Raw genomic sequence first — 144,179 nt, 5'->3', positions numbered from 1 at the left:
GAGCAATGTCAAACTCTTCCATGATCGCCGACAGGTTTCGTGAGTGACAAAAGCATTCTTGGTGGCAAGATTTCGAATGTGATTTACGTCCACCAAGAGGCTTTGCATCTGTCACTTGAGCCAAAAGTGATGCTTGTCTTATTTCTGATGCAGTGCCACAAGAAGTTCTCGGTCATTTAGGACCCGAGAGCGCTTCTTTGGCCTTTGAGCAGTTGTGCTCTCAGTAGCTTCAGTTGGTGCATGATGAGGCAGACGAGTGTTTCCAGCCATCGGATAGACACGAGTTACAGCTTGGACTCCTTCCATAGGCTAAGTGAAGCTTTGGTGGTTAGCATTTTGAAGACAAAGAGGCTTCTTGGTAGGCTCAGGGTATATGGCTTCAACTGACATATCAACCTCTGGTAGAAAGATCACATGATTGCGAGCAGAGGGCTGATAGTTGATAGCAGAGTGTAGCTTGATGAGTGACCCATGGAGCATAGAATTTTAGACCAAAAAGGTCAGATCCAGATGCGGCCAGTTGTCGGAGGAAGAAATCTTGTGCATTGAGGCTGATGCCATTTAGGATGTAAAAGACCAATGTCTTCATGGCTCCTTCAAGTTTTGCAGCTGATGAATGCCCTTTGATTGGCCATAGAGTTCGCCTGATGATGTGATATATTTTGCGCGGCAGATACTCAAGGTCATCAACAAAGAACTCCTTTGGATATTCAGTGTCATGCGGCAATGGCTTCATCATGCTCAACATCTGGCTCATGTTGGGTTCTGGCTTATGGAAGATGCTCTCCAGTGCATTGCGGTGGTTTTGACAACCAGGTTCGTATAGCTCTCCGGGAGTGGATAACCCTGTAAGCTCAATGATGTCAAGAGCTTTGGCTTCATGATGAACATTTCCTGTCATCCACTCGAGAACCCATGTTTTTGTATCCTTGTTGTAGCCGCGAATGTGGAGGGTAGCATAGAATTGAAGCAGAAGTTCCTCATTCCAATGTTCTTTGCCTGTCACAAAGATGAGAAGACCAACATCACAAAAGCAGTCAAGTGCTTCTTCTAAGCATGGTAGTCCAGCAATGGCTTCAGTGTCGAGGCGCATATGAGGGAAAGTGCGCCCTTGATCATACAGAACGCAGGAGTAATAGCTTCGTTACTGATGACTCTAGAAACAATCAGATGATATTCTTGGCCTTGAGTAGGGGTTCTTTGAGCTGTCAAAGAAGGTGTTGTGGCTTTTGAAGCCATTTGCATTGAAGGACCCTGTAGAAGTGGCAGTACCTGGAAACCTTGGCAGTCTTGGATTTGGTTTCTGGACCTGAGGCCTATGCTCAATGTGATAATCAAACTGAGGACCAGAGACATTAGGCGGAGGAACCAGAATGGGCCATCTGACAGTGATTAGCTGGCCATGGCTGTATGCTTGCTCAATTGTATGGGGCCTTGGTGGCGGAACAGGAGCAGTGGCAACAACAGTGGCTTCAGGCTGCACAACAGAAGCTTCAGGAGCAGTTGCAGCATTGACTTTTAGCATGTTGCTTGGTGCAGGCTCCACATTAGCTTCAGCCATGACTACGTCATTGGCTTCATTTGTGTTGGTGGTAGCAGCCTCAACGTTTTCAACCTCCACTTGTTGAGCTGGAGGGTCTAGCACAGACACGTTCACTTTAGGAACAACTTCTTCAGTGTTGGGGGGAGTAGGGACACGTTCTTCTTGAAGTTCGTCATCGGCTGATGCAGCCGGATTGTCTTCAGCAGCTTGGGCTTCAGACACGGAGACATTCACAGTTGGAGTGGCTTCTGAAAACACTTGACGTGCAACAGGTTGGTGGTGCACTTCTCCTTCTGGAACGCTCGGAAGAGGGACTTGAGGCCTTGGTCCTTTGCGAAGCCTTTGCAATACAGGCGACGCCTTTGGAGATGGAGTTGGCTGGGCCTCATCCTCTTCAACTTGCACAGATGGTGTGACTTGTTGTTGTTGGGGAGTACTGGGGGAGTCTTGTTGTTGCGGGCGATCAACCCATGATGCATCCTGAGCAATTGGCGTCAGAGGACAACCAATGCTGATGATTTCGCTGTTCGTGAGAACAGGAGATGATACCACGTTGTGTTCAATCTGAGGAAGAACTTCATCATCTTCAACATTGTCATGGTGACCAATGTCTTCAGCAGCGATAGGATCAACTGCTGGAATTTCTTCAGCTTCATAAGCCTCTGTGGAAGCAGGCTCATGAACAATCATTCATCGTTCTTGTTGTTCAGATGCAGGGCGAACCACTGAGATAGGTTCAACAACTAAGGGCTCTGTGGGAGCAGCCCGATTCTTCTTGATCTTACGCTTCTTCTTGGAGGGAGCAGCATCAGAGGCTTCTGAGGTTTTCCTTTTTCTGGCTTCAGCCTCTGCAGCCTTCGTCTTCTTCTGTTCTGAAGCGGTTGACATGGCCTTTGGCTTCGAGCCAGTCATGCTACTTGGGAAGACTATGCGAGGTTCATCCTGCCTTGAAGGTGCAGGTTGGACAGTTGATAGCTTCTTCTTCTTTGCAGCCATCCTGGGGTCGATGCTAGGACGACCAAGAGCTTTGCGCTTCTCAGCCTCATTGTAGGCTAGCACACACTTGTCAGCCAGATGCTTCATGCGCTCTCGAGAGCCTCGAGCTTCTTCACGCTTCTTGTGAAAGGCTTCTTTGAGCTCGTGCAACATGATCTTGAAGTTTTTGACATCCTGCATGTTGAGCGTGGCCACATGCTTCTTGAACTAAGCCTTTTCATAGTCAATCTTGTGCTTCAGTTCGATGATGCGCTGAGCAATAGCTAGCTCAGAAGCAATAGCGCCATTGAAGGAGACGCTGAGGCCAATGGGAAGTTGCAAATCATCAAAGCTAAGATTTGGTGTGTCAAACCACTCATCAATGAAGTTATGGATGATTGCCACATCAAAGAGAGGCAAATTATTGAAGATCTCTGCTTCTTCCTTGCTCTTGATCAGTTTCTCAAGGGCATCATCTGCAAGATCGTCATCGCTGGACAGATCAATGTGCTCTTCACGCAGAATGACAGCAGGAGTCAATCTCTGATCAGTACTTTTGATGATTTTCTTTTTCTTCTCCGTCATCTTGGAGATGCGTGAAAGATCTTCAGACTGCACACTATCTTCAAGAGGTGCAGTGGCTAGTGGCTTCACACGTGAAGCTTTTGGAGGTGCAGCTGATGTTGAAGCCTTAATCTTCTTTAGCTTCTGCGGCTTTGGAGGTGGAGCCGGGGCTTCATCAGTGTCAGCATCATTTTCAGAATGATCCACTTTGGCACCTTGTACCAAGATGTATGAGATAAGGCCATCAAGGTTTGAAAAGGGGCCGATTTCATTGGGTTTCGCATCACGTGAGCCGTCATCACGGGGAGCAGAGGGACCAGGATTGAAATCTAATCCCCATGACTTCTTGTTTTCCTTTGCTGATGCCTTTGCGTGCTGGAAGTTGCGCTTGAAGAGATTATCGTCACGACACCAGAGCAATGATGTTGGGTCGGCATTTTCAGGCTGAGGTCCATGGACCATACAAGGATAGAATTCTTGTGCAATAGCTTCAGCTATGTTCTTGGGGGGAAGGCCTCGATAGAGAATATCACCCCAAGGACTTTTGATAGCATTCTTCTCAGTGTACTCCTGGGTCACGAACTTGTACTTGAACCATAGTTCAGCCCAATATCGTCAAATCCATTGGATTCGGGTCTTGCGCTGATTATAATCCTCTTCAGGATCTGTTTTGTAGATTTCTGCGAGGTCATCAGGCAAATCTTTTGATGTTCCCCCTCGACGATGTCTGCCACCCTTCCTCACTGACTTCTCTGCATCCATGAACTTCAAACTGAATGGCTTCAATATGTTCAAAGGCTTCAAGGGCTTTCGCTTGCTGGTCAAACAAGAACTAGCTTCAGGAGAGTTAAGTGTTGCTGTAGGAATTCTGCAAACGAATGCAGACTATGAGAACCAAGGGATTCTCCCACGGACATGTACCTATGACAGCATTAGAGATGCGAGGGAAGGGGAATAGGTCATATGCATTCTCAGAAGATTTTGAAGATAAATCAGTTTGAAGACATTGACCTCATGTTGCGAAGACATTCACTTATATGTTGAGAGTTGGTTCCAGATTTGTACGAATCCGTGAATAAGTACAAGTGAGGAATCTAACTAGATATGTAGCTTAAGTGAATATACTAGGCAGTATGAGATGCATACAGAATAGATCTAACATCGTATAGGCAGAAACCAATTTTGGTAAATAGGATGAATCATTGAGGATCAAAAAGATGGTAAAAATAGAGTTATATTTACCACACGAAGAACTGCTAGATGGGATGAATAGGAGACGAGCAGTTCAATCCACCATGCCCTAACTTGGCGACGGAGGACACCTACGGCGGCGGCGGAGAGGACGATGTCCGCGGCCGGCGTGAGGACGGCGTCGGAGAAGTCGCGGCAGCTAAGCGCTTCGTCGTCGGTGTCGTCACGAGCTAGCGGTGGCTCTATGGTTTTGACGAGGTGGAGAGGTGGAAGAAGGTTTTCTTGACCGCAGGGGACACGTATTTATAAGAAGGTGTGCGGCATAGCGCAATTACGCAGGTGCCCCTGCCTGTTCACATCTGAGGGACACGTGGCAAGCATGCAACATACTCAGAGTTGTCCCACGTTCCCACACCCGCCAAGTTTGTTGGATGATTGTTCCGGCTTCTCCGGATATCAACAGTAATGATGAATCATTTAAAAGGACTTGATGTTTGTCTCTTTGTCTTCTACTGACAAGGATGCAGAGAAGACATTCGACAGTTTCAATAGAATGCATATGATTTGGACAGATAGATTTTGAGATAGTAAGCATAGAGAGATTAGGGTCCGATCACATTCACTTAGTTCAAAAGATTCAACAAGGAAGACATAGCTATAAGTGAATGCTGTAGAGGATAGAATACTAGTATATATATATATGAGAAAGCAATCAAATCGACATAGTGAAGTAAATCATGAAGATAAGTTGAAAGTTGAAGACAAATCAAATGCGAAGATATTCAATAATAACGCCATGAGTGAATCACTTCAAACCAAGAAATTTGGTGGTGGCGTTACCCACCGTATAGGAAGTATTAGACCCAGACACGGCACACAATTATCGCGGTGCTCCGAAGTCAAATTCCACATTAATGTATTCACACTCAGAATGTAATTCTTCATTGATTGAAGATATACTTTACTTCGTGTGTTGCACATCTAAGTCATCAACATGCATAAGTGTTAGGATGTGTGCCTGATCACAGGACATTTGAGGATTCCAAGATATTTAGCTCACACCGTAACTTGCAAAACCTTTTCTCATCCAAGGGCTTTGTGAAGATATCTGCCAGTTGCTCTTCAGTGTTGACGTGAATGATGTCAATATCTTTCTTCATGACATGATCTCTGAGAAAGTTGTGACACTCCAAAATTTTAATTTGGTTTTTATCAAAAACTTTGTGGTTTTTGAAAAGAGGCCATTTTTTTTTTCAGAAAACCTTCCTCTTAAAAACTTCCTTTGCTTTGGCAAGGATTTTATTTTTTTTCAAACCTTGGTGTTTGACCTTTTGAAACTTCTTCTCTGTTGGTTCCTTCATTTTTGGGAGTTTAATCTTTTTCTTTTAAAATGAAACTCTATGAAAAACTTGGGATTTTCATATCTTGAAAACCACCCATGACTTTGCATTTTTTGCCTATGTGATAAAACCCCTCCAAAACCTCCCCTACTCCTTGTGATCAACCTAAGTTCTCTGTCCCAACTAATCCAAGCAAGTTTTGGATTTTATTCTAATTATTTTTCCTCTCAAATCAATTCTGAAAATTATTTGGAGCCTGAGTAATTTTCAAAGCAAGTACCCTATTGCATTTGAGTTTTGACCTCAAACCAACTCTCCTAAATAGTCCTTTGTACCCACAACCCAGAACCATCTTGATCCACTCCTCCTCTTTTCAAATTTTTCAAAATTCAGTCTCTGCAAGTTTGGACCAGATTTGCCAAATTTGGTGAAATTCATATCTACACTTCTCCAAAAATTCCACCAAAAATCATGCAGCCTACTGGAGCAATGAGTAGCCACTCCACCAAAAATCAGCTCAAGGAAAAATCACCAGAGGCCAAATTCATTCTGTCGAGCACCTTGCATGCACTGTTGCTGTTCAAAATTCAGAAAGTTCAGAAGATTTAGTCGTTTTCCCTTCGTCAGACTCGATCACGCGGCCACAGTGTGCCCTGGCGCGTTGCACGCAGCCTCTTCTCACTGGCCAGCACCTCGCACGCATGCTTGGCCGATTCCTGGCGTCGGTAGCGGCGAGCCTCGCCGGCGTTGGAAGCTTCTGCGGTGGCTGCACCTTCCGTGGCGGCCAACAAGGGCCCGAGCCCTCTCGCCACGCCACCCGATGCCGCCCAACACCCCCTGGCTCTCCGCGTGTCCCTGCCATGCCAGCGCACGCTCGTGGCACCGTCGCCGTGGCCCGGCAAGCACGGAACGTGCTCCCTGCCGCCGACGGGCCGCGCCACCCTCATTCCGTCGAGCTCGCCCATAGCACCAAATCCCAGCCCGTTTAGCACCTAAATGGAACCAGTGGACCTCAACGACGATGCCCAAGCCCCTAATCCCACTGTGCATCCACAGCACCGCCGTAATCACTCGCCGGAGATCCCCGTTCACGGCAACCGCCTCGGGCCACCTATAAAAAGGGCCCCCGAGCTCACCCTCATGCACGCATCATCACCACTCCTCACCAACGCCCCGCCAGGCCACTAGGAGGTCCTCGAGGAGGTCTCCTCCCCCAACTCCGGCCGCCCCGATCCGCCTCGGCCTCCACCACGATTCGCTCCGGTGAGGCCATCCCCGGCGCCCAAACCCCGTCCGTTACCCTCTCTAGCTACCAGGAGCCTAACCCCCTCCTCAATTTGATCTCTGCAGCCCTCTCCGACGAGTCCCTCGACCACCCGAGCCGCCGTCCGCCGGAGCAAAGCTCGCCGTCGACGTGGTACTCGCCGGCGACCACCACCACCACCAACCAACGCGGAATGGCGCCCTGAGCATGGAGGTACCCTCCGATCCCCCTGCCTCGCCGTGGATCGCCGCCGGCGACCACCGCGGCTCTCGGGCGCCGACGAGCTTCATTCCCCCCTTTTTGAAAATTCAAACCTGACGAGTGGGACCCCACCGTCAGCCTCTCTGCCCTCTCTATTGGATCGTTTTCTGAAAGCGCCTTCGGGCAAAATGCGTTTTCCCTTTGGGCTGGCGTAGTTTCTGCCGAAGCGTTTCTGTTTTTATAAGCTAGCCCCTGGAAACTTTCTGTTTCATTACAGATGAGTCCCTGGGCAAAAACCTTTATAACTTTTAATCAGAAAAGTATTTTTGATTGATTCTTTTTCTGTTCTCTTTAAAATTTTGTCTAGTTTTCTATCAGATTTATTTGAAAAATATTTGGAATACTTTTTGTGCACTCCTTGGTATTTACGATAGCGCATATATTTTCTTTATACCGTAGATACCGAAGGAGGTGACGGAGCCGCGAACTTCACCGAGCTAGGCTCCGACTACTCTGAACCAGGCAAGCATGTTTGAACTTTTGATATGATGAGTGCCTTGGCATGTTTTGCATTTAGTTAGTTTCATGGCATGTTGAGGAGCATATCGATGAACGTTATTTTATGCAATATTGAGGTAAGTGAGTTCGATGATCCATAAGTGGCTGGATGTGAGTATGAATGGCCATGTGTTGGCATGAGGGTAAGATGGCAGTGTCGTAGCATGCCAGTCTTATGCCAGACTATGTGACTTCAGTGTCAAACTGTAACGGTCCAGTTCCTCTTATTTCCTTCCCTGTACTACCACATGTTTTCCGCAAGGAGTATGGTTTAGTAAGTTGCAAACCGCTTTTCTGGTACACACCAAAAGGAGAGGCCGTGACGATGGTTCCATGGCCCTGGATTAAAGCCAGTCATCCGGTTAGGGGGCATGGGTGTTTCCGGTTGGGACCGAGAGGGGGGCACCCCTTAGAGCGCGCGTATATAAATTTGATCCCATGCTATTCGAGATTGTGATCTCCACGTCTCAATAGTTTTTCTTGGACGATGTCTAGGGTGATTCCTAGCATCGAGAGGTAGGATGGGTGTGTACTGGTTTGCTGTGTTTTCTTCCGAAATACCGTAAACGGAACTAGTCCTTCGTGACTACGGAAATCCGTTGGCTGTGGGAAAATTTTTGTACAAACTCTGCAGAGTCATATATTCCTCCAAATCATCTATTCCCTGTCCTAGATCGATATTATCTTATCCTAATCAAATGTCAGTTTTGATGACAGAGACTCCGGTGATTCGCATGAGTGCTAATTCCGGTCAAATGATTATTCCTGTGGATGGACTAACCCATTTATTCTCATGAATTAAATGTTTATTATGAGTATTATTTACTTGTGAATAAAAGCCCTTTCTGCGATGTCGCTCAGACGTCCGACTGTGGCATTGTTGTATTTTACTTTCTTTTCAAGCCCTTTCTGCGATGTCGCTCAGACGTCCGACTGTGGCATTGTTGTATTTTACTTTCTTTTCAAGCCCTTTCTGTGATGTCGCCCCGACGTCCGACTGTGGCATTTCTTTTAAAGCCCTTTCTGTGATGTCGCCCCGACGTCCGACTGTGGCATTTCTTTTAAAAGCCCTTTCTGTGATGTCGCCCCGACATCCGACTGTGGTATTTCTTTTAAAGCCCTTTATGTGGTGTCGCTAAGACGCCCGACTGTGGCATCATTTCCTTATATTTATTTGTTCACCTTTCGAGGCGTCGCTTCAGACACCCGATCGGTAGTTATTTATGTTTTGTTGGGATTTCAGGCGGACTACCGCCGTTTCCCTTTTACTTACCTTGTTATGCTAATTTTTGAATGTACATTGGTGAATTAATCATGACGCATCCATGCATGCATTTGTTATATCTTACGTCCGAACTGTCTTGCGAGTACTTTCAAAGTACTCACTGGCTTGTTGATTTGGCCAGATGCTGACGAAGGCAATCTCATGGATGAAGAGTTTGATAGCGAGTCCGACACTTAGAGGAGTCCCAGTCAGTCTCGTGCGACCCTGGATTTGGTCACTGTTTTATATCCGCTTCCGCTACCAAATAAATTCATCGAGCCTCACCTCGACGCTCGATGAGATGACAGACTTAGAGTCTTGTATTTCTCTCCCCGCTGTGTTTCTCTACCACCGCCCTATCCTCGAGTCAGTAGTATGCCTCCACACCACTGTGTCATGTCCGCCATTATGTATAATTATTGGTGTGCTTGTAATAATTTAGTTGAGCAACCGTAGTTCGACCCTGTAATATATTTTATGCTACTGGCTTATTGTATCAAGAATCTGTCTACTAGTGAGGAGGATTTCTCTCATACTGGACTCAAAAGATTGGTTTCTCAATAAATGTTTTTATTGGAAAACCGGTCGTGACAAGCTTGGTACCAGAGCCAGGCTGACTGTAGGAAGCCACTAGATGCGATCGCTAATTGGTTATTAGCATGATAGAGCTAATTTATATTTTTGCAATTGTAGTCAATTTCTGTCAGTCAGCATAAATTTATGATCTGACCATGCAGAATTTTTGCCTACTTTTGTAGATGGCCGACAACAGCTGCGAGTCTCAGACCTTCGCCAACGTGCCCGATGGGTTCGTCAAGCTTCTTTCCTTCATCGTTCAGGTCGCGATGGGGCCATCTGTGCGCCCAGTTTTCACACTCTGCCAGCACCGAGTCAACGACAGTCTGACCATGCACCAGGCCGCGGTGCAGTTCAAGGGAGGGCGTGGTGAGTTACGCCGCTTCCGGTTCGTGGGAAGAGCCATGCCTACGGAGAGGCATGCTATGCAGATGGCAGCCCGCGAGGCGATAGCTCGTCTCAGGGATGTCCTCCCCGTGATGAAGACTCGTCGCTACCGCTATCTTCCATGCCATGTTCCATACACCTGTCACTACGCATACTCCTGCCCCAGAGGAGAACGAGATGAGGCTTTTGAGATGCTCATTGAGTATCTCCGGGCCCTGGAGGCAGCCTTCGACAACCTGGTGGACGACTTCGTAGCTACCCGCATGCACTCAGTTCATGGCTGTGCTGCCAACAGGAGGGAGCTCCTACCCATCGCACCGCCACTGACTTTGGTCTCGTCCTCAGCATCTTATACGCCTACTCGTCGCCTGCCTTCTACCAAAGAATTCAACCAAGTCATTGCACCCACTTCAGCGTGCACTGCACCACCCTTCGCGCCCACTCCTGTACGTGTTGCTCCGCCCCTGGCAACCGCTCCGTCCACTCTGCGCAACACTACACGTATGGAGCCCATTAGCGAGGAGGAAGTCGAGTCCCCAACCTCGCTATGCCTCGCCCTCGGCAGGGCAAAGGAGGTCGTCAACATCTCTGCCTAAGTACGCCTAGCTGCCATGTAATGTACCGCTTTGTAAGATATGTACATAGGTTGTGAGAAGTAGCCTGTTTGCGCATCATGTAGGATCTGGAGAAGTGCACTAGCCTAAATAACATGTCAGGATTATGTATGCATATCCTGAGTGATGTATTGTATTGTTACCGCCCGCGTGTAAGATATGTAATGAGCAGTCCTTCTCCGTGCGCAGGTCGATTTGTTTTTCTTAAGTAAGCTGGGCTATTTAGTTTTATTTGCCAGCTTTATGCATTTATTGGATTTGTTTTTGCGACTCTTTCCGCTTTTCTTATGGATTTTAAAAAATATATCCCCAGAGTGAAAAATGTCTCGTCCTTGGACTCGCTCCATGCCAATTCCACCAGAGGAAAATTTTGATGCACAACCCAGCAACGAGTTCACTCAGGGACAGTCAAGCCAACATGGCAGTGAATCGGCACTTTCACAAATGTGCCGCCTTTATGAGCAGAGTCAGCAACAACATCAGGAAATGATGAACCAAGTCATCAACATGGGAAATCACCATGGACAGTATCAGCAGCATTCCAAGTTATCTGAGCTACAGAAGACACGTCCTCAAACATTTTCTCACACTGACAAACCTCTTGAAGCCGAGGACTGGCTTCGAGATATGGAGAGAAAATTAATTATTGCAAAATGTTCAGACCCCGAGAAGGTATTGTATGCTCCGCACTATCTCACAGGAGCAGCCGCATCATGGTGGGAGAATTTTCTGCACATGCATCCCAACGAAAATGACATAACCTGGGATGATTTCAAGGAAGGTTTCCGTGGTGCACACATTCCTAAGAGTATTATGAAAATCAAGAAGAGAGAGTTCGATGACCTCAAACAAAGGAACATGACAGTGTCAGATTACAACAGTCAGTTTACTCTATTGTCCCGCTACGCCAATGAAGAGCGTATGACTGAAATCAAGAAGATGGAGAAATTCCTTGACGGTCTGGCGCCCGCGCTTAAATGCCAACTGGTCGTGCACACCTTTCCTGATTTTAAAACACTGGTGGACAAAGCCATTACTCTGGAAAATGAGAGACGCAGTCTAGAAGATATCCGCAAGCGAAAAAGGGACCAGACTAATCATGCTCGCAATCACCGAAGCAAGACAGATTTTCAAAAGGGTGGGACACACAAATCCTCATCCAATGTCTCACGCCCAATCAAGAATTTTCATGCAAGGGACAAGGAATTCACCTATCGCCCCGGCGTTACTTGTTACGCTTGTGGAGAAGAAGGGCACTATGCCAAACAGTGCCCCAAGCCAAGGAATTCAACCCCAAAGCCGAACAACGGCGGCAACAATTCCGCGCCCAAGCGAAACAATTTCAATCCCAACAATAACCACATGAAGGGTCATCTGAATCATGTAACCAAAGAGGAGGCACAAAATGCTCCGGATATCGTACTCGGTACGTTTCCTGTCAACACAATACCTGCAATGGTTTTGTTTGATTCTGGAGCTTCTCACTCTTTCATTTCAAAAAGTTTTGCTTTGCAAAATAATTTTTCGATGCTTCCTTTGGAGAAATCCATGATCATCAAGTCCCCTGGGATTCAGCAAGTTACTCAGAATTACTGTCAGAATGTGGTCATTGAGTTCGAAGGATTGGAGTTTCACACAAATCTTATTGTGTTGGAAAATAAAGGACTGGATGTCATCCTAGGGATGGATTGGCTAACCACCAATAAGGGTTTTATCGACTGTTTCAACAGGACCGTAATTCTCACACACCACCAAGGGAAGACAATAAGAGTATCAGCCAAGGAAGGAAAAATACCCCGGCAACCGAGATTAAATAAGGTGGACGTTTCTGAGCTAAACAAGGTTCCAGTAGTGTGTGAATTTCCAGATGTATTCCCTGAAGAACTACCAGGCATGCCACCAGACCGGGAAATAGAATTCCGCATTGAGCTAGCACCAGGAACCACCCCCATATACAAGAAACCATACAGAATGGCACCATCCGAGTTGATCGAGTTGAAGAAGCAAATAAAGGAATTACTGTAAAAAGGATACATTCGAGCCAGCTCCTCACCTTGGGGATCACCAATTTTATTTGCCAAAAAGAAGGATGGAACGCTGAAATTGTGTATTGACTATCGAGCACTTAACATGGTCACAGTCAAAAACCAATACCCGATGCCAAGGATAAATGATTTGTTTGATCAACTCGCTCAGGCCAAGGTATTCTCAAGAATTGACTTAAGGTCAGGATACCATCAATTGAAGGTACGAACGGAAGATATCCCCAAAACAGCCTTCACCTCCAGATATGGACTGTACGAGTTCACAGTGATGCCATTTGGATTAACTAACGCCCCAACATATTTTGTTCACCTCATGAACAAAGTATTTATGAAGTTTATGGACAAGTTCATCGTGGTATTCATCGACGATATTCTGGTATACTCCAAGACACCAGAAGAGCACGCAGAACATCTCAGGATTGTGCTAGGAGAGCTAGGAAAACACCAATTGTATGCCAAGTTCAGCAAGTGTGAATTTTGGCTAAGACAAGTAGGCTTTCTAGGCCACGTACTGACCCAAGACGGTATCGCAGTGGACCCAGAGAAAGTCAAGGCCGTACTTGGCTGGAAGTCACCAGCCAGCGTAACGGACATACGGAGTTTCTTGGGAATGGCAGGATATTACCGCAGATTTATTGAAGGATTTTCCACCATAGCCAAGCCTATGACAAAGTTGCTCAAGAAAGATAAGAAGTTTGAATGGACAGAAGCCTGCGAGAAAAGTTTCCAAGAGCTAAAGCGGAAGTTAACGACAGCACCGGTATTAATTGTACCCGACATACACAAGAATTTTGAAGTATATTGTGACGCGTCCAGAAAGGGTCTCGGATGCGTGTTGATGCAGGAAGGCAAGGTTGTCGCCTACGCTTCAAGGCAACTTCGCAAGCATGAGGAAAATTATCCCACTCATGACTTAGAAATGGCAGCAGTTATTCATGCACTCAAGGAATGGAGGCATTTCTTACTTGGGAATCGATGTGAAATATATACGGATCACAAAAGTCTCAAATATATTTTCACACAGCCAGAACTAAACTTACGGCAACGATGTTGGTTGGAGTTGGTAAAGGATTATGATGTTGGTATCCATTACCATCCAGGGAAAGCAAATGTAGTGGCCGATGCCCTTAGTCGGAACCCCAGCTCCGACGAAAACTATCTGCACAGCTTGAGGCCCGAATTCCATCAAGAATTTGCCAAGCTCAACTTGATAATGGTAGCAAAAGGCACCATATCAAACTTGGGAATACAACCCAACCTTGTGGAGAAAATCAAAGAAGCTCAGCCGGGTCACACCAGCATCGAAGGCATCAAAATAAAGTTGAGTATGGGCAAGGCCTCGGAATTCGTCATAGACAATGAAGGAATATTATGGTACGGAGAAAGGCTCTGCGTGCCAAACATAGAAGACCTTAAACAGCAAATTTTAGCTGAAGCACACACCACTCCATATTCAATTCACCCTGGAGGAACCAAAATGTATAAGGATATTCAGGAAAGATTTTGGTGGCACGGTATGAAGAGGGACATAGCCACCTTCATTGCATGTTGCGACTCATGTCAACGCATAAAAGCTGAGCATCAGAGACCAGCCGGACTACTGCAACCGAACAAAATACCTGAGTGGAAATGGGATGAAATAGGGATGGATTTTATTGTCGGACTACCTCGGTCACGACACGGGAATGATGCCATATGGGTCATTATCGATAGATTAACCAAAGTGGCACACTTTATTCCAATAAAGAAGACCCACACCACTCAGAGGCTTGCCAGGATTTATCTCTCCCGTATAGTATGTCTGCATGGAGTCCCGAAGACTATAATATCCGACAGAGGCACTCAGTTCATCTCGAGATTTTGGGAGCATTTACAACAGGCCCTGGGAACCCAACTAGCCTTCAGTACCGCATGCCACCCACAGACTGATGGACAGACTGAACGCGTAAACCAAATTTTAGAAGACATGCTGAGAGAATGTGTCCTCACATATGGAACCAGTTGGGAAGAAAGCCTGCCATACACCGAGTTCGCGTACAACAATAGCTAACAGGCCAGCCTACAAATGGCACCATTTGAGGCTTTATACGGACGAAGATGTCGTACCCCGTTAAATTGGTCAGAGACCGGAGACAGCCGCATCTTCGGACCAGACATGCTCAGAGAAGCCGAGGAAAAGGTCAAGCTAATCAGAGACCGACTTAAGACCGCTCAAAGTCGACAGAAGAGTTATTATGATCAGAAACATCGTAGGGTCAGCTTCGAACCCGGTGAGTTCGTATACCTGAGAGTATCCCCTATGAGAGGACTGCAACGGTTTAAGATTAAAGGAAAGTTAGCACCAAGATTCATTGGACCATTCTGCATAGTGGCATGAAGAGGCACTGTAGCCTACCAGCTAGACTTACCCGAAGACTTGTCCGACATTCACGACGTGTTCCACGTCTCTCAACTAAGGAAGTGCGTAAGCAACCCAGAGAAACAAGTATCCCATGAAAACATTGACGTGCAGCCAGACCTCACTTATCAGGAACGTCCCGTAAGAATATTAGAGGAGTCTGAAAGGAGGACCCGTCACAAGACCATCAAGTTTTTCAAAGTCCAATGGTGCAATCACAACGACAGTGAAGCAACTTGGGAAAGCGAGGATTTTCTTCGGGCAGAGCATCCACACTTATTTAAGGATCAGCTGAAATCTCGGGGACGAGATTTTTCCTAAGGGGGTAGGTGTTGTGACACTCCAAAATTTTAATTTGGTTTTTATCAAAAACTTTGTGGTTTTTGAAAAGAGGCCATTTAATTTTTTTTCCAGAAAACCTTCCTCTTAAAAACTTCCTTTGCTTTGGCAAGGATTTTATTTTTTTTCAAACCTTGGTGTTTGACCTTTTGAAACTTCTTCTCTGTTGGTTCCCTCTCAATTTCATTTTTGGGAGTTTAATCTTTTTCTTTTAAAATGAAACTCTATGAAAAACTTGGGATTTTCATATCTTGAAAACCACCCATGACTTTGCATTTTTTGCCTATGTGATAAAACCCCTCCAAAACCTCCCCTACTCCTTGTGATCAACCTAAGTTCTCTGTCCCAACTAATCCAAGCAAGTTTTGGATTTTATTCTAATTATTTTTCCTCTCAAATCAATTCTGAAAATTATTTGGAGCCTGAGCAATTTTCAAAGCAAGTACCCTATTGCATTTGAGTTTTGACCTCAAACCAACTCTCCTGAATAGTCCTTTGTACCCACAACCCAAAACCATCTTGATCCACTCCTCCTCTTTTCAAATTTTTCAAAATTCAGTCTCTGCAAGTTTGGACCAGATTTGCCAAATTTGGTGAAATTCATATCTACACTTCTCCAAAAATTCCACCAAAAATCATGCAGCCTACTGGAGCAATGAGTAGCCACTCCACCAAAAATCAGCTCAAGGAAAAATCACCAGAGGCCAAATTCATTCTGTCGAGCACCTTGCATGCACTGTTGCTGTTCAAAATTCAGAAAGTTCAGAAGATTTAGTCGTTTTCCCTTCATCAGACTCGATCACGCAGCCACAGTGCGCCCTGGCGCGTTGCACGCAGCCTCTTCTCACTGGCCAGCACCCCGCACACACGCTTGGCCGATTCCTGGCGTCGGTAGCGGCGAGCCTCGCCGGTGTTGGAAGCTTCTGCGGTGGCTGCACCTTCCGTGGCGGCCAACAAGGGCCCGAGCCCTCTCGCCACGCCACCCGGCGCCGCCCAACACCCCCTGGCTCTCCGCGTGTCCCTGCCATGCCAGCGCACGCCCGTGGCACCATCGCCGTGGCCCGGCAAGCACGGAACGTGCTCCCTGCCGCCGACGGGCCGCGCCACCCCCGTTCCGTCGAGCTCGCCGATAGCACCAAATCCCAGCCCGTTTAGCACCTAAATGGAACCAGTGGACCTCAACGACGATGCCCAAGCCCCTAATCCCACTGTGCATCCACAGCACCGCCGTAATCACTCGCCGGAGATCCCCGTTCACGGCAACCGCCTCGGGCCGCCTATAAAAAGGGCCCCGAGCTCACCCTCGTGCACGCATCATCACCACTCCTCACCAACGCCCCGCCAGGCCACTAGGAGGTCCTCGAGGAGGTCTCCTCCCCCAACTCCGGCCGCCCCGATCCGCCTCGGCCTCCACCACGATTCGCTCCAGTGAGGCCATCCCCGGCGCCCAAACCCCGTCCGTTACCCTCTCTAGCTACCAGGAGCCTAACCCCCTCCTCAATTTGATCTCTGCAGCCCTCTCCGACGAGTCCCTCGACCACCTGAGCCGTCGTCCGCCGGAGCAAAGCTCGCCGTCGACGTGGTACTCGCCGGCGACCACCACCACCACCAACCAACGCGGAATGGCTCCCTGAGCATGGAGGTACCCTCCGATCCCCCTGCCTCGCCGTGGATCGCCGCCGGCGACCACCGCGGCTCTCGGGCGCCGACGAGCTTCATTCCCCCCCTTTTTGAAAATTCAAACCTGACGAGTGGGACCCCACCATCAGCCTCTCTGCCCTCTCTATTGGATCGTTTTCTGAAAGCATCTTCGGGCAAAATGCGTTTTCCCTTTGGGCTGGCGTAGTTTCTGCCGAAGCGTTTCTGTTTTTATAAGCTAGCCCCTGGAAACTTTCTGTTTCATTACAGATGAGTCCCTGGGCAAAAACCTTTATAACTTTTAATCAGAAAAGTATTTTTGATTGATTCTTTTTCTGTTCTCTTTAAAAGTTTGTCTAGTTTTTTATCAGATTTATTTGAAAAATATTTGGAATACTTTTTGTGCACTCCTTGGTATTTACGATAGCGCATATATTTTCTTTATACCGTAGATACCGAAGGAGGTGACGGAGCCGCGAACTTCACCGAGCTAGGCTCCGACTACTCTGAACCAGGCAAGCATGTTTGAACTTTTGATATGATGAGTGCCTTGGCATGTTTTGCATTTAGTTAGTTTCATGGCATGTTGAGGAGCATATCGATGAACGTTATTTTATGCAATATTGAGGTAAGTGAGTTCGATGATCCATAAGTGGATGGATGTGAGTATGAATGGCCATGTGTTGGCATGAGGATGGTTAAGATGGCAGTGTCGTAGCATGCCAGTCTTATGCCAGACTATGTGACTTCAGTGTCAAACCGTAACGGTCCAGTTCCTCTCATTTCCTTCCCTGTACTACCACATGTTTTCCGCAAGGAGTATGGTTTAGTAAGTTGCAAACCGCTTTTCTGGTACACACCAAAAGGAGAGGCCGTGATGATGGTTCCATGGCACTGGATTAAAGCCAGTCATCCGGTCAGGGGGCATGGGTGTTTCCGGTTGGGACCGAGAGGGGGGCACCCCTTAGAGCGCGCGTATATAAATTTGATCCCATGCTATTCGAGATTGTGATCTCCCCGTCTCAAAAGTTTTTCCTGGACGATGTCTAGGGTGATTCCTAGCATCGAGAGGTAGGATGGGTGTGTACTGGTTAGCTGTGTTTTCTTCCGAAATACCGTAAACGGAACTAGTCCTTCGTGACTACGGAAATCCATTGGCTGTGGGAAAAATTTTGTACAAACTCTGCAGAGTCATATATTCCTCCAAATCATCTATTCCCTGTCCTAGATCGATATTATCTTATCCTAATCAAATGTCAGTTTTGATGACAGAGACTCCGGTGATTCGCATGAGTGCTAATTCCGGTTAAATGATTATTCCTGTGGATGGACTAACCCATTTATTCTCATGAATTAAATGTTTATTATGAGTATTATTTACTTGTGAATAAAAGCCCTTTCTGCGATGTCGCTCAGACGTCCGACTGTGGCATTGTTGTATTTTACTTTCTTTTCAAGCCCTTTCTGCGATGTCGCTCAGACGTCCGACTGTGGCATTGTTGTATTTTACTTTCTTTTCAAGCCCTTTCTATGATGTCGCCCCGACGTCCGACTGTGGCATTTCTTTTAAAGCCCTTTCTGTGATGTCGCCCCGACGTCCGACTGTGGCATTTCTTTTAAAGCCCTTTCTGTGATGTCGCCCCGACGTCCGACTGTGGCATTCCTTTTAAAAGCCCTTTCTGTGATGTCGCCCCGACATCCGAATGTGGTATTTATTTTAAAGCCCTTTATGTGGTGTCGCTAAGACGCCCGACTGTGGCATCATTTCCTTATATTTATTTGTTCACCTTTCGAGGCATCGCTTCAGACACCCGATCGGTAGTTATTTATGTTTTGTTGGGATTTCAGGCGGACTACCGCCGTTTCCCTTTTACTTACCTTGTTATGCTAATTTTTGAATGTACATTGGTGAATTAATCATGACGCATCCATGCATGCATTTGTTATATCTTACGTCCGAACTGTCTTGCGAGTACTTTCAAAGTACTCACTGGCTTGTTGATTTGGCCAGATGCTGACGAAGGCGATCTCATGGATGAAGAGTTTGATAGCGAGTCCGACACTTAGAGGAGTCCCAGTCAGTCTCGTGCGACCCTGGATTTGGTCACTGTTTTATATCCGCTTCTGCTACCAAATAAATTCATCGAGCCTCACCTTGACGCTCGATGAGATGGCAGACTTAGAGTCTTGTATTTCTCTCCCCGCTGTGTTTCTCCACCACCGCCCTATCCTCGAGTCAGTAGTATGCCTCCACACCACTGTGTCATGTCCGCCATTATGTATAATTATTGCCGTGCTTGTAATAATTTAGTTGAGCAACCGTAGTTCGACCCTGTAATATATTTTATGCTACTGGCTTATTGTATCAAGAATCTGTCTACCAGTGAGGAGGATTTCTCTCATACTGGACTCAAAAGATTGGTTTCTCAATAAATGTTTTTATTGGAAAACCGGTCGTGACAAAAGTGATGACGAATTTCAATGTGCTTTGTCTTCGAGTGCTGGACTGTATTGTTGGCAATCTTGATTGCGCTTTCATTGTCGCAGAAGAGAGGCACTTGTTTCATATTGATGCCACAGCCCTTGAGAGTTTGCTTCATCCATAGAAGCTGAGCGCAGCAAGATCCAGCAGCAATGTATTCAGATTCAGCAGTTGAGAGTGATACACAGTTTTGCTTCTTTGAAGACCAACAGACAAGTGATCATCCCAGAAAGTGACATGTGCCTGATGTAGACTTGCGATCAACCTTGTCTCCAGCATAATCAGTATCCAAGAATCCAACCAAGTCAAATCTTGAGCCCTTTGGATACCATAATCCGAGTGTTGGGGTGTAAGCCAAATATCTAAGAATTCGCTTCACAGCTAAGTGATGCGATTCCTTTGATGCCGCTTGGAATCGAGCACACATGCAAACACTAAGCATAATATCTGGCCTAGATGCACATAGGTAAAGTAAGGAACAAATCATGGAGCGGTATACCTTTTGATCATATCATACCAAGCGCGAGGAGCTTGTTTGAGGCCATACAGTGCTTTGTTTAGTTTGTATACCATATCAGGATGTTTTGGATCTTCAAAGCCAGGTGGTTGAGCAATGTACACTTCTTCTTCTATCTTGCCGTTGAGGAATGCACTCTTCACATCCATTTGATATAGTAGGATGTTGTGATGGTTAGCATAGGCTAGCAGTATGCAAATAGCTTCAAGCCTAGCTACAGGAGCAAATGTTTCATCGAAGTCAATTCCTTCAACTTGAGTATATCCTTGAGCCACAAGACGTGCTTTGTTTCTGACAACTTGACCATGCTCATCTTGCTTGTTTCGATATATCCATTTTGTGCCAATAATGTTATGCTTGTGAGGGTCAGGGCGCTTGACAAGTTCCCAAACATTATTCAGCTTGAACTATTGAAGTTCTTCTTGCATGGCTTGAATCCATTCAGGTTCCATAAAGGCTTCAACAACTTTCTTGGGTTCTGATATTGACACAAATGAAAAATGCCCACAAAAATTTGCTAACTGTGTTGCTCTTGAGCGAGTGAGTGGACCAGGTGCATTGATGCTATCAATTATCTTCTCAATTTGTACTTCATTAGCAACACAAGGATGAATTGGACGAAGACCTTGTTCTTGCTGATCATTTTCTTCGGTCTGAGCATTGTCTTCGGTCTGAGCATTGTCTTCAGTCTGGTTTGGTGCAGAAATGATAAGTTCCTCTTCAGGCTATGCTTCAGAGGGCATGATTTCACCTGTTCCCATCAGCTTGATTGATTCGCTGGACGGAGCTTCATCAAGTGTACTTGGCAGGAGCCCTCTTTGTGAACTATTGGTTTCATCAAATCGCACATCCACAGTTTCAATGATTTTGTAGTGATAGAGGTTGAAGACTCTGTAAGAGTGCGAGTCCTTTCCATAACCGAGCATGAAGCCTTCGTGAGCTTTAGGTGCAAATTTTGACTTGTGATGGGGATCCTTGATCCAGCACCTAGCACCAAAGACTCTGAAGTAACTGACATTTGGCTTCTTGCCAGTAAGAAGCTCATAGGATGTTTTGCTCAGAAGCTTGTGAATGTAAACACGGTTGATGATGTGACATGCTGTATCAATAGCTTCAGGCCAGAACTTTCTTGGTGTCTTGTACTCATCGAGCATTGTTCGAGCCATCTCAATGAGGGTTCTGCTCTTGCGCTCAAGAATGCCATTTTGCTGAGGTGTGTATGGAGCAGAAAACTCATGAGTGATTCGCATTGTATCCAAATAGAGATCAAGCCCGGTGTTCTTGAATTCAGTGCCGTTATCACTTCTGATATGCTTGATCTTGACGCCATAATTGTTCATGGCTCGATTTGCGAAGCGTCTGAAGACATCTTGTACTTCAATCTTGTAGAGAATTATGTGCATCCATGTATATCTTGAGTAGTCATCAACAACGACGAAGCCACAGAGACAAGCTGTTGTTGTGAGGGTAGAGTAGTGAGTAGGGCCAAATAAGTCCATGTGTAACAGCTCGAAGGGTTGAGATGTCGTCATGATTGTCTTCGAGGGGTGCTTCGCCCTAGTCATCTTTCCAGCTTCGCAGGCACCGCAAAAGTGATCTTTATTGAACTTGACACCCTCGATGCCTATGACATGCTTCTTCTTGACGAGTGTGTGTAAGTTCCTCATGCCAGCATGCCCCAGCTTCCGATGCCAGAGCCAGCATTCTGAAGCTTTTGCAAGAAGACATATGACAAGCTGTGGACCTGCTGAGAAATCTACCATGTATAGATCATCTTTCCGATACCCTTAAAAGACTAGAGACTTGTCAGATTCCATTAGTACAAGGAAACGATATTTTCCGAATAGCACAATCATGTTCAAGTCACAAAGCATTGAGACAGACATTAAGTTGAACCCTAGGGATTCAACAAGCATCACTTTATCCATGTGTTGATCCTTTGAGATTGCAACTCTACCTAGACCCAATACCTTGCTTTTAGCAGTGTCAGCAAATGTGATGTGACTCTTGTCGGATGGACGTAAGGTTGAGTCCATGAGAAGACTTCGATCACCAGTCATATGATTAGTGCATCCGCTGTCCATAATCCATTCTGAAGCACGAGGTGTCATTCCCTACAGTGCAATTAGGAGGATAGGCTTCACAAAGTATGTTGTGAATCATAAGCATTTGACGCTCACAAGGATTATCGCAGCTTAGATCAAGGTTAGAACACATAGTATGACAAGTAAACGATTCACATAGTAAGTCATTTTATCATGCGTCCCTTAATGTGTTTTAGGTCCCCAGCAATAGTATCGGTCGCCTTTGATTGCTGGCTGGAGACCATATTTTGCAAAAGAGAGTTAATTCTTCTTCACCACCTACATCTTCAGGGGTGGCTTAGAAGCAATGAGTCTAAGTGCAGCATCTGAGAATTTCGGCTTTGAGGCCCTAGCAAATAGCCCTGCAGGAGATGAATGATACTCATATGAATAAGCAGAAAAGTTCTTAGTCCTATGAACATAGTAGTTTGAAGACACACATTCATATTTATAAGTTTGAGTATGATTTCCCTGCAAAACATTAGCGTTAGGGTGACTCAAGTGAGTCCTGTATCCGTATGAAGCCGTTGGACCATATGATGCCTTTGATCTGGGGTTTGTCTTCTTCCCTGGTGGTGTCATGATGACATTCACTGGAAGATTCTCAAGACAGCTTTTGGGAACCTAGATCTTCTTCATAGGTGGTCCATTCCTCCAGTTAGTACCAATATACCTGGCAAATACTTCACCATTCTGATTTTTGAACAGTTTATAGTTTGCATCAAAGGATTCATCAATGATAATAGATTAGCACAGGTAAAGCCAGATAAAGTGGATGGATCCACTGAAGATTCCTTTGTAGCAACCCATGTGGTTTTGGGATACTGCTCAGGCTTCCAGTAGGAACCATCAGCATTCATTTTCCTCTCGAACCCAACACCCTCTTTCCTAGGGTTTCGGTTTAGAATCTGCTTTTTGAGGACATCGCAAAGTGTCCGATGTCCTTTCAGACTTTTATACATCCCTGTTTCAAGCAATGTCTTCAACCTAGCATTTTCATCAGCAGTAGTAGTGGTATCCTCAATAGAGGGGTTAGCTACCACATCAGTAGTTGAATACAAAGCAATAGTAGCAGCAGTGGAACATTCAGCAACAGAGGTAGCGTTATCACGCTCAATGCAATTCAGACATGGTGGTTCAAATCCATCCTGTGCGGAACTGATCTGTTGAGCGCGAAATGACTCATTCTCTTTTTGAAGATCTTCATGAGCCGCTTTCAATTTCTCAAGCTCTTGCTTCCTTTGAAGATAATCATAGGAGAGATTTTCATAAGTGGTTGAGAGCGTCTCATGAAGACTTTCAAGTTCTCGGTACTTAGCATGAAGATTTTTTTATGTCTTCAACTAAGGACTGTGAACGTGTCATTTCCGTGTCCAACAGGTCATCGCTTTTGTCTAACAGTTTTTGAGTATGTTCCATAGCCCTTTGTTGTTCAGTGGCAATTTTAGCAAGTGTTTTGTAGCTGGGTTTGGATTCACAATCAGAGTCATCTTCACTTGATGTTTGAAAGTAAGCATCACGTGATTTTACCTTGGCACCACATGCCATGAAGCAGTAGGTGGGAGCAGGATCATCCATGTCATCAGCTTCAGCGTTGGTGTGGAAGTCATTGTCTTCAGTGTTGAAGATGGACTTGGCAACATAGGCTGTGGCTAGAGCCAGACTTGCAACACCAGGGTCGGACTCTTCTCCAGACTCCACCTCCGCCTCCTCAGAAGCAGACTCCTCCTCTGAATCCATTTCCTTGCCAACAAAAGCATGAGCCTTGCCAGATGAGCTCTTCTTATGTGATGAAGATCTTGATGAGGACTCAGAAGAAGACTTTGAAGATTTCTTCCTCTTCTTGTCATCAGAATCATATTCCTTGCTCTTCTTCTTCTCATTGTCCCACTGTGGACACTCAGAGATATAGTGACCAGGTTTCTTGCACTTGTGACATGTTCTCTTCTTGTTGTCATGAGTGGAAGCTTCATCATTTCTTGAGCTAGATCGTGAAGACTTTCTGAAGCCCTTCTTCTTGGTGAACTTCTGGAACTTCTTCACAAGCATGGCAAGTTCCTTTCCAATGTCTTCAGGATCATCAGAACCGCGGTCAGATTCTTCTTCAGATGAGGAAACAACTTTTGCCTTCAAAGCGCGAGTTCGGCCATAATTGGGACCATATATATCTCTTTTCTCAGAAAGCTGGAACTCATGTGTGTTGAGCCTCTCAAGTATATCAGACGGATCGAGAGTCTTGAAGTCAGGGCGTTCTTGTATCATGAGGGCAAGGGTGTCAAAGGAGCTGTCAAGTGATCTCAGTAGTGTCTTGACGATTTCATGCTTGGTAATCTCAGTGGAGCCAAGAGCCTGAAGCTCATTTGTGATGTCAGTGAGGCGATCAAATGTGAGCTGGACGTTTTCATTGTCGTTTCTCTTGAAGCGGTTGAAGAGGTTGCGAAGAACACTGATCCTTTGGTCTCTCTGTGTAGAGATGGCTTCGTTGACCTTGGATAGCCAGTCCCAGACTAGCTTTGACCTTTCTAGAGCACTCACACGGCCATACTGTCCTTTGGTCAGATGACCACAGATGATGTTCTTTGCAATGGAGTCCAGTTGAATGAACTTCTTGACATCAGTAGGGGTGACACCTTCACCAGTTTTGGGAACGCCGTTCTTGACGACATACCAGAGGTCGACATCAATGGCTTCAAGATGCATGCACACTACAACATGACCCCCACTATAGCAACGCTTTTTTCCGTATCTAGAAGGCCATATATGCGATGTTAGTGTATTTACCAACGGTTTGGGGTGCGTTGCCTTATCCAGTGTTGCTAGTGTGTAATGCAACGCTTATACCGGCGTTGGTAAAAGGTACCGTTGCAAAAATGCAACACATAGAACTGACTTGTGCAACATGTTTTATATGTTGGTGATTAATGTAGTCATCAAGATCCCATTGCTTGTCAACAAAAAAATCGCAACGGTTCAAGTGTTGTACATATATAATGTGAAATATATTATTATTTTATATATATTGCCAGCAACTAAATTAATGCTCCACGTAATTGGCGATAGATGTGTATTTCAAGTGAAGAAAAACTAAGAGAATATTACTCACATATAATGAAGAAATCGTATATTTGATAAAATTGTGGGTTACAATATTGGATATTACAAGAGGAACATCATCCCAATCTGATGCATAAATCTAAATATTTTCGACACATCGAAAGTTCAACCGAAAGTATCCATCAACATCCCTACAACTTATCTAAAACTTAACTGAGGAACATCACCCATCACCCAAAATGAACATCCCTACAACTTAACGAACAATAAAAGCATCCGTCATCATCATCATCATCATGGACAGGAGCATCATGATCTTCACACACCCATATAATCATCCATTTATTTTTTTGCATCTACAAACAAAAAATCAAAATGAACTGTTAACACACAGTGCATTAACATATGCAAGTAGTTGTAGAGACAGAATATTAGTCATTGTATATGTTGATATATCTCTGTATGCAAACTCGATCCAGAAATTCATCTACAAAAGCTGAGTAATATTTACTTTCTCTAGGAAATCACATTAGTAATTTTTTGAATTCTATATACATTGCACACTTCATAAAAATAACAAATATTACTGCCGATGTAACCATGAATGAATTGCATAATCTTAGCATATGAATATCGGATTTGCGATTTAATCCCTATCGTCGTACAATATAATTGACAATTATATCGTTCTTCAACAATGCAAGGATCAACCTCCCAGCCTTTGCTACATAGCAGGCAGAATTTTCTTCAAACATTGTAAAAAGGCTAGTAAGGTGATTCTACTTTTCATACTAGTCATGAACCCATGCACAGACTAACATTTTGTGTTTCACATTGTTAGCTGGGAATAACTACTATGGTGATCCAAAATAGTTAGCTTCAATATGACATCAATAGTTAGCTTCAACAGAAGCCTTGTACAATGCACACTTCTTCTCATGACGGTGGCCTTGGTCTGATGTGGTTAGGAGAAGACACCAAAAAGGATTGGTGCGAAATTTCTTAGATTTACAGACCATACGCAAGAATATTCGTATGTCTTTAGAATTTGCAATATATTAGGCCTAAGTTTTAAAGCATCGATATGACCATAGAAAATAAAAGTATGCTTGATGGCACATATAGTTTCACATCCAGGGACAAAAGCTATGAAGAAACTTACCTTATCAGATCAAATATGAGGCCGAATTGGTAATTCTCAAGTTCATCCTCTCCTCTGCTTGCATGCCACATACCTAACTGGTACACGTGCTAATTAGCTCAAGTAAACACTTTTTTTCTTTTAAACTGAAAACAAACCATGATAATTTGCGTGCTGCAAATACAATATAACATATGTTTTTTGTGATGCATAGTGACATAAATATTACAAATGGCACAAATAATGATGAGTAAATATTTTGTGGGCAACGAACAAAAGTGAGAGTTGAAACTCTGGACCCAAAAAAGCATGGTTGCAAATCGATAGTGTGTGTACTGTTCTAGCTTTCTAGGAACATCTTATTGGGCAAAACCAACAAATTTATATTGAAATTGCTAAAAGAGTAACTAATTTATCGTGGAATGGCTACAGGAGTACCTTAATTTTAGAGGGACAACTTGTAGGCGCTTGTTTCCTTGGAGTGTATTTCATGAGTACATAGTACTGAAAAGTAGTAGTACATCACAGGTTAATCCTTTTATATAGTTTGTTCTTTCCCTTCCCGTATGGAATTTGCAAAACAAAACCGTTTGGTCTTTCCATCATTCATACATACAATAGGCAGAATAGAACACGTTCCTGACTTTTAATGCGGAATAGTACCCCAAAAAATGCGTCTATAGGAGCACCGTATCCTGAACTCATGATACCCACAAATACTAATATCCTTTTTTAGTTAAAAAGGCAAACTTCTAATATTAAAATATTTCTCATGATTTTTTAAGAGGATACATCGAGATACCATGTTACCACGAAGAGAGTCAAAAGATAATACAATTACGCTTTATCTGGTCTGAAAGTGCATATGAATATAGAATATAATTTGTATTGGCCACCATACTGAGATAACAATACATCAACTCCCAATTGTAACAGAAGCACCTATATTATTTTTGGAAAGTAAGGGAAAGCATCTAAATTACCGCCAAATAATGGTTGAAATATTCATCATTTGGTACTAAAAACACCTTGCTGATGATATAGTCTGGCATAATAATCATATCTGACTAACATAACTCAAAGATCAACTTTTATTTTAGAAAAGGAAAAGAAGCACCAATCTGCAAAATATAAATAAATAACTAATATTAATAAGAAAATTAAATAATTCTGCTCAGTTTCCAAGCCAACATGGCAATACAGAAGAAACCATATACATACTCTGGTTGCAGCAAGTGCACTGCAAGCCATGCAGACTAAGTTAATACGTACAATAGTATAAGTCTTGTATATAGTGCATGATAGTCAACTTGATTTACAATCTCTTATATGTTTGTAGTTAATATATGTTATGTTAAATTAATTGCTGCACTTTGTTGCTGTTCAAGCATATCAATTTGCATAGTATAGAGAGGCCCGATCATTACCTTGCATGTAATATTAATAAGTGGACGAGTAAATATTGAGATTGGGTGCTACTTTGCGAGCTTAATCGTGCGTTAATGAACAGTTGAAGAGCCTGATCTTCTTTCTTTTACAAAGAAAAAATAGATGTAGTCATACCTAGAATGAAATCTGTGGCAGCACCGCAGCAGTATCCATCCAGTCCTATTAGTAAGCGTGCTTAGGTCCTGCCCTGCTTTCCTCTCTGACTCGTCATGTCAATTCGGACGCCGTTTACATGCATAGTACTGTGGAGGTAGATGGTCAATTTAGCAAAGTAGATTTGTGAGGCAGGTATTTTGGGCGTGGCCCGCTGGTTACATCGGCAGCAGCTACGAATTGGATGACGGCAAGGACGGATCGTGCGCTAAGAACATGCACCGTTGGTACATGAGATTGGCTTGGGTTTGAGGGAAAACTTGGTGGGCAGTACATGGCCGTACCTTAGATTCGCCGTTGGTCGCAGGAGTGCCATGACGAGGGGCGGCGCGCTGGTATGAAGGGCAGTAGGGGAGTGGTGACGAGCGACGGCGCGCCGGGACGGAGGATCGCAGGGTTGTGGCGAGGTGCGGAGCGCCAGGACGGAGGATCGCAGGGTTGTGGCGAGGTGCGGCGCGCCAGGACGGAGGATCGCAGGGGAGTGGTGAGGGGCGGCGCGTCAGGATGCAGGTAGGTCGCAGCCGTGCAAAGGAGTTACTCGCGGGGGAGCGGTGACGAGGGGCGGCGGCCGGTGTGGGAGGCTCGAGAGGAATAGGTGACCCTGGGGACAAGGAATGACCTAATCGTGAAAGCCAACTTGGGCTGGTCTAGGTTAGTGCATTTGGGCTTTACTTCGTTGTGGCCGGTTGCAATCTAGTACGTGGGTCACGAGCTACAAGTCTACAACGCATATCCTACAATGGTTATTATATGTGTATCTATTGTGAATTTTACAACATATAATCAAAATGTTGTACAATATGTGTTGCTTTATAGGGGGTATCCTTGTAGTGGCACATCTTATTCTTCCAGTAGGAATATTCAGTACTGTCGAACACGGGACAAGCAGCGGAGACTTTGATTATCCCTGCAGTCGACATAGCTAAACTCCAGGTGGTTAAACCGAATCACACAGAACAAGGGAGTACCTTGCTCTGATACAAATTGAAAGTGCTAGTTATCGACTAGAGGGGGGGGGGTGAATAGGCGATTTTTATCGAAGTCTTCAAAACGTGGAAGTTTCGAAGACAAACAATAGAAATGACCTAATTGATATGCAGCGGAAGATAAAACAAGCAAGCCATAGTCAAGTATGCAATAATGTGAAAGTACAAAGACTAATAGCAGCTTGGTAGTAAGGATCAGGATGGAAGATAGTATGAAGCCAATCAACAATAACAGTCAAGCAATGAAGTCAAACAGATATGACAAACAGGCAATGACTTCACGAAGACAAACTTAAGGTAAAGGGAGTTAGATGATAGAACCAGTCACTTGTTGAAGACACATGAATTGTTGGACCAGTTCCAGTTGCTGTGACAACTGTACATCTGGTTAGGGAGGCTGAGATTCAACTCAGAAGACCGCGTCTTCATCTTATTCCCCTTGAGCAAAGGACACACAGTCCTCGCCCAATCACTCTGGTAAGTCTTCAAGGTAGACTTCCGAACCTTCACAGACTTCGTTCACCGGCGATCCACAATGACTCTTGGATGCTCAGAACACGACGCCTAACCGGCTGGAGGATACACAGTCCTCAAGTGTAATAAGTCTTCAAGTCACACAGACAGAAAGACTTCAGTGATGCCTAACACTCTTTGGCTCTGGGTGTTTGGGCTTTGTCCTCGCAAGGATTTCTCTCTATCAAAGGCTTCAAGGTGGGTTGCTCTCAAACGACAAAAGCCGTAAACTAACTCTGAGCAGCCACCAATTTATGGTGTAGGGGGTGGGCTATTTATAGCCACAAGGCAACCCGACCTGATATGTCCGAAATGACCCTGGGTCACTAAGGAACTGACACGTGTTCCAACGGTCAGATTTCAAACACACACAACAACTTTACTTGGGCTACAAGCAAAGCTGACTCATCTAGCTCTGGATAAGATTTGCTCTCATTGTCTTCCCTCGAATACATAGGATTTGGGTTGAGCATCACTTCAGTGAATCTGACTTTGTTCACTTGGACCCCACTTAACAGTACGGTGGTTCCTATGACTCAACAAAGAAGAAAAGGAAACAATGAAACAACACAGTCTTTGCGCTCCATAGTCTTTACTCATTGTCTTCTCATGTCATAGTCTTCAATGTGAATATATTCACACACCACCATTGTCGTCAATGTCTTCATACATTTTTAGGGGTCATCTCCGATAGGTAAACCGAATCATTGAGGGACACTACCTGCATTATCCTGCAATTCTCACAAACGCATTAGTCCCTCAATCAACTTTGTCGTCAATACTCCAAAACCAACTAGGGGTGGCACTAGATGCACTTACAAGGATCCTTGATCCAGCACCTAGCACCAAATAGTCTAAGATAACTTACGTTTGGCTTCTTACCAGTTAGGAGCTCATAGGAAGTTTTCTTCATAAGCTTGTGAAGATAAACACGGTTGATGACGTGGCATGCAGTGTCAATGGCTTCAGGCCAGAACTTTCGTGGGGTCTTGTACTCATCAAGCATCGTTCGAGCCATCTCAATAAGAGTTCTGTTCTTGCGCTCGGCGATGCCATTCTGCTGAGGTGTGTAAGGAGCAGTGAACTCATGAGTGATATCCATGGTATCCAGGTAGAGGTCGAGACCGGTGTTCTTGAACTCAGTGTCGTTGTCGCTTCTGATGTGCTTGATATTGACACCGTAGTTCGTCATGGCACGGTTGGCAAATCGTCTGAAGACATCCTGCACTTCAGTTTTGTAGAGGATTATATGCACCCAAGTGTAACGAGAGTAATCATCAACAATGACAAAGCCATAGCGGCAGGCAGTAGCATTGAGAGTGGAATAGTGAGTAGGGCCAAATAAGTCCATGTGCAGCAGCTCGAAGGGTTGAGACGTGGTCATGATAGTCTTCGAGGGATGCTTGGCTCTTGTCATCTTTCCAGCTTCACAGGCGCCACACAAATGATCCTTCTTGAACTTGACGCCTTCGATGCCCACAACATGCTTCTTCTCCGCGAGAGTGTGCAAGTTCCTCATGCCAGCATGCCCTAGCCTTTGATGCCAAAGCCAGCATTTTGAAGCTTTTGCAAGAAGACATATGGCCATCTGTGGACCTGTTGAGAAATCTACCATATACAGATCATCTTTTCGATATCCTTCAAAGACTAGAGACTTGTCAGATTCCATCAGTACAAGACAGCGATATTTTCCAAATAGCAAAATCATGTTTAAGTCACAAAGCATTGAGACAGACATTAAGTTGAAACCAAGGGATTCAACAAGCATCACTTTGTCCATGTGCTGATCCCTTGAGATTGCAACTCTACCTAGGCCCAATACCTTGCTTTTACTAGTGTCAGCAAATGTGATGTGGCTCTTGTCTGATGGACACAACGTTGAATCCATCAGAAGACTTCGATCGCCAGTCATGTGATTAGTGCATCCACTGTCCATAATCCATTCTGAAGCACGAGGTGTCGTGGCCTATAGTGCAGTTTGGGGGATAGGCTTCACCCAGAGAGTTGTGAAGCATAAATATTTGACGCACAAGAGGATTATCAAAGCTTAGATCAAGGTTAGGACTGATAGTATGACTGGCAAGTGATTCAGATACGAAATACATAGTAAGACCATTTTGGCATTTTATCTTGCGTCCCATAATGTGTTTTAGGTCTCCAGCAATAGCATCAGACGCCTGTAATTTCCGGCTGGAGACCTTTCCCTGCAAAAGAAAGTTAATTCTTCTTAACCACCCACATCTTCAGGGGTGGCTTAGAAGCAATGAGTCTAAGTGCAGAGAATTTTGGCTTTGGAGCACTAGCAAATAGCCTTGCAGGAGAAGAACGATACTCATATGAATAAGCAGAAAAGTTCTTAGTTCTATGAACATAGCGGTTTGAAGACACACGCTCATATTCATAAGTCTGAGTATGGTTTCCCTGCAAAACATTGGCGGTAGGGTGACTCAGGTGAGTCCTATATCCGTATGAAGCCTTTGGGCCATATGAAGCCATAGGTCTGGGGTTTGTCTTCTTCCTTGGTGGTGTCAGGATGACATTCACAGGAAGATTCTTAATACACTGTTTAGTTACCCAGATCTTCTTCATAGGTGGTCCATTCCTGCAGTTAGTCCCAATATACCTGGCAAACACTTCACCATTCTGATCCTTAAACAGTTTATAGTTTGCATCAAAGGATTCAGCAATGATAATAGGGTTAGCGCAAGTGAAACCAGATAAGGTGGATGGATCTACTGAAGGTTCCTTTGCAGCAACCCATGTGGTTTTGGGGTACTGCTCAGGCTTCCAGTATGACCCATCAACATTCATTTTCCTCTCGAACCCAATACCCTCTTTTCTAGGGTTTCGGTTCAGAATCTGCTTTTTGAGGACATCACATAATGTCTGATGCCCTTTGAGGCTTTTGTACATCCCTGTTTCAATCAGTGTCTTCAACCTAGCATTCTCATCAGCAATAGTAGTGGTATCCTCAACAGAGGGGTTAGTTACCACATCAGCAGTTGAAGATATTGCAACAGGAGCAGTAGAACATCCAGCAATAGAAACATCATTATCACGCTCAATGCATTTTAAACATGGTGGTTCAAATCCTTCCTGAGCGGGACTGATCTGTTGAGCGCGAAGTGACTCGTTCTCCTTTTGAAGATCTTCATGATTCTATCTCAATTTCTCAAGTTCCTGCTTCCTTTGAAGATAATCATAGGAAATCTTTTCATGAGATGTTGAGAGGGTTTCATGACGACCTTCAAGTTCCTGGTACTTAACATGAAGGTTTTTTATGTCTTCAATTAAGGACTGAGTCTTAGTCATTTCCGCGTCCAACAGGTCATCGCTTTTGTCTAACAGTTTTTGAATATGTTCCATAGCTTTCTGTTATTCAGTTGCAATTTTAGCAAGTTTTTTGTAGCTGGGTTTGGATTCACCATCAGAGTCATCTTCACTTGATGTTTGAAAGTAAGCATCGCGAGAGTTTACCTTGGCACCACGTGCCATGAAGCAGTAGGTGGGAGCTGAGTCGTTCTTGTCATTAGTGTTGGTGACGGAGTCATTGTCTTCAGTGTTGAAGATGGACTTGGCGACGTAGGCTGTAGCTAGACCCAGACTTGCGATACCAGAGTCAGACTCCTCCTCAGACTCCACCACTTCCTCCTCAGAAGCAGACTCCTCCTCTGAATCCATTTCCTTGCCAACAAAAGCACGTGCGTTGCCTGATGAGCTCTTCTTGTGTGATGAAGACTTAGAGGAAGATTTGGAAGAAGACTTTGAGGATTTCTTCTTCTTCTTATCATCAGAATCATATTCTTTGTTCTTCCTTTTCTTCTTCTCATTGTCCCACTTTGGAGTAGTGGCCAGGTTTCTTGCACTTGTGACAGGTTCTTTTCTTGTTGTCATAGGTGGAAGCTTCATCGTCCCTTGAGCTGGATCGTGAAGACTTTCTGAAGTTTTTCTTCCTGGTGAATCTCTAGAACTTCTTCACAAGCATAGCAAGCTCCTTTCCAATGTCTTCAGGATCATCAAAATTGCAGTCAGATTCTTCTCCAGATGAGGAAGTCGCAGCCTTTGCGTTCAAGGCACGAGTTTGGCCGTAGTTGGGGCCATAGATATCTCGTTTCTCAGATAGCTGGTACTCATGTGTGTTGAGCCTCTCGAGTATGTCAGACGGATCGAGTGTCTTGAAATTAGGGCATTCTTGTATCATCATGGCTAAGGTGTCAAATGAGCTGTCGAGAGATCTCAGTAGTGTCTTCACAATTTCATGCTTCGTAATGTCAGTTGCACCGAGTGCACGGAGCTCATTGGTGATATCAGTGAGGCGATCAAATGTGAGATGGACATTTTCATTGTCGTGCCTTTTGAAGCGGTTGAAGAGGTTGCGGAGAGTACTGATTCATTGATCACGCTGTGTTGAGACGCCTTCATTGACCTTGGAGAGCCAGTCCCAGACTAGCTTCGACGTTTCCAGAGCACTCACACGGCCATACTGCCCTTTGGTCAGATGACCACAGATGATGTTCTTGGCGGTAGAGTCCAGTTGAATGAACTTCTTCACATCAACGGGGGTGACACCTTCACCAGTCTTGGGAACTCCATTCTTGACGACATACCACAGATCGACATCAATGGCTTAAAGATGCATGCACATCCTATTCTTCCAGTAGGGATATTCAGTGCCATCAAACATGGGACACACAGCGGAGACCTTGATTATCCCTGCAGTCGACATAGCTAAAACTCCAGGTGGTTAAACCGAATCACACAGAACAAGGGAGTACCTTGCTCTGATACCAATTGAAAGTGCTAGTTATCGACTAGAGGGGGGGGGGTGAATAGGTGATTTTTAAGAAAGTCTTCAAAACATGGGAGTTTCGAAGATAAACAGGAGAAACAACACTATTCGTATGTAGCAGAAGGTAGACTACACTAGACAAGCCATAGTCAAGTATTCAATGAAGTGAAAGCACGAAGACTACTAGCAGCTAGGTAGTAAGGATCAGGGTGGAAGATAGTATGAAGCTAATCATAACAAGTAGTCAAACTGTGAAGTCAAACAGATTATGCAATCAGGCAAAGGCTTCACGAAGAAAAACGATAAGTAAAGAGAAGTGAGAGATAGAACCAGTAGCTTCAGGGAGACAGTGGTTTTTTGACCAGATCCAGTTGCTGTGACAACTGTACATCTGGTTAGGGAGGCTGAGATTCAACTCAGAAGACCGCGTCTTCACCTTATTCCCCTTGAGCTAAGGACACACAGTCCTCTCCCAATCACTCTGGTAAGTCTTCAAGGTAGACTTCCAAACCTTCACAGACTTTGTTCACCGGCAATCCACAATGACTCTTGGATGCTCAGAATGTGACGCCTAACCGGCTGGAGGATTCACAGTCCTCAAGTGTAACAAGTCTTCAGATCACGCAGACAGAAAGACTTCGGTGATGCCAAACACTCTCTGGGCTCTGGGTGGTTTGGGCTTTGTCCTCGCAAGGATTCTCTCTCTCAAAGGCTTCAGAGGTGGGTTGCTCTCAAACGACAAAAGCCGTATCTAACTCTGAGCAGCCACCAATTTATGGTGTAGGGGGTGGGCTATTTATAGCCACTGGGCAACCCGACCTGATTTGTCTGAAATGAGCCTGGGTCACTAAGGAACTGACACGTGTCACAACGGTCAGATTTCAAACACACGCGACAGCTTGACTTGGGCTACAAGTAAAGCTGACTTATCCGACTCTGGATAAGATTTGCTCTCATTGTCTTCGCTCGAAGACATAGGATTTTGGTTGAGCATCACATTAGTCACTCTGACTTTGTTCACTTGGACCCCACTTAACAGTGCGGTGGTTCCTATGACTCAACAAAGAAGAAAAGAAACAACGTAACTACTAAGTCTTCGCGCTCCATAGTCTTCACTAAATGTCTTCTCCTGTCATAGTCTTCAGTGTGAATGTCTTCACGTACCACCATTATCTTCAATGTCTTCATACATTTTTAGGGGGTCATGTTCGGTAGGTAAACCGAATCAAGGAGGGACTACTACCTGTGTTATCCTGCAATTCTCACAAACACATTAGTCCCTCAACCACGTTTGTCATCAATACTCCAAAACCAAACTAGGGGTGGCACTAGATGCACTTGCACAAACGATAACATTTTTAGTATTGTGTGCGATGGGAACGCCATCACAAACGTTTTAACAGGGAAAATTGTGTGTGATGTACCTACGAACGGAAACGTTTTCCTTGCAGCAACTGTGTGGGATGTATATACGAACGGAAACATTTCGCGGGGACTGACTGTGTGGGATGTACTTACGAAGGAAATGATTTCGCCTGTATAATTGTATTTTTTTAGCACTACTGTATGTATAACCGTATTTGGTAGCTCGTCGGCCGCACACGACCTCATTTTGCCGAGCGTGTGTGCCAGGAGGGCATATCCCCGATGGTTTCTGGGTTGTGTGGGAAGGACCCCCTAATCGCCCACACTCACTTGGCGACGGTTCCAAATGCCGTCACGGAAAGGGGTTTAAAACTGTTTGTATAGCACCGCCGCGTACCAGTGTATATAAACACAACTTGCTTCAGTAAATAGATCAAATATCCCATTTGTATACTCATACATGCAAGCTGTAATCTGCATGGCAACACAAAAAAAATAGAGGCAATGAGAACCTAAGTGAGAACATTAATATATTTGCTTGTGTATTTTTGTGAAAAATACTATTGTTGGAACTAAACCTACTGAATGAACTAGGGAGCAAAATCAAATGTTTGTAGCTCACAGATTCAGCTATCTGATCTAACATATATTGTGTTGAAGTAAATATATGCCTGTAGCTATAGTTCTAAACCATATATAGTTCTTGGAACTAAAAAGTTCTCATGACTATATTCTAAATTTATCTTGTTATCAAGAATGGTCAAAGAAACCTATGTTATGGCCTTATGGGCATGCAAGTTTTACCAGCTTGCATATAATTTAGAGAAAGATCAAAAAGTGACATCTCACCACCTGAACGGGACACAGAGGTGTGGTAGGAAGGAGCAATGTCTTTTTGGTTGGGCTTGATCCCCTTGCATGTGTGCCACTGCTCGGTGGAGGGACAGAGACATGGAGCTCATGGATGTAGGCCACAAACGCTTGGACTCCAGGGCGGGGAGGGAGAGTGCAGCCAGGACCTGCCTTGTGATGTATCAGCGTCTTACCACCGATCTGTATTGGAAGGGGATGGCAAGTCCTTTCCTAGAGAAGTTTTGCCCCACCATTACCTTCTGATGGTTCTAATACTTAATGGTATGACCTATTTCCACAACTCATTAGACAATGCCCCATTGTGTCCTTGTAGTGCTTGAGCTTGTCTCGTACACCATAGAAGCCAGTGCCTACTATTGCATATATCAAATGGCAGAAGTCTATTGCATGCATTACAACAAAAATAGAGTCACATAAAGCACAAAAAGGAATGCATGGGAGAGGAATAAAAGACACATCACAATAGGATAGATAATAAATGGTGTAGCCTGGGGTGGAGTTACCAGGCATTGTATTAAGGGCTAGGTTTGGGAGAGGCAAGGCAAGAATGATCACCTCAGATGGAAAATAGTAGTAACACTTCTAATTATTGGATAGACAAAAGAGATTCTCTAACTTAGTGACAAATGCAAATCAGGACAACCAAAAGCAAAGAATCGGAAAAATAATCACAAACAGAAATTACATTCTAGTGTGTTCTTTTCAGCATCTAAAGTTCTTTATATTATCTTCATGCGACAAAGAAATCACAATCCATAATTTAGTAACAACATCGGACAGGCAACTATCATTTATTAGTATCAACAAAGGGTGTCATCCATGATTATTATTAGCCACCAATCCCAACTACCAAAAAAAATCTTTACCTAGAACAATCTTTGTTTTGTCATATATTGAATAATTCTACACTTGGAACGTGTCTAAATTTAGTTCTTAATCCATTCGACAATAAATAATACCTAGATTGCATTAGACCTAAGTAAAAGAAATTAGAGGGGAGAGGGAGTACAATCAGCTACCCAAGACACTTGCAGCCAACTGAATCTTTGCCTGCTGGAAAGGCGAGGCAACAACCCACACCAAGATCTGTACCTGCAACGCTGATAGTGTGTTAACAACTAAATCCAAAGATAGCAACAATTATGTCATAATTGAAACTATACATTTACCCCCACAATCCAATTATTGATGTGAAATTAAAGAGAATTAACCCCTAGATCTTAAAACCACTCTTTCTGAATATTTTGTATTTCGCATTTGACAGAGTCTGCCATGCTCACAGTGTTTTTGTAATCAAGACATAACTATAAGCCTATAGCCATGTGCAAATCAATGAGCCGAAAATAAAACATGGGTGCATGCCTAAGCATCAATATAAGACTACAGAAAATGCCATTATATAAGAACAAAAGCTCAAGTCTTTTGTTTTAAAAGGAAACATGAAGCATCTGGCATAAGCTTCCAATTAAAGAGAAAACAAGGACTCTCTAATTACTTTTTTTGTAAGAATGTTGGACCATGGCAACATAGTGCACATCCAAACACAGTATATACACTACCAATTACCATGTATAAAGTGGCAATAATGCGATATGAGAAAGAATTAGATAGTACTCAATCCCATTAGATTATATTGCTTACACTAAGCAGAAAAAACAGTTAATTGGGATCATGCTTTCTACTCCCTCCGTCCCATAATATAAGACGTCTTATATTATGGAATGGAGGGAGTACTTCACAATGATATAACCTAGGGGTTTACCGCAAACAAATCAGTAATAGTAAATAGGAACAAAAATAAAATGTTTTAAGTATTTGGTGCATAAGAATTTCATATTATCTGTATTAGCCAACAAAATTAGCCTTTATATATTTTGGCTATTAAGATCACCTAGTGGAAGAATTCACCATGTGTTCTTTCAGCCCATTCAATACCATAGGTAAACATTTCAACTGAAAAAAGTAGCATAGGTAAAGATTTCAATTGAAAAAAGTCTTTCATGACACACTTCTAATATGCAAAGTAAGAGGGAATCTAACTAACATTAGAGAGACAGAGAGAGAGAGAGAGAGGAGATGGACCTGTAGCTAGCCTTATATGGACCTATTGAACAATCCAGAACCCGCCGCTGCAATCACTTGAATCCAAGTTTGTGGGCAGTGTTTCATAGACGCATAACTTCTGAGTAGCACAAAGGTCAGGTGAGACCTCAGATCAAATGAAATGGATAATCTATTGAGCATAATCAGAAGTTTGTATGTTGCTATTAGGTTATTTTTCTCCATAAAGACACAAAATGGGCATACAATGGATAGACACCGACTGGACAAAGGCAGATACAAAAAAGCATATGCACATAGGAACCAAATCCAACATAATTTGTATGATCATTCATAGTAGATCCATAACACAAACCATTACTTTTCTTGAACCTCATAAAACATCAACCTTTTATTCAATATACTCATTAATATGCCTAAAAGGCTACAACATGCTGATGGCCAGCATATAGTTTGTTCTACAAGACAATCTAACCAAAAGACATTGCAGCGCATGCAATCAATGTAAATATTGATCCAACACCACCATTTAAACAAAAACGATTGGCCTCAGTGAAGGCAGTGAATCCCTCAAACCTACTACTAGGGGGGGGGTACTATTTCAGTAATCTAACCATAAATGTATCCAAGAAGAAAAGGGCTATTGGTTTGAACTAAAAAGAATAGAGAGACACATGCAACTTCTGGTTTGTTGGCGTAAAGAAAATTACAGAGTAGGTACATGCTATGAAGCTAGCACACAAGCTTAATCAAGACATATTGAGAATGGTTAGTACATCCTAGGGAGTGGAGACATGTGAGGACCTAACTGTCGTGTCGATTGTGTCAAATGCTTCATTGAGCTTGAGCCTTAGATAGCCAAAGTCTCGTTTCATCCTGTTTAAGCATCCATAATTAGTGATCCGATGTAACCAAAGGAAATCTGGACTTATTAGAATGCAATACACAAACTTGTAGACCCAACCTAATTAGTAGAGAAAATAGAAACCCAAATTGATGGAAGATAAGATTATACGGATGGTTTTATCCAAAATATGAGAAACCCAAATATCAGCCCATCATACATTTGACTATGAATCCTACTCAACATAATCTGAGATGCCATTAAGGTTTCCCTCTCTCTCTTCCAAGCAGACATGTAAGCAAAAGAGCAGGTTGTCAATCGCGTTGTAGTGGGCAGCAAACCAAGCGACTGCACTACAACTTACTCAAATTAGGTTGATAAATTGTTGTGGTTTTATCTACTATTACACCGCCGCATGCCAACGCAATTAACTATAGACACAATAACTAAATTTTAGTGTTCATTGTTTATGCAAATGCCTTCATAACAAAACAAGCGATACGAAGTTAAAGAACATTTGAGTTGGTTAATTTCAATCAAGTAGCATATATACATGCATGCATATTTCTTGAATTGAGTAAAATTCTGACATCTTATGCTCCCCCAAAGATTATGTTGCTTCAGGATTGCCGCTAACAAGTGGATCCACTACTTGTGAATATGGAAGGTGTCAAAGCATATCAATTTGTGCATAGCAGTCCTTTGTCGTGCAGTTAATAAACTACTCACTTGTATATTGTTATAACCCAATCTTTGTTCATTTAAGGACTCAACTCGATTCTACAACATATGATAAATCTATAGTCGCACATCTGCTTGTTATCACCAGCCAAAGAAAACAGAAATCAAGAACATCTAGCTCACAATCAAATACACTTGAAAGTGAACAAAAAATGGCTTGCTGACCTTGTGGCGAAGAGGTCGGCAGCTAGGAGGTGACCCAAGAGAAAGGGTCGTCTTCTTGCTTGCAAACATCTTCACAATGACAGGCAACTTCACACAAGATTAAGGAACCAAATATGTATGATACATTTTTCCATGACACAGAAACATTGAGACAAATGCATAATGCTACTGAATTTTAGTACTATAGTAATGGTACTGAACATTCAGACAATGTGGTGAGAACAGAGAGGAAAGATAGGTTGCGGGGTTAGGATGTTGGCATTGGGGCGAGTGCCATGGCAAGGGGCTTTCAGCCGGAGAGGGCACAAAGGCCTCCAGGAGCGCGACCGGAGCTGGCGGGAGGAAACGGCGGCACCGACGTCCACCTTAGCACTAGCAACACAGGGGATAAACAACCTACCGCAGCAGCAAACCTTCTTCTATCTTCGATAATGGTTGAGCCCCCCCATCCATCGATGCACCTTGTCCCAATCTCAGCGATTCAATCCTTGCTTAGAAAGGGAAGGCGTATGTGACCAGGAGAAAGGAATTACCTAGTCTCACTAGGGCTCCAGAACATCAATGAAGCCGTCGCACAGTCAAGGTCCCACCTGAACCTTCATCGAGAATGACACAGGAGGAGAGTGAAGCCGTGCGAGGAGGCTGCACCGGTGAGTCTAAACGGACAGATGACGGATCGAAGCACTGGAGTGTTGGGGAAGTGTCGGTGTCAAAACCGGCAGATCTCGGGTAGGGGCTCCTGAACTGTGCGTCTAAGGATCAAAGGTAACAGGAGGTAGGGGACACGATGTTTACCCAGGTTCGGGCCCTCTTAATGGAGGTAATACCCTACTTCCTGCTTGATTGACTTTGATGAGTATAGTGGTTACAAGAGTTGGTCTACCTTGAGATCGTAATGGCTAAACCCTAGATGTCTTGCCTGTATGATTGTGATGGCCTCTACGGACGAAACCCTCCGGTTTATATAGGCACCGGAGGGACTAGGGTTATACAAGGTCAGTTTTATAGAGGAAGGAAACTACACATCCGGATGCCAAGCTTATCATCCACGTAAAGGAGAGTCCCATCGGGACATGGGAGAAGGCCTTGTGTCTTGTATCTTCACGACCCATCAGTCCAGCCCATGTCACATAGGCCGGCTCCCCGAGGACCCCATAATCCAGGACTCCCTCAGTAGCCCCCGAACTTGCCTTCAATGACGACATTGTATCCGGCTTCATGTCTTCGGCTTTGCAAGGCGGGTTCTCCACTATACTTCATATAGCTCGGCTTTTTATATTAAATTCCATACCCTTCAGCTTCTGTGCCACCGCCACCTCGGCCCCCAGGTGTCGAGCGAATACGAAGGGCCTAAGCATTTTTGCAGGTAACCCTTTGTCTATATGGGAAAGGCGTCTATTTAAAGAGATTGAATCTCCGATACCACTCCTCACCAGGCGAAAATCCCTAGAGCTTGCCATAGGAATTCATCCAAACATGGCTGGCGCTCCTAGTTCTTCCTCGCGCCCCTCGGTCCTCAAAAAGGCGATTGGGAGAGCTGCTCCATATCCCACGCCCACTTGACCAAGCTTCAGACACAGGGATATCTCCCTCCCTCGGATCTAGTCCCCGTTTGGGCGGGATTAACTTCCATCAACGGCGAAACCCTGATGGAGAACTTCCCCAATCCTACTAAAGGGGAACGGGTGTGCTTCTTTTCCTTCCTACTGAGGGGCATGGGATTTCCGATTCATCCCTTCCTCAGAGGTCTTCTGGAGTATTATGGCCTCCAACTGCACAATCTCACGTCGGGCTCCATCCTGCACATTGCAGGCTTCGTTGCCCTTTGTGAGCTGTTCCTAGACTACGAGGCCCATTTTGAGTTATGGAGGAAAAATTTCTACCTCGTCCCCCGCTCCCAAGAGGGATCCATATTCGAGGTGGGCGGCACCGAAGTATGGCGCATAGCCGGAACAGGATACCTATCCGGCACTCCGAAGAAGGCATCCGAAGAGTGGCCCTCAGAGTGGTTCTACATTGAAGACATTGTTCTCCCGTACCCAATTCGGCAAGGGCTTCCCGAATTTTCCACTGCTCCTTTAGAAAAGTGCGCCAGCTGGCGTCCCCAAAGCTATGAAGAAGAAGATAGTGCAGAGATTAAAAGGCTAGCGAGCAATATTAGAATACTCGCCCACTCTGGACTGTCCATAGTTGAGGTAATGGCGATTTCAATAACGCGATGCGTCCAACCACTTCAATTCAGAAGGCTACCCATGTGGCATTACAACGGGGAGGACAATGCATCGCGCTGTGGGCGCAAGTGTCCGGTCAATTTTGCCGCTTTGGGCGCCATGTTGGCCGATCTTTACAAAGGGGAGAAGGAAGATTTTACTCGCCTTAAATGTCGAGAAGGTTTGTCCATGTATAACCCCATCGATTGGGTATGTTCTCAATCATAGACCTCACTCAATGTTTTTCTCTAATTTTGAGCTTAGTCAAAATTTAATATGGCTACCCTTAACAGGAATGGAGAAAGTTTGTTGTAGGGATCTACAGCCCCGCTCCACAACCGGAGAACCATAATCGAGACCTAGATCTCGGATTTGAAGAGGATCCAGATATATTTATAGAATTGAAGGAAGGAGTCTTTCATCAGACGAGCTACGACGACACAGAAGTGGCCATTATAGCCGATTACCCCGGCCTTCTCCCCTCCACCCATGTAAGTACCCAGGAGACACCCTCTCAAAGAGAGTTTTCCCCTTGCGACTCATCTGCCGCATTGTATCATGCTCCCAAGGGGCGACACTCATCCCATCGTACTGCAGCAAAGGCATCTTCTAGGAAGACGACACTTGCACATGGCGCGTCTTCGAAAAGAAATGCAAACGATGATACTGCCGGTCCCTCTTCTTCGTCAAAGAGGTATAGTTCTTTAACACGCACTCAGTGGATAGATCGGACGGTGATGTTTCCTGCTGTGCCATATCATAGGAAGAGCATTCTTTGGACTGTATTCGGAGACCTGGCCGGCCATGCGCAGACTAATCCGGCCCCGGACCCTGCCACAAAGACTGGAGGAGATGCAAGAGCAATGCCGGATAGTCATCTTCCAGAGGATTCGAATAATGTATCCATCACAAACTCTGAAGTGGAGAGTGCGATGAATCATCGGTGGCGGAGAGTGGCTATGCGTGACCCGAATTTCACCGAAGAGGCATTCAACGCCTTCAGCTCAATGGATGCTTACATCCAAGCTACCCGGGATGGACTTTCTGGAGCCACTCACCAGCTTTCAAAGGATATGCGGGTAAGTATTTTTTGTGCAGATTCAATAAGCATATACCAGTAGCCCCCGCGTCTTGAAGTAGTTGGACCAACTGATTTAAGGGTCGTTACATTCACAGGTACTCATGGAGAGAAATAACACATTATCCAAGGAGCTAGAAGAATGCCTAACTAAGCTAACTGTTGCCACCGCTGAACTGGAAAATTTAAAGAAATCCAATAAGGCACCTGATGGTAAGTATAATAGCAGCCCAAAAATAAGATTCTGTGCCTACAACGATGTTGCTTAATTATGCATGTTTAGTTGGTAGGTTCGACAGATCAGCTGGAGGAGAAGCTAAGGGATGCTCAAGCGGACAAACAACATGCTGAAGGGCAGGAAGCCACTGGTCAATGTGTATTGACACGGACCATTAATGAGAAGAACAAACTACAGGATGCAAAATTCAAGCAAGCCGAAGAACTGAAGGATTTAAGAGCCTAACTATCAGATGCTTTGAAGGAGAACAGGAAGCTGAAAGGCGGCATATTTAGTATGCTCTTTAACCTGACTTTCGCATGGTCTCCCATTTGAAAAATTTATAAGTTTGTTTCTATGGGTGTGCTAACTGGACGTCCCGAGGGAGAAGTATCTAGATTCCAAGGCGACCTGCTACAAGAGCTATCCAAAGTGCACGAGCGAGCTCAGAAAGCATTGAGGAACATGGCCAAGGCTTTATGGCCATCTGATGCACCTCCAGGAAGTATGGAGGAGCTTGTGAACTTATTCAAGGTAGCTCATCACCGTTTTGAACTACGGAAGGTATCAGCATGTCGGGAAGGCGCACGAGAGGCCTTGGCCATGGTGAAAACGTGGTACACCAGACTTAATCCGAATCATATGGCTCGGGTCGGACCTCGGGGACCAGATGGACAAGAAATTCCTGTTAGCTTAGTGTACGACCAAGTAAAAATAGCCGCTAAGTTTTCTCAACAGGATTTTAAACTAGACAACTTGTTAGAGGGTCTAGAGGAGGAAGAAGTTTTTGAGTCCAAGTAGCAATGTACCTGATCAAGAAACTTATCTCTAGCGAAATTCTAAAACGATTGTCATGGCAGACCTTCTACTTCGACCTCCAAATCCCAAGGTTTGGAGTGTTTCCAGATATTATACCGTCGGTAAGCACCAAAGTATGTTCGGAAACCAGGCAGTCCGGTCATAGTTGCTTGAACAGACAAGTTGTATTTGAGGAGTTATGTTATATTAAATTTGATTGTAGGAAACATCTTCCAGAGAGAATAGTTCCATTAAGGGTTCCTCTCCCTGGGCCAGCATGCATTTTTGTGCATGCCGGAGCTGTAATGCTAAGAATCACAGTAGTAGCTATAATTTGAGGGATCATATTGCTATGAGGACAGTTCGTCTGTTGTCCACGACCAATTATTCCCTTAAGAACGCTAGCTTTCGGCTTCACCCATCTCAGGTACATGTCCGTATGACCCGGCTGTAACAATTGCAGAGGTGCTCCCTTTATGCCCTAGCCGAACAAGCGGGAATGTAGGGCATAAGCACAGGAGCCAGGCAACCCAGCTTGGCAAAAACTTAAGTCATAAAGGTGCATATAATGGCGAAGACAAGACACATATATACGGTGAGCTTGATGCTCAAAAAATAATGATGATATTAAGCTTATGTGAAAAGAAGCCCCCCATGTATTATGGGGTTTGTACATTTAATGATGTATGCCCCTCAAGTATGCGGTTTATCCGAACACTGGCTAGAAGTCATATAAAAATGAAAAGAAAAAAGTGAGAGGGAGAAAAGAAGGGACGAAAAAAGGTATAAGTGTGAACTTATTCATAGAATCTTCGGAGACGGGCAGCGTTCCATGGGTTTGGTTCCATACAATTATTCGAAGCGTTACGAAGGTGATAGGCTCCTCCAGTGAGAACTTCATCTATAATGAAGGTACCCTCCCATTTGGGCTTGAGCTTTTCCTTTTTCTTCTCTGGTAGGCGTAGAACGAGTTCACCGACATTATAAGTCTTTGCCCATACTTCCCGACTTTGATATCGCCGAGCTTGCTGTTGGTAGAATGCGGAACGGGCCTTCACGACGTCGCGCTCCTCCTCCAGGCCGTCCAGATCATCCTGCCGATCAAGCTCGTCTTTTCTCTCTTCGTACATGCACACTCGAGGTGAGTCATGAATAATGTCGCAAGGCAAGACTGCCTCCGCACCATACACCATGAAGCAAGGTGCACATCCGGTCATGCGATTGGGCGTGGTCCGTAGCCCCCAGAGTACGGAATCGAGTTCCTCGACCTAGTGCTTGTCTGATTCTTGCAGAGATCGTACTAGTCTGGGTTTAATGCCGCTCATTATCAGGCCATTAGCCAGTTCGACCTGATCCTTTGTCCGCGGGTGATATACGGAGGCGTAATCAAGCTTGATGCCCAAATTAGCATACCAAGTTTTCACCTCATCAACCGTAAAGTTAGAGCCGTTGTCAGTAATAATACTGTGCGGGACACCATAACGGTGTACGGCTCCGGATATAAAGTCTATAACCGGTTCGGCTTTGGCCGTTTTGACTGGTTTGGCTTCTATCCACTTTAGTGAACCTGTCGACCATAACCAGTAAATATTTTTTCTTATGGCTTCCCCCTTTAAGGGGTCCGACCATGTCTAGCCCCCAGACCGCAAAAGGCCAAGTAATGGGGATTGTTCGTAGGGCAGTGGGCGGCATGTGGCTTTCATTAGCGAAAAGCTGGCCTCCATCGCAGCGTTGTACGAGATCCTGTGCGTCTGCTTGGGCCGTGGGCCAAAAGAAACACGTACGGAAGGCTTTACTTACAAGGGCCCGAGCTGCGGTGTGATGGCCACAAAGACCGGCGTGTATTTCAGCCAAAAGCTGTCGTCCCTCTTCTTTAGAGATACATCTTTGAAGTACTCTGGTAGTACTTTTCTTGTACAGTCCCCCCCTCATGAACTTTGTAGGCCTTCGAGTGTCGAACAATACGACGGGCCTTAGTCTGATCATTAGGGAGCTCATTCCTAGTAAGGTAGGCGAGGAAAGGTTCAGTCCATGATGCAATTATAGCCATGATTTATTGGGCCGGTTGTGTTAGTTCGGTGCCCGAACCCCCGATGAAATCGGAACTGTGTTCGGAATCTGGGGGTATGATCGGCTCCGGAACGGTGTTACCGCTTTCATCATGCCACACTATGGATGGCTTGAAGAGCCTCTCCACAAAGGTGTTAGGTGGGACGGGGTCGCGTTTGGCGCCCATACGGGCAAGAATGTCCGCAACTTGATTACTCTCTCGAGCCACGTGATGAAACTCGAGCCCCTGAAACCGAGCTGATATTTTGAGTATGGTGTTGCGGTAAGCCGTCGTCTTCGGATCTTTTGCATCAAATTCTCTGTTTATTTAGGATATTGCAAGGTTTGAATCCCCACGCACCTCGAGGCGTTGTATGCCCATGGAGACGGCCATCCGGAGACCGTGCAATAGGGCCTTGTATTCAGCTACATTGTTAGAGTCTGTATATAGTATTTGGAGCACATAACGGACTGCGTCTCCTATGGGGGATGTCAAGACGACACCAGCCCCCAGTCCGGCTAGCATTTTAGAGCTGTCGAAGTGCATCACCTAGTTGGTGAATATGTGCCATACTCTTTAGGGAGTTCGGCCTCTATCCATTCGGCGATGAAGTCAGCTAACACCTGAGATTTAACGGCTCAACGTGGCTTGTAAGTTATTTCAAATGGTAGGAGCTCAATGGCCCATTTGACAATCTGGCCGGTGGCATCCCGGTTGTTTATAATGTCATTAAGTGGTACTTCGGAAGCCACTGTGATTGAGCACTCTTGAAAGTAGTGCTGCAGCTTGCGGGATGCCGTAAAGATCGCATATGCTATCTTTTGATAATGCGGGTATCGGGATTTGCATGATGTAAGGACCATCGATACGTAATATATTGGTTTTTGAAGTGGGAATTTATGTCCCTCTTCATCTCGTTCGACGATGAGCACCGCACTCACCACCCGGTGAGTTGCAGATATGTAGAGTAACATCGGTTCACCAATGCTTGGTGCGGCCAGGATTGGGTTACTTGCTAACAGAGCTTTTATTTCTTCCAGTCCGGCTGTGGCGGCGTCCGTCCACATGAAGTGGTCAGTGCGGCAGAGCAGGCGATATAATGGCAACGCCTTTTCACCTAGTCTGGAGATAAAACGGCTCAAAGTTTCCACACACCCAACTATTTTTTGGACCTACTTGAGGTCTGTTCGTGTTGCCAACTATGACAGGGCTCGGATTTTTGCTGAGTTTGCTACGATTCCTCTACTGGAGACAATGAACCAAGCAGTTTTCTGGCTGGAATGCTAAAAACACCTTTTTCCGGATTGAGCCGTATGTCATATGCTCAGAGGTTCTCGAATGTAAGGCGTAAATCATCCACCAATGATTCGACATGCTTGGTTTTGATGACTACGTCATCTACACATGCCTCACAGTTTTGCCGATTTACTTTTCTAGGCATGTTTGAATCATGCGTTGGTAGGTTGCGCCGGTATTCTTGAGCCCGAAAGGCATAGTGTTAAAGCAGAAGGGCCCATACGGGGTGATGAATGCCATTGCGGCTTGGTCGGATTCTTTCATCTTAATTTGATGGTATCCGTAGTATGCGTCGAGGAAGCACATGGAATCGTGTCCTACAGTCGCGTCAATAATCTGGTCAATGCGGGTTAGTTGGAAGGGGTCCTTAGGGCAAGCCTTATTAAGGTTTTTGAAATCGACACACATGCGCTCGGATTTATCCTTCTTCGGTACCATGACCAGGTTTGCTAGCCAGTCCGGATGTTGATCTCTTTGATAAACCCGGCTTCGAGTAGCTTATCCGGCTCCTCCCCCATAGCATGTCGTTTGGGTTCGGAAAATTGGCGCAAAGTTTGCTTGACTGGTTTGTATCCTTTCAATATATTGAGACCATGCTCGGCCAGTCTTCGTGGGATACCTAGCATATTCAAAGGATGTCAGGAAAAAATGTATGTCCCTGTTCTCACGCAGGAATGCGCATAATGCGGCGTCGACCATTGGATCCAGTTGTGCCCCTATGGAAGCTGTCTTCTTGGGGTCCATTGGGTGGACTTGAAATTTTACTATTTCGTATGATGGCTTGAAGGAAGTGGATTTGGGTCTCTTATCAAGGATTACATCGTCCCTATCCACTATGGAACGTAGGGTGGTTAGTTCTTCGGCCGCGAGGGCCTCGGATAAAGCCTCGAGGGCTAGAGAGGCGGTTTTATTTTTGGCGCGGAGTGCTATGTCCGGATCACTAGTAATAATACCTCGAAAGGTTGTGTTACTTTGCTCCATGAGACTCCTGTCCATTTGCATTTTATTGAGTGTGTCTTCGTAGATGAGGTTCAGTCCGCTGCCGCCGTCCATTAGCACTTTAGTGAGCCGAAAGCCATCTACGATTGGGTTTAGGACCAAATCGGCTGGTGCTCGGACTGAGTGTGATCTTGCTTCGTCATCGGCATTGAAAGTGATCGCCGTATCGTTCCAAGGATTTACTGCTACCACCTGGCAGACTTCGGCGAGATCAAGGAGCGCCCTTTTGCGTCGATTATTTGATGAAAAGGTCTCGAAGTCCGTGAATACTTTGAGATTGTTGTCCTTCGAAGAATAGTTCTCTGGGGTGTTGTTGGTGAGGATATACTCGCCACTCTTGGCCACTTGCTGGAGTATCCAACATGCTCGAAGGCTATGCGTTAGTTTGGTGCTCGGCGTCATGTGAATTTGACAGGGCTTGTCGAGCCATTCCTCAAGGACCGTTCTACGCCCCATAAAGGGCTTGATTTTCTTGTCCACGGAACAATAATTAGGTGCTCCGTGAGGGTGCATCCTTTTTGCCCGTCCGGGAGGTGGCCTAAAGGCATATGGTTCCCAGCGGGCTGTCTGGGTTTTCCAGGCGCTTTCCATTGCACAATACTTCTATACTATGTGTGCCAAATCTGCAAAGTGCAGTATGCGACGGTGATTGAGGGCATTAAGGATTCCCTCATCCGTACAATTGTTGCAAAATACCGAGATTGCATCATCATTGCAGCAATATTAGATCTTGTTTTAACAAGGAGGAATCTGGCCCAAAAGTGGTGGACTGTTTCCTGAGGCTGCTGCCGCACGTACATTAAGTCGCATATGTCCGGAGGACCGGAATTGCTTGGGGAATATTGCTTGTGGTGGGTGGGTGGGCTTAAATTCGAACCCTGACCCACTGTGAAGTCCGGATTCTGAAAAATTTCCGAAGTTACAAGCCTGGGCTTCAGACCGTCTGGTGAGTTTTCGGGCTCAAAGCCCGATTCTATGCTCGGAGGACAAGAAGTTTCCTCCCGAAGCTGGGTGTCCGGCTCTCCGAGCTCGGAAATCCGAACATACTTTGTTCTCAACATAGAAGAAGAGTTATTGTCAGCTTGTTCATCCACAATTCCCACCTGTTGGGTGATCGACAGAGATCTGATTTCTCTCTGATCGGGCTTAAGCCCAATCCGAGCATAGTCGATTGCGACCCCTAGGGTGGCGATGCGATCTAGCAGTTCCGTTTAAGCCGATACATCTGCCAGATCCATCTTATCGGAGTATTCAGGCCTGGCGCGGAGACGATTTTCGGTGACAGACTGGGCTGCCTTTGGCTTAATGGCCGAACAAGCGCCCATGGTGAAGCTGCCAAGCCGGAGGGTTTGCCCTAAAGCTAGGGCTCCTCCGGAAGTGATGCTGTCCTTGATGACAAGGCGAGCTATCAACCCTTCTGTCGACGGCACAGAGAAACTCTAAATGAAAGCACGATGTCAAAACCGGCAGATCTCGGGTAGGGGGCCCAAACTGTGCATCTAAGGATCGAAGGTAACAGGAGGCAGGGGACACGATGTTTACCCAGGTTCGGGCCCTCTTAATGGAGGTAATACCCTACTTCCTGCTTGATTGACTTTGATGAGTATAGGGGTTACAAGAGTTGATCTACCTTGATATCGTAATGGCTAAACCCTAGATGTCTAGTCTGTATGATTGTGATGGCCTCTACGGATGAAACCCTCCGGTTTATATAGGCACCGGAGGGGACTAGGGTTGTACAAGGTCGGTTTTACACAGGAAGGAAACTACACATCCGGACGCCAAACTTATCATCCACGCAGAGGAGAGTCACATCCGGACACGGGAGAAGGCCTTCTATCTCGTATCTTCACGGCCCATCAGTTTGGCCCATGTCACATAGGCCGGCTCCCCGAGGACCCCATAATCCAGGACTCCCTCAGGAAGAGCGTAGAGTAGATCGGCGTCGCCCAGATCACAGCCGGCGGCGGTAGTGCAATCCACCTGACTTCCTCCTATCGATGCGGCGCCCCTCCCGGCAGAGCAGCGGCAGACTCCTCCCCCCGATGATGTGATGCGCAAAGTCGACGGGGAAATGACGCCATGAGAGGCAGGTCCTCGATCCGCTCGCTCCTCCCAGTGATGGTGACGCGCGAGTTCGATTAGAGAGGAGCGGCGCAACCGACCGACGGGGATCAGGAGGGCTGGGATGAGGGGAAGCAGGGTGCCTGCAACGTCGTAGCGGAGGTCAATGGGGATGGCGACGACAACGGTAGGGAGATGCAAGGGAGAGAGAGAGAAATGAGAGGAAAGAGACGAACCCTAGCGTCTGACTCGATTCGGGATGGAGCAGCGAATAGAGTAAAGCCACATGGCGCGGACCATGAGAAATTCCACTCATGCCCTCGGTGGGAGGTCAAAATTACAGCGCGGTGGCACGACCCCCTCGCCTATCCAAAGCAGCACCCGCCACACCCACCTTCAGAGCCAATTATAGAAGCGGCCCACCCTGCCTGGCCCCACATGTCATGGAGAGATAGGAAGACAACGCGTGTGAAAAAAGGGCACTATTCATTGCTAGTCACATCACTCTTGATCCAACGGCCAGGGTCGTTTCATCAAGGGTGAAAAGTATTTTAGACGTGCAATCAGACGGTTCAGAGATCAAGTGCCCCGAGAATGCTCTATTTTGTGCTAGGATGTAACAATGGGGTTACATCACATGAGTCCACAACTTCAAAAAAAAAACACATGACTGCACACATTGGCTTGGAATAAATAAAAAGGAAAAACAACAGCCTGTGGGATTCGAACCTCCAAACTCAACGCACAGTGCACTGACCAGTGGGCCAACAATCAATTGTTGTAATATCTTTGACAATATATTTCTTTAACAAATACTCGCTGAGGTCAAAAACAAAAGAATAAATGAAAGCTAAAAATGTGTTATGTGCTCGGACATGATGCATAATACGTAATACATAAAATATTTTGTAAACTCAGAACATCTATAACAATCCGAGTTAGTGTCCATTAATTCCTTGACTGGATTTAAAGGCTACTAGCTAGCTGCGGACATCTGATGTGCATACATGTTCTCAAAAAGCAAAACGCTCGTTGATTTGTTTGAAAAATTATGCACATTCATTCTAAAGTATATATTCTTTTATCTAGATTTTAAAATTGAAAAATATTGGAATTCATAAATATTTTGTTAAGTTGTCCGACAGAATTTACGTACATTCATTCTGAAACTATTTTCTTTTACTGAGATTTCAAATTTAATATCATTTGAATTCAAACAAATTTTTGTTGATTTGTTCGAAATAGTTACGTACATTCATTCTGAACTATTGGACATGGGTGCGTGGAATCTTGCTATCCATGTGCCAGAGGCCTGAATTGGTCGCGAGATCTTTTGAGTTTCATCTCTAGCCTACCCTAACTTATTTGGGACTAAAGACTTTGTTGTTGTTGTTGTTGTTGTTGTTGTTGTTGTTGTTGTTGTTGTTGTTGTTGTTGTTGTTGTTGTTGTTGTTGTATTCATTCTTAACTATATATATTCTTTTATCTAGATTTCTAAATTTAAAATTACAGAAATTCAAAAAAAAATCATTGACTTGTCCCAAAAAAAACGTACACTCATTCTAAACTATATTTCCTTTTTTCTATTTTCTAAATTGAAATTATTCAAAATCAAATAAATATTTTTTTGATTTGTCCGAAAAATTTACGTGCATCCATTCTGAACTCTATTTTCTTTTATCAATACTTTTAAATTTTAAATTATTTGAATTCAAACAAATATTTTGTTGATTTGTAAAATTTACGTACACTCATTCTGCTTTTATTTCTTTTATCTAGATTTGTAAATTTAAAAATACCTGAATTCAAACAAATATTTTGTTGACTTGTCTGAAAGAATGTATGTACATTCATTCTGCAATATATTTTGTTTTATGAAGATTTTAAATTTAAAATTTTTCGAATTCGCACAAAGGTGACTTGTCTTAAAATTTTACAAATTTTTGACCATTTCAAGGGTGAGCGAAATGTTTGCCATTTCAAAATTCAAAAAATCTCGTGCTAGTCTAGTACGGTTAGTTTGCTCATTTTGGAAGTCCAAGTAGAAATTGCTCAGTGTTGTTCGGGTGATATAATAACGCGTAGATCTCAGCATTTGGCAGGGACAAACATCTCTAATTTTTTGCAAGAAGCTACAAACAGACTTCTAGCTGGGTGGTTTGCGCACTTCAGATATCGCAGAGGTTGCAGTTTCGAATCAGCATAGCTCGCATTATTTTAATACTCACAATCTTTCTATGGCACATCTGTTCCAACCTCACAAGGAGCTTTTTTGCGTAAATAAAAAAAATTCAAGGTGTTTTCCGCAAATCTACCAGATGCCCGCCCCACGCGAAGTTTTGCTGTGGCTGACAGTGGACCTAGTCCACGCTGTCGTGCCATATAGGCAGCCTATACGCACACATATGTGAATTGTGACTGTTTTTTTTTGGATTTTTTATCCCTTTTTTGTTTTTTTTGAAAATCCCACGATTATAGGATCGCACGAGGCGATCAATGTGGCGACCAGGTTTCCCTTGCGCGCCGCCGGTGACGCCGTCGGTTCCCTCTCTCTCCGTCAGCCGCTCCGGCGGCGGGAGGGAGGGGGAACCTCGGGTATGTTCGCTAGGTGGGTGTGTGGTAGGGTTAGGGTTGAGGGAGACGCTGCCGAGGCTGTTGCGGTGGTGTCGCGTCGGAATAAGTTTCTCCAGGCTCCGTTCGCGGTCAGGCGAGGCTTTTGCCTGCGTCTAGGAGCCAGCGGGGTTGGGGATCCCCGGATCTCGTCGAGATCGCGGGCTATGGTGGATGGAGGTCCATCAACACTGGCCGTTTGGGTCCTCAGATGGGCGATGGATGCAGCGAGACGAAGACCTTTTTCTTCCTTGTTGGTATGATTTGCTGCTGCTGTTCTTCTTCTTTCTCTGTGCTGATGCTGGTGGGAGATCCTGGTTTGCCCGGGTGGATGGCCCGGCCGCGGTGCTGGACCGGTCGGATGACTCGAGTTCTCTTCTTTTCGGAAGGGACACTTTTCGCGGTACTCAAAGCCAAAGATGGCCACGACTGTTGCAGGTGTGTTGGATTGATGTCCATGCCCTCTCAGCGTCGGTGTCAATAAAGGAGGAAGCAGCATGGCGGCAATTGTACCGTGGTCGAAGATAATGACCTGTTTGCGACTCGTTGCAGATCCTTCTGCTGCAGGGGTCTTCTCTCAAGATTCAGGGATGATGACACTGGGCTCGGAGATCTTCTTGTGTTATGGTTGTCTTAGGGTACTCTAGGTGTTCATGGTTCTTCGCGTTTCAATGTGCTTGTAAGGGTCAACTATTTTGTACTGATTCGTGATATGAATGAAAAAATTCTCTAAAAAAAGACTGTTTTTTTAGGAGAAAGAGTAACAAACTACTCTTTAGCCAACCCTACGTCGGCAGCTAACACTGCATCCAGGTCTTCCGGTAAACACGCCACCATCTGCATGTCCTCCTTGCATTTTGCATGAGCAGCCAGGTGGTGGGCTAAGTTGTTCTGACTCCGTTTCATGTGCATGACCTGTGCCTCGGTGAACTTTTCTAGTTCTCTCCTGATGTCAACAATAACATGATAGCAGGCGGAGAGGTTGGCAACACCCGGTTGCAGATTATTTGCCACTGCCATGCAGTTTGTTTCCACGATTATGGGGCCCCTATAAAGATCTGACAATGAGCGCAACCCGGCCAGCAAGGTAGTTGTCGAGGTTCTAAGTCTGACAGTAGTGTAGGGGGGTACTAAGGGAGAGGCAAGATCCTAGCAATGGAGTAGTTCTACACACAAGAGTTTTACGAGTTCAGGCCCTTCTCGGAAGAAGTAACAGCCCTACATCTGGGAGCCCGGAGGCGGTCGACTGGATTGTATGCGTATGAGTTACAGGGGTGCGAACCCTTTACACTGAGGAGGGGGGTGGCTTATATAGAGTTCGCCAGACCCCTCCAGCCCTCAGTTATGCAGGGTTTAAAGTACATTAAGATCGGGGGTTACTGCTAACGCCCACATAAAGTGCTATGAAGACCATAAAAGCTACTTAATGACAGACCGTTGCGTGCAGAGTGACTTTAGGTCACCCGGCCATCGAGTGGTCAGCTTCATGGTCGAGTGGTTATCTTCATGGTCGAGTGTCCTCGAGTCTGTCGAGTGGAACACCTCTAGGTCGACTGACAGGTGATTTCTTCTAGAGATGTCCTTGGGTAGGGTAGTTTGGACAGGTCCATGACCCTACCCTAGGTACATAGCTTCATCATTAGCCCCCGAATGGATCGAGGTTTGAGTGGGGAAGGAGTTGAAAATTCTTCCGACCCATTTCTCGTGTTATGAGTATGTCTTGTCGAGGATCAATGAACTTGAGGTGACAACGTCAACTTCTTTTTCAGTCACCTTGATCCATTCTTTGTATCTGTCAAGTGAAGTTTTCACTTGGAGAGCTCCGAGCGATGGAGTGGAGGAGATCTTCCGCCTGACGAGCTGTTCTGCAAGCCGCGGATTTTGTGGGATTCGAATTTTGGGTAGCGCGTGGGACGGGGCGTAGCCGCAGCAATCAGACGGGATAAGGCAGGGACACCTCGATCTCCGCGCCACCTTTTTCGCCATGTATCACGCGCGCGACTGTTGTGGGATTTGACAGGATCGTCCGGGCCTACATGTCAGCCACTCGGAAGCAGCCTTATATAAAGCACCGGACGGGGTTTTTTTCAACAGTGCGCCCTCATTCCCCCCTCTTCTCCAGATTTCTCCGCCGCGTTCGCTTCTGCCTCAGTGCCGCTGCTCCGTGCGTGCTTCGCCGACGACGATGGTGAAGGAGAAGACGGCGGCCCTGGAGCGGGCAAAGAAAGCGACGGCGAAGGCGAAGGGGAGGGGAACCAGTCGGAGTGGCTCTTCATCGAGGACCGGCCTGCCACCGGGCTGGATCCAGGGCGACTGGATCCGCTCGACAATTAGTCAGGCGGATCTCAACGACCTGGCTGACGGAGGGCTGATCCCCCATGGATCGGGGCGGCTCCCGGGGAGGGAGTCAGAGCCGCAGCCTCAGGAGGGTGAGTGCGTTCTTCTGGCCACCCACGTCGACCGTGGGTTTTCTTTGCCGCCCCACCCTTTCCTCCAGGGGTTTATGAATTTCTTTGGGGCACAACTCCACCACTTCACACCCAACACCATAGTGTACCTTGCCGCCTATGTGTCTTTGTGCGAATGCTTCTTGGGTTGCCGGCCTCACTGGGCCTCTTTAAGCACATCTTCACCTGTCGCTCCAGACGGTGAAGAAGGCAAATCCGAGTGACGAGAGGACACATGTGATTCAGATGTGTGGGGGTCTTGGGATCTAGTTGAGGGGGAAAAGTTCTTTTCCGACCATGGTTTTGCCCGACTCCGTCCGTGGGTGGCAGTCGACTTGGTTCTACTGCAAGGACCAGCCGACGCCAGGGCAGTTGACCGGGCTCCCTCCCTTTTCCATGGAACGAGTGAGGAAGCCCTCCTCTTTGAAGGTGATCCCGAAGGAGAAGGTGCAAGTGAGGGTGTTGGTCGAGCGTGTCGTGCAGCTCATCCGCGACGGGGTGATTGGTATGGACCTCCTGGAGCTCTTCCTCCGGCGGCGCATCCAGCCGCTTCAATTTCGAAATCATCCTATGTGGATGTATTCTGGAACTGAGGACACCACTCGGATCCACCCAGAGGAGATCGACAACGCCACGCTGGAGCGGTGGATGGGAAGCATTACGGGGAACAAGGACAACCCTCGAGGAGCCAGGAGGGTCGTTCCACTCGACCAATCATATGAAGTTGACAAGGTCCAATTCTGCGTTTCCGACTAAGATTCTGTTTTTTTTCATTCTGTCTGCTTGAAATCAACCGACTGACTTTTGTCTTGTTCGCTGTCTTCTAGGCCACGACTGAAATGTACTCGATGCCCAAAGGGGCGCAGGAACAAGCCGAGGAGGGAGAGGCAAGTGGAGGTGAAAGTGAGGAGGAGGAGTGGCAATCTGACGGCGAGGGGGAAGAGGTTGAAGACGACTCCAACAAGGAGGAGGAGGAAATGGAAGTCGATCGTCCTCACACGGAAAGGCGATCCAAGCTCGCCCACGATCCCGCGAGGCAGCGCGGCAAAGCGGTTGCGCCCGTTGTGCCGTCGACAAAGCACCCTCGGACGGCCTCTCCGGCGCCGACTGAAAAAGCGCCGAATCATCCGCAGGCGGAGTCATCAAAGCTACCGAAGGCCTTGCCCAAGATGAAAATGGCCATTCCCACCATCTCCGGATAACAGCAGGATTTGTGTTTCCTTGTTCAGCTCGAGCGAACTTCCGGTCGACTCATCGACTGGTTTCTGAAATCTGTAGTGCCGCTACTTCTGAGACCTCCGCCAAGGACGGCGACCAAGAAATGGAAGACACTGTCACCTCCAACCCTGGTAGTTCTCTTGTAGTTTTCGCTTTTGGTCGATTGGATCTTCATTTCCAACTCTGGATTCATCTTGCAGCTCCTCGTCACGTCATTGATCTCCCTGATGACGATGACGAGGTGCCCCTGAGGGCGAGGAAGAATAGACAGTCCGCGGCTGATAAAGCCACTCGGACTATGTCAGCACCTGAGGTACTGGTTCAAGAAGGTGGCGACATCGCTCGGCATTCTGTGACCTTCGCTGTGCCGCTGACGAGTGCCTGACCTTCATCGTCGACTGCTAAACCGCCCTCCTTTTTCGCCACACACCACGTCCCAGAGGACCAGGCGAGCGCTGCTAAGGAGGCTATATGCCAGGCAGGGATTATGAAGGAGCAGGTGAAGGCAATCCGGGAAGCCAGCCAAGCGGCTTATGATGCAAGCTCAGCCCTTCAGAGCAATGTCCAGGTTAGTTGGCAATCGTCTGTTCTGTTAGGATATGTTATCTGAAGGTTTTCTTTCCAAAATCTTTGTGTCCGTACACCCGCTGGGTGTGTCGATTGGGTTTGTAGACTGGTGGGGGCACGCTGAGTGCACCCACTGGGTGTAGTCCCCGAGACTATGGTGGACTGCTGGCAGTCGACTGTAGTCTTTGTAGTTGAAATTTCTTCACTCGGTCTGGTCGGACCATGTCGAGTGGAACATTAGGACCTGTGGGGGCACGCTGAGTGCACCCACTGGGTGTAGTCCCCGAGACTATGGTGGACTGCTGGCAGTCGACTGTAGTCTGAAGAACTCTCTCTTTGTTCCTTTCGGTCGACTGATCGGATCGAGTCGGTAGAACTAGTGGGGGCACGCTGAGTGCACCCACTGGGTGTAGTCCCCGAGACTACTGTTGAATATTTTGATTCGACTGCAGTCTTAGAAACATTACTGTTTTTTCCTTAGTCACTCGGAACTAACCTCTCTTTGATGTCCGTCGACTGACACTTTTGCAGAAATCTTGCGAGCTCGTGGCCCGTTATACTGAGTTGGAAAAGAAACATATCCAACTCGACCTTGACTTGAAACTTGTTCAGGAGAACTTTCAGAAGGCGAAGGACAAGGCAATAGGTACCATTGGTGAGAACTTGACGATTGTTTTTATTTTTCTGCCCATTATTGATTCTGACCTCCTTGTCATTTTGCAGAGAAAGCGAAGGTGGTTCTGAACAAGAAGGACCAGGAACTTGCTGAGGCGCAGAAGGCGGCATTGGATAAAACGAAGCTTGCGGAAGAGAAGCTGGCTTCAGTCGGCAAACTCGAAGAAGAGAACGTCAACCTGAAAGCTGCTCTCGACGCGGCAAACAAGGAAGTCAGCCATCTGAAGAACGACAAGATTGCTCTGAGTGACAAGGCAAGTGAATTGGTGGGGAATAAGAATGATCTGGAAGCTTATCTCGGAGGGCTCACCAAGAAGCTGTTCCTCATGCTTGAAGGTACCTTTTCACTCGACTGACTTGTCACCGTTGATTCGTCGCGGAACTACTGGTTTGTGTTTGACTTGTGTTTACAGAATTCTGCCAAAACTTTGAGGAAGAGACCAGTCGAGTGGAGACAGGCTTGGATCCCATCAACTCTCCAATGAAGGATGAAGCTGCCATGAATGTGCTTCGACTGGAGTCCCGCGTCGCTGGTGTGGTGGATTATCTGGCCCGACTGAAGGTAGCAACGTCGCGAATCGACATGACACTCTGGCCCGGGGAGACGCTTCAGAACGACCTTGAGTCTTTGATGACTCGACTGAATGAAGTCCCAAGCCGAGTGCAAGAATGGAAGAAGTCTTCTGCCAGGTGCGGTGCTGATGTAGCTCTGTCTTTAGTCTGTGTTCACTACAAAGATGCACAAGAGGAAAAGCTGGCGTCCCTCAAGGTGGCCAATACTAAGAAGCATGATTTCCGATCCTTCATGGAGACATTCATTGCTGCTGCCACTCGGATTGCTGATGGAATCGACCTGGACGAGTTTGTCGTGCCTTCCAGTCCTCCACCGGAGGAGTAAAAAACTTCTAACCTTGATGCCTTAAATTTGCCTCGGAATGCTGAGTGGTTTTGTAACCGATAAACTTTAACAGGCTCGATGCCTGAGTACTTCTGGATCCATAGGATGCTATCTGAACTTGGGTTTGCAGTTGAATATGTTTGCATTTGTCTTCCAACGAACATTGTTCTTTGCTCGGAATATATTTTGTGCTTGGGACGTGCTCTTGCAGGTTGGAGCACAGCTTGCAGTCGACTTGCGTCCTTGCGACCCAGGATGAAGCGCACATTGTATTTGTGTCGTAGCTCGAAGGAGAAGGTAGCAGTTGACCTGCACCTCGTCGTCCTTGCAGAGCGCACGTGGTATTTGTGCTGGAGCCCGGAGGAGACGGTAACAGTGGACCTGCACCTTGGCGTCCTTGCGGAGCGCACGTTGTATTTGTGCCGAAGCTCGGTGGAGAAGATAACAGTTGACCTGCACCTCGTCGTCCTTGTGGGTCGGAACGATTTTCGTACTTAGGCGAGTGCTGGACTGCAGCTAAGCCTCCGAGTGTGAGGCAGACTCACCACTCGGTAGGATTTTAAACATTTAGGCGAGTACTGGACTGCAGCTAAGCCCCTGAGTGGGAGGCAGATTCACCACTTGGTAGGATTTCAAATACTTAGGCGAGTACTGGACCGCAGCTAAACCCCCGAGTGAGAGACATACTCACCACTCGGTAGGATTTCAAATACTTAGGCAAGTACTGGACCGCATCTAAGCCTCCGAGTGGGAGTTAGATTCACCACTCGGTAGGATTTCAAATACTTAGGCGAGTAGTGGACCGCAGCTAAGCCCCCGAGTGAGAGACAGACTCACCACTTGGTAGGATTTCAAATACTTAGGAGAATACTGGACCGCAGCTAAGCCTCCGAGTGGGAGACAGACTCACCACTCGGTAGGATTTTTATTGTTTCTCATTGTGTTTGTGTCGTAACTCGAAGGAGAGGATAGCAGTCGACCTGCACCTTGTCTTCCTTGCAGATCGAAATGAATTTCATACTTAGGCGAGTACTGGACTGCAGCTAAGCCCCCGAGCGGGAGGTTTGCTCTCCACTCGGTAGGATTTTTAAAAACTTAGGCGAGTACTGGACTGCAGCTAAGCCCCCGAGTGGGAGGTTTGTTCTCCACTCGGTAGGATTTCAAACACTTAGGTGAGTACTTGACTGCAGCTAAGCCTCCGAGTGGGAGGTTTGCTCTCCACTCGGTAGGATTTCAAACACTTAGGCGAGTACTGGACTGCAGCTAAGCCTCCGAGTGGGAGGTTTTCTCTCCACTCAGTAGGATTTCAAACACTTAGGTGAAACGAATTCGCAGCTAAGCCCCCGAGTGGGAGGTTTGCTCTCCACTCAGTAGGATTTCAAACACTTAGGCGAAACAGATTCACAGCTAAGTCTGCGAGTGAGAGGCTTGCTCGTCACTCGGCATGATTTTTTTTACAAACTTAGGCGAAACGGATTCGCAGCTAAGCCACCCACTGGGGGATTTCTTACATAAGCAAAAGCGACAACAATTAATGGGAAAATTATAACACTTTTGTCTTTGATAGATAAACTACAGGAGTACTTTTATTACATCTCATCCGAGTGAGTACTTAAGTGGAAAAGGGGCAGAGCAGATCCGCATTCCAAGCTCGTGGCTCATCAATCTGGCGATCGACGTTGTAAAGACGGTATGCTCCGTTGTGGAGAACTTTGGTGATGATGAAGGGGCCTTGTGTGGCTTCTGTTGGTCCACTTGGAGGACCAAGTCTCCTTCTTGGAAGGCTCGGCTCTTCACATTTCTGACGTAGAATCGGCGCAAGTCTTGCTGATAGATGGTCGATCGGATCATGGCCATCTCTCTTTCTTCTTCCAGAAGGTCGACTGTGTCCTGCCGGGCTTGTTCTGCTTCGACTTCAGAGTAAAGCTCGACTCGCGGTGCATTGTGAAGTAGGTCACTTGGCAGAACCGCTTTAGCTCCATAAACCAGAAAGAATGGAGTTCTCCCAGTCGACCGATTTGGGGTAGTCCTCAATCCCCAAAGAACTGACGGAAGTTCGTCGACCCACGTGCCTGCTGCGTGCTTGAGATCAAGCATCATTCGGGGTTTCAGTCCTTTGAGAATTAGTCCGTTTGCTCTTTCTGCTTGTCCATTCGACTGGGGATGGGCGACTGAAGCGTAGTCGACTCATGTGCCTTGAGAAGCGCAGAAGGCTTTGAATTGATCGGAATCGAATTTTGACCCATTATCGGTGATGATGCTATGCGGAACTCCATATCTGAATATCAATTCTTTGATGAAGCTGAGGGCAGTGCCAGCATCAAGATTTTTAATGGGCTTGGCTTCGATCCACTTGGTGAACTTGTCGACTGCCACCAGTACATGGGTGAAGCCGCTCTTGCCAGTTCTCAGTGGCCCAACCATATATAACCCCCAAACGGCGACAGTCCAGACGATTGGAATGGTCTTCAGGGATGAGGCGGGCTTGTGCGACATATTGGAGTAGAACTGGCATCCTTCACACTCGTCGACTATCTCCTTCGCCATTTCATTTGCTCTGGGCCAGTTAAAACCCGCTCGGTATGCTTTAGCCACGATAGTCCGAGAGGACACATGATGGCCACAGGTCCCCGAGTGGATGTCGTTGAGAATTAACCGACCCTCTTTCGGCGTTATGCATTTCTGACTGGCTACAGTCGCGCTTTCTCTGTACAACTATCCCTTCATGACAGTAAAGGCCTTAGATCGACAGACGATCTGTCGAGCCTCTTCTTCATTCTCTGCGAGCTCTTTCCTTAGGATATATGCGATGTAAGGCACTGTCCAGTCAAGAGTGATAACCAAAACTTCCATGATCAGGTCGACCACGGCTGGAATCTCGACTTCAGTCGGATCCGTGGAACTTTTCGGCTGCGAGGCTTCTTCAGTGAAAGGGTCCTCTTGAGCCGACGGCACGTGGATATGCTCCAAAAACACACCACTGGGAATGGATTCTCTCTTGGAACCTATCTTTGCCAAATCATCGGCTGCTTGATTCTTCAGTCGGGGTATATGGTGAAGCTCTAACCCCTTGAATTTCTTCTCCAGCTTTCTTACTGCATTGCAGTAACTAGTCATAGCTGGGCTTCTGACATCCCACTCCTTCATCACTTGGTTAACCACCAAATCTGAGTCGCCATAGACCATGAGGCGATGGACACCGAGTGAAATGGCCATATGCAACCCATACAAAAGTGCTTCGTATTCTGCTTCGTTGTTGGAGGAATTAAAGTGAATCTGGAGTACATATCTGAGCTTATCTTCTCGGGGGGAAACCAACACTACCCCAGCACCAGAACCATTCAGCATCTTAGAGCCATCAAAGAACATGGTCCAGTGCTCCGAGTGAACTTGAGTCGGCAGTTGCTGTTCAGTCCACTCGGCGAGGAAATCTGCTATTGCTTGGGACTTGATAGCTTTCTTTGCCTCAAATCTGATATCCAGGGGAAGGAGTTCAATCGCCCATTTTGCCCCTCGACCAGTTGCGTCTCTGTTGTGCAGAATCTCTAATAATGGGGCGTCGCTGACGATTGTAATGGTATGGTCAGAGAAGTAGTGAGCAACTTTCTTCGTGGTCATATAAATCCCATATACAAGCTTATGATAATGAGGGTATCTTTGCTTCGATGGGGTCAGGACTTCATAGATGTTATATACCGGGCGCTGAACTTTGAAGGCTTTCCCTTCTTCTTCCCGCTCGACCGTAAGTCCAGATGGCAACGGGGACGAAACCCATCGGTTTTTGCCTTCCCAAACCCATCCCCACGAGAAAATTGTAAACCCGTCCCCGTCCCCATCACCGTGCGCGGGGCTAGTTTTTCACCCGTCCCCTAAACCCATCGGGTTTCGGGGAACCCACGGGGAACCCATGAGAAAATCAAAATATTTAAACAAACATAGTGGCGACAAAGAATAACATTTCAGCAGCAAAACAAGCACATTTCAGTAGCATAGATTGAGCAAATTTCAACAACAAACAATGGTAGATGGTTCAACAGCGGGGCCTGTGTGGTGTGCAAGATGGGATCGAGGGAGCGGTGCTCATGTGGTGTGTGAGACCTATCGAGGCTGGGGTGCGTCGAGTGGATTTGAGGTTGGGGGCTCGCACGCTGAAGATGTTTGGGCCGATGTGAGTCCAGGCTGCATGGCCCAATATGTTGTGTAGTATTTTCGCAGGTAGGCCGGGTTTCGGGTTCGGGTATTGATGAAACGGGTGTGAACCCACGAAACATGCTGGGTTTTACATTTTACCCAACAGCAGCCCCACGGGGTTAGAAAAATGCCCATCCCTGTCCCCTAATGGGGTAAAAACCCACAGGGACGCGGGTTTCGGGGTCCTGTTGCCATCTTGAACTGTAAGTACTATGCTGACGACTTGTCCTGTGGCTGCAATGTAAAGCAGCAAAGGCTCTTTGCTGATTGGGGCAGCAAGCACCGGCTGGGTGGAAAGCAGGGCTTTTAGTCCACTCGAACTTGTATGACTTCTTCATCAGTCGGTAAAGAGGTAATGCCTTCTCACCGAGACGAGATATGAACCGACTTAAAGCGGCCAAGCAACCAGTAAGCTTCTGAACATTGTGCACACGCACATGTCGTTTCATTCGGAGTATAGTGCCCACTTTCTCTGGGTTTGCATCGATTCCTCGTTTGGAAACGAGAAAACCGAGTAACTTTCTGCCAGGAACTCCGAATGTGCACTTGGATGGATTAAGCTTGATATCATACCTCCTGAGGTTGGCAAATGTTTTAGTGAGGTCAGTCAGCAGGTCGGAACCTTTCCTTGACTTGACCACAATGTCATCCATGTATGCTTCCACATTCCGACTGATTTGAGTGAGGAAACACTTCTGAATTATTCTCATGAACGTGGCTCTGGCATTCTTGAGGCCGAATGGCATGGTGACATAACAGAAGCACCCGAATGGGGTGATGAAAGCTGTTTTGATCTCATTGGGTCCATACAAACGGATTTGATGGTACCCGGAATAGGCGTCTAAGAAAGACAGTCGCTCACATCCTGCAGTCGAGTCGACTATTTGGTCGATGCGGGGAAGAGGAAAATGATCTTTCGGGCAGGCTGGATTGATATGTTTAAAGTCAATGCACATGCAAAGTGACTTGTCCTTCTTGGGGACCATGACAACATTGGCGAGCCACTCGGAGTGGTAAATCTCTCGGATATACTCTGTGTAACGCCCCGGATTCGATGCGCCAGGTGTCTTCCAGTTATTCGCCGTCGTTGCCATGTCATTTGCTTGCGTGTTGCATTTTTCCATGTCATCATGTGCATTTCATTTTGCATACGTGTTCGTTTCTTGCATCCGAGCATTTTCCCCGTTGTCCGTTTTGCAATCCGGCACTCCTATGTCATCCGGCGTTCCCCTTTTGTCTCTCTTGTGAGCGGGTGTTAAACTTTCTCGGAATGGCCCGAGGTTTGCCAAACGGCCTTGGTATAGCACCGGTAGACCGCCTGTCAAGTTTCATGCCATTTGGAGGTCGTTTGATACTCCAAGGGTTAACCAGGTAACCGCAAAAGCCTCTTTTGTCTTGCAGCCCAACACCCCTCCAAAGTGGCCCAAAACCCAGCAAACTCCCCTCCTTGCTCTCGGTCGTTCGATCACGATCGTGTGGGCGAAAACCGTGCTCCATTTGGACTCTCCTAGCTCCCAGAATCTATAAATAGGTCCTCCCCCCGGATTTTTCCGCAGATGAAACCCTAGCCCTCTCCCTCCACGCGCCGCCGGACATGTCCGCCCGGCGGCCGGACACGTCCGCCCGCCGCCCCGACGAATCTGAGCTCGCCACGTGGCCCTGCCCCGCGCCTCCACCGCCGCTTGCCCACGCGGCCCGCACGAGGCCCGCGGACCCCGGTCGCTGCCGCCGCCCGGCCCGTTCGGCCCCGCCGCCGGCGCGCGCGACCCCGCCGCTTCGCCCGCGCCGCCGCCCATCCCGCGCCGCCGTGCCAGATCTCCGCCGCCCCGGCGTTCGCCGCCCGGCCGGCCCTCGTCTCGCCGCACGCCCCGGCTCCCCCTGCTCGCGTCCTCGCCATCCCGCTCGCCCCGTCGCCCGGGAGCTCCTCCGCCGCCGCTCGCCGGAGCTCCAGCTCCTCCCGCCCCCTCGCACTGGCCAGCGACCCAGCACCGCTGCCGACGATCATGCCCGGCCAGGCAAGGCCGCGCCTCTCCCCTTCTTCCTCCTGCTTCCTCTCCCTCACTCTCACCGGATCTCTCTCTTCCAAGGTTCGCCGGAGCGCTCACCTCGCCGGAGAACCGCACCTCGCCGGAGACGAAGCTGGATCAGATCCACCAGGAGCGAAGCAAACGGGATCCCCGCTTCCCGGATATCTCCGTCCCGAGTTGACTTTTCTCGCAGGGTATAATTTTTCTACGAGTCCCAGAGATTTTCAGCATTCTGGTGCCCTGTTCGACATGCCATAACTCTGCATCTGTAGCTCCATTTTGTGCATATAATATGTAAAAATGTTCGTTGTGAGATGCTGTACATTTAGTTCCATTGCACCATGTTCATTTGAGTGCATCTTGATGCCTGAATCATCATTGCAAGAGTGCTATATGATGTTGTCTGCTGTCTGTTAACAAAACATGTTCATTTGTCATTTTTGCCATGTTTGATGTGTGCATCCTATGAGGTTGATGTCTACATGTGTTTTGAATTACATCATGCCATCTTTACAGGGGTGTATGCCATGTATTTTTGTGGTCAATTTGGTGACTAGAACAAGCATGCAAACTAGGCTTCGTGATGTTGCTGTTTTTAGCCCCTGTTCTGCTGTTATTTTGATGCCATGTAAACTTGATGCTACAGAGAGATCCATGCATATTTTGAGTTACTTCAGTAAGGATGATTTGAACATATGGTTATGCTTTATCCATTCATGCCCCTGTTTGCAATTATGGAGTAGTCTAGCATGTCATTTTCTTGCCCTACTTTTGCTATAAAATGTTTCCTGGCAGATTGTTTACATGTTATTCAATTTTGCCAAGGTTGTTGTAGTTGGTCCTTGCATGCTATGAACTTGTCCTTGCCTTGGTTAGTTTCTTAAACATGTCTTCTTGCTGATGATATGCTTATCTTGTCATGCAATGAATTGTGGTGAGTGAATCGAGCTCGTGAAGTAGTGTACTTGCTGTTACTGTTTTGCTAAGCTGAATCTGTTATTTCGTGATGCTATGTAAACCTACTGCTACAAGTCATTCTATGCATAATCTGGAGATGTTCCCTAAGGATGTTTTGTTATACATGTCATGATATATCCATCCATGCCCCTGGTTGCATTTATACCTTGCTGTAGCTTGTTGTTATCTTGCTCCAAAGTTGCTAAATAATGTTGCTGTCAGCCTGTGAACATTAAGTTCAGTTTGCCATGTGTTTTGGTAGTGATCCATGTACCCTATGACCATGCTATTGCCATTCTTAGCTTCATAAACATGTCTTCTTACTGTTGGTTGCCTTGTCATGCCATGTAATGCTCTGTGGTGAGTGGTACAAGCTCACCAACATGCCTACTTACTGTTGTTCCTGCCATGTATGAATCTGTCATATAACTTGCCATGTTTGCATGGGTGCTATCATATCTTCTGATCCTTTTTGGCTGATGGTCAGTAAAGGAATTTTGTTCTATGCATTTAGCAGATTCATGCCATGCCTTTTTTTACCATGACAAGTTCCTGTAGCATGCTGTTTGATAGCTCTAAACATTGCAACCTGATGTTATTTCTGTAAAGTCTGAAACTGTTATTATTTGCAATCTCGCCATGTGTGTTTGAGCATGTTCTAGTGGTTTCTAGAGATAGATCAGTGTTCATGTTTTGTTATGCTTTACCTGTGCATCATGCCCATGCCTTTTGTTTTCTTGTTGAGGTACTGTAGCATGTTGTTTTGGTGCTTGCAATATACCTAGTTGCTGTTTTGGACAGATTGTTGCTATAACTTGTATAGAGTATGTGTGGAACCGTTGCTCCGTTTCGAGTGTGCTCTATATGAAACTTGCTTGATTTTGCACGTAGCTTCATATTATCATGTTTCATCCTTGTTTTGAGGTGTTTGCTTGATGTTTGTGTGCATTTTGCATCAATGCCATGTTTAACTTGTTTTGCTCATATCTTCTAGGCCGTAGCTCTGAATTAAATGAACTTTATATGTAACTTGACTAGAATCTCGTGTAGATCATCTTGGTGCACCTTAACTTGCTGTTTAACAACTTGAACATAAGGTCTATTCATATCTGGACCAATTTCGAAATTTGCATATGAGGACTTACCGAAATTGTTATATGTTGTTCCCGGCCTCTTTTAAACTTGCCTTGATGTGTTGCTCTTGTTTGCATCATCTCTTGCCATGAGCAGCTTCATGTAGCTTTGTCATGCATAATGCTTGTGTGTGCATCATGCCTTGTTCATGTGTGTTGTGTTTACTATGTTGTGTGCTTCTTCTCGATAGTTCCCGTTTCGTTGCGATCGTGAGGATTCGTTCGTCTACGCTTGGTTCGTCTTCGTGGCTTCATCTTCTTCATGGACTCGTTCTTCTTCCTTGCGGGATTTCAGGCAAGATGACCGCTACCCTGGATCTCACTACTATCATTGCTATGCTAGTTGCTTCGTTCTATCGCTCTGCTGCGCTACCTATCATTTGCTCTTCAAGCCTCCCAAATTGCCATGAACCTCTAACCTTTTTGACACCCTTCCTAGCAAACCATTGCTTGGCTATGTTACCGCTTTGCTCAGCCCCTCTGATAGCATTGCTAGTTGCAGGTGAAGTTGAAGATTGCTCCATGATGGACATGATTATGTTGGGATATCACAATATCTCTTATATTATTAATGCATCTATATATTTGGTAAAGGGTGGAAGGCTCGCCCTTATGCCTGGTGTTTTGTTCCACTCTTGCCACCCTAGTTTCCGTCATACCGGTGTTATGTTCCCGGATTTTGCGTTCCTTACGCGGTTGGGTGATTTATGGGACCCCCTTGACAGTTCGCTTTGAATAAAACTCCTCCAGCAAGGCCCAACATTGGTTTTAGCATTTGCCTCACCACCACCTATATTTCCCTTGGGAGTAATTAACCCAAGGGTCATCTTTATTTTAGCCCCCCGGGCCACTGCTTGTCTAAGTGTTGGTCCGAACCGAGCAGCCTGCGGGGCCCCCTCGGGGAAACTCGAGGTTTGGTTTTACTCATAGCTTGACTTATCCGGTGTTGCCCTGAGAACAAGATATGTGCAGCTCCTATCGGGATTTGTCGGCGCATCAGGCGGCTTTGCTGGTCTTGTTTTACCATTGTCGAAATGTCTTATAAACCGGGATTCCGAGTCTGATCGGGTCTTCCTGGGAGAAGGTATATCCTTCGTTGATCGCGAGAGCTTATCATGGGATAAGTTGGGACACCCCTGCAGGGTTTAACCTTTCGAAAGCCGTGCCTGCGGTTATAGGCAGATGGGAATTTGTTAATGTCCGGTTGTAGATAACTTGACACCAGATCCGAATTAAAACGCATCAACCGCATGTGTAGCCGTGATGGTCTCTTCTCGGTGGAGTCCGGAAAGTGAACAAGGTTTTGGGTTATGTTTGACGTAAGTAGGAGTTCAAGATCACTTCTTGATCATTGCTAGCTTCACGACCGTTCTGCTTGCTCTCTTCTCGCTCTTATTTGCATATGTTTAGCCACCATACTTGCTTAGTTGCTGCTGCAACCTCACCACTTTACCCCTTCCATTCCCTTTAAGCTTTGCTAGTCTTGATACCCATGCTAATGGGATTGCTGAGTCCTCGTGGCTCACAGATTACTGCAACAATAGTTGCAGGTACAGGTAATGCGATGATCATGATGCGAGAGCGATGCTTGCTTGTTTGGAGTTCTTCTTTTGCTTCTTCTTCGATCAGGGGATAGGTTCCAGGTTGGCAGCCTGGGCTAGCAGGGTGGATGTCGTTTGGGTTTCTGTTTGTGTTTCATCCGTAGTCGGATGGTGCTCTTATGTAAGGTGATGTTGTATTCGTGTGGCATTGTATGCCTTTTGTATGTATCCCCATCTATTATGTAATGTTGATGTAATGATATCCACCTTGCAAAAGCATTTCAATATGCGGTTCTATCTTTGATGGGACCTTCGAGTCTCTTTAGGATAGTATCGCATATTGGGCGTGACACTCTGCTCCTAAGAGCCGAGCCACCTCTTCGCCAATAGCCTTCCTTTTCTGGACGGCGGACCGTCGCAGATGTTCCTTTCCAGGCTTTGCCTTTGAATCGACTCGTAGACGGTGCTCAGCCAGCCCCCTGGGTACACCTGGCATGTCAGAAGGTTTCCATTCAAAGATGTCCCAGTTCTCACGGAGGAACTAGATGAGTGCTTCTTCCAATTTGGGGTCGAGTGTTGTGGAGATATTAGTAGGAGCAGCGTTGGGGTCGGTCGGGTGGATGTGAACTGGCTTTGTCTCACTGGACGACTGAAACACTGATTCCGTAGCGGGCTTCTTGGCTCGTAACAAATCACGGGTCTACATTTCTCTGTTGTTCCTGCCACTCTTCTGCTACCATCTGAGCATCGGCGATCTTTGAGCCATTCTAAAAGCACTCTTCTGCCTTCTTGCGATTACCAGTAACAGTGATCACGCCTTTAGGGCCAGGCATCTTCAATTTGAGGTACACATAACATGGTCGAGCCATAAAACATGCATAAGCTGGCCTGCCCAAAATGGCGTGATAGGCACTTTGGAAATCCACAACCTCGAATGTCAACTTTTCTTTGCGGAAGTTTTTGGAATCACCAAAAACCACATCGAGAGCAATCTGGCTGAGTGACACGGCCTTCTTGCCAGGAATGACTCCATAGAAACTCATGTTGCTTGTGCTGAGTCTGGACATCGGAATGCCCATCCCTTTGAGTGTCTCTGTGTATAGTATATTCAAACTACTGCCGCCATCCATCAACACTTTAGTCAGTCGAGTACCTTCGACGACTAGGTCGACCACCAGAGCTTGCCTCCCAGGGGTGGCTATGTGCATCGGGTGATCGGACTGGTCGAATGTGATGGCCGTCTGAGACCACTTCAGATAATTGGGTCTCGCTGGAGCAACCATATTCACCTCTCGGTTTATAACTTTCAGTCGACTTTTGCTCTCAACGTCAGCAAAAATCACCAGAGTGGAATTGACCTGAGGATATTCCTCGTCACTATCCCCCTTGTCCTCAACTTTGTCTGACTCCTTTTCTTTATCCTTGGACTGTTTCCCTTGGAACTGCTGTATCAGGAGTCGACACTGCCAAGTGGTATGCTTCGGGTAAATGAAATTACCCTCTTCATCTTTCTTCGTGTGGATGTGACACGGCAAATCTATCACGTCATTTCCTTCTTTATCCTTCACTTTCTTGGGGTTCCAAGGCCCTTTGGGCTTTCCTTTGAACTTTCCTTGAGTCACGGCCAAGGCTTCTCCAGGAGCAGCTGGTTCGGCTTTCCGCTTTTGCTTCCGACTGGAGTTCCCTCCTCCGGTTTCCTGGGTGACTGACTTGTGCTTGCCACTCCGGAGCCGATCCTCTTCCTCACCATTGGCATATTTGGTGGCTATCTCCATCATTCGACTCAGAGACATGTCTCCGGTTCGACTGAATTTCAGGCTTAGCTCTGTGTACTTAACGCCTTCCTTGAAGGCGCAGACTGCCTGGTGATCAGATACATTCTCTACCGTGTGATGTAATGTGATCCATCTCTGGATGTAATCTCTCAAAGTCTCATTCGACTTCTGCACACAAGATTGCAGCTCCGTCAGTCCTGCTGGTTGCTTGCATGTTCCTTCAAACATTCTGACAAACACTCGGGAAAGATCTTCCCATGTGTAAATGCTGCTGGGTGTCAACTGATTCGGCCATGCTCTGGCTGATCCCTCCAACATAAGAGGCAGATGTTTCATGGCCACCTCGTCATTTCCGCTGCCAATCTGGACAACCACTCGGTAGTCTTCAAGCCAAGTATCAGACTTAGACTCACCATTGAACTTACTGACTCCTGTCGCCAACCTGAAGTTGGGAGGAATCACTGCGGCCCTGATGGCTCTGCTGAAACACTCTGGTCCTGAGACATGCACTCGGCTGCTGGTGGGTACATCTCTATCGTGACCCTCTCTGTGAGCTCTGTTCCAGTCGACCAAACCTTGAACGATGATGGATCTCGCATCAAAGCCTGGTTCCCTGGGGTCGACTGGAATCCTTCGCCTACCACTGTGCTGGCGTCTATCATCCTGTTGTCGAGGTGCGTAGGATCCATCCCTTGGGGGAGGGGTGGGCACTCGACGTCGATCATCGCGATCTAATCAGTGATCATACTGCTCACGGTTCCTGTACTGATCGTGCCGGTCTCCACGCCCCTCACGCCTCAGGGGCGATCTGGGGCTATGAGCCGACTGGACCGTATTCACAGCCACGGATCTGCTGTGAATCCTGTTCCACGACTGTGATACAGCTGAATTTTGATCTCCTGCTGCCCGGAGCAAATCTCTGATCTACATCAAGCCTCTACCAGCCTCTAACTGGGAAGGCTGAATTGATTCTGCTATACGGGCTGCAGCTGCTAAATTCTGAATCAGAGTTCGATATACCTGAGTCGAAGGTGGAAAGAGCTGACGTCGACTGGAGTCCGGGACCCGTTGCCGCGCACGCTCGTCGAGTGCTCGCTGAAGGTCCTCCAGTCGAGTGCGCTCAGCCAGGTTGGCCAAGCGCGCGTCCTCTAAGGCGCGAGCCTCAGGGGTTTCTCCAACGATAGCAGTGTGAAGTGCATCCATGTTCCGGCGGTGAAGTTCTTCCCTCTGCAGCGAATTGAGGGGCTCGGGGAGGTATTCCTCATGGGCGTGCGATGGATCGCCTCCGTCGTCACCTCCCTTAGCGCTAGGAAAGCCGGGGGGACCGTGTGGTCCATTGACCATCAGGACCTCCGCCACTGGATCACTGCTCTCGCACTCGGATGCAGTCTCTGCGGAGCCAGTCGACAGGTCGAACATGCCGTATAGAGATTCGTCGGGCTCGATTGCCGCGACTTGGCAGTGGTCGACTGGCGAGCCACCGCGTGCCTCACCCACCACTGAAGCCTCGACCGACCGGAGCGCTTGCGCCGGCGGGAAGCTCGGAGGGAGGATGACACAAAAACCGGTCGATATTGGGTCGACGGTTGCCGCAGGAGGACGCCGCGGACGCACACGCAAAAGTGCGTCGCTCTGCGGACTGGGAGCACGTCGACGTTGAGCGGAGCCTCCTGAAGCCAGGCAGAGTCGTTGGCGACGAACATGAGCGCGCTGAGACGGATCTTGCGGCCCTCAACCAAAACTCCGCCTGAAACCATGATGAAGGAGATCGGAAAAAATTGCAACTTCTCTAATAAGTCGCTAAGACACTTGCCCCACGGTGGGCGCCAACTGTCGTGGTTCTATGTCTGACAGTAGTGTAGGGGGGTACTAAGGGAGGGGCAAGATCCTAACAATGGAGTAGTTGTACACGCAAGAGTTTTACGAGTTCAGGCCCTTCTCGGAAGAAGTAACAGCCCTACGTCTCGGAGCCCGGAGGCGGTCGACTGGATTGTATGCGTATGAGTTACAGGGGTGTGAACCCTTTACACTGAGGAGGGGGGTGGCTTATATAGAGTTCGCCAGACCCCTCCAGCCCTCAGTTATGCAGGGTTTAAAGTACATTAAGACCGGCGGTTACTGGTAACGCCCACATAAAGTGCTATGAAGACCATAAAAGCTACTTAATGACAGACCGTTGCGTGCAGAGTGACTTTAGGTCTCCCGGCCGTCGAGTGGTCAGCTTCATGGTCGAGTGGTTATCTTCATGGTCGAATGTCCTCGAGTCTGTTGAGTGGAACACCTCTAGGTCATCTGACAGGTGATTTCTTCTAGAGATGTCCTTGGGTAGGGTAGTTTGGACAGGTCCATGACCCTACCCTAGGTACATAGCTTCATCAGCAGTCGCTTCTGCCTCTTTCACTGTCGAGCATCTGACTGATCCTTTGGACAGTGAGAAGATGACTTGTCCCCTATGGTCTTGTGCAACCGCGCCAGCATGGGATTCACCACTTTCTGCGTGGAAAGCCGCATCAGAATTTAATTTAACAGTCCCTTCACTCAGAGTTCGCCACTGGTTGTCGCTGCATGCCTTGGAAAACACCCCATGCACGTCCATCTCTCCTGTCGGGCCTGCCCCTGATCTGCTTCTTCTTATGTTTTTTCCTGAGCCCAGCTCCAGGCTGGGACTACATCCATTTAGTTCCTCCTCATACTATTTCAGGAAAAAGACCGAGCGACTAACCAACTCCTTTCCCAAGCTGTGAATGCAGTCATCACGGAGAAACCAACAACACCATAGGAGTAACATAATTTTTGTTCTTGTCTCCCCGTTGCAAGGGTTCAGTAGGTGTTGCAGCTAGTCTTCTCCAGAGTACCTAAATAGAGATAAATTAGGTAGATCCCACTGTTCCCTCATTTCATGTCTAAGTGCGCAGCTCTTTGTATAGGAGACCACGGCATGGAATTCATCTTCCTCCGCATTGCTGCAAATGTTGCAGGTGCTGTGAACTTCGAGGGTCCGTCTCCATTTGTTTTTCTTAGTAGCCAGAGTGTTTGTGGCAACTCTCCAGCCAAAAATTTTCACTTTCTCTGGTACCTTTGTTTTCTAGATGATATCCCATATGGGACGGTCGTTGGCCTCATTGGACAAGCTGGAGGTTTGGGTGCTCGATCGGTTTTGAAGCAATACTACCAGCTTATACGCACTCCTGACTAAGAACATGCCTGATTTTTCATAGTGCCACGCTAGGGTATCCCCTGCACCGGATGTTGGGATCTTAATCTCACAGATTGCCTCCGCATCGAAACGGTAAAACAGTTGGTGAATCAACTCCGCATTCCAGCCGCTCCCGTCGGGCAACATCATCTGATTTACCCATCTTAACCTGGATCGCCGTATGAACATGGCAGGCTTTAGCCCCTCCTTACGAGGGATCCAGTTATCTCTATGAATGGCGACACTCTTTCCGTCTCCTATTCTCCATAAAAGGCCAGCCTTTAGGAGTTCCAGTCCATGTTCAATCCCACGCCAGACCGGTGAGGCCTCCGAGGCAAACACTGTGCCCGTCAGCTTACCATGGGGAAAGTACTTAGATTTTAGGACGCGTGCACACAGACTATCAGGCCTCTGAAGTAGCCTCCAAGCTTGTCTAACAAGCAGGGCCTGGTTGAAGAGCTTCATATCTCTGAAACCAATGCCCCCTCATCTCTTCGGCTTGGTCATCCGCTCCCAAGACATCCAATGCACTTTCCTGTGCCCATTTTCATCTCCCCACAAAAGTCTCAGATTAAACACTCATACTTGTCGCAGAAACCTCGTGTCATTTTGAAAATGTCCATACAGTAAGTCGGTAGAGCCTTCAACACCGATTTGACAAGTGTTTCTTTAGCTGTGTGAGACATATACCTCTCCGACCAGTCCGATCATCTCTTGACAAACCTCTCCATGATCGTTTGAAACGTCGAGTCCTTCATCCGCCACTCAGGAGTTGGTAGTCCTAGATATTTGCTCTCAAAGGTAGAGGATGAGATCTGTAGAGCGTCCTTGATATCCTTTTGTGTCTCAACTGGACAGATCTCGCTAAACAATACCGAACACTTATTATTACTAAGGAGTTGTCCGGATCTAGCTTGGAACCTGTCGAGGACCTGCATGATACATTCAACCTCCTCTTTGCACGCCTTGAAAAACAGTAAACTATCATCAGCGAATAGTAGGTTTGATATCCCGGGGCTTCCTCTCGCAATTTTAATGGGGGTAATCTTTGCTTGTCTTATCTCCTTATCCAGCAAACCCGACAACCCTTCCACCACAAACAGGAATAGATAGGGGCTCAAGGCATCTCCTTGCCTCAGTCCCCTCGAGGGGGTAAAAGGGTCCATCAGTTCTCCATTATATTTGACTGTATATCTCACAGATTTAACACAACTCATCCCCCATCCAACCCATTTTTTTTGTCAAAGCGCAACCTTAGGAGGGCTTCTTCCATAAAGCCCCAATCAACTATATCATATGCTTTGGCCAGATCCAATTTGAAAGTGCAATGTGTGTTCCTGACTTGCTTGCTGTGTTGGATCTTATGAAAGCATTCAAATGCGATTGTAGCATTATCCATGATCAGACGTCCCAGGATGAAAGCACTCTGAGTCTCTGAAATAAGGTCATCTAGGAGTGGTCTAAGTCGGTTTACCATGCATTTGGAGATCACTTTATAAATCATGTTGCAAAGGCTAATGGGCCTGTAGTCTTTTAGAAATTCAGGATTATTATTCTTTGGGATTAGCACTATGACCGTGTCATTCACCCCTTCTGGCATAACACCATCCTTGAAAAATTTCAGCACCGCATTCACCACATCCTGTTTAACCGTGCTCCAATTTCTTTGGAAGAATCTGGCCAGAAATCCATCTGGCCCGGGGGCTTTCAGCGGCCCTATTTGGAACAGCGCGTCGCTGACCTCCTTCTCTGAAAAATCTTTGAGGAGTGACTCGTTCATCTCGTTTGTCACTCTCTCATTCATGCAGTCCACAATCACCTTAGGGTTCACCCCTTCCTCCTTGATGTAAAGCTGCTTGAGAAAGCGGGTGGTAATCTCCTGTAGTTGGGTCTGCCCTCTATCCAGTTGCCATTCTCGTCCTTAAGCTTGCAGATAGTGTTTTTATTCCGTCTCCATGAGGCCTTACGCTGGAAGTACTTAGTTTTTATGTCGCCCTCCCGCAGCCACAAATCTCTGGAGCTCTGTATCCACATCATCTCCTCGCGGTGGAGTGGCTCGTCCAATTTTGCAGACATGCTCTCCAATTTTGCAGACATGCTCTTGATCTCTCTATCCCTCGAGGTTGACACATGCCATTTCCAGAGGCTTTCCAGTTGTTTCCGGATCGCAGTCGTTTGTTTGATAATGGATCCAAAGTTGTTCTTTGCCCATTTGTTCAGGGAGAATTGTAGGTCTGCTAGCTTTTTGGACATGTCAACCAGGTTATCAGCAGTCCTACTTTCATCCCATGAGATCACTATTACATCCGTCAGGGACTCAATTCTTTCCCACATATATTCGTATTTAAAAGCCTTCTTGATTGGTCTCCACTCCTGCCATGGCCCAAACCTTAGTAGAAGGGGTAAATGGTCTGATCAAGACGAGCAGACATGTTCCACCGCCGCCTCTGGGAAAGTGGTGCTCCACTCCTGATCAGCTAGTCCACGGTTAATCCTTGCTCTCACGTTATCCTCGCCACTTTGCTTGTTATCATATGTACAATTGCCCCCCCTTAACCCTAGATCAAGAAGTTTGCATTCAGTGAGCAACTCTCTAAAGTTCGCCATATACCTTTCATTTCTTTTAGCTTTGGAGAAGTGTTCATGCTGCAATATAGTTTCATTAAAGTCTCCCAACATGAGCTAATGTTCATTAGACAGAGGAAGAATTCTCCTCAATTTTTCCCACAAGTGGTGCCTTTCACTTGCTTTCGGTTCTCCATAGACGAAGGTAACCCGCCATTGCCGACCATGGGGATTGAGACGGATCAACACATCGATGTAGCGCGGTCCAACAACGAGCTTCTTTATTTCAACTTCCTCATCATAGAAGAGAGCGATGCCTGCACCTTTCCCATCCCCAACATGGGAGATACAGTGCTTGAGACCTAGTCTCCTACGCAATTTATTGACATACATCTCACTTTTCCTAGTTTCAGAGATAAAGACCAAGGATGGATGATAGGTGCGCACAAGGCACACCAACTCCTGAACCGTCTGGGGTTGCCCAAGCCCCCCACAGTTCCAGCTTAATATTGTCATGGCTCCTGGCGGGTGCCGTCCGTTGCACCCACCAGTTGACCGAGTGCCCAGGCTCGGTAGCTTCCTTTCCGCCATATTCCCCATTGTCGCTCTTCCCATCATGTGTCTCTACACTCTTCTTCTTTTTGTTCTAGTCAGAATCGTTGCCCTCTTCCAGCTCACCTGCATCCACAGCCTCGTCCTGACCACGAGCATCTCTCTCTCCAAGGATCGACCCAGAGGTGGCCGAGCCCATATTGGAGTCCTTCCTGCTTACCATCTTTCTCTTGTACCATTCTTTTGCTGCACTTCCACCTGTATCCTCAGCCACAATCTCCTCCAGTCGGCCATTCTTCTGTCCTGTTACTTCTGGAGTTTCGCAACTGCTATTTTCCACCGCTGCTATCTTGTGGGCCGCCGGCACAAGTGCTTCAGCAGCCCCCTAGACCCGGAGAAGCGGTGGGGGAGTGGGCATCTGTGCGATAGCGGCCAGCGGGTCACCAACCCGCACAAAGCGCGGGGTCGGGCCAAAGCCAGGAGGGTAGCTGAGATCTCCAAGCTCTCCTGTGTTCATGTCCACCAAGGCCTCTTTGCTTTCGCCCATGGCAGGAGTCGTAGATGCATCCGTTTCCTTGGAGAGGCTCGGTTCCTCCTGATTGGTGATTGCCATCTTTCCCCCTTTGCTAGCACACCCCTTGGGAGTAACCTCGCCGACCTTGATGGCGCTGACTTCGGCAATGGCTGCCTGCACCACTGGGTCCGCAAGCACCTCCTTCAAGATGCTGTTGTAGCAGACCATGGCTATCTTCCTTGGTACTTTCCTAGCGTCCTCATCATTCTCGGGGCCAAAGTTGAGGAAGCGTCGAGCACCTACCCCATCAGGTAGGATGACCCCACTAACACTATTACTCTTTTTGAATGGAGAGGCGCGCATTGCTGCTGTGAACCTCATCATCTGGAGGTCCTCCGGCAACTTACAATCGCGTTGGCCATGTCCAATACAGCAACAGTAAGCACAAAAACGAGGAGCTCTCTCATAATTCACCTCTAGGATATGCAACTCTTTCTCCTCTTTGCCTATCTCTCCTAGCTCTCTGGTTTTGCTATTCCTCGACACAGGCTCATCTACATCATGTTTAACCCTCACCCTAATGAACTCACTGCGGATTCTGCCATACCTATCAGTATCTACCTCAAGGACCTCGCCGAGCAGGGATCCAAGCTTCTCTCCAACCTCTCTGGAAAGGAAAAGTGGGGGAACATCAAATATCTGCGCCCAGATCGGCATATGGGCAATGTCCACATTGCCCGACGCCCTAGTCCCGTCCACCGGAATGATGAGGAAGGCATCGCCGCAATGAGTCCATGCCCTGTTGTCGAGGATGAACCGGAGACCTCCCTCCTTCTCGAACTCTAGGAGATACCTGTTGTTCTTCAGCTGTGTGTAGTGGAGCCTGCCTCGCAAGCCCCACTTGTCCTTCAATTCCTTGAAGAGGCCCATGCGCTGAACGCCTGCATCGAGAAGAACAGACCTACTACCAGCCATTTTTTGCGCATGGCCGCCCTCTCTCTCTCGAGAGGTCGAGCAGCACGATGTCGGAGGCCTGCACGTCCATGCCTGCCCGTCCATTGGACCTGGACGAGCTACCCCTTAGCAGCCGACAGTTGCTGCCATCTGCGCGGTCGCAGGAGCCAATCTCCTCCAGCTCCCGCTCCGCACCCTTGTCCTTGCCTCCGTCTTTGTTCGCCATGAGAATTCGTGGGTTGCAGTGGTTTGGGGATGAGATCTGCGGTCGAGGGCAAGGCCCTGGGTCTTCTTTTAAAGAGGGGGGGGGCGCTCCTCGTCCTAATCCCGCCGGCCACTAGGATTGGAAAGGATGGATTCTTTCCTACTGGCTTGATCTGCATAATCTGAATTTAATGTTCATATTCTCGTCCCCGATCCTGTGGGTCATCCCTCTCTTTGATAGCCGGGGTTTCCTGCCTTGTCGACAAATTCTGTTCCAGAGATGGTCGACATAGATCTTCCCTCATCTCTGTAATCCTGCTTCCCGATCTTTCTAGGCATGGATCCTTGGGGATTCCTTGATCTCTTTCTGATTTTTTCCTACTACTAGGCCTTGATTTCTTCTCCACCAGATTGCAGTCTGCCTTCCTGGTTTTCAACCAACAATCCTGTAGTCCCAACAGATCAAGGTGGGCAGCCAAGTCAGTGCTATCCACCCAATATCTCTTCTCTCCATCGATCTTCCTGATCTTTGGCGCCCGGAATCGGCCGCTGTCCCCTCCCTCCGATCGCCCTAGAATCGCCTTTCCCGAGGTTCCAGAAATCACGGAGCTCTTGTCGCCCTATCTTGTAAGTAAACTATGTGAATCGTGACTGTATTTGTATTCAAATTCATAGTCATAAATACAATCATGTGAATTGTGATTGTATTTGCACATGCGCGCAAGTTTGATGACCGGAATAGCGTATTTTACAAGTTTATGCACCATACTAACTGTCACACGCAAGTTGTAAAACTTCTAGTATATTTACAATTACCTAACTCCGGCCATGACGTTTTTCGATGGCAATACAGGTCACGCTTTTTTTGCGGAGGATGTAAAATATTCCTTAGCCCAGATGCAATTTCTTCTCCGAAATCCACATAATTTACCTAACTTCTGAAATGACATTTTTTGATGGCAATATCAATCACCCAAGGATGGCTAGTTTTAGTGACACGCGGCAAGTTTCTGTTTAAAAAACTGAAGAGAAAGGCATGCCTCCCATGCTTGGGATATTCCGTGCATGTTGCATCCATTCACTTGTTTAGAGATTCAAATGCATTAATGAGTACTACTTATAGTTGGCCGACCTCTTCTCTTATTACCTGCAACCACACTGTTCTAGCTATTCTCCCTCATCCATTCATTTTTTATTTATGTTATTCCCAGGTTTAAATCGATTTTGTCTTGAGAACCGGCAGCCCAACTTTATGATCCGCTTGCATATTTGTGTTTATGATAACAAGGACTTCAAAACGAGTCCTCATTTGATTGTATTTCAACAAGTTTTAAAAATCATGTTTTGAAACATGGTTAAACACGATGGTTCACTTGGAACACGATGCGCCCAAATAAAACTTGGATATAAACTACTCTTATTTACTAATTTTGCATACCGTATGAAACAATATAAAGCACACTAACGCACGATGAAACACAATGATACAATCTAGATCATGAATTTATGATGGACCTCAATGTAACTGAAACTTTTGTTGCAATTAAATATATTGATATTTTGAAACTTTGACATTTCTAAGAATTAGTTTGATACACATTGGTAAATAGTGTAACATTATGATACGCTACGGAACATGACGAGCCATAATGAAACAATAAGATTATTTATGTGAAGTAGAATAAAAATTATTAATTTTTTCGCATGGAATTAGTGGATTTCAATTAAACAAGTTTGAAGTCTGATGAGTTCCCATTTAGCGTTTCACGCACCGGTTTTAGTTCATTCTGCAAACTGTTGCACACCTGCCTGAGTTTTGGGCCAGCCCATTTACGTTTTTATTCTGTTTTAAAACTCAAAGAAAAGAGTGTGCAAAAGTGCACCCCACTGGATTCAAACCGGTGATCTCATCTATATCATCAATATAAAAAGACCCAAAGGGACAGATCCAGTTAATCTTGGCCATCAAATCATGTCAATCCGACGACCTAGACTGCTTCAATGTCGAGCGCTCAACATGTTTAGCGTGCAATTAATTTCATGCCAAATATAATGCTAATCGCATAATAACATGAAAATAATATCCTAGTCAATATCCGCATGCACTTAATGTACTTCCAGATTAACGTGCATTGCACGTACACATTGACTAGTTGTTACAAGATAACTGCACTAAGCACTGCGACCCTTTCTTGTTTTTATATGTATAGGAAATGCCCCCTATGTTTTTTCTTTTTTTGTTTTCCTGTCTCTTTTTTCTTTTCTTAAATGCATGGAGTTTTTCCAATTCAATGTTTTCTTTTCGAATTTGATGAACTTTTTTCAAATTCGTTGAACATTTTTTCAAAAGAAATGAACTTTTTTTACTTTACTAAACTTTTTTTAACTAATGATGATTTTTTTTTTCAAATCTGATGAACTCCTTTTCAAATTTGATGAACTTCTTTAAAATTCAATGATTTTTTTCAAATTTGATGAACTTGTTTTTAAATTTGATGAACTTTTTTTCAAAAGTTGATGAACTTTTGTCGATTTTTGTGAACTTTTGCTAATACTAACACACACACACACACATGCACACACAACACGAAGACAAAAGAGCAAAGTCATAGAAAACCAAAGCTATGCCGAAGCGAGAAAAAAAGAAAAAAATCCCAGAGTGATCAAAACAACATCGACAAACTACAACAACGACCATATCCATGCCAACCATCTCTTGACGTCACAAGGACAACGATGTTCTTCAACACCAATGTCTTCAAGAAGGAAACATCGCTCAAGCATTGTCGTCACGGGGTCCAACCATCAAGGTCAGATTCAAGGTTTTCACCCTGAAGAACAAGTCCAAGCATATCCGCGCAACGCCTTCAGTAAGGTAACAACATAAAAACATCACCATTGCCAGGTATAACCCACACGGGTCAGACCTAGGGTTTTCACCCACGAGCTCAAGACCGGATACTGAAGAAGCACCACCAAATTAGAGTCAATCATGTGTTTGTTGGGAAATGTAGCATGCAATTTCAAAAAAAATCATACGCTCACGCAAGACCTATCTAGGAGATGCATAGCAACAAGAGGGGGTGAGTGTGTCCACGTACCCTCGTAGACCGAAAGCGGAAGTGTTTGCTTAACGCTGTTGACGTAGTCGAACGTCTTCTCGTTCCGACCGACCGAGTACCGAACATATGTCACCTCCGAGTTCTGCACACGTTCAGCACAATGACATCCCTCGAGCTCTTGATCTAGCTAAGGGTCAAATGAGTAGATGAGTTTTGTCAGCACGATGGCGTGGTGCGGTGATGGTGATGTGATCCGCGCAGGGCTTCGCCTAAGCACCGCGAGAATATGACTGAAGGCGTAAACTGTGGAGGGGTGGGGAGGGGGTGGGCACCGCACACGGCTTGGAGCAATTGGTGTGTGTTCTAGGGGCGCCCCTCGTATATAAAGGAGGGAGGGAGAGGAGGTCGGCCTTAGGCACGCCCCAAGTGGGTGGAGTCCCACTTGGGCTCCTAGTAGGATCCGGCCCCCTTTCCTTTTACCGGAGGGGGGAAAGGGGGAAGGAGAGGGAGTAGGAGAAGGGGGCGGGAGCCGCCCCCTTCCCTAGTCCAATTTGGCGTCCTCCCTTGTGGGGTGCGCCCCAGCCCCTTGTGGGGTGGTTAGACTCCCTCCTATGGCCCATACGGCCCATATCTTTCCCCAGGGGGTTCCGGTAATGATGACCCACAAGTATAGGGTATCTATCATAGTCCTTTTGATAAGTAAGAGTGTCGAACCCAACGAGGAGCAGAAGGAAATGACAAGTGGTTTTTAGTAAGGTATTCTTTGCAAGCACTAAAATTATCGGTAACAGATAGTTTTTGTGATAAGGTAATTCATAACGGGTAACAAGTAATAAAAGTAACTAAGGTGCAGCAAGGTGGCCCAATCCTTTTTGTAGCAAAGGACAAGCCTGGAAAAACTCTTATATAACGCAAAGTGCTCCCGAGGACGCATGGGAATTATCGTCAAGCTAGCTTTCATCATGCTCATATGATTCACGTTCGATACTTTGATAATTTGATATGTGGGTGGACCGGTGCTTGGGTACTGCCCTTCCTTGGACAAGCATCCCACTTATGATTAACCCCTCTCGCAAGCATCCGCAACTACGAAAGAAGAATTAAGCTAAACCTAACCATAGCATGAAATATATGAATCCAAATAAGACCCTTACGAAGCAACACATAAACTAGGGTTTAAGCTTCCGTCACTCTAGCAACCCATCCTCTACTTATTACTTCCCAAGGCCTTCCAAACAATGGTGAAGTTTCATGTAGTCGATGTTCACATAACACCACTAGAGGAAAGACAACATACATGTCATCAAAATATCGAACGAATACCAAATCACATGACTACTTATAACAAGACTTCTCCGATGTCCTCAAGAACAAACATAACTAATCAAAAATCATATTCATGTTCATGATCAGAGGGGTATTTAATACGCATAAAGGATCTGAACATATGATCTTCCACCGAATAAACCAACTAGCATCAACTATAAGGAGTAATCAACACTACTAGCAACCCACAGGTACCAATCTGAGGTTTTGAGACAAAGATCAGATACAAGAGATGAACTAGGGTTTGAGAGGAGATGGTGCTGGTGAAGATGTTGATGGAGATTGACCCCCTCCCGATGAGAGGTTCGATGGTGATGATGATGGTGACGACTTCCACCTCCCGGAGGGATGTTTCCCCGGCAGAAAAGCTCCGCCGGAGCCCTAGATTGGTTCTGCCAAGGTTCCGCCTCGAAACGGCGACGCTTCGTCCCAAAAGCTTCCTTATTATTTTTCCAGGGCAAAAGACACCATATACCAGAAGATGGGTATCGAGGGGCTGCCAGGTGGCCCACGAGGCAGGGGGCGCGCCCAGGGGGTAGGGCGCATCCTCCACCCTTGTGGACAGTGGGTGGCCCCCCTCTGGTGCTTTCTTCGCCCAATATTTTTAATATATTCCAAAACCGACTTTCATGGAGTTTCAAGACTTTTGGAGTTGTAAGAATAGGTCTCTAATATTTGCTCCTTTTCCAGCCTAGAATTCCAGCTGCCGCCATTCTCCATCTTCATGTAAACCTTGTAAAATAAGAGAGAAAAGGCATAACTATTGTGAAATATTGTGTAGTAACAACCCATAATGCAATAAATATCGATATAAAAGCATGATGCAAAATGGATGTATCTACTCCCCCAAGCTTAGACCTCGCTTGTCCTCAAGCGGAAGCCGATATCGTAGAATATGTCCACATGTTTAGAGATAGAGGTGTCGATAAAATAAAATACGGACATGAGGGCATCATGATCATTCTTAGAACAACAACATATATATTGTCATATGATTTCTTATGCTTCAAGTAACAATCTATTCACAATGTAAAGTATGAACTAGAAACTTCATTGAAAACTAGCAAACTATAATCTCAAACATTGAAGCACTTGCAATTTATCATAACATCGGAAAGAGTCAATAAAAGAGCTTTTCAGCAAGTCCACATACTCAACTATCATTTACTCTTTAACAATTGCTAACACTCACGCGATACTTATGGGTATGAAGTTTTAACCGGACACAGAAAAAGATAGGGGCTTATAGTTTTGCCTCCCAACCACTTACCTCAAGGGTAATGTCAACAATAATGCTTTATAAAATCCTACATCCAATTGGATATATATCAGGATCTTTACAACACATAGTGCTTGCCAAAGGATAAAGTGTAAAAAGGAAAGGTGAAGATCATCATGACTCTTGTATAAGGTAGAAGACAAAAAATAAAAGATAGGCCCATCGCAGAGGGAAGCAGAGGTTGTCATGTGCTTTTATGGTTGGATGCACAAAATCTGAATGCAAAAGAACGTCACTTTATATTGCCACTTGTGATAGGGACCTTTATTATATAGTTCGCCACTTTTATTTCTTCCATCTCACAAGCTTGTATAAAGCATATTTTCTCCACACTAATAGATCATACCTATTTAGAGAGTAATTTTTATTGCTTGCAACAATGACAACTTAGTTGAAGGATCTTACTCAATCCATAGGTAGATATGGTGGACTCTCATGGCAAAACTGGGTTTAAGGATGTTTGGAAGCACAAGTAGTATCTCTACTTGGTGTAAAGAATTTGGCTAGCATGAGGGGGAAAGGCAAGCTCAACATGTTGGATGATCCATGACAATATAATTTATTTTAGATATAAGAAAACATAACCCATTACATTGTCTTCCTTGTCCGACGTCAACTTTTTAGCATGTCCTATTTTAATGAGTGCTCACAATCATAAAACATGTCCAAGATAGTATATTTATATGTGAAAACCTCTCTTACTTTATTACTTCCTATTAATTGCAACAAGTCCAAAAGTATGTTTGTCAACTCTCAACAACTTTTATTCATCATACTCTTTATATGTGAAGTCATCACTCTCCATAAGATCAATATGATCTTTTCTTTTTCTTTTTTTTCTTTCTTTTTCTTTTATTCCCTCAAGATAATAGCAAGATAGCAAAGCCCGCGACTCAAAACTAATCTTTATTATATATAGCTCATGGACTCGATTACATAGATAGGGATCAACACAAAAACTCAAAGCTAGACCATACTAAACTTTATTCTAGTAGATCAAGATATAACCAAAAGGATCGAACAAAGAAAAATGGTAAAGATAGAAAGTGTGATGGTGATATGATACTGGGGCACCTCCCCCAAGCTTGGCAGTTGCCAAGGGGACTGCCCATACCCATGTATTTATATCTCTTTCTTCGGAGATGGTGATGATGGAGTTGCTGATGATGGGGTGTGATGACCCACAAGTATAGGGGATCTATTGTAGTCCTTTCGATAAGTAAGTGTGTCTTACCCAACGAGGAGCAGAAGGAAATGACAAGCGGTTTTTAGTAAAGTATTCTCTGCAAGCAATGAAATTATTGGTGACAGATAGTTTTGTGATAAGGTAATTTGTAACGGGTAACAAGTAACAAAAGTAAACAAGGTGTAGCAAGGTGGCCCAATCCTTTCTGTAGAAAAGGACAAGCCTGGACAAACTCTTATATAAAGCAAAGTGCTCCTAAGGACACATGGGAATTATCATCAAGCTAGTTTTCATCATGCTCATATGACTCGCGTTCAGTACTTTGATAATTTGATATGTGGGTGGACCGGTGCTTGGGTACTGCCCTTCCTTGGACAAGCATCCCACTTATGATTAACCCCTCTCGCAAGCATCCGCAACTACGAAAGAAGAATTAAGGTAAACCTAACCATAGCATGAAACATATGGATCCAAATCAGCCCCTTACGAAGCAACACATAAACTAGGGTTTAAGCTTCTGTCACTCTAGCAACCCATCATCTACTTATTACTTCCCAATGCCTTCCCCTAGGCCCAAATAATGGTGAAGTGTCATGTAGTCGACGCTCACATAACACCAATAGAGGAAAGACAACATACATCTCAACAAAATATCGAAGGAATACCAAATTCACATGACTACTTATAACAAGACTTCTCCCATGTCCTCAGGAACAAACGTAACTACTCACAAATCATATTGATGTTCATAATCATAGGGGTATTAATATGCATAAAGAATGTAAACATATGATCTTCCACCAAATAAACCAACTAGCATCATACAAGCAGTAATCAACACTACTAGCAACCACATGTACCAATCTAAGGTTTTGAGACAAAGACCGGATACAAGAACTAAACTAGGGTTTGAGAGGAGATGGTGCTGGTGAAGATGATGATGGAGATTGACCCCCTCTCGATGAGAGGATCGATGGTGATGGCGATAGCGATGATTTCCCCCTCCCGGAGGGATGTTTCCCCGGCAGAACAGCTCCGCCGGAGCCCTAGATTTGTATCGCCAAGGTTCCGCCTCGAGACGGCGGCGCTTCATCCCGAAAGCTTCCTTCTGATTTTTTCCACGGAAAAAGACACCATATACCAGAAGATGGGCATCGGGGGGCTGCCAGGTGGCCCACGAAGCAGGGGGGCTGCCAGGTGGTCCACGAGGCAGGGGGGCGCGCCCAGGGGGTAGGACGCGCCCTCCACCCTCGTGGACAGTGGGTGGCCCCTCTCTGGTGCTTTCTTCGCCCAATATTTTTTAGTATATTCCAAAACTGACTTTCGTGGAGTTTCAGGACTTTTGGAGTTGTGCAGAATAGGTCTCTAATATTTGCTCCTTTTCAAGGCCAGAATCCCAGCTGCCGACATTCTCCCTCTTCATGTAAACCTTGTAAAATAAGAGAGAAAAGGCATAAGTATTGTGACATAAAGTGTAGTAACAGCCCATAATGCAATAAATATTGATATGAAAGCATGATGCAAAATGGATGTATCAACCCCCCCAAGCTTAGACCTTGCTTTTCCTCAAGCGGAAGCCGATATCGATTTTTTTCCACATGGTTAGAGACAGATGTGTCGATAAAATAAAATATGGACATGAGGGCATCATGATCATTCTTAGAACAACAACATATATATTGTCATATGATTTCTTATGCTAAAGTAACAATGTATTCACAATGTAAAGTATGAATAATAAACTTCATTAAAAACTAGCAAACTATAATCTCAGTCATTAAAGCAATTGCAATTTATCATAACATCAGAAAGTGTCAACATAAGAGCTTTTCAGCAAGTCCACATACTCAACTATCATTTAGTATTTCACAATGCTAACACTCACGCAAATACTTATGGGTATGAAGTTTTAACCGGACACAGAAAAAGATAGGGGCTTATAGTTTTGCCTCCCAACCACTTACCTCAAGGGTAATGTAAACAATAATGCTTTATGAAAACCCACATCCAATTGGATATATTTATCAGGATCTTTCCAACACATAGTGCTTGCCAAAGGATAAAGTGTAAAAAGGAAAGGTGATGATCACCATGACTCTTGTATAAGGTAGACGACAAAAATAAAATATAGGCCCTTCGCAGAGGGAAGCAGAGGTTGTCATATGCTTTTATGGTTGGATGCACAAAATCTTAATGCAAAAGAACGTCACTTTATATTGCCACTTGTGATAGGGACCTTTATTATGCAGTCCCTTGATTTTATTTCTTCCATATCACAAGCTCGTATAAAGCTTATTTTCTCCACACTAATAGATCATACATATTTGGAGAGCAAGTTTTATTGCTTGCAACAATGACAACTTACTTGAAGGATCTTACTCAATCCATAGGCAAATATGGTCGACTCTCATGGCAAAACTGGGTTTAAGGATGTTTGGAAGCACAAGTAGTATCTCTCCTTGGTGCAAAGAATTTGGCTAGCATGAGGGGGAAAGGCAAGCTTAACATGTTGGATGATCCATGACAATATAATTTATTTAGGATATAAGAAAACATAACCCATTACGTTGTCTTTCTTGTCCAACATCAACTTTTTAGCATGTCATATTTTAATGAGTGCTCACAATCATAAAAGATGTCCAAGATAGTATATTTATTTGTGAAAACCTCTATTTCTTTATTACTTCCTATTAATTGCAATGATGACCAAAAGTATGTTTGTCAACTCTCAACAACTTTTATTCATCATACTCTTTATATGTGAAGTCAGCACTCTCCATCAGATAAATATCATCTTTTTATTTCTTTTTATTCTTTCTTTTATTCCCTCAAGATAATTGCAAGATAGCAAAGCCCTCGACTCAAAACTAATCTTTATTATATATATCTCACGGACTCGATTACATAGATAGGGATCAACACAAAACTCAAAGCTAGATCATACTAAACTTTATTCTACTAGATCAAGATATAACCAAAATGATTGAACTAAGAAAAAGGTAAAGATAGAAGTATGATGGTGATACAATACCGGGGCACCTCCCCCAAGCTTGGCAGTTGCCAAGGGGAGTGCCCATACCCATGTGTTTCTGTCTCTTTCTTCAGAGATGGGGATGATGGAGTTGTTGATGACGGGGTGTTGCACACCGAGCGGAGGAGATCCTCCAACTTGTGGATAATGCCCTTGAGTGCGGTGATATGCTCTTGCAACAAAATATTTTCGTGTATGAGATACTTGTTTTGTATGCGAGCTAGCTCAATCATCTTGAAAGCTTCAATCTCAGTTAGGGTGAGATGATTGTAGTAAAGTTGAGAGAAGCCTTCTTCTTCTACTGTTGGTACTTGCTCCTTAGCGACCTCCTTCATCTTGTCACCTTCCTTGATTTCCCAATTTCTTCTCGCTTCGTCTCTATCTTCGATTTGCCAAGCATCGTTGCCCACATTATTGGAGGAGGGAGACGACATATTGCTCTAATCTATGACAGAAACAACTCAAAACAAAAACATAGGATTTTGTTGTGGTACGGTGGTAAAAACCTTCAGGATATTATATAATGAATTTTTACCGACCAAAAGAAGTATCGTGCAAGAAAACGGAGTCCAGGGGGCACACAAGGTGTCCACAAGGCAGGGGGCGTGCCCAGGGCGGTAGGGCGCGTCCTCCACCGTCGTGGATGCATCATGTCCTTTCCGGACTGCTTATTATTTTCCTATTTTCTTAAATATTCCAAAATAGAGAAAAATTGCTATTAGAACTGTTTTGGAGTCGGTTTACTTATCGTACCACATACCTATTCCTTTTTGGAGTCTAAAACGTTCTGGAAAGTGTCCCTTATGTACTCCTTTGGGGTTACGGTGTCAATAACATTGGTTTCAACATTTATGGGATTACCTGAGATATAATGTTTGATTCTTTAACCGTTTACCACCTTCGGATTTGTGCCTTCGAAGTTGTTGATTTTTATGCCACTGGAATGATAGACCTCCTCGATAACGTAAGGACCTTCGCATTTAGAGAGAAGTTTTCCTGCAAAAAATTTTAAACGAGAGTTGTATAGCAAAACATAATCACCTACATTGAACTCACGATCCTTTTGTCATGCCATCTTTTTACTTTTTCTTTAAACAGTTTGGCGTGCTCATAGGCCTGGGTTCTCCATTCATCAAGTGAGGTAATGTCAAATAGTCTCTTCTCACCAGCAAGTTTGAAATCATATCTGAGCTCTTTAATGGCCCAATATGCCTTATGTTCTAGTTCGAGAGGTAAGTGACATGCTTTTCCATAAACCATTTTATATGGAGACATACCCATAGGACTTTTATATGCAGTTCTAGAGGCGCATAATGCATCATCAAGTTTCTTGGACCAATTCTTTCTAGATCTATTAACAGTCTTTTGCAAAATTAATTTAATCTCTCTATTACTCAATTCTACTTGACCACTAGACTATGGATGATATGGAGATGCAATTCTATGATTAACATCATACTTAGCAAGTGTTTTATGAAAAGCACCATGAATAAAGTGTTAACCACCATCAGTCATTAAGTATCTAGGGACTCCAAACCTCGGAAAAATAAGTTCTTTAAGCATCTTAATAGAGGTGTTATGATCAGGACTACTAGTTGGAATAGCTTCTACCCACTTAGTAACGTAATCAACAACAACTAAAATATGTGTATACCCATTAGAGGAAGGAAACAGTCCCATATAATCGACGCCCCAAACATCAAATGGTTCAATAACAAGTGAATAGTTCATAGGGATTTCTTGACATCTACTAATATTACCAATTCTTTGACATTCATCACAAGGCAAGACAAACTTGCGGGCATCTTTGAAGAGAGTAGGCCAACAAAAACCAGATTGCAATACCTTATGTGCAGTTCTATCTCCAGCGTAGTGTCCTCCATATGCCTCAGAGTGACACTTGCGTAGGATCTGTTCCTCGTCATGCTCAGGTACACAACGTCTAATAACACCATCTACTCCTTCTTTATAAAGGAGTGGGTCATCCCAGAAGTAATGTCTTAAATCATAGAAAAACCTTTTCTCTTGCTGGTATGTGAAACTAGGTGGTATAAATTTAGCAACAATGTAATTAGCATAATCAGCATACCATGGAGCAGTATGAGAAGCATTTATGACAACTAATTGTTCATCAAGAAAGCTATCATCAATAGGTAGTGGGTCATCAAGAACATTCTCTAACCTAGACAAGTTGTCTGCAACGGGGTTCTCAGCTCCCTTTCTATCAATAGTATGCAAGTTAAATTCTTGTAGCAGGAGAACTCATCTAATAAGTCTAGGTTTAGCATCTTTCTTTTCCATAAGGTACTTAATAGCAGCATGATTGGTGTGAACAATTACTTTGGAATCAACAATATAAGGTCTGAACTTGTCACAAGCAAACACAACTGCTAAAAGTTGTTTTTTAGTAGTAGCATAATTTCTCTGGGCACTATCTAAAGTTTTACTATCATATTGGATAACATTTAATTTCTTATCAACGCTTTGTCCTAAAACATCACCTACAACATAATCACTAGCATCACACATAATTTCAAAGGGTAAATTCCAATCAGGTGGCTGAACAATAGGTGCAGAAATCAAGGATTTCTGAAGTATTTCAAATGCTTCTACACAATAATCATCAAAGACAAAAGGAACATCATTTTGTAAGAGATTAGTCAGAGGCCTAGAAATTTTTGAGAAGTCTTTCATGAACCTCCTATAAAAACCGGCATGACCAAGGAAACTTCTTATACCTTTGATGTCCTTGGGACACATCATCTTTTCAATAGCATCAACTTTAGCTTTATCAACTTCAATACCTCTTTCAGAAATCTTATGCCCCAAGACAATATCTTCATTAACCATAAAGTGGCACTTCTCCCAATTCAAGACAAGATTAGTTTCTTCACACCACTGCAAGACTCGATCAAGGTTGCTTAAGCAATCATCAAAATAAGTTCCATACACAGAGAAATCATCCATGAAAACCTCAACAATCTTTTCAGAAAAGTCAGAGAATATAGCAGTCATAATTCTTTGAAAGGAAGCAGGTGCATTACATAACCCAAAAGGCATACGTCTATAAGAAAATTTACCGAAAGGGCAAGTAAAAGTGGTGTTATCCTAATCCTCTTTTGACACAGGTATTTGACAGAAACCAGAATAACCATCTACAAAGAAAAAATGTGTATGTTTGGACAATATTTATAACATTTGATCAATAAAAGGTAGAGGGTAATGTTCTTTTCTAGTAGCTTTATTTAATTTACGGAAATCAATTACCAGTCTATAACCTGAAACAATTCTTTGTGGGATCAATTCATCTTTATCACTAGGAACAACAGTAATACCTCCCTTCTTAGGGACACAATGGACATGACTTACCCACTAACTATCAGCAACAAGATAAGTTATACATGCCTCTAGAAGCTTTAGTATTTCATTTGTTACCACTTCTTTCATCTTTTAACTGTCATTGGTGATCAACAACTGGTTTGGCGTCTTTCTCCAATTTTATTTTGTGCTGGCATAGAGTGGGACTAATGCCCTTAAGATCATCAAGTGTATATCCAATAGCAGCATGGTGCTTCTTTAGAGTTTTCAATAATTTCTCTTCTTCCTGCTCTGAAAGGTTAGCACGAATAATAACATGATATATCTTCTTTTCATCAAGATAAGCATATTTAAGAGTATCAGGTAATGGTTTAAGCTCAAACACGGGATCACCCTTGGGTGTAGGAGGATCCCCTAGAATTTCAACATGCAAGTTGTGTTTCAAAATAGGTCCCTGTTTAAAGAATACTTCATCTATTTCCCTTCTTTCATTCATAAACATATCATTTTCATGGTCTAGCAAATATTGTTCAAAAGGATCATTAGGAGGCACTGCAATAGAAGCAAGACCAATAATTTCATCTTTACTAGGCAATTCTTTATAATGGGGTTGTCTACAGAATTTAGCAATATTAAAATCATGAGACATATCCCCTAAATCAACAGTAACGATATCCTTTTCGAAATCTATCTTAGCATTAAAAGTATTCAAGAAGGGTCTACCAAATACAATGGGACAAAAGTCATCTTGTGGGGAACCAAGAACAAGAAAATCAGTAGGATATTTAATTTTCCCACACAAGACTTCAACATCTCTAACAATCCCAACTGGTGAAATTGCATCTCTATTAGCAAGCTTAATAGTAACATCAATACCTTCTATTTCAGTGAGTGCGATATCATGCATAATTTCTTCGTATAAGGAATGAGGTATTGCAATCGCACTAGCACCCATATCACATAAGCTATGATAACAATGATCTCCTATTTTAACAGAAACAACAGGCATGCCAACAACAGGTCTATGTTTATTTTTAGTATTGGGTCTGCAATTCTAGCAGCTTCATCACAGAAGTAAATAACATGACCATCAATATTATCGACCAAGAGATCCTTAACCATAGCAATACTAGGTCCAACTTTAATTTGCTCAGGGGGTGTAGGTGTTCTGGCATTACTCTTATGAACCACAGTTGAAGCTTTAGCATGATCCTTTATACTAACAGGGAAAGGTGGTTTCTCAACATAAGCAGTAGGAACAATAGGATCAACATTATAAGTGATAGTATTTTCTTCAACTTTAATAGGTTCTACTACTTTTACTTCAATGTGAGGATGATATTTAAACCACTTATCCTTAGGGAGATCAACATGAGTAGCAAATGGTTCACAAAAAGAAGCTACTATCTCAGAGTCAAGTCCATATTTAGTGCTAAATTCACGAAAAGCATCGGTATCGATGAAAGATTTAACACAATCAAACTTAGGTGTTATACCTGACTCCTTACCTTCGTCAAGCTCCCAATCTTCAAAGTTGATTTTAATTCTATCCAATAAATACCATCTAAATTCAATAGTCTTCATCATAAAAGAACCAGTACAAGAAGCATTGAGCATGGAGCGATTATTGAGAGAAAGCTGAGCATAAAAATTTGAATAATAATTTCTCTTGAGAGCAAATGATTGGGGCATGAATATAACATTGACTTAAGCCTCGCCCAAGCTTGAGCGATACTTTCTCCTTTGGGAGGCCAAAAATTATATATATAATTACGATCACGATGAACCAGATGCATAGGATAAAACTTCTGATGAAATTCCAATTTCAATCAGTTGTAGTTCCATGATCCAATATAATCACATAGCCTAAACCATGTCAATGCCTTTCCCTTCAAAGATAAAGGGAAGACCTTCTTCTTGATAACATCCTCAGGCATACCAGCAAGCTTAAATAATCCACAAACTTCATCCACATAGATTAGGTGCATATCGGGATGTAATGTTCCATCTCCCGTAAAAGGATTAGCCAACAGTTTATCTATCATACCCGAAGGAATTTCAAAGTAAACTTTTTCAGTAGGTTCAGTAGGTTGAGCAGCAACTCTTTGCTCTACTGATCAGGGTGATGATACCCCGAACAAGCCCCTCAAAGGATTGTTTTCCATAGTAACAAGTGATAGTAAATTTCAGCACACTATATAAATTTTTCCTTACCAAATTCCACCTACCAAAGCTGCTTCACTCCCCGACAACGGTGCCAGAAAAGAGTCTTGATGACCCACAAATATTAGGGATCTATCATAGTCCTTTCGATAAGTAAGAGTGTCGAACACAATGAGGAGCAAAAGGAAATGACAAGTGGTTTTCAGTAAAGTACTCTCTGCAAGCACTAAAATTATCGGTAACAGATAGTTTTGTGATAAGGTAATTTGTAATGGGTAACAAGTAACAAAAGTAAACAAGGTGCATCAAGGTGGACCCATCCTTTTTGTAGCAAAGGACAAGCCTGGACAAACTCTTATATAAAGCAAAGTGCTCCTGAGGACACATGGAAATTATCGTCATGCTAGTTTTCATCATGCTCATATGATTCGCGTTCGGTACTTTGATAATTTGATATGTGGGTGGATCGATGCTTGGGTACTGACCTTCCTTGGAAAACATCCCACTTATGATTAACCCCTATCGCAAGCATCCACAACTGCGAAAGAAGAATTAAGCTAAAGCTAACCATAGCATGGAACATATGGATCCAAATCAGCACCTTATGAAGCAATGCATAAACTAGGGTTTAAGCTTCTGTCACTCTAGCAACCCATCATCTACTTATTACTTCCCAATGCCTTCCCCTAGGCCCAAACAATGGTGAAGTGTCATGTAGTCGACATTCACATAACACCACAAGAGGAAAGACAACATACATCTCATCAAAATATCGAACGAATACCAAATTCACATGACTACTTATAACAAGACTTCTCCCATGTCCCCAGGAAAAAAACGTAACTACTCAAAAATCATATTCATGTTCATAATCATAGGGTTATGAATATGCAAAAAAGATCTAAACATATGATCTTCCACCGAATAAACCAAGTAGCATCAACTACAAGGAGTAATCAACACTACTAGCAACCCACAGGTACCAATCTGAGGTTTTGAGATAAAGGTCGGATACAAGAGATGAACTAGGGTTTGAGAGGAGATGGTGCTGGTGAAGATGTTGATGGAGATTGACCCCCTCTCGATGAGAGGATTGATGGTGATGACGATGGCGACGATTTCCCCCTCCCAGAGGGATGTTTCCCCGACAGAACAGCTCCGCCGGAGCCCTGGATTTTTTCTGCCAAGGTCCCGCTTCGAGACGGTGGCGCTTCATCCCGAAAGCTTCCTTATGATTTTTTCTAGGGAAAAAGACACCATATACCAGAAGATGGGCATCGGGGGGCTGCCAGGTGGCCCATGAGGCAGGGGGCGCGCCTAGGGGGGTAGGGCGCGCCCTCCACCCTCGTGGACAGTGGGTGAACCCCTCTGGTGCTTTCTTCAACCAATATTTTTAATATATTCCAAAACTGACTTTCGTGGAGTTTCAGGACTTTTGGAATTGTGCATAATAGGTCTCTAATATTTTCTCCTTTTCCAGCCTAGAATCCCAGCTACCGGCATTCTCCCTCTTCATGTAAACCTTGTAAAATAAGAGAGAAAATGCATAAGTGTTGTGACATAATGTGTAGTAACAGCCTATAATGGAATAAATATTGATATAAAAGCATGATGCAAAATGGTCGTATCAAGGTGTCGCACATTGAGCGTAGGATATCCTCCAACTTGCGAAGAATTCCCTTGAGGGCGGTGATATGCTCTTGCAACAAAATATTTTCACGTGTGAGATACTTATTTTGTATGCGGGCTAGTTCAATCATCTTGAAAGCTTCAATATCAGTTGGGGTGAGATGATTGTAGTAAGGTTGAGAGAAGCTTTCTTCTTCTACTATCGGGACTTGCTCCTTTGCGACCTCCTTGATCTTGTCACCTTCCTTGATTTCCCTGATTTCTTCTCGCTTCATCTCTATCTTCATCCAAGCATCGTTGCCCATATTGTTGGAGGAGGGGGACGGCATATTTCTCTATTCTGTGACAGAAACAACTAAAAAAACAAAGGATTTTGTCGTGGTATGGTGGCCAAAACTTTTGGGAGATTATATAATGAAATTTTACTAACCAAAAGAAGTATCGTGCAAGAAAACAAAGCCCGGAGGGCACACGAAGTGTCCACGAGGCAGGGGGTGCGCCCAGGGGGTAGGGCGCGCCCGCCACCCTTGTGGATGCCTCGTGTCCCTTTCGGAATACTTCTTATTTTCCTATTTTTTTAAATATTCCAAAACGGAGAAAAAATGCTATTAGAAATGTTTTGGAGTCAGTTTACTTACCATACCACATACCTATTCCGTTTCGGAGTCTGAAACATTCTGGAAAATTTCCCTTATGTACTCCTCCGGGTTACGGTCTCAATAACATTGGTTTCAACATTTATGGGATTACCTGAGATATAATGTTTGATTCTTTGACAGTTCACCACCTTCGGATTTGTGCCTTCGGCATTGTTGATTTTTATGGCACCGGAATGATAGACCTCCTCGATAATGTAAGGTCCTTCCAATTTAGAGAGAATTTTTCCTGCAAAAAATATTGAACCAGAGTTGTATAGCAAAACATAATCACCTACATTAAACTCACGCTTTTGTATCCTTTTGTCATGCCATCTTTTAACTTTTTCTTTAAACAGTTTGGCGTTCTCATTGGCCTGGGTTGTCCATTCATCAAGTGAGCTAATTTCAAATAGCCTCTTCTCACCGCGAGTTTGAAATCATAATTGAGCTCTTTAATGGCCCGATATGCCTTATGTTCTAGCTCGACAGGTAAGTGACATGGTTTTCCATAAACCATTTTATATGGAGACATACCTATAGGATTCTTATAGGTAGTTCTATAGGCCCGTAATGCATTATCATGTTTCTTGGACCAATTCTTTCTAGATCTATTAACAGTCTTTTGCAAAATTAATGTAAGCTCTCTATTACTTAGTTCTACTTGACCGCTAGACTGTGGATGGTACGGAGATGCAATTCTATGATTAACATCATACTTAGCAAGCATTTTACGAGAAGCACCATGAATAAAATGTGAACCACCATTAGTCATTAAGTATCTAGGGAATCCAAACCTCGGAAAGATAACTTCTTTAAGCATCTTAGTAGAAGTGTTATGATCAGCACTACTAGTTGGAATAGCTTCTCCCCACTTAGTGACGTAATCACCAGCAACTAAAATATGTGTATACCCATTAGAGGAAGGAAACAGTCCCATATAATCAAAACCCCAAACATCAAATGGTTCAATAACAAGTGAATAGTTCATAGGCATTTCTTGACGTCTACTAATATTACCAATTCTTTGACACTCATCACATGACAAGATGAACTTACATGCATCTTTGAAGAGAGTAGGCCAATAAAAACCGGATTGCAATACCTTATGTGCAGTTCTATCTACCGCATGATGTCCTCCATATGCCTCGTAGTGACACTTGTGTAGGATCTGTGTAGCGACCAGACCTCAAACAGTCTGATCTCTATGCGTCCGTGTCATCCTTGGATCAGTAATGCTGACACGCACAATACTTGAAGGATTTATAACAGAGTAGCAATCGCACACTTATTACATCGAATGTCTCAAAAGAGAACTTCTTACAATAAATATGGCTTAAGGCCATCTAATAATGATAACAGCGGAAGACTTGGAAGATAAGCGAGTCCATCAACTCCAACGGCATCAGTGAGTATAAGACCACGACCTAAGGCACCATACTCGTTGTCTGATAAGTCTGCAACATGAACGTTGCAGCCCGGAAACGGGTTAACACATGGAATATGCTGGCAATGTAACACATAGAGAGTAATAAACAGAAGTATGCTATCACTACATGCATGTATGGCTGGTGGAAAGCTCTATGGTTACAGTTTTTCATAAAGCCAATTTTTCCCGACTACAAAAGGAATAAATTTTATTTAACTATCATGGTGGTTGTTAAACATTGAGAAGGGTACTCCAACTCAATCCCAATTAAACATCATCATTAACCCAACAAGATTAAATTAAAAGTAACATGATGAGTTTCACATGATAATCCAGGTACTAGATACTCAAAACGTCCATAACCGAGGACACGGCTAACCATGATTAGTTTATACACTCTGCAGAGGTTTGCGGACTTTTCCCCACAAGACTCGATCTCCTCCGCTGGATTTCTCGCACTACATGGTGTTTGAGAAACTGATGAATGAGACACAGTCTTTCAGAAGCATAAACTCCCTACTTCGGGTAGACAGTTACACCTACTTTCCCCTACATCTGCTAGTCTACCTCTTCAAGAGTTCACACAACTTAATCAACTATGCCAGAGCCATATTAGCTTGTGGCTGCACACGGAAGTTTCTAGCATGAAGAATCTCATGATCCCTTTGAGCCTGGGTGGCGGTCCATAGGAGAATCACATGGTACCCCGGGATTTCGAACAAATACAGGCAACACTGGGTTCCCCAGGTGCCTCAATCCACCCAGATGTGAGTTTACGTTGCCACCTTAAGTAAACCATTAAAATAACAATCTCACATCTGTCATGAGTGCACTCACCCAATCCACGTCTACTAGCATAGCATGGCAATATAAGAAAACGTAGAAGTAACTCCCAAGGTTTGATAATAAACAGGCAATAGGTACTACCTCATCTACTTCCCAAAACCCACATATTAATCAGATCCTAACCATGCAATTGTTTGAGGATTGATCTAATGCAATAAAACTGTGTAGTAAACAGGTATGATCAAAGTGTTACTTGCCTTGCTGATGATCCGTGAAACCTAGAGATTCGAAGTAGCAAGCGACGCACTCCGGGTACTCTATCGCAAACAAACAAGCATAAAATAAGAACTCATCTAAAGCACAGGTAAAACTCAAATAAGAGATCTAACCAGAAAGTTCAACTTAAGAACTCTGGTTTGCAAAAAGAATCAAATCAAACGAAGCAACGAAAGTCAAACGGCGAAAGAAACAAGCTTCATTTACTAATCTAGACCTAAGTCAAATTTTACAGTAGCAAAAACATGTTTGAGTAGGTTAAATGGAAAGAGGATTTCGAGACGAAACTCTAGGCGCTTGAATCACCTGATTCCGATAAACGAGTGAAAAGTTATATTGAAACAAAAATCGGATCAGAAATCTCGATCTGGAATAATCGTTGAAAATCTGAGAAAAGGAAAAACCAACGAACAGGCTAACGAACGAACGTTCGCTGTCTGCGGCTAAACGACGAAAACCGTTCGTTAAAACGAACGTACGGACAAACGTCCGCAAAATAAGTAAACCGGAAAAAAACTAAACCGATCTATAAAAAAATTAAAATAAACCGCGGTTCCTAAAACAAAACAAAAGGTTTTCCGAAGAATACCGGCGGCGACGGCTACCTCTGGCGGCGGCGGGCTCCGGCGGGTGGCAGCGGTCGGCGGCGGCGGGGTGGCTCCAGCACGGGGTGGCGGCGGCAGGGCGACGGCGGCGAGGGGCGGCGGCGTCGGCGGCGTCGGGTGACGGGGTCGCGGCGGCGGCGGCGACAGCGGCGGCATCCGGCAGCGATGGCGGGTTAGGGTTAGGGTTTTGGCGGGGTGTGCTGAGGTGGGCTGGCGGGGTCGGTGGCTTATAAAGCCTGGGCGGAGAGGAGTCCGGATCGCCCACGGCGGCCCGAGTCGGTTTGTTTGTTTGTTTTTCTAAATAATTTCACTCAGAAAAACAATTAAAAGAAATACTAAATGGAATCCAAAAATTCCGAAATAAATTTTCCCCGACTTCTAAAATCAAGCCGGACAAGATGAACATTTATTTGGGGCCTAAATGCAATTTTTAGAAACACGCATTTTCCTAAATTCAAATAAAATAGCCAAAAACTCCGAAATAAAATCTTATTTGATTTTTTTATTAAATCCTCAATATTTGTTTATTTTGAGAAAGTAATTTTATTCTCTCTCTCATATTTTCATAATAGAAATAATTGAAGATAAAATAAATAAAATCAAATGATCCTATTTTCAAAATTTGAGAAAACTCAAATATGAAAATAACAAAATCCCCAACTCTCTCCTTGGGTCCTTGAGTTGCGTAGAATTTCTAGGATCAAGCCAAAATGCAATAAAATATGATATGCAATGATGATCTAATGTATAACATTCCAAATTGAAAATTTGGGATGTTACAAACCTACCCCCCTTAAGATGAATCTTGCCCTCGAGATTCGGGTTGCCTAGAAAATAGGTGAGGGTGGTCCTTCAACAAATCTTCCTCTCACTCCCAGGTAGCTTCATCTTCATTATGGTGGCTCCACTAAATTTTGCAAAACTTGATAACCTTGCTGCGGGTGACTCAGCTGGCAAACTCGAGAATCTTGACTGGTTTCTCCTCATAGGTCAAATCACTATCCAGCTGAATCGCTTCCAGTGGCACCGTATCTCTCAGCGGTATATCATCCATCTCTGCGTGGCACTTCTTCAACTGGGAAACGTGGAAGGCGTCATGAACACCTGACAATCCTTCGGGCAGTTCCAACTTGTAAGCAACTTCTCCAATATGCTCCAAAACTTTGTATGGTCCCACAAAACGCGGCGCTAACTTCCCCTTAACTCCAAAGCGCTTAACTCCTCGAAGTGGAGATACACGAAGATAAACTCTGTCTTTGACTTCGTAAACTTTCTCCTTGCGTTTAGAATCTGCATAGCTCTTCTGTCTGGACTGGGCTACCTTGAGCCTATCGCGAATCAACTTCACCTTCTTTTCAGACTCCTTAATCAAATCTGGTCCAAACAACTGGCGGTCTCCAACTTCATCCCACAACAATGGTGTCCTGCACCTCCTTCCGTACAAGGCTACGAAAGGGGCCATCTTCAAACTGGATTGATAACTGTTGTTGTAAGAGAACTCCTTATACGGCAAATTATCGTCCCAACTAGATCCATAATCTAGCGCACAAGCTCTCAGCATGTCTTTCTGAATCTAATTGACTCTCTCGGTATGTCCATCTGTCTACGGATGAAAGGCTATACTAAACTCTAGCGTAGTACCCAAAGTTCTGTGCAACTGATTCCCGAACTTTGAGGTAAACTGGGTTCCTCTATCTGATATGATGCTCCTTGGAACTCCAGGCAGACATACGATCGTGGTCATGTATATCTTTGCCAACTTAGCACTGGTGTAAGTGGTCTTCACTGGGATGAAATGAGCTACCTTCGTCAATCGATCGACTACAACCCATATCGAGTCATAGCCTGAACGAGTCCTGGGCAATCCCGTGATAAAATCCATGCCTAGCTTATCCCACTTCCATTCGGGTATCGGCAATGGCTGTAACAATCCTGCTGGCTTCTGATGCTCTGCCTTCACTTTTTGACATACATCACAAACTACTACATACTCCACAATATCCTTCTTCATTCCGGTCCACCAGAAAGTGTCCTTCAAATCCAAATACATCTTGGTATTTCCTGGGTGAATCGAGTATGGCGAATCATGGTCCTCTTGCAGAATCAACTTCCTGATCTCTGGGTCATTGGGCACATAAGCGCGGTCTTCAAACCATAAGGTATCGTGCTCATCCTCACGAAATCCTTTAGCTTTTCCTTTGCTCATCCTCTCCTTTATCTCAGCAATCTCCTTGTCAGTCTTATGAGCTTCTCTGATCTTATCCATCAAAGTCGATTGAATCTCCAATGCTGCAACATAGCCTCTCGGAACTATCTCCAAACATAGCTTGGGAAGGTCTTCGGCTAACTCCTTCGGTAACTCTCCGGTCAAGAGTGTGTTGACATGGCTCTTTCGGCTCAACGCGTCGGCTACTACGTTAGCCTTTCCGGGGTGATAATGCAATCTCATGTCATAATCCTTGATGATCTCCAACCATCTCCTTTGCCTGAGATTCAACTCCTTCTGCATGAAGATGTACTTCAAACTCTTATGATACATGTACACCTCACAATGATTTCCGATGAGAAAATGTCTCCAAGTTTTCAATGCGTGAACTACGGCTGCTAACTCCAAATCATGGGTAGAATTATTCAACTCATGGGGCTTAAGCTGTCGTGAGGCATATGAAACAACTATTCCCTCCTGCATAAGCTCTGCTCCAAGTCCTCGACGTGAAGCGTCGCAATATACCTCATAATCCTTGCGCTGATCTGGCAGAATCAACACCGGTGATGTAACCAAACGTTTCTTCAACTCCTGGAAACTAGCCTCACATTCCTCAGTCCATTTGAATTTGGTATCCTTCTTCAACAACTCCGTCATGGGCTTAGCAATCTTCAAGAAATTCTCAATGAATCTCCGGTACTATCCTGCGAGTCCAAGAAAACTCCGAATCTCTCCAACTATTTTTGGTGCTTCCCAATTTGTCACACTGACAACTTTGGTGGGGTCTACTGCTATTCCTTCTATGGATATAACATGTCCGAGAAATCCAACTTCCTTCATCCAAAACTCACATTTGCTGAACTTGGCATATAACTTATGTTCTCTGAGCTTCCCAAGTACCAAGCGCAAATGCTCCTTATGCTCCTCTTCATTCATTGAGTAGACCAAAATATCATCAATGAACACCATGATGAACTTATCCAGAAACTCCATAAACACCTTGTTCATCATGTTCATGAAATATGCAGGTGCATTAGTCAGACCAAAAGACATAACGGTATACTCATACAGCCCGTACCTGGTGGTAAAAGCCGCCTTATGTATATCCTGCTCTCGAATCTTCAACTGGTGGTATCCTGATCGCAGATCGATCTTGGAAAATACCTTAGCTCCTTGCAACTGGTCAAACAAATCATTGATCATCGGCAGTGGGTACTTGTTCTTGATTGTCACTTCATTCAACCCTCGATAATCAACAACCATCCTTCAAGATCCATCCTTCTTCTCCACTAGAAGCACTAGCAATCCCCAAGGTGATGAACTTGGGTGAATATAACCTTTATCTAGTAACTCCTTAATCTGCTTCTTAATTTCCTCCAAATCTTGTGCGGGCATCCTGTACGGTCTCTTAGAAATTGGCCCTGTGCCTGCCAAAAGCTCAATAAAAAAACTCAATGTCTCTATCCGGTGGCATGCCTGCTAACTCTTCTAGAAATATGTCAGGAAAATCCTTCACCACTAGTACTTCCTCCTATACAATTCCTGATAAGGAATTCACTTGATTCCTCTTCGGCTTATGCCGGGATACATACTTGATCCTTCTTCCTTCTGCAGTGATAAGGAAAATCGACTTACTGGCGCAATCGATGTTTCCTCGATACATCGATAGCCAATCCATACCCAGAATCACATCCAAACCTTGCGACTCCAAAACTATCAAATCCGAAGGAAAAACATGTCTACCTATGGCCAATGGTACTTGAAAACATCCTTGACTGGCCATATACTCTGCTCCTGGTGAGCTTACTAGCATAGGTGTTCTAAGAACTTTGGTAGGCAGTTTATACTTGTCCACAAATCCCCTTGATATGTATGAATGCGATGCACCAGTATAAAAAAGAACAATTGCAGTAAATGACTTAACCAAAAACTTACCTATTACTGCATCTGGTTGGGCTTCAACCTCCTCCACACTAACGTGGTTCACCTGTCCCTTGTTGGAAGGGTTCGGCTTCTTCCCAGAGCTTCCGTTGCCATTTCCATTCTTCGCTTCAGGACATTCAGTGGCATAATGTCCAGTCTTCTGGCATTTGTAGCAGGTAATGAGGCTCAGATCCCTCTTGGCTGGGGTTGATGGGTTGGTGCAGTTCTGTCCGTTGTTTCCTCCATTCCCATTACCATTCTTGGGGCCACTATGGTTGTGCGAACTAACTCCTCCATGGGTATGCTGAAAATGTCCTCCCGAATTCGGGGTAAAACGAGGCTTCTGTTGAGCTCCAGAATTGTAATTCCCTTGTCCATACTTCCTCTTGCGGCTGTCAATCTGCTGTTGCTTCCCTTCAATCATGAGAGCGTGATCTACCAACTCCTGGTAGTTGTTGAAGGTTGCTACCATCAACTGCATGTTCAGCTCATCATTCAGTCCTTCTAGAAACTTCCCCTGCTTAGCTGCATCCGTAGCAACGTCATCTGGGGCGTAACGTGCTAGCTTACTAAGGTCATCCACGTACTGGCGAACGGTACATCCTCCTTGGCGCAAGTTACGAAATTCACGCTTCTTCATGGCCATAGCTCCTGCCGAGACATGAGCAGTACGAAAAGCCTGCTGAAACTGATCCCATGTGACAGTGTTGATGAGATAAGTGGCAGTGAAATTCTCCCACCATGATGCTGCGGGTCCATCAAGCTGATGTGCGGAAAAACGCACCTTCTATGCATCTGTGCATCCTGCAGTGGTTAACTCCCTTCCCATCTTGCAGAGCCAATCATTTGCAACTATCGGCTCGGTGCTACTGGAAAACACAGGCGGATTAAGCCTCAAGAAACGGGCTAAGTGATCAACAGGTGGTGGTGGTGGGTTGTTGTTGCTGTTGTTGTTCCCCTGATTCTGATTCTGGACTAGGATCTGCATCAATGCATTCTGTTGCTGGATCAACTGAGTGAGCTCCGGTGGGAAAGCAAATCCATTGTCACGTCTCGGAGACATCTGAGGGTTTAGATGAGATGAGAAAAACAGAATAGAATGAGGTCTAGAGAGAGAACACTACCCATATGCACATGAAACAAAAGCAAACAATATCACTCCACTCAATTCAAACAAGGGCATACAACGGTCTAACTATCGTTACAAAAGTGCTCGGACTATACTATATACATGGGGAAATATTACTACTGTTATGGTGGTCGACTAGAAAAATTGAATGGTCGAAGACTCCATGATATCTGCTCCAGCTTCATCAACAAAGTCATCATCGCTATCATCTGGGTCCGAGTCGGTGTCATCAATGATGATGTAGTTCTCCAGACAAGTGCAATAATCGTCTTCCCCTCCAGTCGCGGGAAATCCCATAAACACCTTTAGCTTCTTCTTCAGATCTTCATTATTCTCCATGAGTGTCTTCATTTCCTCCTCATATCCATCGTGTGTAGACTTGAGTTCTTCTTCCAGCTCCATGATATTGGTCAATGCCTTTTTCAGATCTATCATGCTTGCACACATCTGGTTCTCCTGGCGACGAAGGTGCTGGTTTAACTCCTGGATGAAAGCTGCAATTGATCTATCCTTCCGGGTGCTGATCATCTCCCATTTCTCATCTCGGCGTCCACAAATCTAGTGGATAGTATCCTTAAGATCCTTGTGGTAAACTTCTCCAATGCATCCAATTGTGATGTGGGCTGCCATGCTCTTTCCTAGACTCCAGGTTGGTGCATCAAAGGAAAACTCTATGGGCTCAGTGATGGGCATGAACGTCCTACCTAGAACTTGAACTTGAATCATCCAACACTCCTCCTCTGGTAAAGTGGCGATGTAGGTCCTGGTGAAGCTTGGTACTCCAATGTTCAAGTACTTAGTGACTTCCTTCAATTGGCGTCCAAAGGGTGTATCTTCATCCGGTTGCATGAACTTGTCCTTGCATCCGCCATCCTAAAAGAGTAGAAAAGATGAGGAGTCAGAAATGAGATGAGAGAGTAGTGATCTAGGGCTTTAGCTTATTGGTCGTGTCCTATAGTCAGCGTGTGCTCTGGTACCATCTTGTAGCTACCAGACCTCAAACAGTCTGATCTCTATGCATCAGTGTCATCCCTGGATCAGTAATGCTGACACGCACAATACTTGAAGGATTTATAACAGAGTAGCAATCACACACTTATTACATCGAATGTCTCACAAGAGAACTTATTACAATAAATATGGCTTAAGGCCATCTAATAATGATAACAACGGAAGACTTGGAAGATAAGCGAGTCCATCAACTCCAACGGCATCAGTGAGTATAAGACCAAGACCTAAGGCACCTTACTCATCGTCTGAAAAGTTTGCAACATGAATGTTGCAGCCCGGAAATGGGTCAGCACATGGAATATGCTGGCAACGAACACATAGAGAGTAATAAACAGAAGTATGCTATCACTACATGCATGTATGGCTGGTGGAAAGCTCTATGGTTACAGTTTTGCATAAAGCCAATTTTTCCGTACTGCAAAGGAATAAATTTTATTTAACTATCATGGTGGTTGTTAAACATTGAGAAGGGTACTCCAACTCAATCCCAATTAAACATCATCATTAACCCAACAAGATTAAATTAAAAGTAACATGATGAGATTCACATGATAATCCAGGTACTAGACACTCAAAACCTCCATAACCGGGGACACGGCTAACCATGATTAGTTTATACACTCTACAGAGGTTTGTGCACTTTTCCCCACAAGACTCGATCTCCTCCGCTGGATTTCTCGCACTACATGGTGTTTGAGAAATGGATGACCGAGACAAAGTCTTTCAGAAGCATAAACTCCCTACTCCGGGTAGACAATTACACCTACTTTCCCCTACATCTGCTAGTCTACCTCTTCAAGAGTTCACACAACTTAATCAACTATGCTAGAGCCCATATTAGCTTGTAGATGCACACGAAAGTTTCTAGCATGAACAATCTCATGATCCCTTTGAGTCTGGGTGGCAGTCCATAGGAGAATCACACGGTACCCCAGGATTTCCAAAAAATATAGCCAACACTGGGTTCCCCAGGTGCCTCAATCCACCCAGATGTGAGTTTAAGTTGCCACCTGAAGTAAACCATTAAAATAACAATCTCACATCTGTCATGAATACACTCACCCAATCCACGTCTACTAGCATAGCATGGCAATATAAGCAAACGTAGAAGTAACTCCCAAGGTTTGATAATAAACAGGCAATAGGTACTACCTCATCTACTTCCCAAAACCCACATATTAATCAGATCCTAACCATGCAATTGTTTGAGGATTGATCTAATGCAATAAAACTGGGTAGTAAAGAGGTATGATCAAAGTGTTACTTGCCTTGCTGATGATCCGTGAAACCTAGAGATTTGAAGTAGCAAGCGACGCACTCCGGGTACTCTATCGCAAACAAACAAGGATACAATAAGCACTCATCTAAAGCACAAGTAAAACTCAAATAAGAGATCTAACCATAAAGTTCAACTTAAGAACTCCGGTTTGCAAAAAGAATCAAATTAAACGAAGCAACGAAAGTCAAACGGTGAAAGAAACAAGCTTCATTTACTAATCTTGACCTAAGTCAAATTTTACAGTAGCAAAAACTTGTTTGAGTAGGTTAAACGGAAAGAGGGTTTCGAGACGATACTCTAGGCGCTTAAATCACCTTATTCCGATAAACCGCTACAAGAAATATGTCAACTAGTGACCTTTTGTTAGTGACCCTAGAGGAATTGGTCATAGATCTATGACCATTGGAGACCAATTGGTCAAAAGCTATTCGGGGGGCTCCAAACCCTAAACCATTGCGACCATTTTGGTTAGAAAGGTCGTAATTTCCTTACACGAAATGGTCATAAAGTAAACAATGCTAGTCCGCTGCCTTATTTCTAGTTGTTAACGACCAATATAGATGGTCATATCCTTGTAAATTGTGGTGGGTTGCGATGACTAGGCGCCATCTCATCAGTTTTGCCTATGTGTCATGTCCATGTGTCAATTTTTTGCCCTAGGTTGTGAAGCAACCTATATTTTTGTTATTCCAAAAATTCCCAAAAATTTCTCATAAATTGTTTGGATCATATCTTCATCAAATATGTCAAAACCTTCCTTACCTAGTTCAAAAATAATTCAACAATATTCATTTTCCTATTCTGTTCAGAGCAGCACTTTGTGAAGGAAGTACCACTTTGGCAAGTCCAAAAAGTACCCATTTTCTACAGTGCTTTCCTATGCCCAAATAACCATCGTACACCAAATGCCAGTTCAATCCATTCATTATTTTGAGCCCACCTTCAACATTCGTATTTATGTCCAGTGTGGTACTTTGCAAAGCAAGTACCACCTAGGCTCCTGTTGAGCTAAAAATTTGTGAAGACGGTCTTCTTAGTAACTGATCATCCTCAGCCAAAACTCACACCCATTAGCCATGTACATTTCCTGTAGCACTAATCAAACACTTGGCTGCTAATTCATGTTTGAGCATCGGTCGGTCTCCTCGTGAGAATCTTATGTTGTAAGTTTCTTCCTAGCACCTACCTGGGGAGTGCCCAATCCACTAGACATGCCTAGGCCGCCCAGAACACATGGCAACGCCACGGTCACGCGGTGACCATGCGAGTTTACGCGCTCTAGAGTTGGGGCCCTCAGCCACCGCCGAAACCTTGACGTATCGCCACCAAACCATGTATTTATGATTAAATAGGTACTTATGTAACTAGAAATTATTTTCAGAAAAAAATAAAATAGCAAACTATGAGGCAGCTGACCCGCTTCCAACTGAATCGGCGGAAATTTGTCTTTTTCACGAGAGGTGGATCAAAACTTTTGACACCCAACCGTTTTGTCAATTGTGCATTAAATATGGCCTAGTATTTTAGAAAATTGATTTGGTCCAATTTTGCAACAAATATATGGTAGGTCCTTCACAAAAAAAACTCATTTGAGGCACACGGAAAATGGAAAATGGTTTTTTCGTCCAAAGAAAATGAAAACTTCCTTAGGCAACATTGTTTGTCATTCCAATATACACCCTTGTGCACAATATGAGATCATTTGAGCAAACTATGCCATGAATGTGGCCATAAGATTGATCATTTAGCTTGAAAACCCTGAATCTTCACGCGTGATAGCTCATTTCCGAGAACACTTTTTTAAAATAATTGTCGTATTACAAGTTTATTATTTTTCCTGGAAACTTGGTCACATACAATGACACAATGCGAACATTTACCAATTTTTTGATTTTTTTTGAATTTTTTATGCCCGTTTCAAAATGCGGTCAAAACAGCGGGCATGACCGTTCCTAGCTAGTGGTTGAATCTTGGTATTTTTTGGTGTTTCTCTGATTAAGTAGATACTTATGTACCTATAAATGTATTTTGGAAAAAATAAAGAGCAAACTATGAGGCAGCTTGAGTTCAAATTTGACCCACTTCCAGCTGAATCGGTGGGAATTTGTCTTTTTCACCAGAGGTGGATCAAAACTTTTGACCCCCTACCATTTGGTCAATTGTGAATCAAATATGGCCTAGTATTTTAGAAAAATGATTTGGTCCAATTTTGCAACAAATATATGGTAGGTCCTTCACAAAAAGAACTCAATTCGGGCACTCGGAAAATGGAAAATGAATTTTCCGTGCAAAGAAAATGAAAACTCCCTTAGGCAACATTGTTTGGAATTCCAAGATGCACCCGTGTGCACAATATGAGATCATTTGAACAAACTATGATCAAAAGAAGTTCCATACACGGAGAGACCATCCATGAAAACCTTAACAATCTTTTCACAAAAGTCAGAGAATATAATAGTCATACATCTTTGATAGGTAGCAGGTGCATTACATAAACCAAAAGGCATACGTCTATAAGCAAAGGTACCGAAAGGGCAAGTAAAAGTGGTCTTATCCTAATCCTCTTTGACACAGGTATTTGAGAGAAACCAGAATAACCATCTAGAAAGAAAAAATGTGTATGTTTGGATAATCTTTCTAGCATTTGATCAATAAAAGGTAGAGGGTAATGATCTTTTCTAGTAGCTTTATTTAATTTGCGGAAATCACGTACCATTCTATAACCTGTAACAATTCTTTGTGGGATCAATTCATCTTTATCACTAGGAACAACAGTAATACCTCCCTTCTTAGGGACACAATGGATAGGACTTACCCACAGACTATCAGCAACATGATAAATTATTCCTGCCTCCATAAGCTTTAGTATTTCATTTCTTACCACTTCTTTCATCTTAGGATTTAACCGTCGTTGGTGATCAACAACTGGTTTAGCGTCTTTCTCTAGTTTTACTTTGTGTTGCCATAGAGTGGGACTAATGCCCTTAAGATCATCAAGAGTATATCGAATAGTGGCGCGATGCTTCTTCAGAGTTTTCAATAATTTCTCTTCTTCATGCTGTGAAAGATTAGCACTAATAATAATAGGATATATCTTCTTTTCATCAAGACAAGCATATTTAAGAGTATCAGGTAATGGTTTAAGCTCAAACACGGGATCATCCTTTGGTGGAGGAGGATCCCCTAGGATTTCAACAGGCAAGTTCTGTTTCAAAATAGGTCCCTGCTTAAAGAATACTTCATCTATTTCCCTTCTTTCATTCATAAAGATATCATTTTCATGGTCTAGCAAATATTGTTCAAAAGGATCATTAGGAGGCACTGCAATAGAAGCAAGACCAATAATTTCATCTTTACTAGGCAATTCTTTATAATGGGGTTGTCTATGGAATTTAGCAAATTTAAAATCATGAGACATATCCCCCAAATCAGCAGTAACAATAAGCTTTTCGCAATCTATCTTAGCATTAACACTACTCAAGATGGGTCTACCAAATACAATAGGACAAAAGTCATCTTGTGGGGAACCAAGAACAAGAAAATCAGTAGGATATTTAATTTTCCCACACAAGACTTCAACATCTCTAACAATCCCAACTGGTGAAATTGTATCTATATTAGCAAGCTTAATAGTAACATCAATACCTTCTATTTCAGCAGGTGCAATATCATGCATACTTTCTTCGTATAAGGAAGGAGGTATTGCACTCGCACTAGCACCCATATCACATAATCCATGATAACAATGATCTCCTATTTTAACAGAAACAACAGGCATGCCAACAACAGGTCTATGTTTATTTTTAGTATCGGGTCTGCAATTCTAGCAGCTTCATCACAGAAGTAAATAACATGCCCATCAATATTATCAACCAAGAGATCCTTAACCATAGCAATACTAGGTTCAACTTTCATTTTCTTAGGGGGTGTAGGTGTTCTGGCATTACTCTTACGAACCACAGTTGAAGCTTTAGCATGATCCTTTATTCTAACAGGGAAAGGTGGTTTCTCAACATAAGCAGTAAGAACAATAGGATCAACATTATAAGTGATAGTGTTTTCTTCAACTTTAATATGTTCTACTACTTTTACTTCAATGGGGGGATGATATTTAAATGACTTCATATTTAAATGACTTCCCCTTAGGGAGATCAACATGAGTTGGAAATGATTCATAGAAGGAAAACATTTAATATAAGCCGGATGAAAAGATGCAAATGCAAGCCGCCTCGTGCTTCTGCCACGTGGCCTGTACGAGACGCACCACTTTCCTATTTCCTCTATCTCTCCATCTTATCTTCCCCGTAGCTACTTTTTCCTCCTACTCTCTCTGATATCCCCATTTCCTCCTTCGAAGGAATCAACGTAGACCATTCAATCGGCCACCAGCGCTACGCGAGGGACAGCATGGCTGCGTCCGATCCCGGGCCACTGGCGCTAGTGGGTGGTGGTGGGAGGAGCTGCGTCCCCGTGGATCTCGGCATGGCGGCGGAGCTGCAGTGCAGCACAACCGACGACGCGAACTGTGGAGCTTGCCGGGGCGATGGTGCTGCAAAGGAGGGACATCACGGGGGCAACACCAGCGCTGCAAAGGCGGGGTAACTGTGTTGCTGTGGATGTCGCCATGATTGCGGGGCTGCAGTGCAGCACAAGGTCGTCGTGACCCGTGGAGTTCGTTGGCGGCGGAGCTGCAGTGGAGCCCTCGCCGGCGGCTCCTGTGCTGCATTGCAATGTTCATCGACATCTCTTGAAGCTGCAGTGCAACACTTGGTGCTCCAATGCATCTCTCGTCGGTGGCTCTTGAAGCTCCAGTGAAACACTCATTGCTTCAATGGAGCTCTTATCGACGGCTCATGGTGGTGCGTTGCAGTGCTCGCCGGCGGCTCTCGGATCTGCAAGCAACGCTCGATGCTGGTGCTGCAGTGTAGCGCTCGCCAATGGCTCTCGGGGTTGCGATGTAGCGGCCAGCGACGACTCTCCATCTTGCAAACACATTGCTTGCCAGTGGTGACTCACGGCGTTGCAAACACAGTGCTTGCTGGCGGCAGCCCTGATTCTTTGCAGTGGCGGTGTATTGTTGCCTTGCTGAGTCTGACTCAACTTCACACCTTGTAATATAGGCAAGAACTCTTTCTTTGACTGATCCATTTTGAACTTGTTCAAAACTTTATCAAGGTATGTGCTTTGTGGAATTTCTATCAAGTGTCTTGATCCCAATATATAAGCAGCTTCACCGAGGTCTTTCATTGAAAAACTTTTATTCAAGTATCTTTTTATGCTATTCAGAAATTCTACATCATTTCCAATCAACAATATGTCATCCACATATAATATTAGAAATGCTATAGAGCTCCCACTCATTTTCTTGTAAATACAAGCTTCTCCAAAAGTCTGTATTAAACCATATGCTTTGATCACCTCATCAAAGCGTATATTCCAGCTCCGAGATGCTTGCACCAGTCCATAAATGCATTGTTGGAGCTTGCACACTTTGCTAGCACTTTTAGGATCGAAAAAACCTTCTGGTTGCATCATATACAACTCTTCTTTTAGAAATCCATTAAGGAATGCAGTTTTGACATCCATCTACCAAATTTCATAATCATAAAATGCGGCAATTGTCGTGGTGTTCTCACGGGGGGGGGGGGGGGGTGCAAGACGACATATGCCACAAGGTGGCTTCGTGTGAGGGCAAGACTACTACTGATAGGCTTGGGAGCGGGTATGCGAGTAGCACGTGGTGGCTTACCCAGCTTCGGAGCTCTCCGGAGAGATAATACTCCTACTGCTGCATGTCTGAGTGTATCTAATATATCTAGTACCGAATGCTCCTGGAGCTGTATCTGAGGTCAGTGCCATAGGCATCTGGCCTCATATATGCATATGAGCACAAGTGTGTGCTTAGCTGTGGGTGGGTGGATGAATGGATGTGTGTGTCCAGGGAGCCCTTGTGGCCGTGAGCATGTGTGCACACGTGAGTGTGTGGATGGATGGATGGCATATATATAGGTGAGCTAGCTTACTACCTAAGCTAAGGTAGTGGCGTGGGGGGCAAGGGGACATGGGGCACCATGCCCATGAGAGGTATGGATGTGACGTGTATGCCTCCTTGTCCCTGGTGCACTTTATAAAACAGTGCCCAGGGACAGATACACTATAGATGATGTTGCAGTACGATTGTCTCGTCGATGTCTCGTCGGTGTCGCTTCAGGCTGCAGTCGGCAACCGGCTGGTTGGCACTATCGGCAGCCGGCTGGTCGAAGCAGTTGGCAGCCGGCAGCCGACCGGGCTGAGCAGTCGGACGGGGAGCCGACAGGGGCGGCCGCTCAGTCGGACTGAGGGGCTTTGCTAGCCCCGATGTCTTGAATTATTGTCTTGTCGTCTTCGGGGTACCCGTGGCCAATTACTCCGATAGTAGCCCCCAAGCCTCCGGGCAACTTGGCAAAGTTGGGCGGAGGTTTTTTGGCGGGTGTTCATGGAAATGTACATGTAAAAGACAAAGTTAGTCTACGCAGATATATCAAATGATTGCTTTTAGCATTGCAAGTTATATGCGGAGGGTGCCGACTCGGTTTCGTCCGAGCCCCCTCCAATGTTTTTCGTGTTCCCTCCGCTTTTTGGCTTGTGCTCTCGCTCGCCGGACAGCCGCTCTGCGGTCTGTGGCTGAGAGTGGGCCGCGAAGTGGAGTGTACAGTACTCAGACTCTGGGAGGAGATTTGACCGAGCAGATACTTGTAAAGGAAACGGCCGGGTTGCCCGAACCGTTCTTCTTCCCGGACATTTTTCGCGTGGGTGGCCTCCAGCGTACACTCTTGCAAGTTAGACAGCCGCTCTGCGGTCTGTGACTGAGAGTGGGCCTTTGGTACCGCACACGCTACTAAGCCGTCTACGGGAACTAACATCTCGGGCCAAGTGGTCAGCCCCGGGGCCAACTCTAGCTGGCGCCGGGGCGAACAATGATGCAACTATAATAAAATGCGGAGATAGCCCCCGAGCATCGCTTAGGGTTATCCGTGCTCTTGCGGTGCAAAAATATGCGGGTGAGGAGCTCACACTGATTTTCGTGTAGTCGCGACAGAGGTTGTCGAAGACAGCCGGCGCGGCTCGGCGCTCGCGGAGCGCGCCGGCGCAGCCGCTAGGTGTAGCCCTTGAGCCTCCGGGTGCTCGACGAGGGTCCAGCCGGTTGGGGCATCTGGCAGCGCCCTTCTTTTTTCTCTTCCGTCGGCTGCTGGCAGCCGGACAAAACTCTTCCTTTTTTTGTCTGCAATCTTCCGTGGGGGCGTGCCAGTGCACCCACTGGGTGTAGCCCCCGAGATTCGGGCCGACAGCTGAGCAGTCGGGCCGGATCTTTCGGTAACGACTTTGTCTTCTTTCCTTGCGGGGGCGCGTCAACACACCCGCTGGGTGTAGCCCCCGAGATTCGGGCCGACTGCTGAGCAGTCGGGCCGGATCTCCCAACAACTATTCCATCTTCTTTGTCCGCCCAGGTAGGCAGCCGGCAATATTTTTCTAGCTGACTTCTCTCTTTCTATCTTTCTTTTTTTGGCGCAGCCGGCTGTGGGCAGTCAGCCCCTGACTTTTTTATCCGGATTTTGGGCAGTCGACGTGTTTCTTTTTCTGCACAACCGAATGGGCACCCGGTCCCTTTTTCTCTTTTTTCTTTTCTTTCACTGCCTAAGCAGTCGATAGGAGTGGGACGGCAGCAGCCGGTGTCCGGGTTGCGGGGGAGCCAGCCAGCGTAGGAGCCGGTTGGCAAGGGTGCATCACCCGGCACCGAGAAGTGGGACGCCAGACGCGGGCTGTCGTGCGGGGGAGAGGCGGGCCTCTTTTATTCTTCTTACTTTCTTTTCTTCCAGCCCCTTTTCATTTTCTCTTCTCCAGCCAACCACGGGCAGCCGAACAGCGGGAGCCGGCAGCCGGACGGGCCGGACAACGGGCGGGTGGGGAGCCGGCAGCTGACCGGGTGGTGGGTGAAGCCGGCGGGCCGGGACGCGGGGAAGCCGGTAGGCCGGCACGAGGACCCAGATGCGGAGCAGGCGGCCGGCGGGGCGACTCGGCGCACATGAGGGGCTGACAGATGGAGCCGGCGATGGGGTGCGGCCAAGCAGCGCGCGGGAGGCGGCGATGCGGGCCGGAGCCGCGACGAGGCCGGGTTGCGGGCGTCAGAGGCCGGCAGGCCGGATAGCGGAAGTCGGTGCGGGCGAAACCGGCCGGTCGGGTGGCGGAAGCCGGTGCGGAGGACGGGCGCGAGGGAGCAGGCGGAGCCACGCATGCGGGGGGCCACCGGGCGCGGCAGAATCCGGCCAGGGCCAGCGGCGAGGCGGAGCCGGACGGGGCTACACGGGGCCGGCGACGGGCGGGAGGCTGCGGCCCCGAGGAACAGGCGGTGCAGTCATCCTGCCGGCCGGGTATGGGCCTCACATGTGTGAGTGCAGCAGCACAGCGACGGGGGCGGCTGGCCCATGGGCGGAGATGCATGCAGGAGGCGCTCGGGGGAGCGGCCAGGGGCGACACTGGGGCGCCAGCGCCGAAGCGGCGACGGGCCCGGAGCAGCCGCGGGCAGCAGCTAGCGGAGCAGCAAAGCAGCGCGCGAGGTGCGAGGGCGCTGCTGGGAGGAGCAGCAACGCGGCATGGCAGCCGCAAAGCACCGGCGACGCATGGAGCATGGCACAAAAAGCCATTGTCCAGCCATGGACCAAGGCATATACGGTTTGTGTCTGACCATTATCCGATGCGTGTACAAGGCATGTATGGCCATAGTCTGGGACGAGAATGAGGATTATCTGGCTGGTGTATGAGTATGGTTTTGGTGGTGTATGGCCATTATCAGGCATTTGCCTCGGACGAGCGGACCGAGGAGCAAGACGCAACGCCGAGGGGAGCAAACACGCGGCCGAACTGCCGTCGTCGCAGCTGTCGCGATGAAGGGGCCGAGGCTGCCTATGAGGATGCGCCGTCCCGCGCAGCCGCTCCAGGGGCGGGTCGATGTCGAGCCCCCGAGCGCGACCGGAGAGATGACGGCGACATCGCGACAAAGATGACGAAGATGGCGAGGCTGATGGCGAGGATGCGCCGCCCCTCACGGCCACTCCGGGGGTGCGTCAATGTCGAGCCCCTGACCGCTATCAGAGAGACAGCGCGAGGGCGCGGTGGTGAAGACGAAGATGGTCCTGCCCGGACAGGGAAACTAGCAGCAGCGCGGTAGCATAGTACCGCCCCACGGTGGGCGCCAAATGTTGTGCTGTTCTCAGGGGGAGGGGGGTGCAAGACGACATATGCCACAAGGTGGCTTCGTTTGAGGGCAAAACTGCTGCTGATAGGCCCAGGAGCGGTTATGCGAGTAGCACGCGGTGGTTTACCCAGCTTCGGAGCTCTCCAGAGAGACACTACTAGGGAAAACCTTATACAAAGAATCTTACCAGTAGCGCTTGTTAAAATGAGGCGCTGCTGCTACTTAGTAGTAGCGCGTCTGGCTAAACCGCGCTACTACTACCCCCTTAGCAGTAGCGCGGCAGGAACAGAACGCGCTACTACTACAATTGCCACACCGGCCCCGACATGCTAGGTATAGTAGTAGCGCCCTTCTAGAAACGGTGCTACTACTACGGATTTTAGCAGCAGCACATTTTTCCTCCCCACGCTACTGTTAAAGCTATTTTCACCTAACCCCACGCGCGGCCTGATTCCCTCTCCTCTGCTTCCTCCCCCAATTCCCCACTCTCTCTTCTCCCCCTCGTTGCCTCCGCCTCGCCGCCGTTCCCCCGACCGCGCCTCGCGGCCGTCTCCCCCGACCCTGCCTCGCCGCTGTCTCCCCCGACCCCGCCTCACCGCCGTCTCCCTCGACCCGCCTCGCCACCATCTGCCCTGACCACGCCTCGTTGTTGTCTCCCCCGATCCTGAGCCCACCCTCGCCGCCCCTACCTCCATCGCCGAGCACCTTCCCGCCACCGTCTCTCCCTCTGTAAGCCCCCCACCCCTCCCCCACCCCTCTCTCTTTGCTTAGTTAGTAGATAATTTTAGTAGTAGTAGATGTTAATTTAGGGTTCATAGATAATGATTTTTAGTAGTAGTGGATATTAATTAGTAGTAGTGATGGTAAACTAGTTGTATAATTAGCAGTAGTAGATGTTAATTAGTACTAGATGTAGTAGTAGATGTTAATTAGTAGTAGTAGATGTACTAGTTTCTTTCTATTTATAGTAAGTTTATATTTAGTAAGAACAAGTTGAATTAATAGAACTAGTTTAGTTTTAGTTGAACTAGTTTAATTTTAGTTGAACTAGTTTAGTAAGTAAATTAATAACTAGTTGAACTACTTTATTTTTAGAAAGAACTAGTTTTTTTATTTATAGTAAGTTTATATTTAGTAAGAACTAGTTGAATTAATAGAACTAGTTTAGTTTTAGTTGAACTAGTTTAGTTCTAGTTGAACTAGTTTAGTAAGTAAATTAATAACTAGTTGAACTACTTTATTTTTAGAAAGAACTAGTTTTTTTCTATTTATAGTAAGTTTATATTTAGTAAGAACTAGTTGAATTAATAGAACTAGTTGAACATGTCATATTTGTTGTTATTTTTTAGTTTAAGCAATTATTTCATGTTTTGGTTACACCTTCGAGTGGCCTATGTTTTGCCGGAGTGTTGATTAATATCCATTCCGGCAAATTTTAGGCGCTCGATATGTCCTTTTTTAGCAAAGGTCATGCCGGATTTTTCCGTGAATTCTGGCATGACTTGTGCTAGAATATGTACAAGTTTAATCTTTGAATTATGAATGTAGGAAATGTCGTACTCGGACGATGATAGTCTCCCGGAGGAGTGCAGCTGGTGCCACGACGATCGAGGTATGTGCGACAGGTTCATTGAGCTGGATGAAGATCGGCACTTCAGCATTAAGCTCGAGGAGACCTTCGATGTTGAAACGGTACGCAACAACGACAAGTTTTTTTTATCGTAATTAAGCATGACTTCAACTATTTGAACGTCTAATTTTCATCTTTTACAATCTGACTAGCTTATCCCATGCCATGCAAGATGCTATGTCTTGGAGAGGATGGGTTTTGAGGACCATGCAAATTTTGAAACAAAGAAAATACACCTAAGGACCCATCATGATATGGATTTTGAAGTAAATCTGTGCAATGCTCAGAGCGTAACCCATTTTGGTTGCCAAAATTGGGAAGCACTTTGCAAAATGTATGGTTTTTATGAGGGTATGATTGTCACCATGGATCTTGGTGATCCTGACATCGAGCAAGACAATATGGACATTTGGGTCCTTGTTGATACGCTTCCGATTGTACCGCTATGTGAGTTTCTCAAACATAGTTATTAACTAATTTATATTGTTTATTTCAAAATAGTTGACAACTTATTTCCATTGACAACTTATTTTGATTCTTCAAAGACTGTGCGGAAGATGGTAGACAAAACCCACTACACCGATGGCTCCGAATTAACTTATAAGGAGAAAATTCATCTGGTCGCATTTTGTACTCTTCTTGAGGATTACAATAACTATTATCGAACTCCTCCAAATTATGGTGAATACGTGCCACTAGTGCACGTGTTGAATGACGGTAACTTCTCTGGAGATACCCTGGTAAGATTTTTTACTATTACGACATACGTGCATCTTTTGCATACTTCTAAAACTAGTACATCATTGCTAACTATGAAGTTATTACTATGTTGTTCAACAGAAACTCCCGATGGATTGTGTGCCTCATCTGATGTATCTAAATGGTCACCTTACAGTTCTGAACAAACTGCCAGGTAAATCTAGGGAGCTCACCTGTGCATATCGGATTTTTAAAACCGGTGAACACATGTTCATCAAAGAATGGAAGAAATGTATGGACATTCGCAAGGAGGTTTTTGGAAGTAACATTCAGGGAAAGGCAAGAATTGGAGACATGCTAATCTCCATTCTCCATAATGGAGAGTCAGGGGCTATCTTGTTTTTTGCTATTTTACCTTAGAAAATGTAGTAGGTCTTAATCGAATGTAACAGGTCCTATGAGGTACAATATGTTTATTATGTCGTAATGTGTTAGAGTTGATAATGAGGAGTACTTGTGATTACGACTAGTGACCAATTTGCTAAGTTGATCTTGAGGAGGTGTTATATGACAATGATGTATTATGATGATAAGTTGTTAATGATATGATGGTGATGATGATATTATTATATCATTGGATGAAAGAACCGCGGATTAGTTTCAAGTGGATGGACATCCACTTGAAACTAGTCCATGGTTCTTTCACCCCGTGATGTAATAAATCATTATGATGTAAAAACAATCTCTAAATTCCTGTTGTATGAAAACATGTGTAAAGGTGTATGAATACAACATGAAATAAAAAAGAAATAAAATACTAAATAATAGTAGTAGCGCGGGCAAGGAGAAGCGCTACTACTAATTACCAGTAGCGCTCTTCTGTAGAAGCGCTACTACTAAGTCAATTTAGCAGTAGCGTGGGTCTAGGCACACTATTGCTAAGCTTTAGCTGTAGCGCCTTATCAGTAGCGCTCTTGCCCGCGCTACTGATAGGCCTAAAACCCGCGCTGCTGCTAGGCTTTTCCCTAGTAGTGAGATAATACTCCTACTGCTGCATGTTTGAGTGTATCTGATATATCTAGTACAGAATGCTCCTGGAGCTGTATCTGAGGTCAGTGCCATAGGCATTTGGCCTCGGATATGCATATGAGCACAAGTGTGTGCTTAGCTGTGGGTGGATGGATGAATGGATGTGTGTGTGCTAGCTAGCTTGCTAGTTATTATACATGCGTGAGTGTGTGTCCAGGGAGCCCTTGTGGCCGTGAGCATGTGTGCACACGTGAGTGTGTGGATGGATGGATGGCATATATATAGGTGAGCTAGCTTACTACCTAAGCTAAGGTAGTGACGTGGGGGGCAAGGGGACATGGGGCACCATGCCCATGAGAGCTATGGATGTGACGTGCATGCCTCCTTGTCCCTGGTGCACTTTATAAAACAGTGCCCAGGGACAGATACACTATAGATGATGTCACGGTACGGTTGTCTCGTGGATGTCTTGTCGGTGTTGCTTCAGGCTGCAGTCAGTAGCCGGCTGGTTGCCGCAGTCGGCAGCCGGCTGGTCGGAGCAGTCGGCAGCTGGCCGGGCAGAGAAGTCGGATGGGGAGCCGGCAGGGGCGGCCGGGCAGTCGGACTAAGGGGATTTTCTAGCCCCGATGTCTTGAATTATTGTCTTGCCGTCTTCGGGGTACCCGTGGCCAATTACTCCGACAGCAATTGCTAACATGATTCAGACAGACTTAAGCATCGCTATGAGTGAGAAAGTCTCATCGTAGTAAACTCCTTGAACTTGTCGAAAACCTTTTGCGACAAGTCGAGCTTTATGGACAGTAACATTACCATCAGAGTCAGTCTTCTTCTTAAAGATCCATTTATTCTCTATGGGTCGCCGATCATCGGGCAGATCCACCAAAGTCCACACTTTGTTCTCATACATGGATCCTATCTCAGATATCATGGCCTCAAGCCATTTATCGGAATCTAGGCTCATCATAGCTTCTTCATAGTTTGTAGGTTCGTCATGGTCAAGTAACATGACTTCCAGAACAGGATTACCGTACAACTCTGGTGCGGATTGTGCTCTGGTTGACCTACGAGGTTCTGTAGCAACTTTATCTGAAGTTTCATGATCATTATCATTAGCTTCCTCTCCAGTTGCTGTAGGCATCACGGGAACAGATTCCTCGGATGAGCTACTTTCCAAATTGAGAGAAGGTACAATTACCTCATCAAGTTCTACTTTCCTCTCACTCACTTATTTTGAGAGAAACTCCTTCTCTCGAAAGGTTCCGTTTTTAGCAACAAAGATCTTCCCTTCAGATCTATGGTAGTCTTACGTCTCCAACATATCTACTTTTCCTAATGCTTTTCCTCTTGTTTTGGACTCTAGTTTGCATGATTTGAATGAAATTAACCCCGGACTGACGCTATTTTCAGCAGAACTACCATGGTGTTATTTTTGTGCAGAAATAAAAGTTCTCAGAATGGAACGAAACTTTGCAAGGATTTTTTTATTCCAATAAAGAGAATTTATGGAGCCAAGAGACACCCGAGGGGGCACCTGGGTGGGCACAACCCACCAAGGCGTGCCTGCCCCCCAGGTGCGCCCAGGTGGGTGCTGCCCACCTGGTGGCCCCGCTGACCTTAAACCGACGCTATAAATCACATTATGCCAGAAAAAAATCAGGGAGAAAGAATTATCGCATTTCACGAGACTGAGCAGCCGCCGTCTCCCGTTCTTCATTGGGAGGCCAGATCTGGAGTCTGTTTGGGGCTCCAAAGAGTGGGATCTTCGATCTTCGTCATCACCAACTCTTCTCCGTAACCAATTCCATGATGCTCCCCACTCGGAGTGAGTAATTCCTTCGTATGCTCGCTGGTTGGTGAGGATTTGGATGTGATTCATCATGTAATCGAGTTAATTTTGTTAGGGCCTTATCCCTAGTATCCACTATGTTCTGAGATTGATGTTGCTATGAATTTGCCATGCTTAATGCTTGTCACTTTGGGCCCGGGTGCCATGATTTCAAATCTAAACCGTTTATGTTATCACCATTATATCCATGTTCTAGATCCGATCTTGCAAGTTATAGTCACCTACTACGTGTTATGATCCGGCAACCCCGGAATAACAATAGCCGGGACCACTCCCGGTGATGACTGCTACCTCTTGAGCTTGCGTTGGTTTTTACCTTCAAGAGGAAAGGGTGATGCAGATAAGTAGCATAAGTATTTCCCTCAGTTTTGAGAACAAAGGTATGAATCCAGTAGGAGATGACGCATAAGTCACCAACGCAATAAAGGGGTTGTCAATCCCTTCCCGGTCACTCACAAAAGTGAGATCTAATAGAGATAATAAAGTAAATATTTTTGGTATTTTTGTTGTATAGATTGGAAAGTAAAGATTGCAAAATAGTAAACCAGATTTGAAGAGATGCAATATAATGGAAAAGAGACCCAGGGGCCATAGGTTTTACTAGTGGCTTCTCTCGAGATAGCATGTATTACTGTGGGTGAACAAATTATTGCCGAGCAATTGATAGAAAAGCGCGTAATTATGAAGATATCTAAGGCAATGATCATGAACATAGGCATCATGTCTGGGCCAAGTAGACCGAAATGGTTCTGCATCTACTACTATTACTCCACATATCGACCGCTATCCAGCATGCATCTAGAGTATTAAGTTCAGAAGAATGGAGTAACGCATTAAGCAAGATGACATGATGTAGAGGGATAAACTCAAGCAATATGATATAAACCCCATCTTTTTATCCTCGATGGCAACAATACAATACGTGCCTTGGTGCCCCTACTGTGACCGGGAAAGGACACCGCAAGATTGAACCCGAAGCTAAGCACTTCTCCCATTGCAAGAAAGATCAATCTAGTAGGCCAAACTAAACCAATAATTCGAAGAGACTTGCAAAGATACCAAATCGTGCATATAAGAATTCATAGAAGAACCAAATAATATTCATAGATAAACTTGTTCACAAATCCATAATTCATTGGATCTCAGAAAACACACCACAAAAGAATATTACATCGAATAGATCTCTAGGAACATCGAGGAGAACTTTGTAATGGGAATCAAAGAGAGAGAAGAAGCCATCTAGCTAATAACTATGGGCCAGAAGGTCTGTGGTAAACTACTCACGCTTCATCAGAGAGGCAATGGTGTTGATGTAGAAGCCCTCTGTTATCGATTCTATTGGAAATATGCCCTAGAGGCAATGATAAATTGGTTATTATTATTATATTTCCTTGTTCATGATAATCGTTTATTATCCATGCTATAATTGTATTGATAGGAAACTCAGATACATGTGTGGGTACATAGACAACACCATGTCCCTAGTAAGCCTCTAATTGAGTAGCTTGTTGATCAACAGATGGTCACGGTTTCCTGACCATGGACATTGGATGTCGTTGATAACGGGATCACATCATTAGGAGAATGATGTGATGGACAAGACCCAATCCTAAGCCTAGCACAAAGATCGTAGATCGTATGCTAAAGCTTTTCTAATGTCAAGTATAATTTCCTTAGACCATGAGATTGTGCAACTCCCAGATACCGTAAGAATGCTTTGGGTGTACCAAACGTCACAACGTAACTGGGTGACTATAAAGGTGCACTACAGGTATCTCCGAAAGTGTCTGTTGGGTTGACACGAATCGAGACTAGGATTTGTCACTCCGTGTGACGGAGAGGTATCTCTGGGCCCACTCGATAGGACATCATCATAATGTGCACAATGTGGTCAAAGAGTTGATCGCGGGATGATGTTTTACGGAACGAGTAAAGAGACTTGCCGGTAACGAGATTGAACAAGGTATCGGCATACCGACGATCGAATCTCGGGCAAGTATAATACCGCTAGACAAAGGGAATTGTATACAGGATCGATTGAGTCCTTGACATCGTGGTTCATCCGATGAGATCATCGTGGAACATGTGGGAGCCAACATGGGTATCCAGATCCTGCTGTTGGTTATTGACCAGAGAACATCTCGGTCATGTCTACATGTCTCCCGAACCCGTAGGGTCTACACACCTAAGGTTCGATGACGCTAGGGTTATAAAGGAAGTTTGTATGTGGTTACCAAATGCTGTTCGGAGTCCCGGATGAGATCCCGGACGTCACGAGGAGTTCTGGAATGGTCCGGAGGTAAAGATTTATATATGGGAAGTCCTGTTTTGGTCACCGGAAAAGTTTCAGGTTTTATCGGTAACATACCGGGACCATCGGGAGGGTCCTGGGGGTCCACCAAGTGGGGCCACCAGCCCCAGAGGGCTGCATGGGCCAAGTGTGGGAGGGGACCAGCCCCAGGTGGGCTGGTGCGCCCCCCACAAGGGCCCAAGGCGCCTAGGGTTTGGGGAGGGGGCGCCCCACCTTGCTTGGGGGGCAAGTTTCCCCCTCTCCACGCCTTGGCCGCCCCCCTAGATGGGATCTAGGGCTGGCCGCCGCCCCCTAGGGGTGGAAACCTAGGTGGGGGCGAAGCCCCCTCTCCCCCTATATATAGTGGAGGCATAGGAGCAGCCCAACACATGAGTTTCCTCTCCTGTTGGCGCAGCCCTACCTCTCTTTCTCCTCATATTTCGCGGTGCTTGGCGAAGCCCTGCTGGACTACCACGCTCCTCCATCACCACCACGCCGTTGTGCCGCTGCTGGATGGAGTCTTCCTCAACCTCTCCCTCTCACCTTGCTGGATCAAGGCATGGGAGACGTCACCGGGCTGTACGTGTGTTGAACGCGGAGGTGCCGTCCGTTCGGCACTAGGATCTCCGGTGATTTGGATCACGACGAGTACGACTCCTTCAACCCCGTTCTCTTGAACACTTCCGCTTAGCGATCTACAAGGGTATGTAGATGCACTCTCCTTCCCCTCGTTGCTGGTTTCTCCATAGATAGATCTTGGTGACACGTAGGAAAATTTTGAATTTCTGCTACGTTCCCCAACAATGGCATCATGAGCTAGGTCTATTGCGTAGATTCTTTGCATGAGTAGAACACAAAGTAGTTGTGGGCTTTGATTTTGTTCAGTATGCTTACCGTTACTAGTCCAATCTTGATTCGGCGGCATTGTGGGATGAAGCGGCCCGGACCGACCTTACACGTACACTTACGTGAGACAGGTTCCACCGACTGACATGCACTAGTTGCATAAGGTGGCTAGTGGGTGCCAGTCTCTCCCACTTTAGTCGGAACGGATTCGATGAAAAGGGTCCTTATGAAGGGTAAATAGCAATTGGCATATCACGTTGTGGTTTTGCGTAGGTAAGAAACATTCTTGCTAGAAACCCATAGCAGCCACGTAAAACATGTAAACAACAATTAGAGGACGTCTAACTTGTTTTTGCAGGGTATGCTATGTGATGTGATATGGCCAAGAAGAATGTGATGAATGATATGTGATGTATGAGATTGATCATGTTCTTGTAATAGGAATCACGACTTGCATGTCGATGAGTATGACAACCGGCAGGAGCCATAGGAGTTGTCTTAATTTATTGTATGACCTGCGTGTCATTAAACAATGCCATGTAATTACTTTACTTCATTGCTAACCGGTAGCCATAGTAGTAGAAGTAATAGTTGGCGAGACAACTTCATGAAGACACGATGATGGAGATTACGATGATGGAGATCATGGTGTCATGCCGGTGACGATGATGATCATGGAGCCCCGAAGATGGAGATCAAAAGGAGCAATGTGATATTGGCCATATCATGTCACTATTTGATTGCATGTGATGTTTATCATGTTTATGCATCTTATTTGCTTAGAACAACGGTAGTAAATAAGATGATCCCTCATTAAAATTTCAAGAAAGTGTTCCCCCTAACTGTGCACCGTTGCGAAAGTTCGTCGTTTCGAAGCACCACGTGATGATCGGGTGTGATAATTCTTACGTTCACATACAACGGGTGTAAGCCAGATTTACACACGCGAAACACTTAGGTTAACTTGACGAGCCTAGCATGTACAGACGTGGCCTCGGAACACAAGAGACCGAAAGGTCGAGCATGAGTCTTATAGTAGATACGATCAACATGAAGATGTTCACCGATGATGACTAGTCCGTCTCATGTGATGATCGGACACGGCCTAGTTGACTCCGATCATGTAATCACTTAGATGACTAGAGGGATGTCTATCTGAGTGGGAGTTCATAAGATGAACTTATTTATCCTGAACATAGTCAAAAGATCTTTGCAAATTATGTCGTAAGCTCGCGTTTTAGTTCCACTGTTTAGATATGTTCCTAGTGAAAATATAGTTGAAAGTTGACAATAGCGATTATGTGGACAGTAGAAAGCTTATGTCCTTAATGCACCGCTCAGTGTGCTGAACCCCAAACATCGTCTGTGGATGTTGCGAACATCGGACATACACGTTTTGATAACTACGTGATAGTTCAGTTAAATAGTTTAGAGTTGAGGCACCTAAGACGTTTTTCGAAACATCGCGGAACATATGAGATGTTTCGAGGGCTGAAATTGGGATTTCAGGCTCGTGCTCACGTCAAGAGGTATAAGACCTCCGACGATTTTCTTAGCCTGCATACTAAGGGAGAAAAGCTCAATCATTGAGCTTGTGCTCAGATTGTGTGAGTACAACAATCACTTGAATCGAGTGGGAGTTGATCTTCCAGATGAGATAGTGATGTTTCTCCAAAGTCATTGCCACCAAGCTGCTAGAGCTTCGTGATGAACTATAACAAATCAGGGATAGATATGATGATCCTTGAGATATTCACGATGTTTGACACCGCGAAAGTAGAAATCAAGAAGGAGCATCAATTGTTGATGGTTGGTTAAATCACTAGTTTCAAGAAGGGCAAGGGCAAGAAGGGATACTTCATGAAACGGCAAATCAGCTGCTGCTCTAGTGAAGAAACCCAAGGTTGAACCCAAACCCGAGACTAAGTGCTTCTGTAATAAGGGGAACAACCACTGGAGCATAATTACCCTAGATACTTGGTAGATAAGAAGGCTGGCAAGGTCGATAGAAGTATATTGGATATACATTATGTTAATGTGTACTTTACTAGTACTCCTAGTAGCACCAGGGTATTAGATACCGGTTCGTTTGCTAAGTGTTAGTAACTCGAAATAAAAGCTACGGAATAAACGGATACTAGCTAAAGGTGAGCTGACGATACATGTTGGAAGTGTTTCCAATGTTGATGTGATCAAGCATCGCACGCTCCCTCTACCATCGAGATTGGTGTTAAAGCTAAATAATTGTTATTGGTGTTTGCGTTGAGCATAGACATGACTGGATTATGTCTGCCGCAATACGGTTATTCATTTAAGGAGAATAATGGTTACTCTGTTTATTTGAATAATACCTTCAATGGTCTAGCACCTAAAAGGAATGGTTTATTGAATCTCGATCTTAGTGATACACATTTTCATGCCAAAAAGGATATAAGATAGTAATGATAGTACCACTTACTTGTGGCACTGCCATGTAAGTCATATTGGTGTAAAACGCATGAAGAAGCTCCATGTTGATGGATCTTTGGACTCACTCGTTTTTGAAAAGTTTGAGACATGCTAACCATGTCTATTGGTGTATACGCATGAAGAAACTCCATGCAGATGGATCGTTTGGACTCACTCGATTTTGAATCACTTGAGATATGCAAATCATACCACATAGGCAAGATGACTGAAAAGCCTCGATTTCAGTAAGATGGAACAAGAAAGCAACATGTAGGAAGTAACACATTTTGATGTGTGCATTCCAATGAGTGCTGAGGCATGCAGTGAATATCGTTATGTTCTTACTTCACAGATGATTCGAGTAGATGTTGAGTATATTTACTTGATGAAACACAAGTCTGAATTATTGAATAGTTCAAGTAATTTCAGAGTGAAGTTGAAGACAAGAGGATAAAATGTCTATGATATGATCATAGAGATGAGTATCTGAGTTACGAGCTTTGGCACGCAATTAAGACATTGTGGAAATTGTTTCACAATTAATACCGCCTGGAACACCATAGTGTGATGGTGTGTCCGAACATCATAGTCGCACCCTATTGGATATGGTGCGTACCATGATGTCTCTTATCAAATTACCACTATCGTTCATGGGTTAGGCATTAGAGACAACCACACTCACTTTAATAGGGCACCACGTGATTCCGTTGAGACGACACCGTTTCAACTGTGGTTTGGAGAAACCTAAGTTGTCGTTTCTTAAAAGTTTGGGGCTGCGACGCTTATGTGAAAAGTTTCATCGTGATAAGCTCGAACCCAAAACGGATAAATACATCTTCATAGGATACCCAAAATGGTTGTGTATACCTCCTATCTCAGATCCGGAAGCAAAAGTAATTGTTTCTAGAAACAGGTCCTTTCTCGAGGAAAAGTTTCTCTCGAAAGAATTGAGTGGGAGGATGGTGGAGACTTGATGAGGTTATTGAACCGTCACTTCAACTAGTTTGTAGCAGGGCACAGGAAGTTGTTCCCGTGGCGCCTACACCAATTGAAGTAGAAGCTTATGATAGCGATCATGAAGTTTCAGATCAAGTCACTACCGTACCTCGTAGGGTGACAAGGATGCGTACTACTTCAGAGTGGTACGCAATCCTGTCTTAGAGGTCATGTCGTGTCACGCCCAATATGCGACCCTATCCAAAAGGAACTCGAAGGTCCCACCAAGGATAGACCCGCATATTGAAACGCTTTTGCAAGGTGGATATCATTACATCAACATTACATAATATATGGGGATATATACATAAGGCATACAATGCCACAAGAATACATCAATACATAAGAGCATCATCCGGCTATGGATGAAACACAAACAGAAACTCAAACGACATCCACCCTGCTAGCCCAGGCTGCCGACCTGGAACCTATCCCCCGATCGAAGAAGGAGCAGAAGAAGAACTCAACGCAAGCAAGCATCGCTCTAGCGTCATGATCATCGCACAACCTGTACCTGCAACTGTTGTTGTAGTAATCTATGAGCCACGAGGACTCAGCAATCCCATTACCATGGGTATCAAGACTAGCAAAGATTAAAGGGAAAGGAAGGGGTAAAGTGGTGAGGCTGCAGCAGCGGCTAAGCATGATATGGTGGCTAACATACGCAAATAAGAGCGAGAAGAAAGCAAGCGGAACGGTCGTCAACTAGTAATGACCAAGAAGTGATCCTGAACTCCTACTTACGTCAAACATAACCCAGAAACCGTGTTCACTTCCCGGACTCCGCCGAAAACAGACCATCACGGCTACACACGCGGTTGATGCGTTTTAATTCGGATCTGGTTTCAAGTTATCTACAACCGGACATTAACAAATTCCCATCTACCTATAACCGCAGGCACGGCTTTCGAAAGATTATACCCTGTAGGGGTGTCCCAACTTAGCCCATGACAAGCTCTCGCGATCAACGAAGGAATAGACCTTCTCCCAGGAAGACCCGATCAGCCTCGGAATCCCGGTTTACAAGACATTTCGACAATGGTAAAACAAGACCAGCAAGTCCGCCCGATGCGCCGACAATCCCGATAGGAGCTGCACATATCTCGTTCTTAGGGCAACACCGGATGAGCAATCCGTACAACTAAAACCAGACCTCAAGTATCCCTCAGGGGGCGCTGCAAAGGGCTCTAGTTCGGACCAACACTTAGACAAGCACTGGCCGTGGGGGGCTAAAATAAAGATGACCCTCGGGATGCGCGACTCCCAAGGGAAAAATGGGTAGGTGAGGCAAATGGTAAAACCAAGGTTGGGCCTTGCTGGAGGAGTTTTATTCAAAGCGAACTATCAAGGGGGTCCCATAAATCACCCGACCGCATAAGGAACGCAAAATCCGGGAACATAACACTGTATGACGGAAACTAGGGCGGCAAGAGTGGAACAAAACACCAGGCAAAAGGCCGAGTCTTCCACCCTTTACCAAGTATATAGATGCATTAATAATATAAGAGATATTGTGATATCCCAACCAAAATCCTATCCACCATGGAGAAATCTTCAACTTCACCTGCAACTAGCAACGCTATAAGAGGGGCTGAGCAAAAGCGGTAACATAGCCAAACAACGGTTTGCATAGGAAAGGTGTCAAAGGTTAGAGGTTCATGGCAATTTGGGATGGCTTGATGAACAGTTGATAGGTAGCGCAGCATAGCGATACAACGAAGCAACTGGCATAGCAATGATAGTAGTGAGATCCAGGGTAGCGGTCATCTTGCCTGAAATCCCACAGGGAAGAAGAACGAGTACATGAAGAAGATGAAGCCACGAAGACGAACCAAGCGTAGACGAACGAATCCTCACGATCGCAACGAAACAGGAACTAACAAGAGGAAGCACACAACATGGTAAACACACCACACATGAACAAGGCATGATGCACAACCAAGCATGATGCATGACAAGGCTACATGAAGCTACTCATGGCAAGAGATGATGCAAACAAGAGCAACACATCAAGGCAAGTTTAAATGAGGCCGGGAACAACATATAACAATTCCGGTAAGTCCTCATATGCAAATTTCGAAATTGGTCCAGATCTGAATAAACCTTATGTTCAAGTTGTTAAACAGCAAGTTAAGATGCAACAAGATGATCTACACGAGATTCTAGTCAAGTTACATATAAGGTTCATTTAGTTCGGAGCTACGGTCTAGAAGATATGAGCAGAACAAGTTAAACATGGCATTGATGCAAAATGCACTCAGACATCAAGCAAACACACCAAAACAAGGATGCAATATGATAATATGAAACTACATGCAAAATCAAGCAAGTTTCATATTGAGCACACTCAAAACGGAGCAACGGTTCAACACATGCACTCTATACAAGTTTAAAGGACAAGCTGTCCAAAACAGCAACTAGGCATATTGCAAGCATCAAAACAATATACTACAGCACCCAAGCATGAGAAAAAAAGGCATGGACATGATGTATAGGTAAAGCATTACAAAACATGAACACTGAGCTATCTCCAGAAATCACTAGAACATGCTCAAACACACATGGTAAGATTGCAAGTTATAACAATTTCAGACTTTGCAGAAAATAACATCACGATGCAATGTTTAGAGCTATCAAACAACATGTTACAGGAACTTATCATGGAAAACAAAGGCATGGCATGAATCTACTAATTCCATAGATCAAGAGTCCTTTACTGACCATAAACCAAAAATGATCAGAAAATATGATGGCACCCACGTAAACCTAGCAAGTTATTATACAGATTCAAACATGGCAGAAACAGAATTATGAAGGCATGCTAATGATCTTGTGCAACTCACTACAGAGCAATACATAGCATGGCAAGGCAACCAACATTAAGAAGGCGTGTTTGTGAAGCTAAGCATGGCAAGAGCAAGTTCATAGGGTGCATGGAACACTAGCAAAACACATGGAAACAACTGTACTTAATGTTAACAGGCTGACAACAACATTATGAAGTAACTTTGGAGCAAGAATATGAGGAATCTACAGGAAGCTATAAATGCAACCAGGGGCATGGATGGATAGAGGATGACATGTAGATCAAAACATATTTATAGAACATCTCCAGATTATGCATAGAATGATTAGTAGCAACACGTTTATATAGCATCGCGAAATAACAGATTCAACCTAGCAAAACAGCAACATCATATACGCTACTTAACAAGCTCGATTCACTCACCACAAGTCATTGCATGACAAGATAAGTATAGCATCATCAAGAAGGCATGTTTGTGGAACAAACCAAGGTAAGAACAAGTTCATCGCATGCAAGGATCAACTATAGCAACCTTGGCTAAATTGAATAACACGTAAACAATCTGCCAGGAAACATTTTGAAGCAAAAGTAGAGCACGAAAATGACATGCTAGACTACTCCATAATTGCAACAAGAATCATGAATGGATAAACAACAACCACATGTTCAAAACACCCTTACTGAAGTATATCAAAATATGCATGCATCTCTCTGAAGCATCAAGTTTACATGGCATCAAACTAACAGCAGAACAGGGACTAAAAACAGCAATATCACGAAGCCTAGTTTGCATGCTTGTGCTAGTCACCACATTGATCACAAAAATACATAGTAAGCACCTCTGTAAAGAATACATAGCATAGTTCAAAACACATGAAGACATCAACCTCATAGGATGCACACATCAATCATGGCAAAAATGATAAAAGAGCTCGTTCTGATAACAGACAGCAGAAAACATCATGAAGCACTCTTACAACGATGATTCAGGCATTAAGATGACCTCAAATGAATATGATGCAATGGAACGAAATGATGTACTCGTTGAGACTAACAATTTGACATATTACACGCACGAAACGGAGCTGTATGCATGGAGATATAGCACGTCAAACAGGGCATGAAAATGTCAGGGACTTAGCAGAATTTATACCTCCGGGAAAAGTCAACCCGGGACGGAGGCGTTCCAGGACGGAGGGATCCGGGATGGGGACGGCGTTTGGTTGGTGGTGGTGGTGGATCTGAGCCAGATCCGGCGGTCGCCGGAGAGGCTCGCCGAAGACGGGGACGGGGAGGCCAGATCCGGCGACGGCGGGGTCGGGGTTCACCGGAGGAGGCGGCACGGCCCGGCTCCGGCATGCCCGGGGCGGCGGCAGAGGCGCGGGCGCGGGGAGCCATGGCCGCGGCGGCGGAGCTCCGAGGCGGTGTGGAGGTCCGCGGCGGCGACCGGTGACGGCGCGAGGCGGCAGGGACGGGAGGAGCGGAGGCCGGGCGAGGCGGTGAGGGTCCGGTGCGGGACGGGCGGCGGCGGTAGCCGGAGGCGGCGCGGCGGCGGCGAATGGCGGCGGGGCAGGCGCGGGCGGCGGGGCAGGCGCGGGCTGGTGGCGCGGCTGGATAGGCTCGGGCGGGCCGGCGGCGCCACGTGGCGAATGCGGGTTGGCTGCGGGGGCGAGGGCGGACGTGTCCAGCTGTGGCTGGATGCGTCCGGCGGTGGAAAAGGAAAAATCTAGGGTTTCATCTGCGAATTCATCCACAAATTTCGAGGTAGGGGCTAGTTTTATAGGTAGAGGGAGCTAGGAGAGTCCAAATGAGGAGCGGTTTTCGCCCACACGATCGTGATCGAATGACCGAGAGCATGGAGGGGAGTTAGATGGGTTTTGGGCCAGTTTGGAAGGAGTGTTGGGCTGCAAGGAGAAGGAGGCTTTACGGTTACCCGGTTAACCGTTGGAGTACCAAACGAACTCCAAATGACACGAAACTTGACAGGCGGTCTACCGGTGGTATACCAAGGCCACTTGGCAAGACTCGGGCCATTCTGAGAAAGTTTAACACCCACTCACAATAGGAGACAAAAAGGGGAACGCCGGAGGGCATAGGAGCGCCGGATTGCAAAACGGACAACGGGGAAAAGGCTCGGATGCAAGAGACGAACACGTATGCAAAATGAAATGCACATGATGACATGACAAAATGAAACACGCAAGCGAACGACATGGCAACCACATGGCAACGACGGCGAATAACTGGCAGACACTTGGCGCAACGAATCCGGGGCGTTACAACACTCCTCCACTAACAAGACATCTCGTCCCGAGATCTTAGGACCGAGACGGAAGGGAAAAAGGATGAGGTGAAACAAGAACTGAAGAGAAGAAGCAAAGAATCGAGAGCACTCGAGAAGAAGAGAGGAACAGAGAGAATGACGAGAATCGAAAACTCAAGGAATCAGATAGACTATGAAACCACTCCGGTTAGAACGAGATAAGAATCGAATAAGACTGAAAGGATTTAGGCAGCACTCCGGTTGAACAAGGAAAGAATAGAACATGAGCTTCACCCAAAGAGATGGCACTTGACGAGATGAACAATTTAATACCTCCGGAAGAATTGAATGAAAAGAACTTAAAAAGAAGGATTGAACGGAGTTGTTGAGAAAATCAACAACGAAAGAATGAGCTTGATGTGGACTTATGGATAACATCTCAAAATTATGAGGTGATAACCGACCACAACCGGAAATGATTGGATAGAACGGATGGATTGAATAATAATCAAGCAAAAAGAATCTTTAACGAATCACCGTAAGAATTCGAAAATGACTGACGAAAGAGAGAATGAATCACCGGGAAGAATTAGAAGAACAAATATGCTCGAGGGGATTTAGACACAAGAGAACTGGAAGAGCTCGAGCTGATTAAAGAACACTTGAATGAAGCACCGGGATAAATAGAGAACGATAACTGGAATGATGGCCTCCGGTTAAAAGAATTGGAGAAACAACTCCTAACATACCCCAGATGGTTAAGAAAAGGAATATCTGACAATCTGAAATAATTCGAGAGGATGATATGAAAACTCTTCTTCGATCTTCAAATGCCGATGGGAAACAACACCAAAATTACTGAGATACTCCGGGAGAATGAAAAATGAAGGGGTTAAGCCAACAACGAAAAGAATTTGAAAGCGATCTTAGCGATGGAATCTGACTGATGAAATTCATTCTTACGTCACACTTGAAAAGAATTGAGAATAACTCCGAGGGAATTAGAAGAGTTAGGTAAGATCCTGGAAAAAGACCTGTGGGGGCCCACTAACAGAAAACACCATTGGAAAGGATTGTTGAATAAATAGATGATGCACCGGAACAATAGAAATATTTGAATGAGGTGAGAACCTCGAATTAATTCGAACACAGACGAATCTCCTGAGATGTCTTGAACACTCCGGAAGGATAAACTGGCGAGAGGCGAACGAGCAGGGAAAACACTTGAGCCGAGGAAAAGAATATAATCAACACCGAAAATTGGAATTGAATCCACCGAAGAAGATAACGAGATGAGAATACACCGGTTGAAAACAATTGACGAAAGACTAAAGAGGCTCCACACTAATGACATAGATGGTCGAGAGAGACTCGGCTCCGGGAAGAAGAGGGTGGGAGGGCGGGAAAACAAAGGCAACTTGGAAGGGAAAATCCACGAATATCTTGAAGAGGAAACACCGGTTGAAAACATTGGGGAAAGAAGGCAAAGACTTCGCACGAGTAGGAAGGATACTCGATTACGGACTCCAGTTTCGAGAAGAAGAAGGGGTGGGTGGGTGGGAAAAGAAAACAACTGAGGATTGAACTCAAAGATGAAGAGGCTCGAGTGGACTTGACGAGAAATGCACCGGATGAAAAGAGCTGAGAACCAACGATCGAAAAACCAACTGCGTGATCCTAAAGAAAATTTGAAGGGGAAGAGGAATAATTCAAAACATCTACGTCAAGATTCCTCACCAGAGCGACGAAGGGGCTGAGGAGTAAAAAGAATTCCTACTCTCTAATATAACTAGACTCCAAAAACAGTTTTCTTCTAGACTCAACAATGGCCAAACTACCGATCAATCAAGGGGGCTCCTAGGGTCGGTCGAGGCTCTGATACCAACTTGTCACGCCCAATATGCGATCCTATCCAAAAGGAACTCGAAGGTCCCACCAAGGATAGACCCGCATATTGAAACGCTTTTGCAAGGTGGATATCATTACATCAACATTACATAATATATGGGGATACATACATAAGGCATACAATGCCACAAGAATACATCAATACATAAGAGCATCATCCGGCTACGGATGAAACACAAACATAAACTCAAACGACATCCACCCTGCTAGCCTAGGCTGCCGACCTGGAACCTATCCCCTGATCGAAGAAGGAGCAGAAGAAGAACTCAACGCAAGCAAGCATCGCTCTCGCGTCATGATCATCGCACAACCTGTACCTGCAACTGTTGTTGTAGTAATCTGTGAGCCACGAGGACTCAGCAATCCCATTACCATGGGTATCAAGACTAGCAAAGCTTAAAGGGAAAGGAAGGGGTAAAGTGGTGAGGCTGCAGCAGCGGCTAAGCATGATATGGTGGCTAACATACGCAAATAAGAGCGATAAGAGAGCAAGCGGAATGGTCGTCAACTAGTAATGACCAAGAAGTGATCCTGAACTCCTACTTACGTCAAACATAACCCAGAAACCGTGTTCACTTCCCGGACTCCGCCGAAAAGAGACCATCACGGCTACACATGCGGTTGATGCGTTTTAATTCGGATCTGGTGTCAAGTTATCTACAACCGGACATTAACAAATTCCCATCTGCCTATAACCGCAGGCATGGCTTTCGAAAGATTATACCCTGCAGGGGTGTCCCAACTTAGCCCATGACAAGCTCTCGCGATCAACGAAGGAATAGACCTTCTCCCAGGAAGACCCGATCAGACTCGGAATCCAGGTTTACAAGACATTTCGACAATGGTAAAACAAGACCAGCAAGACCGCCCGATGCGCCGACAATCCCGATAGGAGCTGCACATATCTCGTTCTTAGGGCAACACCGGATGAGCAATCCGTACAACTAAAACCAGACCTCAAGTTTCCCTCAGGGGGCGCTGCAAAGGGCTCTAGTTCGGACCAACACTTAGACAAGCACTGGCCCGGGGGGGCTAAAATAAAGATGACCCTCGGGATGCGCGACTCCCAAGGGAAAAATGGGTAGGTGAGGCAAATGGTAAAACCAAGGTTGGGCCTTGCTGGAGGAGTTTTATTCAAAGCGAACTGTCAAGGGGGTCCCATAAATCACCCGACCGCATAAGGAACGCAAAATCCGGGAACATAACACTGGTATGACGGAAACTAGGGCGGCAAGAGTGGAACAAACCACCGGGCAAAAGGCCGAGTCTTCCACCCTTTACCAAGTATATAGGTGCATTAATAATATAAGAGATATTGTGATATCCCAACCAAAATCCTGTCCACCATGGAGAAATCTTCAACTTCACCTGCAACTAGCAACGCTATAAGAGGGGCTGAGCAAAAGCGGTAACATAGCCAAACAACGGTTTGCATAGGAAAGGTGTCAAAGGTTAGAGGTTCATGGCAATTTGGGATGGCTTTATGAACAGTTGATAGGTAGCGCAGCATAGCGATACAACGAAGCAACTGGCATAGCAATGATAGTAGTGAGATCCAGGGTAGCGGTCATCTTGCCTGAAATCCCGCAAGTAAGAAGAACGAGTCCATGAAGAAGATGAAGCCACGAAGACGAACCAAGCGTAGACGAACGAATCCTCACGTTCGCAACGAAACAGGAACTAACAAGAAGAAGCACACAACATGGTAAACACACCACACATGAACAAGGCATGATGCACAACCAAGCATGATGCATGACAAGGCTACATGAAGCTACTCATGGCAAGAGATGATGCAAACAAGATCAACACATCAAGGCAAGTTTAAATGAGGCCGGGAACAACATATAACAATTCCGATAAGTCCTCATATGCAAATTTCGAAATTGGTCCAGATCTGAATAAACCTTATGTTCAAGTTGTTAAACAGCAAGTTAAGATGCAACAAGATGATCTACACGAGATTCTAGTCAAGTTACATATAAGGTTCATTTAGTTCGGAGCTACGGTCTAAAAGATATGAGCAAAACAAGTTAAACATGGCATTGATGCAAAATGCACTCAAACATCAAGCAAAGACACCAAAACAAGGATGCAACATGATAATATGAAACTACATGCAAAATCAAGCAAGTTTCATATTGAGCACACTCAAAACGGAGCAACGGTTCAACACATGCACTCTATACAAGTTTAAAGGACAAGCTGTCCAAAACAGCAACTAGGCATATTGCAAGCATCAAAACAATATACTACAGCACCCAAGCATGAGAAAAAAAGGCATGGACATGATGTACAAGTAAAGCATTACAAAACATGAACACTGAGCTATCTCCAGAAATCACTAGAACATGCTCAAACACACATGGTAAGATTGCAAGTTATAACAATTTCAGACTTTGCCGAAAATAACATCACGATGCAATGTTTAGAGCTATCAAACAACATGTTAAAAGAACTTATCATGGAAAACAAAGGCATGGCATGAATCTACTAATTCCATAGATCAAGATTCCTTTACTGACCATAAACCAAAAAGGATCAGAAAATATGATGGCACCCACGTAAACCTAGCAAGTTATTATACAGATTCAAACATGGCAGAAACAGAATTATGAAGGCATGTTAATAAGCTTGTGCAACTCACTATAGAGCAATACATAGCATGGCAAGGCAACCAACAGTAAGAAGGCATGTTTGTGAAGCTAAGCATGGCAAGAGCAAGTTCATAGGGTGCATGGAACACTAGCAAAACACATGGAAACAACTGAACTTAATGTTAATAGGCTGACAACAACATTATGAAGTAACTTTGGAGCAAGAATATGAGCAATCTACAGCAAGCTATAAATGCAACCAGGGGCATGGATGGATAGAGGATGACATGTAGATCAAAACATATTTATAGAACATCTCCAGATTATGCATAGAATGATTAGCAGCAACACGTTTATATAGCATCGCGAAATAACAGATTCAGCCTAGCAAAACAGCAACATCATATACACTACTTAACAAGCTCGATTCACTCACCACAAGTCATTGCATGACAAGATAAGCATAGCATCATCAAAAAGGCATGTTTGTGAAACAAACCAAGGTAAGAATAAGTTCATAGCATGCAAGGATCAACTATAGCAACCTTGGCTAAATTGAATAACACGTAAACAATCTGCCAGGAAACATTTTGAAGCAAAAGTAGAGCACGAAAATGACATGCTAGACTACTCCATAATTGCAACAAGAGGCATGAATGGATAGACAATAACCACATGTTCAAAACACCCTTACTGAAGTATATCAAAATATGCATGCATCTCTCTGAAGCATCAAGTTTACATGGCATCAAAATAACAGCAGAACAGGGACTAAAAACAGCAATATCATGAAGCCTAGTTTGCATGCTTGTGCTAGTCACCACATTGATCACAAAAATACATGGTAAGCACCTCTGTAAAGAATACATAGCATAGTTCAAAACACATGAAGACATCAACCTCATAGGATGCACACATCAGCCATGGCAAAAATGACAAAAGAGCTCGTTCTGATAACAGACAGCAGAAAACATCATGAAGCACTCTTACAACGATGATTCAGGCATCAAGATGAGCTCAAATGAATATGATGCAATGGAAAGAAATGATGTACTCGTCGAGACAAACAATTTGACATATTACACGCACGAAACGGAGCTGTATGCATGGAGATATAGCACGCCAAACAGGGCATGAAAATGTCAGGGACTTAGCGGAATTTATACCTTTGGGAAAAGTCAACCCGGGACGGAGGGATCCGGGATGGGGACGGCGTTTGGTTGGGGTTGGTGGTGGATTTGATCCAGATCCGGAGGTCGCCGGAGAAGCTCGCCGGAGATGGGGCCGGGGAGGCCAGATCCGGCGACGGCGGGGTCGGGGTTCGCCGGAGCAGGCAGAGGCGCGGGCGCGAGGAGCCATGGCTTCGGCGGCGGAGCTCCGAGGCGGCGTGGAGGTCCGCGGGCGCCCGCGGCGGTGGCGGCCGGCGACGGCGCGAGGCGGCGGGGACGGGAGGAGCGGAGGCCGGGCGAGGCGGCGAGGGTCCGGCGCGGGACGGGAGGCGGCGGCCGGAGGCGGCAGCCGGCGGCGGCGACGCGGCCGGGCGGCGGCGCGGCCAGGCGGCGGCGCGGTCGGGCGGCGAACGGCGGCGGGGCAGGCGCGGGCGGCTGGGCAGGCGCGGGCCGGCGGCGCGGCCGAATGGGCTCGGGCGGGCCTGCTGCGGGCTGCGGACGGGCCGGCGGCGCGGGGAGCCGGCGGCGCCACGTGGCGAACGGGGGTTGGCTGCGGGGGCGAGGGCGGACGTGTCCGGCTGCGGCTGGACGCGTCCGGCAGCGGAGAGGGAAAAATCTAGGGTTTCATCTGCGAATTCATTCGCAAATTTCGGGGGAGGGGCTAGTTTTATAGGTAGAGGGAGCTAGAGAGTCCAAATGAGGAGCGGTTTTCGCCCACACGATCGTGATCGAATGACCGAGAGCATGGAGGGGAGTTAGATGGGTTTTGGGCCAGTTTGGAAGGGGTGTTGGGCTGCAAGGAGAAGGAGGCTTTACGGTTACCCGGTTAACCGTTGGAGTACCAAACAAACTCCAAATGGCACGAAACTTGACAGGCGGTCTACCGGTGGTATACCAAGGCCACTTGGAAAGACTCGGGCCATTCCGAGAAAGTTTAACACCCACTCACAACAGGAGATAAAAAGGGGAACGCTGGAGGGCATAGGAGCACCGGATTGCAAACGGACAACAAGGAAAAGGCTCGGATGCAAGAGACGAACACGTATGCAAAATGAAATGCACATGATGACATGACAAAATGCAACACGCAAGCGAACAACATGGCAACCACATGGCAACGACGGCGAATAACTGGCAGACACCTGGCGCAATGAATCCGGGGCGTTACATGTTGCTAGACAACAATGAACCTACGAGCTATGGAGAAGCGATGGTGGGCCCGGATTCCGACGAATGGCTCGAGGCCATAAAATCCGAGAAAGGATCCATGGCTTTGGAAGAAATACTTGATGGTCGTAAGGCCGTTGGGTATAGATGGATTTTAAAAGGAAGATAGACAATGATGGTAAGAATCACCATTAAGAAAGCTCGACTTGTGATTAAGATGTTTTCCGACAAGTTCAAGGAGTTGACTACGGTGAGGCTTTCTCACTCGTGGCGATGCTAAGAGTCTGTTGGAAATGGATTAACATTTACTTCATTATTTATGAAATCTTGCAGATAGAATGTCAAAACATTGTTTCCTCAACAGTTTTTTGAGCAAAGGTTGTATGTGATACAACCAGAAGGTTTTGACAATCCTGAAGAACGCTAAAAATATGCAAAACTCCAGCAATCCTTCTAAGGACTGGAGTAAGCATTTCGGAGTTGGAATGTACGCTTTGATGAGATGATCAAAGCTTTGGGTTCATACAAAAGTTTATGAGAAACTTGTATTTCCAAAGAAGTGAGTTGGAGCACTATAGAATTTCTGATGAGTATATGTTGTTGACATATTGTTGATCAGAAATGATGAAGAATTTCTGAAAAGCATATAGGTTTATTTGAAAAGTGTTTTTCAAGGGAAAACCTAGATTAAGCTACTTGAACATTGAGCCTCAAGATCTATGAGGATAGATCAAAACCGCTTAATGGTACTTTCAAATGAGCATATACCTTGACATGATCTTGAAGGTGTTCAAGATGGATCAATCAAAGAAGGAGTTCTTGCCTGAGATGTAAGGTACGAAGGTAAGACTTAAAGCTCGACCACGGCAGAATAGAGAGAAAGGACGAAGGTCGTCCCCTATGCTTCAGATGTAGGCTCTATAGTATGCCATGTTGTGTACCGCACCGGAAGTGTGCCTTGCCATGAGTCTGGCAAGAGGGTACAAAGGTGATCAAGGAGTGGATCACCAAATAGCGGTCAAAATTATCCTTAGAGGAATAAGGATATGTTTCTTGATTATGGAGGTGATAAAGAGTTCGATGTAAAGGGTTACGTCGATGCAAGCTTTAACACTATCCGAGTGAATCTGAGTAGCAAACCGGATATGTATAGTGGAACAACCATTTCGAATAGCTCCAAGTGGAGCGTGGAAGCAGCATTTACAATATGACATAGAGAATTGCAAAGTACATACGGATCTGAATGTTGCAGAATCATTGACTAATACCTCTCTCACAAGCAAAACATGATCAAACCCCAGAACACATTGAGACTTAATCACATGGTGATGTGAACTAGTAAATTCTTTGGATGTTGGTAACATGGTGATGTGACATGTCAGTGTTAATCACATGGCGATGTGAACTAGATTATTGACTCTAGTGCAAGTGGGAGACTGTTGGAAATATGCCCTAGAGGCAATGATAAATTGGTTATTATTATTATATTTCCTTGTTCATGATAATCGTTTATTATCCATGCTATAATTGTATTGATAGGAAACTCAGATACATGTGTAGCTACATAGACAACACCATGTCCCTAGTAAGCTCTAATTGACTAGCTCGTTGATCAACAGATGGTCACGGTTTCCTGACCATGGACATTGGATGTCGTTGATGACGAGATCACATCATTAGGAGAATGATGTGATGGACAAGACCCAATCCTAAACCTAGCACAAAGATTGTAGTTCGTATGCTAAAGCTTTTCTAATGTCAAGTATCATTTCCTTAGACCATGAGATTGTGCAACTCCCGGATACCGTAAGAATGCTTTGGGTGTACCAAACGTCACAATGTAACTGGGTGCCTATAAAGGTGCACTACAGGTATCTCCGAAAGTGTCTGTTGGGTTGACACGAATCGAGACAGGGATTTGTCACTCCGTGTGACGGAGAGGTATCTCTGGGCCCACTCGGTAGGACATCATCATAATGTGCACAATGTGATCAAAGAGTTGATCGCGGGATGATGTGTTACAGAACGAGTAAAGAGACTTGCCAGTAACGAGATTCAACAAGGTATCGGCATACCGACGATTGAATCTCGGGCAAGTATAATACCGCTAGACAAAGGGAATTGTATACGGGATCGATTGAGTCCTTGACATCGTGGTTCATCTTATGAGATCATCGTGGAACATGTGGGAGCCAACATGGGTATCCAGATCCCGCTGTTGGTTATTGACCGGAGAACGTCTCTGTCATGTCTACATGTCTCCCGAACCCGTAGGGTCTACACACTTAAGGTTCGATGACGCTAGGGTTATAAAGGAAGTTTGTATGTGGTTACCGAATGTTGTTCGGATTCCCGGATGAGATCCCGAACATCACGAGGAGTTCCGGAATGGTCCGGAGGTAAAGATTTATATATGGGAAGTCCTGTTTTGGTCACCGGAAAAGTTTCGGGTTTTATCGGTAACGTACCGGGACCACCGGGAGGGTCCCGGGGGTCCACCAAGTGGGGACACCAGCCCCGGAGGGCTGCATGGGCCAAGTGTGGGAGGGGACCAGCCCCAGGTGGGCTGGTGCGCCCCCCCACAAGGGCCCAAGGCGCCTAGGGTTTGGGGAGGGGGCGCCCCACCTTGCTTGGGGGGCAAGTTTCCCCCTCTCCACCCCTTGGCCGCCCCCCTAGATGGGATCTAGGGCTGGCCGCCGCCCCCTAGGGGTGGAAACCTAGGTGGGGGCGCAGCCCCCTCTCCCCCTATATATAGTGGAGGCATAGGAGCAGCCCAACACATGAGTTTCCTCTCCTGTTGGCGCAGCCCTACCTCTCTTTCTCCTCATATCTCGCGGTGCTTGACGAAGCCCTGCTGGACTACCACGCTCCTCCATTACCACCACGCCATTGTGCTGCTGCTAGATGGACTCTTCCTCAACCTCTCCCTCTCACCTTGCTGGATCAAGGCATGGGAGACGTCACCGGGCTGTACGTGTGTTGAACACGGAGGTGCCGTCCGTTCAGCACTAGGATCTCCGGTGATTTGGATCACGACGAGTACGACGCCTTCAACCCCGTTCTCTTGAACGCTTCCGTTTAGAGATCTACAAGGGTATGTAGATGCACTCTCCTTCCCCTCGTTGCTGGTTTCTCCATAGATAGATCTTGGTGACACGTAGGAAAATTTTGAATTTCTGCTACGTTCCCCAACAGATTCTGCGTCTGGTAGATCACCGGAAAAGGGCCCAAGATGGGATCTCACAGGTACAGAAGGTTGCAGCGATGGAAAAGTTGTTTCGTGGCTCCCCCGATGTTTCTAGGGTATAAGAGTATATATATAGGCGAAAGAAGTATGTCGGTGGAGCTACAAGGGGCCCACGAGGGTGGGGGGCGCGCCCTCCTGCCTCATGGAGGCCTCGCGGATTTTCCGACTTCAACCCCAAGTCTTATGTTCGCTTTCGGTCCAAGAAAGATCATCGCGAAGGTTTCGTTCCGTTTGGACGCTGTTTGGTATTCCTTTTTCTGTAAAACTCTAAAATAGGCAAAAAAACAGAAACTGGCACTGGGCTTCCGGTTAATAGGTTAGTCCCAAAAATAATATAGAAGAGCATATTAAAGCCCATTAACATCCAAAACAGATAATATAATAGTATGGAACAATCAAAAATTATAGATACGTTGGAGATGTATCAAGCATCCCCAAGCTTAATTCCTGCTCGTCCTCGAGGAGGTAAATGATAAAAACAGAATTTTTGATCTGGAATGCTACCTAGCATATTTATCAATGTAATTTTCTTTATTGTGGCATGGATGTTCAGATCCGCAAGATTCAAGACAAAAGTTTAATATTTACATAAAAATAATAATACTCCAAGCATACTAACAAAGCAATCATTTTCTTCTCAAAATAACATGGCCAAAGAAAGCTATCCCTACAAAATCATATAGTTTGGTTATGCTCTATCTTCATCACTCAAAGTATTTAATCATGCACAACCCCGATGACAAGCCAAGCAATTGTTTCATACTTTTGATGTTCTCAAACTTTTTCAATCTTCACGCAATACATGAGGGTGAGCCATGGACATGGCACTATAGGTGGAATAGAATGGTGGTTGTGGAGAAGACAAAAAGGAGAAGATAATATC

The sequence above is a fragment of the Triticum aestivum genome, chromosome 2B (assembly GCF_018294505.1).
Source record: "Triticum aestivum cultivar Chinese Spring chromosome 2B, IWGSC CS RefSeq v2.1, whole genome shotgun sequence".
Classification (NCBI taxonomy): Eukaryota; Viridiplantae; Streptophyta; class Magnoliopsida; order Poales; family Poaceae; genus Triticum; species Triticum aestivum.
The sequence above is the reverse complement of the archived record's forward strand: the minus strand, read 5'-3'. Positions refer to the sequence as shown.